Here is a 144,179-nt window from a genome sequence, read left to right as displayed (position 1 = left end):
ACAGATGGCAGCATGTTGATTTCAAATATTTTTCTGCTGAGAAATCAGCTCCAGACTTGCCCGACTCCTAGAATTGGGGCGCAGACAGGAGCGGAAGGTGGTAATTTGCAAAGAAAGGAAGGAAAAACAATAATATTTATTTGATTACATTTTCCTGTGTTCTAGTGGGGGGTAAATTACAGGGCTAATGGCTCCAGTGTTGAGCGTTTGCCTTGAACAAAGCTTGCTAAGACGCAGAGGGCTTTGGAGCTAAAGGGAACACACAGAGGGAACACTGCCTGTTGGTTCCCAACACCGTTTTCCTGGTTCCCTTACATTGACTACAAATGAGCAATCACAGAAGAAGGGAAAACATTGTGGATTATTAATAACGAAAATATTCACACGACGCATTAGCTCCACAAATGTCTGTCATTATCCGTCATTTTTAATACTTAGGACAGCTCTGTGCAGCGGGACTCTTACCCCCTTTTTATAAGTGAAGAACTGGGACTTTTCATGATTGCAGAAGATTTACCAAACTTGGGGTTTGTACAAGTGCCTCCCATCACTTTCCAAAGACTGAATTCCCTAGCACTGGCCACCTTCTTTAGGGTTCCAGATGCCTCTTTCATAAGGCTGTCTGGGCCCCCAAAAGACGAAGCAGAATGAGCCCCAAGGCCGAGCAGCACTGGGATGGCCCCCAGCCCGGAGGGATGATGGACTTCCCAGGGCCTGGTGCACCCCACCAGCCTCCCTCTGCCCTGCCCCCGCGGCTCGCTTGTGCGGTGCTCGGTCTGGTAGGGGTGGGAGTGGGGGAGGTGTGAGTACCGCAAGAGCACAGACGTTGAGAACGGACCAATTTGGGATTGAATCCAGATCGTCTCCCAGCACGATGATGTCGGAGGGATTATTTACCATTTCAAGTTTCCATTCCTCACGCATCGTTTAGGGAAAGTTACACGCATGCCCTGTATGCAGCCATGCCCCCATGGACCAGCTCTATGTGATACTGCTCCAATCCCAGCCCTTCGGAGACACATGACTTTATCCCGATGACTGACTCTTGTCTTTTTTTAGAGAATAAAAGTGAGAGAGACAAGAAAACCAGTTCATCTAGAGCCTCTTGATTGGGATAGAATTGCCTGGAGTTTCCTCTAAGGCGGAAGGGAAGCCTTGTCAATTTCTGCAAAAGCCAAGTCCTGCCCCCGTCAATGATTCTGGAAGGTAACGTTAGCAATGGTAGGAAGAACACTGGATTGAAAAACCAAAAATCCTTGTGATTGCAAAATCCTCACTGGGACACTTAATATCTGTGTGACCCTGAGCCATTCACTGGGCCTCTCTGAGTCATATAAATAACACCTGTCCTGTCTACTCCACCCCGTTGAAGGAACTGAAAGGAAACCAGACGGGTAGAAAAGATTTTTTAATTATAAAGTAGCCTCGAACATAAAGCTGTATTATCTCTCCTACTGCAATGACTGATAGTCTATTCTGCGACATATATTTCTTTATAAAATTCCTCAAGGAGACTCGTACTTAAAAATCTTTCTGAAATAGACCAGAACCTTCTTTGTTAGTAGAAGGGCCCAGCTCCTGTGCCCCTGACAGCCTGGGCTCTGTGCTCAGAAATATCAGAGGCATCTTTATCAGCAAGGGATTTGGGGGAATTTCTAATTTGTGGGCCTGGATGAGAATAAGATGATACACTTTCTATATCTCAGCAGGAGAGAAGTGCTTTCCAAACACAGCTAACAACCTTCAGATAAATCGGTTCCGGTGACCAGGTATTTGTAAAAGGTTAATTGAAGATACATTCCACATTATCATGGATTCTCAACCTGGATATGATTGCACTTGGCTCGATCCACCAAGTTTTCATCCCCCTCCTGCCTGCACTCATCTGATGATAAAATGCCATCTCTCTATTACTGGCATTCGACCTTTAAATGGCAAAGAGCCACTTTGTCATGAGATAGAGTCATGAAGAGCCGTAAAGGAGGAGACGGAGTGAGAATACTAACACGTCTAAAGCCGGCGCGTTCAGAAGCCTCATCCACTCCGGTGTGGGCTTCTGATAGACAGTAGGCTAACGCGGGGCTTTCAGACTTCCCCTCCCCAGTCCTGTACAGCAACTCTGTGTCATTACTGAGAGCCCATCCATTCACCGCCTTCCTGCTTTCAAATGTAGACGTAAAACTCCCTTTTTCTTGTGATTCCATCCACTTCTTGTGTTCAAGATTTAAGTAGATAATAATTGATGCTTGATTGCCAGTGGCATCGTCATGCGTGGTTCTAGCTGCTTGATGCGCCCAGTCGTGGACGCTGAAAATTCTCTAGCACGTGGAACACGCTCTGTAGGGTCCTACCGAGCAGTCTCTGCAGGCACTCGAGAGTTAAAGTGCATCCCCGCCATCAAATTGCTGGGCAACTTTGCCAAGCCACTTAACCTTTCTGTGCCTCTGCCTCGAGAGCTATAAAGTAGAATGAGTTTAATGGCATGGCCTCACCTTCTAATGGGAGTGTTTTCAGGAATAACTAATGCTAAACCTTGTAAAACACGTGGAAAACATGACAAGAAACCTTGATCTACACTTGACTTTTTCTCCAGAGCGTGGAGAGGAGAGAGAGGGGAAGGCAGCATTTCTGTGCTGGTCTCCAAACAACCAAATCCTTTGGGAGTTTTGCACACCAGAAATCAACATGTACCATCCCTGGCGTGAAGGGCAATGATGCAGTACGTAAAGAAGAATGGATCGATCCATCTGGCAATTCTAGGCTTCCTAATGCAAGCTGGGTTCCCTAGATGTCTCAGGATTTAAAGTTGACACGTGTTCCTTGTTATTGGTCGGTCCATCTTCCTGTTCCTGGCCATCACCACTGCTCGCCTGCCACCCCTCACAGCAATCCTCACACAACAGGGAGCTGTCACGAAAGCAAGATGGCGAACCCACCATTAGGATGCATTTACTAAATGCATGCAAGTTACATAGGAATTTAGGAGATGTAGAATGATACGAAATAGAACCTATTTTCAGACATCTGAGATGAGACTACCAGGCACGGAACAATTCAGACAGAAGATGAAACCCCACATATGTCCAGGCTCACATTTATGATACAGACTGTCCACCTGTAGGGGTTTGGAGAAAAGTCCCACGAGAAAGTTATCAACACATCTTGCAAGCCTTTTAGAAAAATGGGATTGGGACAGGTGAGGAGGGATGAAGAGGCCATTACAGGAAAGGCAGGATGACCCTACATACAGAGAAGAGAGAGGACCAGCATAAGTGGGGGGGGCACTGAGGAAGTTGGACATAGAGTAGAGAAGGTGTGTGTTGGAGACAGCAGTGTTTGGTTGGCTAGAATCAAGGTTATAGGGGAAGTTGAAAGTAATGTTCACCACCTTATTTTACATAAAATGTTTAGTCTAAGAGAAGTGCTCCCTCCTTTTCTATGGACTAAAATTTGTAGACATTGCAACAGCTATTTACCACTCATAAGACTCAAACCCCCCCAACTTCCTAATACGGTTCGGTGTTCTGAAAGTCTGAAATTGATGGAAGTTGAATTTTGAGGGATGTGGGTTTTTATAACCATCCCTACAGGGCTGGCTTCATAGCATCATCATTACAAGCTAACCGATGCATTTGAAAGTACTGTTTAAATGGTATGAAAATATAAAATAATAAGAGTGAGGATGGGAGAACCCCAAATTCTACAGTTATACCACGTCACCTTAACATTTAGACACAACAGGCAAATGCCTATTCGTGATGTGATTTCAGGGACTTTGGAAAATGCCCAAAGTGTCAAAGAACAAAATGCTTCCCACTCCCCTTCTGTGGCTGAAATTCTACAAACAACACTTAATCCCTTTAGTTTAAGGAGTTGATCCCTATTAAAATGTCTATATTCATGGAAGCGGTAATAATTTAAGCTGCCCCCTCGAGCTACTGTCCAATGTTTTGCTTCTTTTCACTGTCAACTTCTTCACTGAGCGGTCTACACCCCATTTCCTTACCACCCACTTTCTCCTTAATCTCATAAAATCTAGCTTCTAGCTCCATATCGCAGTGGCAACCATTCTCCCCAAGGGCACCAAAGACTTTCTAATCAACAACTCTCTTATCACTTTAAGCCCTCTACTGTGCCCTCTTCTTTAAAACTCTCCTGCCTCAGTATTCAAGCTACAAAACGCTGTGATTCTCCTCTAGGGGCCTTGGTGGTTTTTCCACGTAACCCTCAATGGGTGCATTGCCTTTCCTCAAGTCCTCCAGAAGAACTAATATTTGTCAATTACTTTTCAGGGGGCTAAACCCCTTCATCCATAGTATGTCTGATTTTCAAAGCTTTATGAGGTATGTATATCGCTACCCTCTCAAGGATAAGAAAATGAAACTCAGAGAGCTGCTAATAAGAAGTAGAGTCGAGAAGTTAACCCAGGCTTCCTGCCTCCAAGCCTGTGCTCTAAATGTGAACACATCCTCATAGCCATTTTTCGGTCATCTTCTCTTCCCTCTATTCACTCCTTCCCCCAACTCCGTTGCCTCCAGAGCTTCCTTGCTCACTCATTCAACATGAATTAAACTGTCTTCCAGGATCTTAAAAATCTGGACATACAATATGGACAGCATACTTCTAACTACAACCCATTAGTATAGAAAGGCGGGATGAGGGAGGGGTGAATTCTGGGTTAGAATTCTGGTTTTTCCGCTTAGTGGTCTTATAATGTTGGGCAAGTTATTTAATCCTTGCGATTCTTTCTTTCCTTACTTGAAAAATGGGAAAAATAAGGGTAGTCTTATGTACAAGTTTTGTGAGGCTTAAGGAGACGATTCAGACAGAACATTGAACATGGGGTCTGAGACACGAAGATAGCTCAAATATAAATGTGAGACACTGCGTTAGCTCTAAGAAGGAGACTCAGACAGGTGTTCTCAGAGAATTCCTGTTCACATGCCTTCTATTCCTGTCCAAATAAGCGCCCCTTTTGGACTTTTCCATCTTTCTCTCCATGGTATTGACATCATTCATTCCCCTAGGCACCTGGGTTTGAAATCTGGCTCCTCCCCTTCCTCTTATCCAATCACCTGCCAGGCTCTGTTTATTTTTCCTTCACTGTGTTCTTCCCACCTGGATCACTGATGAGTCCTCACCATGGTCTCTGAGCATTTGACCTCTCCCTACTCCGATTCAACCTTCCAACGTCAGTGAGATTGATTTTTCAAAACTAGAGCTTTTACTGTATTTTCCTGGGTTGCAAAACATCCAGACATCCACTGGTGGTCCATTGCCTGTTGGGGAAGCACAAATTGTTCCATGGAATTCAAAGTCACCCTGGACCTGACCCCCACATCCTTCTTCTCATCTATTCTGCTCCCTCCATACGTAAGCCTTATTTTCCACTCAAAGCTTCTGTTCCAACCAGAAGTTCTACTCACAACCCCAGACACTTGATTTATATTCCTGCCCTCCCCACTGCTATGTCCTTAACTTCTTCCAAGGGAATCTTCTGGGATACACTCTGTTTGCTTCCCTTTCTACATCAACTTGGCCCTAGGCTCCGCCTTCGTATCCTTCTCAAAATTCTGCTCCACACTCATCTCAACTGTATGTCAGCTCTGACAGTGACAACAGCTACCCTTCATTGACCATCTGCTGTATCTTTTATCCACATTGTACATCACCAAATACTCACCACTACCCTGCAAAGTGGACAGTGGTTACCACCTACATTTTACAGGTGAGGAGATGAAGGCTTTAACACTAAGAAATTTGACCAAGACCTCAAGGCTTCCAAGGTGTAGATGTCAGGACTAAACCAATTCTGACCATGTACGTGCTTCATTACACCATCGCCGCCCAGCACTTAATTCATTTTAAAACAAGCACCTGCTATATCGGAAACATATTTTAAAATATCTCAATGAGAAAAAAATGTTTTAATGAGACTCTTTCTTTTTACAGTCTTAAATTAGACTGTAAGTTTCTAGAGACTATTTTCCCATGAATGAACATTGTATTTGACTGACGTCTAGAGGTTTCGCAGAAAATCAAAAGGATTGGTATACTTGGTTCTAAGTGTACATTCTGAAGAAATTCTCCCCATCCTGAGACATCTGGAACAGATAAAAGGTTACCTAAAAAGAGAAGGAAAGTATTGATTTTGATGTAAGAGGCTGTCTATGAGAGCATTTGTATATTAGTATTTCATGCTTCTTGGGGGCACAGTACATCTTAGAGCAGCTGGGAACACCTCAAGGATTTTGTGTCATACTATATGTGACCTCTGGTGACATTCTGGATCCACACACCTCCTTTAGTATTTCTACCTCTAGAATCAATATTTTGGGCCACCAGGTTGTTTTTGTGTGTTTGTTTGTTTGTTTGTTTGTTTAAAGATTTTATTTATTTATTTGACAGAGATAGAGACAGCCAGCGAGAGAGGGAACACAAGCAGGGGGAGTGGGAGAAGAAGAAGCAGGCTCATAGCGGAGGAACCTGATGTGGGACTCGATCCCATAACGCTGGGATCACGCCCTGAGCCGAAGTCAGACGCTTAACCGCTGTGCCACCTGGGCGCCCCTGTTTGCTTGTTTTTGATTACAATGCATCCTCCCTGTTAGTGGGGGCATGGCCATGTTTCCATAATGTGATTAGACGGGTTTATATATTATAGGATTGGTGTGCCTGTTTGTATGTGTTTATATATTACTGGCAGCACTAATTCAACTTCTATTAGACACCTGATATGCAATTACGAGGGAAAGGCAGACGCGAGAGCTTAGAATTATTATCACAGATGGCTCTTCTTCTTTTTTTAAGATTTTATTTATTTGTTTGTCAGAGAGAGAGAGCGAGGACAAGCAGGGGGAGGGGCAGGCAGAGGGAGAAGCAGGCTCCCTGTTGAGCAAGGAGCCTGATGCAAGACTCGATCCCAGGACCCTGGGATCATGACCTGACCGAAGGCAGATGCTTAACCGACTGAGCCACCCAGGAGTCCCTACAGATGACTCTTCTTTCCCTTTTGTCGTGCCCACATTCAGCTAAACTTTGGAAGTAGCCCATTCATTTAAACTTATGTTCTTGGGAGGGGACTCTTAGGAAAGGTTTTCCAACAAGTAAGAAAAAGGAACATCTATAAAAGAGCTAGTGATAGACGTGAAGGGGATCGTCTTGGTAAATACATATTTCTCGGCCGGTCCTAAAGAGTTCAGAAGATCTGGGTACACGTAGGAAGCTTTCCTTTGATCTTTCACTGGCCTTTGTTGGCGTTGGGGTTCCGTCACGCCTCGTGCCTCTCCTGGCCTCTCTGGGTCCCTCAGGCTCCTTTCAGTGAAAACCACCTATTGTTGTCTCTCTCTGGATCTCTCTTCCTCTCTGCTTCCTCACGAGCTTTTATCCCCTGCGTCTTTGTAGAACTCAACTCTTCTCTTTCATGCAACTTGGCAGAAGCCCCAAAAGGCTGAAGATTATGGTCTTTCTCTGTATCTGTGTGTGGATCTTTGTAATTATGTTCTCGACCAGAAAGGAGTAATTTTCTTTACACCTAAGCCCTGAAGCTCCCCTCTAAAATTTATAACCCGCTTCTGACTCAACCTGCTTTAAGATACTAACTTACTAAATTCCAAGCCTACAAGAACATAACTTCCTTTAAAGCATATGTAGTTGGAATATTCAGGTACTAAAAAAAGAATGTGAAGTGGTTGACACTCCCCCCGCCACGCCCCCCTCGGGTTTATTCCATTATATCTGTCAACAGAACCAAAGTGAGCTCCGTATATTTTTAGCATCTCTGGATCACAAGTCTGTTACAAAAGGTGTGCGCCAAATTCCTTTTGGTTTCTGGGGTCAAAATTAAATTTTGAATGCAAAGCCAAGCAGACAGCGATGATTCAGCAGTCATTGGGCACCTTGTCTGTGAGCTCCTGTACCAGGCACCGTGGAGAATAGAAATGTGAATAACATATAGCCCTTATTTTCAACACGCTTGGAGTCTATTGAGAGAGCAAAGTACGTACCCAAATCGTTGAGCTACAAAGCAGAATTTTAAGGAAATGAAGAGAGAAGATTGCCAGGGACTCAGGGAAAGAAGGAGAGTTTAGGCTATGCTTGAAACCATAGAGCAGATGTCAGGAAGCAGAAATGATGGGTAGAGTTATGGCTGCAGCCAGAGTGTGAGCAAAGATGAGCAAGACGAAAAATCCCAGCCCTGATCTAAAAGGGTTTTATTTTATTTTATTTTTTTTAAAGATTTTATTTATTTATTCGACAGAGATAGAGACAGCCAGCGAGAGAGGGAACAAAAGCAGGGGGAGTGGGAGAGGAAGAAGCAGGCTCCCAGCGGAGGAGCCTGATGTGGGGCTCGATCCCATAACGCCGGGATCACGCCCTGAGCCGAAAGCAGAGGCTTAACCACTGTGCCACCCAGGCGCCCCTAAAAGGGTTTTAAAAAAATACATTTGGCTGAAGCAAGTCTAGACTGAAACCTAGTATCGAAGGATCAGTGTGAACACTTAGGTGTAGGAGTCATGTAGAATTGGGGTCTCAGTGATGTAAGGGAGGGGCGCCTGCGTGGCTCAGTCATTGAGCATCTGCCTTCGGCTCAGGGCGTGATCCCAGCGTTATGGGATCGAGCCCCGCATCAGGCTCCTCCGCTGGTAGCCTGCTTCTCCCTCTCCCACTCCCCCTGCTTGTATTCCCTCTCTCGCTGGCTGTCTTTCTCTCTGTCAAATAAATAAAATCATTAAAAATAATAATAATAATAAATAAATAATGTAAAGGAGTTTGAATTGTATTCTTTGCCAATAAGAAGCCACTGATATTTTCAGAAATAATTTGATATCAATTCTTGGGCCATAAAAGAATTCAGTATCAGCTTTGATGTAGCATCTTGTAAAAATATGAGTAGTTCCTTCCCTTTGAAGGTATAGGGGGCCTTTTTAAGCTTACAAAGAAAGAACAAAAACGTAAAGGAAAGAGATTAATAGCACAGCGATGGAAGAGAGAATGAAACCAGGCATCCTTGGTGGATATTAATGTCCCGTTTCATGGTGCAGGATGCCAACTGCCTCTAGCATTATAACAATGGATAGTCAGAGCCTGATGTTGGATTGGGTGTTAGGCAACAAATTCCAGGGGTGTTTTTTCTCTAAAAGGCTTTGCCATCCATGGGGGGAGTATGTGGCTTCTCCCAAAAATCCGAGAGTGATCTTTACAGGCATTTTGTCGGCATAACAGCATACTGTTACCGTACAAACAGTCATTAACCACAGGCTGTGGGCAAAGCTAATCCTGAGTGCATTGCAACCCATTGGAACCAGGAAATCTGAGCTGCTGCTAATAGGCTTCCAGCAGCTGAGTCCTTAGCCGGTTTTGGCCCAGCTTCCCATCCCTGATAACAGGGCTCAGCTCTCGCCTGTGCCCTATTGTTTAGTTCTGTTGGGGGATTTTTCACTGGTTGAAAGAAAAATCACAGATCGACATTTTTTTTTCCCCTCTGAAAATCCAATCTCACAGTTGGACAGGGATCTCAAAGATTTTTAACATTCGATTAGAATTTGTACGTGGGTGCTGAGGCCCCGCAGAGGTGGGAGTTGGCTAGTGCAAAAAGACACAGGGTTTTTCTGTCCATCTCCCTATTTGTGAACATTGCTTCTCTTAGTGTCAAGCTCAGTAGATCTGGGAAGCCGTGGTTGCTTCCTATCTTACTTTAATTCATACCCACCCTTCTTACAGCTTGGCTCCTGGACATCTAAACTTATAGACTATTTCACATGGTTCCGATCTTCCTCCACGATGTCTCCCAAATGTAGCTCTTCATGGGTTGCTTGACGAAATGAGTATCAAGGGAAAGAAAAAAACTGACAGACCTGAAGGATTGGAAGAGTTGGAAGTTTATGGGAATGTGTTTGGAGGGCAGCACAGCCCATTGGGCCTCACGGGCTTCCAGGACCAACTGTGGAATGTCTGTCATTTCAAGGTCATAAGGAAAACAGTTCTGGACATCTTATTTCAACACTCATTCACTCATTGACTAAATAAGACATAAAGGCTCTGACCACATGACAGGTGTTGAGCTGGCTGCAGAGATAGGTCATCTTTTATTTTATCTAAGAAGGTCAAATGTCTATGACACAGAACCTGGGTCATGGGTCCGTATCTTAGTTGCAAGCTGCCTCCACCCAAGACTCATGTAGGACAGAATTTCATAAATGTGGAAGAGGAGGTCGGATGTTGAGTGGCCAAAGGGAGTGCAGATGGGGAAATTCATCATAAGTATGGCCACTTGGTACTAGAGGTTGACGGTGGCAGAGAGACCCCAGGACTCAGGAGATGAGAAGACCGCGGGTCAAAGAAGAACAAGATGGCACATCGCAGAGAACACTTCTGTCCTCACCAGGTTAACAGAAAGGAGAGGGACCTGGTATATCCAGATTGCATGTTATAATCAGGTAAAATGATCACAGCGGGATTATTCCCTCATACTGAGAAAAATGCACCATATGAAACATGTTATAACCTATGGAAGAGGTCCAATGCAGCACTTTTATATGGAATTTTACTTCAAATAATGGATCTTGGCATGGGGATACTGAAACTGATTATCGTTGCTCTGTGTCGGGGGTGGGGTGTTGTGGGTGTGTTGGTGGTGGGGCAGGAGTGGGTGTAGAGCCTGGAAAATTATGGATAATCCTCTCTTGGATGAAATCTTTCTGATTCTTTTCATCATAACAAGATGGGGATATTTGGAACTCTAAGAGACAACCTTGGACTAGTAGTGTCTCTCTGGTCAAAAAGTTCCCTTTGTTACTTGTTAAAATTCCCTTTATCAAATCCGGTGGAATGCGACACAACATTCAGATGTTAACTCTATGCCTTTAAGGCTCCACCAAAAGAGAGATCACTTAACAGGCAGAACAGACTGGGCTTTGGAGACGGTTTGGCTGTCTCAGTGATGGGCTGGGGACACAAGGGATTTCTCCCATAACCACAGGGCTGATCTTTTGTAGGGGCAATGGGGAAATTGTTTCGGTAATTGGGAGATGTTCTGCCTCATTTTATTTTCTTCCTTGGGGCAGAAATATGGTTATAAACAATCACATATTGTAACGTATTTGGGAGATACTGAAGGAAATTCTCTCTCTCTTGATATCTTGAAAGCATGATTTTTAAACAAAGAGAAATTTTTTTAAAAGATTTTATTTATTTATTTGACAGAGAAACAGCCAGCGAGAGAGGGAACATAAGCAGGGGGAGTGGAAGAGGAAGAAGCAGGCTCCTAGCAGAGGAGCCCTATGTGGGGCTCGATCCCAGAACGCCGGGATCACGCCCTGAGCCGAAGGCAGATGCTTAACGACTGCGCCACTCAGGCGCCCCTTAAACAAAGAGAAATTTTAAACACAGAAGTTATAGGTATGACATATTCCCCTCCTTGTTTTACATATGAAGCCCAGGGGCACCTGGCTGGCTCAGTCGGTTAAGTGTCTAACTCTTGGTTTTGGCTCAGGTCATGATCTCGGGGTTGTGAGATCCAGGCCTACGTCGGGCTCTGTGCTTAGTAGGGAATCTGCTTCAGATTCTTTCTTTCCTTCTCCTTTGGCCCCTCCTTCCACTCATGCTCTCTCTCTGTCTAAAATAAATGAATAAAATCTTTTTTAAAAAAAGATATGAAGCCCATTTTCTGAAAAGGGACTTAGTTTGCCTATCTTGCTTATTAACTATATAAAATATTCATGTCTATTAATCCATCTGTTTTCTATAAGAAGGAAAAATAATTACATAGTAATGTTAAAGATTCTTCTTCTTCTTCTTCTTCTTCTTCTTCTTCTTTTTAATAGAGAGAGAGAGAGAGAGAGAGAAGGGGCAGGAAGGAAGGCCAGAGGGAGCAGAGGGAGAGGGAGAGGGAGAGAGAGAATCTCAATCCTTACTCAGTGAGGAGCCTGACACAGGGCTTGATCTCATGACCCTGAGACCAAGACACCAATTGAAATCAAGAGTCGGATGCTCAACCGACTGTGCCACCCAGGCGCCCCAGGAAATGCTTTCATTTTTGGAAATATGGTAGACTAACAGCCATGACACTCTCATTACCAAACACAAGTGCTAGGGAAAATGTTTATTAAAAATATTTTAAATTCAAAGATGAAATTCTAAGAATACAAAAAATATGTACACATGAATTTAGGGTGCTAAGGGAGTCCTGGAGCCACCCCTGTCCCTGGGGCACTTATTGATCTGAGAAGCCTAGAACTTTGGCATCAATGGCTACCTGCAAAGTGGGACAAGAGACAAAGCCTTTGGCCTTTGCGGGATGAGGAGGCAGATCAGAGAATCCAACATATACCATGGGCACCAGATGATGTTAACCTCAAGAAAAGAATGAACTGGACAACTCTAGAAATGTCTTGGGCTTGGCTCTGGATGGAGGGGGAATAGGGAAAGTTCTCTAAAGATTCATAGATCTGACTTACCTCCCATGGCTTTGTACACTTAATTCATGGTGTTTACATGGCCTTATGTCCATGAAGTTGAGAAGTTCACCTGAAAGTGAACCAGGTTTGGTTCAGTTCAGGGAACCTGGCAGAACCTGGCAGAAGCAAATGCTGTTCCTTCATGACCAATGATTTCAGTTCAGGCCTCAAAGAATTTCCACTGACAGGGGCGCCTGGGTGGCACAGCGGTTAAGCGTCTGCCTTCGGCTCAGGGCGTGATCCCGGCGTTGTCGGATCGAGCCCCACATCAGGCTCCTCCTCTGTGAGCCTGCTTCTTCCTCTCCCACTCCCCCTGCTTGTGTTCCCTCTCTCGCTGACTGTCTCTATCCTGTCAAATAAATAAATAAAATCTTTAAAAAAAAAAAAAAAAAAAAAGAATTTCCACTGACAGAGTTTGAGCAAACATGTGCGCACAGTCACAAAACACACAAGACCACTAGGCATCATGATTGAGAATCAGCAGAATAAGCCGCAGATTAGAACTTTCAGATTGGAGTTACAGGATACAGAATATATGTATATTTAATATGCTTTCAGAAGACAAGAAAGAATAAAAATTATGAATAAGAAGCACAAGGCTATCAAAAATAACAAATCTGGCTTAACAATATACTAAAAAATCTATATCTTAAGATACATAAAAGACGTAGATACATATTTAAAATTAAAACTCAATAAAAGGAGAAGATTGGATTGAGGTGAAGAGTGAATTAACAAAATGGAAGGTAGACTTTAAGATATTAAACAGAATGCTTCAAAGAGGGGAAAAAATCAGAAAAAAAAATGAAACAGAGATGGAGAGAAATGGAAGGAAGAACAAAAATGGTCAAATACACATTTAATCACAGTTCTAAGAGTTTAATAGAAGTAACAGCAGAAAGATAATATTTGGAGTTGAATAGTTGCAAATTTTCCAGAATTGATGAAAGATAGAACCCCTTTAGATTCAAGAAGCACAATGAACTTCATGCAGGAAAGAAACAATAGAAGAAATTCACACTTAGACATGTCATAGTAAAATAGTAGGACAGTAAGTACAACAAAATGACTTTAAGGAATAAGGCAGCCAAGCAAAACAGTGTTTGCAAGGAAAAGTAAGTCAGCTGACATCTGATTTTTTCAGTAACAACAAAGACATCCAGAAGAAATGTAATAGAAGTATAATAGCTTCAAAATGATTAAAGAAAATCATTATCAACCTAGAATTACATTTCCAGCTGAGCTACCTTTCAAAAACAAAGACTTGCCTGTTAAGCAAAATCTGAGAAAGTTGATCAATACAAGACTTGCAATACAAGAATTTCCAATGTGTGTGCTTCAGGAAGAAGGAATGTTGGGAATTCAAGGAAGAACAAGTCAAGGCAATGGTACTTGGGGAAAAAAGGTAAATGTCTTATTGATGGTATAAACAACAATACTAATATCTAAAGAGGTACAGAGCTAAAATACTGGACAATAATATCATATAAGCCAAACTGGATGTTTAAAGCTAAAATAGTCTAAGCTTCTTGTATTTTTCAGGATGGAAGTAAAGATTAGCTTAAAACTATGCTAAGAATACATGTTACTATTGCAAAGGTAATCACTAAATTATATAAATGTGGCATATACATTTCAAACCATTAAAGGGAAAAAGGGGGAATAAGGAGGAAAACAGCTCAACTATTTTGAAAGAAGAAGAGGAAGAAAGACAATGAAATGAAGGAAGAGACGATACCTAGTGTAGGCTGCCCACAAAAGCAGAGCCTGAAGGGACGGTTGTGTACAGGTGGCTTATTTCGGGAACCAATGTAGGAGCGGCAATGGGAAGGGTGACACAGTCCAGTCTAAGAATGCATTATTTAGATGATCATTCCTAAAATTCCATCAGACACTCTCTGGGGAGTCATGAAGCAGGTACCCCACAACTGTTGACCTGAAGAATGGGAGAGGGGAATGTTTTTTTGCTGATTCCTATCCATCCCCCATTGTATCCATCACCCATCAGAGAGTGTTAACTGCTTCCCAATTCCAGGTTTGTGTATGTGCCAGAATAGAGAGTATATTCTTGGAGCTTTCTCACATGGGAGCAACAGAGATGCCCCAAGGGGGAAAACAGGAAAGACACATGGGACAGTTGAGATGAGCTGCTATCAGGTTACACCTGTGTGGAGCTGGTGGCCACAACAACAGCTGAAATAAAATGGTGGACTAATCTGTCATAAGATTGGGCACAGGACACATCTGGCCAAAGCATAGATAGGAAGCAAATATAAGATGATAGAAATGATTACAGATTTGTTGGAGTCCACAACAAATGTAAACAGGCTCAACTCTTTTGTTAAAAGACAGAGACCATCCATCTAGATATACATGTTAGTTACACGGTGCTTACAATGGATACTTTGAACTTAAGGACCAAGAGGGGGCAGATCAAAAGATGCAATGCCCCTCCTCCCCATATCATTGACCTACATCCTTCCCATCTTGTGGGTTGTTACTTCCCCCAGCAGATCCTATAGTGGCCGGTTGCTGGCAGCCTTGGGCCACTGGCTTCAGAGCAAGAGTTGTAAAAGAAATTAGAAATCTTTACAAATGAAGAGGACTGAGACATAAGGAGGAGAAGGGATGTGTTCAGAATCGCAAGACTCCTAGACGTAGATCTTAGACTAGAAGTCAGATATATTAATTTCAAGTTCATACACTCTTCCTCTGTACCAAGGGGGTCAGTAAAGAGTCTTACGTCAAGGGTCAGATATTTCATTTTTTGCAGGCCCTGTGGTCTCTGTTGCAACAACTCGAATCTGCCATTGTCACACAAGAGCGGCCACAGTCAGTATGTACATGAATGGCCATGTCTGTATTTCAATACAAGTACATTTACAAAGAGTTGGATTTGGCCCATGGGCAATAGTTTGCTTATCCCTGCGCTACACATGGCTATTTTCTCAGCTATTCTCCAATAATGTCAAGCAGCCTCATTGCCCCACATGACGCATTAGGGAGAAACTCAGCCTCACATCCTCAGTGATGCTCAGTTTCCATTTCAGCAAAGGAGAAGTAGTTGTCTCCCACCACAACGGAAGTAAAAGAAAAAAGAAGACAACAGAAAAAGGTTGCAGATCATTCTTATCGAGACGGCCATTTGAGCCACACATTTACTTCCGCTTTCTCCCAAATTCCCTCGCAGGGCATGGTCCCAGTGAGCTCCTGATGTGGGGAGTCATGCTGGGCAGAGAAGGGCCAGCACTTCAGTTAACATCACCTAGTTTGGTAATCAATTTCCTGGAACCCCTTCCCTCTTCCCCCTTGGATAAGTCCCTCCTCTTGTTAAGGCCATTTTCCTCTAGACAAACACAAAAGAGACCACCCAAACCTCCAGCAATATAAATCTTCCCCTCTTTTCCATTTGTCCAAGATTGTGGACATTTTCCCCTCTTTTCTCATATATACATTTTCTAATATTTTTTCAAGAGAGAAAGAGAATTCAGTGCTGCCACAAGAATTACTTTGTTATCCTTCTTCTATGAGCTTCTCTCCCTCTGGACATGACAAAGGATGGCTTATGCTTATTCAAATACAGAACTTGGCACCGTCAAAGCTAAAAAAGGACAGAATTTAATTTGTCCCTTGTAGTTCCTCTTTTCTATCCCTTTTGGTAACATTTCATTAACTCCATGCTTTTCTCCAAAGTTCACAGTGTATTATTCTTTGTTTTCGAAAAAACAAAACAAAACAAAGCAAAACCCAAAGCTAACAGCCCTTCTACAAAGAACAATAGGAAAGGAAGAGCCAAGGCTTCCAGTGATGATGATGGTTACTATGATCTTTGTGAGAAAATGTCATTGGGACTCTGCCATAGAATTGAATTTGTCTTCCCAATTTTATTGGCACTTATTGGGCCTGACAGTTTGATGAGAGAATTGTGGATTATTTAGAAGCTCTTCCATCACTGGTCGATCCAGTTTGATAAAAAGCATTTATTGAGTGCTAGTTACAACCTCCGTTACTGTGAGGAGGAAGGAGAAAAATGAAATCGTTGCCTTCCCTCCAGGAGGGGCGGGAAGGAGAAATTCATGAAAGACATTCATCTTTTTATTTGGCTAACCAAGATTTAGTCCTCACTTACTTTTTACACAGCCAAAGAGAGAAAGGTACAAATTATTGCGATACAGAATTATTTAAATGGAGCTTCTCGAGGGGGGTGTGGCAAAAGCGGGTAGTGCTAATTGGGAAATTCTTCCTAGGGGATTAAATTGTGCCAGATTGTAAAGAGGGGGAGGAAGGGAGACTGTTAAGAGTCACCTCTATGATTGTGACCAGCAAACCCAAAAGTCAGAAGAGGTACAGTGATTTCCTTCTTTGCCCCATTTTGATTTTAAAAACGATTGAAATTTCCATCTTAAATTTAAAAAGTGCCACCCTCCCCACCCACAGCCTTTGAGTGTGGGCTGGACTTTGACTAGACTCACACTGGGGACATCCTAACCGTCAGGTGGAAAAACCTGGCAAGTCCTGCTTTCACCAAATGATCAGAGTTACTGGGCGCCTGGGTGCCTTAGTTGGTCAAGCAGCTGACTCTTGGTTTTGGCTCAGGTCACAATCTCAGAGCTGTGGGATTGAGACCACGTCAGGCTCTGCTCTCAGTGTGGAGTCTGCTTGTCCCTCTCCCTCTGCTCCTCCCTCTCCCTCAAAAAAATAAATAAAATCTTTTTTAAAAAATGATCAGAGTTACCATCACCAGTGATAAAATGTCCTGACGTTAAGTCCACCCTGAGAAGATGTAGATGGGACAGGTACGTCGCCTCTGCGGTATTCTTTCCCTAAACCCTTAACCCCTGTCTCATCATGAGAAAAACATCACACCCAACCTGAGGGAGAGTCTACAAATTGCCTAATCAGTACTCCTCAAAAGTGTCAACGTCACGAAAAACAAAGAAAAACTGAGACCCGACGTCTGAAATGCAGTGACATCTTTTTGGATTGGAACCTGGGACCGAAGAAGGGCCAGAGTGGAAACATTCGTGAAATCTGAATAAAGCCTGGAGTTTTGTTAATGGTCATGTACAAATAGCAATGTAGCAAAATGACGTAACAATTGTCAGTTTGGGCAAAGGCACTGTGGTATTATGACGTGTTAACAGTGAGGGAAAGCGGGTGACAGAAACTGTCTGCACTATGTTCACCACTTTACTGCAAATCTACAATTATTCCAGAACCAAAAATTTAAAGCAATATGGTTTCTGAACCACTCAGTAAGGTATGAAAATGGATTTGTCATCCACACGCTACATTCATCATGGTATTGTTGTGATCGGTTAAGTACCAGTATTCACTTCGAAATTCGAACAACGGCGTCACACGCAGGAAATACTGAAGATGAACTCTGTGACTTTGAGAGTGTCTATTGGTGTGGTTTTAAGATTTAGTCGGATCTGGGGCGCCTGGGTGGCACAGCGGTTAAGCGGCTGCCTTCGGCTCAGAGCGTGATCCCGGCGTTCTGGGATCGAGCCCCACATCAGGCTCCTCTGCAGTGAGCCTGCTTCTTCCTCTCCCACTCCCCCTGCTCGTGTTCCCTCTCTCGCTGGCTGTCTCTATCTCTGTCGAATAAATAAAAGTAAAATCTTTAAATAAAAAATTTAGTTGGATCTGAACAGGGGATGCTCCAGTTGCTGTGTTGTACTTCACAAGAAAAAGTAGGAAAATATGATGAATCTGAAAAAAATAAAAAGATCATAGGCAGCCACTCTTTCAAACTTTTCTGGCTTCCCACTGAAATTCACATGGAGACCACACAGCGTGTGTGCGTGTGCGTGGGCACACACACACACACACGATGAAAAATACCACGTGAAAAATCAGCACTGAAGGACAGCTTATCTCCATACCCCTGGACGCTAGGACTTGAGCAAACACAGACAGAGGTCTCGTCAGGACGTGCTAATGTGTTCTCATTGGAACAAAAGCTGCTGGGAGAAAATTAAGAATATGCTCTCTTCCTTTCCCACTCCGTTTCTGGACTCAGAGATGCAAGGAATAAACCATTGGGAAAATGGAGAAGCTTTCTTTTTACCCCATGAATGCTGGTTTCTGAGAACCCCCAACCCTCTGCTCTTATCCAGATAGTAGCTACCAGAAAATGAGAGAAAAAGAGGGTGGGTGTGGGAAGTGAGCGTGGAGAACCTCGATCCTGGAAGAATGTGTTCTACTTTTTTTACACTTGACATGAAATATACCAGGAAATACTCTTGGTATTTCCAGGACCTGGCCACTTTTCACCACCTCCATTACCAGCACTGGCTCCAGCCAACCTCATCTCTCAACAGGGTTACTACATGAATTTTCTTTCTTTCTTTCTTTCTTTCTTTCTTTCTTTCTTTCTTTCTTTCTTTCTTTCTTTCTTTCTTTCTTTCTTTCCTTTTTAAGATTTTATTTATTTATTTGACAGATAGAGACAGCCAGCGAGAGAGGGAACACAAGCAGGGGGAGTGGGAGAGGAAGAAGCAGTCTCCCAGCAGAGGAGCCTGATGCGGGGCTCGATCCCAGATCGCTGGGATCACGCCCTGAGCTGAAGGCAGATGCTTAACGACTGCGCCACCCAGGCGCCCCTACTACATGAATTTTCTAAATACTCTCTCTGCTTTTACCCTTGTACCTTCTGAAGTCAAGTTTTAACCTCAGAAATTAGAGCTATTCTGTTAAAATGCAAGTCGGATAGTGTCACTTCTCTGCAGCACTAAGCACACCCATTTCAATGACCCACAAGCCTCCAAGTAGCTGACCATCTATTATCTTTTTGATTTCAACACCAAGGACTCTCCATCTTGCTCTCGCTCCTCCAGCACACACTCAAACATACCAGCTATAGTCCCATCTTAAGGCCATTTCATTGACTGTTTCTCCTATCCAGAACTTTCTTCCCTTACATATTTAGTTAGATGGCTAACTGTCTCATCTTCAACTCTGTGGCTATTAAAATATTCAAGCCCATTAATATTTCAACTCATGCCTATATACGTTTAGTCTCTAGCCCCCTTACACTGCTTTCATTGTTCTATTTCTATACTTTCTTCTGCCTTCTATTTATTTATTATGTTTATTATGTATTATCAATAGTAATAAAACCCACCAAGATATAATTCCATGAGGAGAAGGATTTTTGTCCATTTTCTTTATTGAAAAAATATCTAGCACATAGCAGGCACTCAAATATCTTTGGATAAGTAGATAAATAATGATTCACTCAAGAAAAGAGTTTAGTTGGGCCAGAAATGAGAAGAACCTCACAGAAGGGCATGTTGGGCAAAGTAGTTTACTTAATAGATAGACTTGATATTACAGAAGCAGAGAATGTGGTCATTGATACCTCCTTGGTAAAAAAGAGCTGCTCCAGCTAAAGTCTGCTAAGTGCAGGGAATTGAATGTGGAATCACATGTATTAATGTGTCCCCTGCGGTGAAATATGAATGAATTTGGCCATCAAATAAGAACCAAGGCCAGCGAAGCACTCTCTTTAGAGTCTGTTGACAGTCAATCAGTCTAAACAGTTCTTGTTTTAGTCAAGGGTGAGATTTAAAAGACAGCTTAACAAACTTACAAGACAAGGCACATCTGTCATAAGTATGCTATGACATATATCACAAAGGACAGATACCCTTAATATATAAAGAGTCTACATGCAAAAAACAATGCTAATACTGGAAAACAAAATGGGCAAAAGACATGAATCAGTAAATCACATAGAGAGAAAAAGCTCAATGTCTCTAGTATCCACAGAAATATAAATCAAAAGCATGCTGTTCTGTTCTCCCCAATCAGATTTAAAAAGATGTCAAATATGTTATAAAACTGTCTGTCAGAAGGATCGCACCAATACACAACCCCTTTAGATTTGGTAATCCCATGCGTAGGCGTTTATTCCAAGGAAATAATCATGGAGGCATAAAGTAATGGAGTAAACATTAATGTTTATTGCAGCTTTGTTCATAACATCAAAACATTGGAAACAATCCACACATCCATCTTTAACTGGGTAACACAATGGGTAGCCCAATGGAAAAAGTGCACGTAATCTATGATTGTTGCTTTCAGTTGAACCCCATCTCCAGCCCTTCCAAACTGTGTGACTTTGGGTATGTTAATCATTCTAAGCATTTTACAGGAAGGGGCCATGGAAGAGTATATTATATTATAGGAGAGACAGGAAGTTCAAGGTGACTGCACTTCCTTGGTGTGGCTGAAGGTATATGTGAAAAATCAGGTGGGGCTCAGGCCATAAGTGGTGCTTGTTGGTCATGGGAAGCCGCAGAAGGATTCTTGTAAGGGAATCCCTTGATCATACATATGACTTATAAAGATCACTTCCGCAGAACCGAAGAGGATTGACCAAAAGAGAGGTGATGTTACAGAATTCCTGAGTTGGGAAGGTCTCATAGCAACCCGGCCACTGGATGTGAGGATGATGGGAAATTTTGTGCATTCTCAACTGAACTCCACCTTCTCCACCTTTCGCATCAAAGCCAATAAGGGATTGGAGAATCAGGGCTTGTGTGTGAATGCAAAGAACATACAGAGAACCTGTCGAAATGGTCTAATGATACTGAATCGTTATGCAAAAACCTACCTCCCCCCTCTTCTTTGGTTGAGCTCATCAAGGCAGCTTGGGCTCAGTTTCATATTAAATTGGGTGACAACTTAGATAAAGGTGGAGACCAGGGGCGCCTGGGTGACTCAGTCGTTAAGCATCTGCCTTGGGCTAAGGGCGTGATCCCAGCATTCTGGGATCGAGTGCCACATCAGGCTCTTCTACTGGGAGCCTGCTTCTTCCTTTCCCACTCTCCCTGCTTGTGTTCCCTCTCTCGCTGGCTGTCTCTCTGTCTGTCAAATAAATAAATAAAATCTTTAAAAAAAAAAAAAAAAGGTGAAGACCAGGCCTAGGCAAACACATGCTGGCTATTTGCATGTTTTTTGTTTTTCTTTATCTGAAATACTAAGCAAACAATACTTTGCCCTCTCTGCCCACTGATCAGGGGAGCCTACACCCACCCAACCCATGGTCAGCAAGAAGTTCTGAACTCTTAATGCCGATCTGACTTGCTTGGGGATGTCAGTGCATTGCTGGCAAACCGCAGCTAGAACTTCAAGTTTGAGAGAGAACTCATGAGCATGTGTGCACTTGTGCGCGCGCGTGTGTGTGTGTGTGTGTGTGTGTGTGTGTGTGTGTTGGCGGGTGGGTGGGGACAAAGGGAGGAGGAAGGAAGGAAGTAGCAATTTTCAAGAGACAGGGAAAGAACCCCAGAAGAAACGCTCTAAGACCAACTTCAGAAGTCAACAGAGCCACTTCCTGCAGCTCCAATCCCACTGCAGTTGTCACACACGGAGAACAATATTCAGTAGTCTTTTTGATCAGTTGCTGAGGCTTCAAAATGGGCCTTTGAAACACGAGGCACCATCTGGAGAAAATGACTTCCAGCCCACCCAAAGGCCCCACAGGCTGAACGCGCAAGACTCTGGAGTCGGATGTCCTAACTTGCCATGTTGCTGCATTACTCGCTTCTCCAGGGTGATCCTCCATGAAGAGGTTGGCCTAGGATGCCCCAGAGCACTAAGCCTTTTTCAGCAGACTTTGTTGCACAGAGATAAATATGGTTTGTGTGTTTCTGCTTTGGGGTTTCTGGATTTAATTAAGGGAACGAGGGGAGTCACGTACAAATTCAATTACTCCTTAGCAAAACTCCAGTTTCCCTGTCTCTTCTCTCTTCCCTCCCTTCCCACCACTCACCTCCTGCATAATTCGGGGCTACTTGGGAAGCGTGGAAATTAGGATTAGGTGGGCTGCCGGTGACAAAGATAACTGAGCCTTGGAACGGCGTAAACAATTTAGAGATCTATTTATCCCTTATATAAACGAGGTAGGCAGACCACTGAGGGAGTTCGAAAGAGTCAAGAGGGACTCATGTTATTTTCAACTCACAGGTTCTAGAACAGGACCTCGTTCTCATGATCAAAGATGAAGGCCCGGACCCCAACCATCATATTGGAGCTCTAGGTATGAAGGTGGAAGAAGAAACAAAAATAAAAAGGGGCAGAAGTCATATCCAGCAATCTCTTAAAAACATTGCTTAGAAGTAGCCTCACACGTGTATCATTGACCAGAATTTAAACACGTTTGCACACTTGAATGTAAGGAAGACTGGAAGATAAAGACACAACCGAAAATCTGGGCTATTCTTTCTAAGGAAGAAAGGGAGACTAGAAATATGAGTTCTCTGCCACAGTCAACCTTTTGGGCTGGCCCACCAGAATTATTTATCCGACTGACATAATCATGGAAACATACATTAGGCACAGAAGTCATGTATGCCTCTCCCCAGGGAGTAACTGTAAATTTTCAGCTATTTTCTACCTCCTAGCTCAAAATTCGGAATCCACAGTACTCTACGTCTGTCTCTAGGTCCTGCTTCTTGTCGTGTTGCAACTTGTATATTTAAAGATAAGTTAGCTATCAGCCCACCATGTTGGAGAAGGAGCAGAGTCATGGGGGAATGGGGTGACACGGCGGTCTCCGGTGATGGCAAGATCAACCCCGCTGGGTATAAACTATGTATATTCCCCATCCGGAAGTGGAGAGCATTCCTTGGTTGGAGAACTTTCCTGGTGCTGGGCTCTAAGCAGGAACAACTTCATCTGGTTTCATTCACAGCCCCTGACTCCCAGTTGGTTCCTGTGCATGGTCATCTGAGCGCACATATGGAGAGCCAACTGCATTAGAAGATGTGATCTGCTTGTGGGGTCACCCAGCTTTCCAGATCACTCTTTCCTAATGCAAGTTCAGGAGCCCAGGGGTTGTTAGAGAGTTAATGGTCACAAGTTTTGCAGGCCCGAGTCAGGATTCTTTGCAATACCATTATCTTAAAAACGTAGTAGGGATTTGGAGTACTTGATTTTAGTCCATTTCAGGTGTGAGCGACCACAGCCAAAGATCTTGTCCTGAATTAATGTTTGAGCTCGCTGCTTCTGCATAGTGGCCTATGGGTTCTGGATGATCAGAACGCCCGCTCTGAGCGCTGCTTGAAGGGATCCGAAATGGTGGGCTTAGGAGAGAAGGAGCACCTAGCTTCCCTCTTTGCCATCAAGCACATTGTCTTCATATGGCCAAGCAGCAACCTCGCCTTCTGCTAAAACTGCAACTTCATAGCCATCCTGTGCAAGTGCTTCTGTTCAAGCAACAGAAGTAGTAGGTTTTTCTGCCTTTCAAGACTCCAAAGGACACAACAGGGACAAGGGCTCCATGCTAACAGAACCGCATTCCCTCTTCTCTGTGTTGGCCGACTGCGTTCATCTCTGTCCATTAGAACTTTGCTGAGAGTGGCAAGAAGTAGCCAACCAAGGCCACTGTTCTGAAAATTTCAGACCATTTGCCCTGACAATACAGTCTCCGCATTCGATCTGCCTTCCGTCCTATAGCAGGCAATGGTTTGCTGCTACTTTACGTGGATTACAAAATTTCCACCTCTAATAACTGACTCCTCGTCTGTTTCATCGCTTCCTCAACTAAAGCTAATGTTCTATTTCAAGTGTTGTTCTTACAACTTAGCACTTCCAGATGCTAAATTCTGCATCTGTCACGATGGCCCTAGGCTTGGTTTAGGCAAGTGGAAATTGATTTCTCAGGTAAGCAAAGTCATGGAGGCAGGCAGTCAAAGGCATGTTAGGTGGCTACATATCATTAGGGAACTGGACTTCTTCTGGCTTAGGGATCCACTATCCCTCATCCTCAAAGTGTAAGGTTAAGGCTACAGTTCTGACATTGTGCCTCAGCTCCGGGTGAGGAGGTAGGGAAAAGAAGAAGGAAGAAGACCAAGGGCTCAAGCCAGCTGTCTTTGAAGGAGACTTCCTGGACGCCCCCATATAACAAATCAAATCACATCTCATTGGCCGGTATTTCATCACATGGGACTAAGCCGCAAGGAAGACTGGGACTTTGTCTTTATTCTAGTTGCTAAAGTTTTGGCAACAACCAAAGTTTGTATGACAGATTTATTATTCCTGTGGTAAAGGGGGCACATGGGGAATGCCTGGGTGGCTCAGTCAGTGAAGCATGCGACTCTTGATCTCAGCTCAGGTCTTGATCTCACGGTCTTGAGTTCAAGCCCTGTGTTGGGCTCCACGCCCAGCGTGGAGGCTACTTAAAAAAAAAAAGGGAGCAAATAAATGTTGCCACTAACAGCATTTGCTGCAGTAGTCTCACTTGCATTTAAATGAGATGTTTAGGACAATTTCACACAGAAATGATGGGCATATAAATTGGTACAATCTCTGTGGAGGGCAATGTAGCAATATTTATTTCAATTTAAAGTGAGTAAATCCTTTGACCCAGCAATCCCACGTGGAGGAATTCATCCCACAGAAACATTTACACAAAGAAGAACTAAATAAATGACCAAATATAGCATATCTTCACATATTGATGTGAAAATCCAATATTGCAATGACGTCAATTCTTAGGTTAACCTATACATATAATAGAAAAATCAATTCCAATAGAATTTATTTCTAGAATGAGATGAACTTTTCAAAATTTTGTGAAAATGTAATGGACCAAGAAGAGACAATACAATTTGGGGGAAAGGAAAGACATAGAGAGCTAGACTTGCCAGATATTAAGACTTCTTATAATGGCAGCACAGGGATAGACAGATCAATGGAACCAAAGAGAGTGTACAAAATATACATGAGTCTTCATGAGGCTGTTATATGATTGAGAGGATGTTAGGAGTAAGTGAGGGAACAGATGGACTAGTCAATAAATATTTTGTAGATATATATACCTGACACGGTACGCAGAAAAATAAACTCAAGTTGTATCAAAACTCCCAACGTGAAAATGCAAAACAATTTGAAAACAATACAGGAGAATATTTTTACGACACTAGGGTAGGAAAGAGTTTCTTCTTTTGATTATTAAAACTCATTGGTCATTTATTTTAAGAACTAATGTAGTTAGCTTGTGACAAGTTTAGATATTTTTAAAAATGTGAACTATGGCCATTTTTAAACATATACAAAATTAGAGAGAATTATATAGTGAACTCCACTTACCCATCAGCTAATTCCCACCTTTAAAAAACTCTTATGTAGGGAATCCATAGGTACTTTCTAAAGACAATTAATCAAGAAACAGAGATCTAAGAAAATTATTTACAGTTTAACAGAAATGATAAAATTTCGTTATCCCTGAGCTGTAGGACTAGAGGTGGGAGTATTAATTAACATTAATAAGGAGATTATTAATGTTAAATTTTATGCTCTCCAGTCCTAATTGAATTTTTCCAACTGTGTCTGACTATTTGGAGTAAGAAAGCCTAGATGTATTTATTAATAAAACCCAGAGGAAAAAGCACCAGAAACCTCACTTCCTCAAAAGGCCAAGGAAGGGCAAGAAGGTAGAGAAAGTCAATGGAATTGAGACCTAAAATTATGGGTACAGGAGAGAAAGATTTTCTTTTGTGACTCCCAGGTTTCATCTGTCCTTTTCATGCACCCCTTCTTTACCAGTGTGATTCTGTTCCCCGAGCCCAGGCCACTCATTAAGCAGGGAGCGTGAATGGAGGGTAGAGGGTTAATGACCTGTGTCCCATGCTAACTTGTGAATACTTTCCCCTAAGTAACTCCTTGTGGTGTGTCCACGTCTCCTACTCTGCTGGATCCAGATGCTCCTAGCTTGCCCTGCAGACAAAATAAAACCTGTTATTTCTACCTGCCTGAAATTTCAGTCATCTGGGCCCCGGGGTAGCTCAGCTGGTTAAGAGTCTGCCTTTGGCTTGGGTCATGATCTCCAGGTCCTGGGATGGAGTCCCGCATCAGGCTCCCTGCTTGGTGGGGAGTCTGCTTCTCCCTCTGCCACCCACCCCTGCTCATGCTCTCACTCATTCTCTTACTCTCTCGCGCGCGTGAAAATTAAAATCTTTTTTAAAAATTTCAGTCATCAAGCAAACACAAGGACACATTGCCTTCTTTACCCCTTCCTGTCAATGTTTTAACATTCAAGCAGTTTGTATTAAATTTTTATATTTTATTAGGCCCTTTCATGATCACTTCTACATTGTTCACAAATTGGATTTTTTTGGGGGGTCCCTAGCTATTTCCTCCCCTCTTCTATCTCTCATGTTGGTCCTTATTGTCCCCCTTTTTTAGTCCTGTGTCTATTGGAGAACCCCACACCTGGCAGTTACCAAGAGAATTGAGACCTTAGAATAGAGTGGCCGGGCTGAAGACACCCGAGAATGGAAAGATATGTACCTGAGGGGCTCACTCTTTGCGTTCTCACCCCCCATATCAGAGTAGATCAAGACGGATCTGGGTGATTTCACACCCTGTCTTCCTTACTCTTTCTTATCTTCAAGGGCAACCGAAGACTGGCTTTACCAGCCTGTAAATCAACAGCAGCTATAAAACATGTCTGTCCTCAGCACCGACTTTCCCCTTGTGGGATACTTTACAACCATGGAACATGCCCAACATATTAATGACACAGATCCATTACTCTAAACGCACATTCTGACAGACACATGGCAGAGCTGTTGGAAGAGGTATGCGTGGACCAGAGTCTGGTATGGCAAACACCGGCTGTTTCTAACTAACTTTGAGGACGGCACAGATTAGCAGATCCGCCCACACCCTCACATACTTAATGAATGAGTTTTAGTGAAGCAGTCCCAGGGTCCCAAGGGAGCGTGGGGAATAGGAAGATTCGAAATGACAGAGACAGACGGGACAGCCCAGGTGAAGACACTCCAACCATTTCGCAAAAGGAACGTGGGCCAACCCATCCACACCCTGTGCTGCTTCCATATTCTATACATTTTGCGCTTTTTACTGTTAACACGGTTTAGTAAAAAAAGAGGCTTTTAAAATGAAGGAATGGGCCATTCACAATCTCATTCTTTTTTTAAACATGTTTCGTTTCTCAGATCCAGTTCATTTCTGGAAATCAGTTCACATCATTATGATCAGGTCATAGATTACATTTTGTTCTCCGCGCATTTACAATGGCCTAAAATCTTTAGGTCTCCTGTTTTAAACTGTAACCATAAATGCTCAGAGGAAAGCAATCATGCATTTCTTGGAACACGAGCCAGCATAGAGCAGGAAAGGGCATCCACTCCAAAATGCAACCAATGGCCCCCCGTTGTGGACATGCTCTTTAATGGTTGACTTACTGGGAATCATCATAATCTATAAATATCCTTTTCCAACTCCTTGGGACTCAACGTGATGATCTCGCTGCCCAGACAATAAAATATTCTCCCTCCGCATCTCGCCTCAGGTCTTAGTTGGGATCAGTACGTAGGTCTGCTTGTATGGGTGTGTGGACGTGATAATTCACTGGAGGAGAGAATACGTGTTCATGAATGGAGAATCAGGCAGGATTAGCTTTGCACAAATATCACCAGAAACACACTAGACTATAGCATTGCACTGGAAGATGCATATGAGACAAAAATGAACATTACTTTTTTATGCAAAGAAACAATCTCCTGAAACGCGGCTGTCCATGTGAGTCTTTGGCTCTGTAAAGCTCAAAGTCATCTGTCCTGCACACTGTGGGTTGATCTAGGCTTCATTAAAATGTTTATTCTCTAGAACCCTCTTATTCAGGTACAAAAAAAGTATATGTGGATCCCCCAAAGCTTGGGCTGAAGGACCTCTTCGGTGCATCAAGCCTGTTACACACTGATTTGCCTAATGGTGGGGCTGAATATGGTGATTGTCATAGGATACATGATTGTGCCACAGAAACAAATAATCCCAAATCTTAAAGACTTATACCAAAAAACAAAACCAAACAAACAAAAAAACCCAAAAAGTTATTCTCAATCAGTCTACATGTCCCTTACGAGTTGGCTGGTGACTCTACTCCATGTCATGACCCACACTGGGCCCCATGATGATGGAGCAACCACCAGGGGAATACTGGTAGTAGCCAAAGAGGTAGAGGAAGAGGACGCTGCCACCACACATGCATTCACTCCTCCTACTTCCACACGGAGGCAACCCACATCACATCTACTCGTATCTCACTGCTTAGACCAGGTGCCACAGCCATACCTGAGGGCATGCCATTTTACCAGGTGTCTAGAAGAAAGAGAGAATCCAGTATTTTCAATAGTCTTCATGACTTCCACAGGGATTTTTCAAATTCAAGACCACCTAAGAAAGAAGTCTTGGGAAAATAAGGTATGGATTAAATACCCTAGAGAAAATGGCGGTGCAATCCAACAGATTGCTCCGATTAGCTCATCCCCTCCACTCCATGGTGTTGTTTCCATCACTAACCCCGCTCCCCTGCATGGCTACTTGATGGGACTCACCTGGTCTTCCAGTCGCTGGGTCCTCCTAGTCACAGCCCATGAAGTGGGAGGGACTCCTGCAAGCAGCTGTTCCAGGCACAGCAGGACCCACCGACTTGCCCCCATACCCCCCTCTGGGCAGAGCATTGGCCAAAATCTGAGACTAGACAACAGGAAGTGAGAGTTACCTTCAGTTCACCAGTCATGAAGCCTATAAAGGGATTCCTTTATCCTTTCGAATGAGCTAAAATTAGAAAACTGTGTGCCTTCAAATCGGTTAATTAACTAGTTACTTCTTGTGGCTAGAGCTAGTTGTAGGCTTTAATCTCTGCCTTAAAGAGGCTCTGAAATAATCAGGGAGTTAAGTCTTGTGTACATGCAGGGAAGTAATGACTAAGCAATTGCTCCATACGTTCATGAGAATTCAGGACTTAAGAGTTCAACTCTCAACCCAACTGGTTTTTGGCTGACTTCCACTCTACTCTTCTTACTCACCCCTCACCAAACAGAGATTTCCCTTGTTCATTTTTTTAAATAAAATGGTATTTTTGCATAAACACTGAATGGGCCTCACTTGAATTAACTGGCCGTGTTAGTCTGTAGAGGTCAACCCTGGCCCACAGGATACTCTCGGTCTGTGACTGACAGTGGTCAGCCCTGGAACAGGCTAGAATGTTCACCATCTGTAACCAGCAGGCACACAAACACCAAGGGATTTTTTTTTTCACTGAATTGTCTGAATCACCCATTTGGTTTGGCCCTACCTATGCCGGCTTTGTATGGAAGAGGGTCCTGGTGGAGATCTCCCAGAACACTGTACAGCCTATGAACTCAATCGCATTGATGATAGAAGAAAACTGATGAATGCAGTTAGACCAAGTTGAACTATCACCTGACTCATCAGAATGGTAGCTCCAAGCTCATGATCCAATTGGTTTTAGGTATGGCTGTAGTTTTGCTTTTCACGGTCAAAGTTAAGTCAAAGGGGAAGATGATAAAATGGCTAATTTGCTCCAAATTATTCAGAAAACTGCTTTCACTCTCTCCTTGGCCTTGGCTGAAAAGACGGTGTCAAACGTCTTCCAGTAAGACCCAAAGAATTCCATCCATGTTTGTGGAATTGGCTTTGTGACCCAACTAGACGTGATACAACTCTGAGCAGCTTTATGCAAAACCTGGGCAGACGAAACGAACAGAGTGTGTGGGATTAGTTTAAGAGAATTATTTCCTGCACAGAATATCATTATCCACAATTTTCAAGCTTTTACAAATAGCACTTATGGTCATTTTGAACCCATTAAAATGCTTTTTAGGCATGATGTTGAACTAAAAAGTAGTCATTGCTCCAAATCCCAGTGATGAGCTGATTGCATTACTACGCAAATTACAGGCTTTGCAAAACTATTTGCTGGGAATCCTTCTAACATTGGTTGTTGAATAGAACTTCAGGAGCTTTAATTTAATTATGATTAAAGTAAATTCCTAAGTGAAACAAGGGTGTGAGAGCAGAGAATTTGTTGTTTTTGTCTGAGCAAGAAAAAGGAGCCCTGAAGACTTTATTGATTGAGCAAATAAAGGAGAATAAATACAGAATTCAATGACATGACATTTGTAGTTAGAGAATCGAAAAGGGGTCAACATTGCTGCTCACTTATTTCTTTCTCTCCATTAGGATTACTGAAGAAGGAAAGGGAAGACCAAAAATTACTTTCATTTAATGAATAGGCAAGAATCGAACATAAATTGAACTTTTATTAAGAGCAATTAATTTCATCCTCCTACAAAGCCAATTGAGTCCAAATGTATGAAATCATTTAGAAACACAGATTCCTGGACAATTGGGGAAAATGTACCATTTAGCATCATTTTAGGTTTGGACACAGAGAATTGGGCTATTTCTCACCATTTTGCAGCTCAGGTTACCACTGGAAGACACTGATTTAGAAATGGAAAAAAATTAAAGTAAAATACAACATGAACTGGGCACCGTAAGTGCTCAGGGCTGGAATTTGAAAATCACGTATTTTCCCAAAGTAGCTGTCACTCACTTATCCAAGGAGATGGCAGGCACTTCCCACATTGGAATGGCTTTTTTTAAAATCAAGTGTTAAGACCACCTCAGTTGCTGCTTGCTCTTGTCTTCCAGAAAGCATACTAAACCCTTCTGGTTCATTGAACGAAGAAGTGAGAATGAGACACACGTCCTCCTTGCACTTCCCAGAGTCACACAACTGAGGTGACATCTGGGCCCTAAAAAAGCACAGGTGTCTGTCATCCTTTGGTTGAAACTCTGTCGTCTCCCTCAGCATCGCTTTAGAGCCAACCATACCCAGCCCAGATTGTCAGTGATGGTTCCTGGTGGAGAAACAAGATGGGCACATGTGCGACACGTGGGACAATCCAGGAGCAAATCTCAGTGTGCATTTCCCATTTACTCAACATGCCTCCTGGTATGGGGGCCACGGAGGAAAATGTGATGCTTCTCTTGGTTGAGTCTGCATCTTGGCTGGTGGTGTCTATGGCTTCAGACTCCTCATATTCCAGACACAACCCTCCTTACTTCTTCTTTCTTGTTTATTTTAAAGATTTTCTTTATTTGAGAGAAAGAGAGAGGGAGCCACAAGCAGGGGAGAGGGGCAGAGAGGGAGAGGCAGACTGCCCAGTGAGCAGGGAGCCTGATGCAGGACTCGATCCCAGGACCCTGAGATCACAATCTGAGCTAAAGGAGACGCTTAACCAACTAAGCCACCCAGGTACCCTAAACCTCCTTACCTGTGAATTAGCAGGATGTTCATGCACTTTTACCACCGGGGCATGTGGTTGGCTTCATCCTTCCGCCACGTTTACCCATCATTCTCAGTGCATGCTTCTCACTAGAGATACTGTGATCTTGCGGAAGAAGAATGCCATCTTTCCCTGGATGCTTGGTTCATCGCCTTAGCTACTTTCAAAGGCCCGGGGCTCTCCTAATTTATTTAAAAACCAAAGTTCCTTTTGGCCTTACACCAAGCCCTGTTGGCTGTTGGAGAAGCGTTTTCAACTGAGAGTCTTTGAAGAAAAGGTCACCAACGCAACAACAGCACAGGACAAAATCATTGGGTATGAAATTTCCACATGAATGTGAGTTTATTGCTGGACTCTCTAGTCTTTCCTGCTGCTTGTCTCTATCCCTTGTTCACACACCACTACCATTATTTTAGAGGATTTATAGTTTATTTATTGAGGGCGAGGTCCCCCCTCCTGTTTTCTTATTCATTGTGCTCCTGACCGCTCTTACATGCTGCTTTACCATAGGAACCTTAGTATCAGCTTGTCTGGTTTCATAAAAAGCTCGTTGGTATTCCCTACCCTAACATTTTCAGTCCAATTTCTTTCTCCGCTGTTTTTTTTTTTTTTAAGATTTATTTATTTATTAGACAGAGATAGAGACAGCCAGCGAGAGAGGGAACACAAGCAGGGGGAATGGGAGAGGAAGAAGCAGGCTCATAGCGGAGGAGCCTGGTGTGGGGCTCGATCCCATAACGCCGGGATCACGCCCTGAGCCAAAGGCAGACGCCCAACCGCTGTGCCACCCAGGCGCCCCTTTCTCCACTGTTAAACAGAAAGCTTGTATTAGTTTCCTAGGGCTGTTGAAACAACACACCACGAACTGGGCGGGAAGTTGGGAAGTAAGGTGCTCAAAACAACAGAAATCTATTCACTCCCAGTTCTGAAGGTTAGAAGTCTGCAGGTAAGGTGTCACAGGCCGTACTCCCACTTAGGACTCTAGAGAAGAAGAATCGTTCCTTCTTCTTTCTAGATTTTGACGATCATTGGCATCTCTCCATCTGTGCCTCCGTGGTCACATGGGGATCTCCCCATGGGGATTGCTGCCCGTGTCTTTACATGGCCTTCTTATAGGGACATCAGTTGCTGGGGTTAGGGACAACCCTAACCTAGTATGACCTCATTACCTAGGGGCTGTCTGTGGGGCACCAGGAGCCAGATACTTGCTTCCTCATGCCTTTAGAATTCTTAGGTATGCCCGTTAGGATTATTTGCCTTTTTAGCAGAGGGTATTATTTTCCCTCAGTGGTTTATACAAGTTTGTTTTCTATGTTAAGGCTATTAAGTTGTTGTTTGCGGGATACAATTTTGCCCCTTGCTCACCATTTGACATTCAATTACTCTACGCTGCAAAAGTTATGAGCTCCATTTAATTGTCAATTTTCCTGTACAGTTGTTTCTTTTAGTGCCATGGTCATAAAGTAAAGATTTTTTAAAATTGCCTAATTGAAGTTGGGACTGAAATTGTATACCACTTATAGATTAATTTTCAGAAAATTATAAGGACTCAATGTATTCAAAGAGGTCTATGTATTTTTATTTTGGTACTCTTGTAAGTGGAGTCCTTCATCTACATTGTATTTTTTTTTTAAGATTTTATTTATTTATTCGACAGAGACAGAGACAGCCAGCGAGAGAGGGAACACAAGCAGAGGGAGTGGGAGAGGAAGAAGCAGGCTCATAGCGGAGGAGACTGATGTGGGGCTCGATCCCATAACGCTGGGATCATGCCCTGAGCCGAAGGCAGACGCTCAACCACTGTGCCACCCAGGCGCCCCTGCATTTAAGTTTCTTTCACGTCTTTTCATGGCTTGATAGCTCATTTCTCTTTAGTGATATTCTGTTATCCTGACCACCAGAGTTTATTTATCCATTCATCCACAGAGGGACACGTTGGTTGTTTCCAAGTTTGGGCAATTATCAATAAAACAGCTATAAACATCCATGTGCAATTTTTGGTGTGGACATAAGTTCTCAATTCCTTTGGGCAAGTAGCAAGGAACATGATTGCCGGATTGTCTAAGAGTGTGTTTATTTTGTAAGAATCCTCCAAACTGTCTTCCAAAGTGGCTGTAATATTTTACATTCCCACCAGCAGTATACGAGAGTTCCTGTTCCTCCACATCCCTACCAGCATTTGATGTTGTCAGTGTCCTGGATTTTGGCCATTCTAATAGGTGTGTAGCGGTATCTCATGATTGTTTTAATTTGCATTTCTCTGATGACATAGGATGTGAAACATCTTTCCATATGCTTATTTCTATCTGCATATCTTTTTTGGTGAAATGTCTGTTTAAGTCTTTGGCCCATTTTTTAAAATCAGGTATTGTACTTATTGTTGAGTTTATTGTTATTTATTCATTTATATATTTTGATATATATGCACAATATATGTATATCCAAAGTACTAGGTGTTGGGAATACAGATAGATGATTCTCTACTTAGGAACAAGATAGTCTCCAAAAGATCATCCTTAAGCCCATCCACTTGTAAGTTCAAAGCATAATTATAAATATAAGCATATTGTCAACAATTCGTAGTAGGCAGAGTTGATGAGATTTTGTTTTTTAGACTCTATGCTATGGAAGTTTATATGTTCAAAGATTCTTGAAAGAGATGCTGTCTACAGGAATAAATAAAACATGTTTTAATAACATCACAGACTATGGGTAAAAACGTGGGTGAATAAAATGACATTACAACATTACCCTCCAGGGAAGAGGGCCTGAGGAATGAATATCATTCTCATTCCTTCTTAATCTTTTATTATGGAAAATTTCAAGTATATGAAAAGATGGATAGAAAACTATAGTGAGCTCAATGAAGTTATCACCTAACTTCAAAGATTATCAATACATGCTCAATCTTGTTTCATCTAGAGCTCTATTCACTTCTCCCTGGCTCCTGGATAATTTGAAGCAAATTTCAGACATCAGTGACATCAATCACTTACAAATCATAAATATTTCAGTACCTATCTCTAAAGATAAGGACTTTTAAAAACGTAATTATAACACTATCACCCTGGAAAGTGAATAATAAATATTTAATATATCAAATATCTCAGAGTGTTCCTAGATTTCCCATTGTTTTACACAATTTTTTAAAGTTAAGTTTGCCTGAGTCTTGGTCTAAATAGAGTCCAAACATTCCATTTGGTTGATATGTGTCCTCAGATTCAAAGACTCTTTTTACAAGTTTTTCTTTCTTCTTACGCATTTGTATTAAAGGGGCCGGGATCCTTGTCCTGCAGAATTTCCCATGGTGTCATTTAACACATGCCTTGTGTGTTCTGGCAATTGGCAGTTAAACCCAAAGGAATGAATTTAAACTGAATCCAAATTCAGGTTGGAGTTTTTATTCTTATTTTTTACCAAGAATACCTCATAAGTGGTGTTGTATATTTCCATCAGGAGGCACATATGATCTGGCTGTCACTCTTTGGCGAAATTATCAGTCTTAATGATCATCATTGAGATCCATTAACTCATTAGTGTTTGCAAAGCGGTGATACTCAAATTTTATCTTTCTTTCTTCATTCATTAGCTGGAATAGTTCTGAAAATATTATTGCTTCCTTATTAATTACTTTCTTGCCCAGTGCTATAAATCATACAACAAAGGCAAGATAAATGCTTGAGTCGTTTCTTGTATTTACAAATTTTGAAAATAATGGGGAGTATTCACAGAATATTCCAAAGGCGACCAATTTCTTTAGTATCATTATGAGTTCATGAGTTTAAATATATCTGACATACTTCAATCCATTATTATTATTATTGTGATACTGAAATTGTCCTAGCTTTGGCCAGTGGGACTCTCTTCAAGTTGGATCTTGAATTCTTTCAACATGACCCCAGTAAATTTTGTTGGCTTCCTTACTCTCCTGCACCATGAGGCATGTCCTCTTCTGCATTTCCTTCCCAGACCTGAAAACAGCTATTTGTCCAAGAAGCCCTGGTTCCTTCTAGCGGGAAATATTATTTGGAAACCGTAATGGGGGCTCCAAGGGCCAATGAGCCATAATATATTTTTAATTGTTTATTGTTGGTTTGGATGAAACCCTGATATACATCTATTTTGAAAGAAGCTACCCCATAGAATGCTATTAGTTCACAAAACTTTCATTGGATTCTCTTGGAATGTCCATGTAAATGACATAATCTACATATAAAAGTTAATTTTGATTTCTCCTTTAAAATATTTGTTCCAGGGGTCCCTGGATGGCTCAGTCGGTTAAGCATCTGACTCTTGATTTGGGATCAGGTCATGATCTCAGTTTGTGAGATCCGGCCCCACTTTGGGCTCTGTGCTCAGTAGGGAGTCTGCTTGAGATTCTCTCTCTCTCCCTCTCCCTTTGCTCCTCCCCCCCACGCTCTCTTTCTCTCTCAAATAAATAAATAAATCTTTTTTAAAAATTAAATAAAATATTTCTTCCACTTTTTAATTTTTCATATCCTAGTATAAGGAATCAACTCTCAGAACAATGATAAAATGATAAATAACAGTATTGAAAGTGGTTACTCTACTCATTTCTAACATTAGTGGAAATATAGCCATACGTTACCATTAAGGATGATATCTGCCTTGTTTTGAAATAAGTATCTTTTTACATTTAGTTCACCAAGACTCTAAAAACTAAATTAAAGTTGAGCGTACCAAAGCCATTTTCAACACTTCACAATATTTTAAGTGTTTCTCCTTTGACCAATGATATAATGAGCAATTTAAATTTTGAGCCACCATCACACTCCTATGGTGAATGTACTTGGCCATGAAATATTATTCTTTGAACAGAGTGCTGGTTTCAATTTGTTTGGATTTTATCTAAAATTTTTGTAATGATACGCATACTCATTAAGGGTCTGTTTTTTTCCTTTTAGCTTCTTTGTTTGTTTGTTTGTTTTTAAGATTTTGTCTATTTTTCAGAGACAGAGCACAAGCAGGGGAAATGGCAGGCAGAGGGAGAAGCAGGCTCTCTGCTGAGCAAGGAGCCCAATGCGGGGCTCCATGCCAGGACCCTGAGATCATGACCTGAGACGAAGGCAGACACTTAACCAACTGAACCACCCGGGTGTCCCCCTTTTAGCTTTTTCGTCAGGCTGTGCACCAAGGAGAAGCCAGCCTTATGAATTGAATTGGCCAAGTTTTTATCCTTTTCTAGAAGTTTGGACTATTTACATGGTATGGGAATTGTCTCTTTGAAGACGCCCAAAACTCACCCACCACCATCTGAGCCTGGTGTCCTTTTAGTTGCCGATTATCTGGATTTTCCTAAATTCTTTTGCTAAACGGAATTCCTAAGAATCTTAGTGGTGAATTCCAGTTTTCAACGTATTTTTCCTTTTTGATGTTATTCAGTTTTATTCTTTTCACTGCTAGACACTACGCTGGATTTGTAGATTTTTGCTTGTGTGACCTCTACATTTTAGAATTTATTGAGGTTTTACTTGTAGCTTCATGTAGTAATTGCTTTATAAGTATCTGATGGATTTTTGGAAAGGGTTGCATTTTCTTAAGCATAAAGTTTGATTATAAACATGTTTGGTAAAATCACCTTATTAATTTTATTACTCAAATCATCTGTGTCATTATGTAATTTTAATCTAATGGTCTAGTCTAATGATTTTTTTAAAAGATTTTATTTATTTATTTGACAGAGAGGTAGACAGCCAGTGAGAGAGGGAACACAAGCAGGGGGAGTGGGAGAGGAAGAAGCAGGCTCCCAGCAGAGGAGCCTGATGTGGGGCTCGATCCCAGAACGCTAGGATCACGCCCTGAGCCAAAGGCAGATGCTAAACGACTGAGCCATCCAGGCGCCCCAGTCTAATGATTTAATCTAATGATCATCGCTGTGCTTTTAACCCTACATGTATATTCATACACCTAATAATTTTTATTTATATATTTCAATTCTAGGTCACTTGGACTATATAGGCTCATAACTATGTTTCATTGTGGATTATTTCTTCCCCTTTAAAAAATTTAATTTTGTTATGAATTCTGTTGTTCCTGCTGTTAGTTTTGCCAACTTAGCTTTCTCTCCTTTTTTCTTTTTTTCCCTCTTTTCTTCCTTCCTTCCTTTCCCTCCCTCTCTTTTAAAATTTATAAAATTTATTTATAAAGTTTATATATATAAATACAAATTTTATAGTTTATAATATAAAGGCAATCTTTCTCATTTTCAGTTCTTCTAATTTTCTATTTATTCTCCTGTATCTTTTGAAATTAAAATTCCTTTGACTTTTCATCTAAGAATCTTTGATTTCAATATGGATGATTATAGTGTTATAAATACCATAATTTTCTTCTATTATTTTGTTTCATGCTTTCAGTTTTGTTTGTTGCCTTTTGCTATATTGCTCATTTTCTTTTTTATGTATGTTTTTCCCCCTAGTATAGTGTTGTCCGCCAAAACTTTGGCAAATTAAGAGTTTGAGGAGATGCTAAGGGAAGCTCTGGAGAAAAAAAATATGTAACACATTCCATGATTAAACAAGGTAAGAGAGAATCTGGGAATTGTTTTGGGGAAACCACAATAAATATCAAAAAAGTAGAGCTCCTAAGAATCTCCACATTTACGCAATTTGTTGAACTAAGTTAAATCAGAATTCACAAACTTATTTGAACTCAGAAAATATTTTTTGTAATACGTCTAGTAACATCTTAAGGAATAGTAGTTTCTGGGACATTACTTCGGGAAATATACTCCTAGTGATTTGAAACTCATACCTCCTACTTTGTTATACCATTTTCACTTCGAGTGCTCTGACAGTCCGTATTGAACCTATTTTTCCCACCCTACTGCTCTATGTGTCTTCTCATCTGGACACTCCAACTCATTCTTTGAATTTACTGCTGCTCATGACTTGGTATCATAGCGTAATTCTATCACCATTAGAGTTTGCCGGCTGAGACATTCTATCAGCAAATGATTAAGTTGAGCCATTACAAGAGAAATTCATAGTGACAACCATAGCTTGGCCCCAGGTAGATGTTCCGATTGTTATGGGTACGAAAGGAATGTCTAACGGATGGTAAGAGAGAAACAAAAAAGATCTGAAGCCCACATGAAAATGGACAGGAGTTTACCACCTAAGACACGGAGATTGGCTTTGAAAGGAATGGCATCGTCACATTTGGCTGGCACTTCTATTTCAAGAAGTTCAAAGAACTTCAAAGGCTCCATGACAAAAGCATTTTGTGGGAGCCAAAAAATAACATATTTGGCTTTGAAACAACCATCAGTGTTTTGATGACATACTAGTTTTCAAAGAAAGGCAATAGATGGTCTGTGAGAAGAAACCGGCTGAGAAGTCAGGGAAACTGGATTCAGTAACAGCCCGACATCCACTCCGTGTGTCCTTGGCAGAGTCATTTCGTTTCTCTCACCCCTGAGGTACCACAGCTGGAGAAGAGGGTGGAGAAGTAGCTAAAATAGCTCAATGATTCTTACAATATCAGAAATTCTGCAGTTCTATGAATAGGAGTTGTAGCCTGTTGCTATTACAAGGGTCACAATGACCATGTTATGAATGTTACAATGTTGCACAAATGTTACATTGTCACGATGAACACCCTCCCACACATCTCCATGGGCATGTTTGAACATTTTTTGGAAGGGTATGGTTTGCAACCCATTAGAGGGTTGTGAAATAAATTTAGCGAGTCACTACCAACATTTTTTTTTAAGATTTATTTATTTATTTTAGAGAGAGAGAGCAAGTGTGAGTGGGGGAGAGGGGCAGAGGGAGACCAGAGAGAGAGAGAGAATCCCAAGCTGACTCTGCGTGGAGCGCAGAGCCTGACCCAGGACGCTGAGATCATGACCCGAGCCGAAATCAAGAGTCGGAGGCTTAACTGACTGAGCCACCCGAGCACCTCTACCAACATTTCTTTTTAAAGAAAGATGATAGAATAGTATAAAAAAATATGACTGCATCACAAGTAGTTAAGGGTAATGAACATTTTATGAAGTTATGTTTTCTTTTCTTTTCTTTTTTTTTAAAGATTTTATTTATTTATTTATTTGACAGAGAGAGACAGCCAGCAAGAGAGGGAACACAGCAAGGGGAGTGGGAGAGGAAGACGCAGGCTCCCAGAGGAAGAGTCTGATGTGGGGCTTGATCCCAGAACGCTGGGATCACGCCCTGAGCCAAAGGCAGACGCTTAATGACTGCACCACCCAGGGGCCCCATTATTTTCTTTGCAAATGTCTGTGTGCTGGGTTATCCCTTGAAAGGCACGTGCCACAGTGGATTGCTTAAAAACAGTTTGAAATACATTCCCCAACAGTGATTATCCAGAGATGGATTTGATGAGTTGAGTTGGTAGGGAACTGCAGTAGGTATGGCAAGTTTTTCACCAGAGTGGTGTTATCAACTTACACTGTCATCAGCTCCATTCGAGAGTCTGAATATTCACAAACACATTTTTTTTTTTAGATGTGCTAATTTTTCCCCGAGCTCAAGGGTGTAAAACCGTATGACATTTCCATTTTCTTTTTCCTGTATGTTGGTGAACTTGAGCGATCTTTTAGGGATCTATTGGTCATTTGAATCTCCCATTCATTGATTTATCTGCTGAAACCCTTTGTCTACTTTTGCATTGTTTAGCCTTTTCTTAATGGCTTATAGGAGTTGTAAAATATATTCTGGAAGCTTTGTGAGTTATATCCGATGCTAATATTTTTTTTCTAGTCTATTGCACTAGGAAATGCAAAGCCTTGTGGGATCTTGTAGTTCAAAGACTTTAAAATATAATATGGTCAAACTTAGGCATCTTTTTCTATTGATTTGTGATTTGGGGTTCTTGATTTAAAAAGTCTTCCCTCTTCCAAGATCATAAAAATGCATTTATATATATCCTTCTAGAAGTTTCAAAGTCCACTTTTCAGAAGTATGCCTTTATTCTATCTACAGAGTGCTTTTGTGCATTGCATGAAGCAGTGATATACTTTTTTTTCAATATGAACAGCCACTTTTTTCAATGCCATTTATTGAGTAACTTCTTTTTTTTTTAATATTTATTTATTTTAGAGAGAGGGCTCATGAGTGGGAGGGGCAGAGGGAGAGGGAGAGCAAGAATCTCAAGCCGACTCCATGCTCAGTGTGGAGCCTAATGCGGGGCTCAATCTCACGACCCTGAGGTCACGATCTGAGCCGAAATCAAGAGTCACTTAAGCAACTGAGCCACCCAGGAGCCCCAAGAGTAACTCCTTCTTAACTCTATGGTAAAGTGACCTTTCTTGTATACCAAGCTCCCAGATATATGTCGCTCTGTTTTTGTTGTAAAAATGACTGATGCCTTACAAAGCTGATCTTACTTGCTATTAGACCCTCCCTGATAACTCCTGGAAATAGTTTAGAGGAAATTACTTTGCAGAGGACTGTAAACTTGTATTAATATTTGAAGGGTTGCAATTACCAAGAAGCAGGAAATGCAGTTTACACGCATTAAATAAACATTAAAATATATCGGTGTCTTCCAGCTGAAGGCATTCTGTTACAAGCTAGTGAGAAAGTTATAAATATGATTGTTATCCTTGAGTGATAAGATCTTCGGGGACGTTATGGTCTGTGTATAGCAGTGTGCAACCCTATCAGACTGAGCACTCCCTTTTTTTTTTATAACATTCTATAATCGACCCTATTACTATCCTGAACTTTATTTTATTTATACACGTAATATATCCCATCTGCTCATACATCAAAAAATCAACACAGCACCTGTTTATAATATAAATAAAAAATAAAAGTGCTCCATAGGAAAATAGTACATGTTTCAATATGATTATGCTCAGATAGGTCCCACTACAATAAATATCCACGCCACATGTGGCATCACCTGGATTGTGACAGGTGCACTTACAGGCCTGTGACGCTTTGTTACTTTTTGTTGGCTCAAGTACCACAAGAGTCATTACCACTGACACAGGGAACAATTAACTAGGTTTTAAGCCAAACAGTATATAATCATCTCTTGATTCACAAAGCAGTTGCCCCCCTCGAAAATTCAGAGTCCAGGAATGTGTAGAAATTTACTTTGTATACAATACAAAGTGAGGATCTAGGCTCAGAGGAGTGTAAGCTGTGTTTTCATCTACATGAATGGCCAGTTGAACATTGAAAAGTCAAGAGGGGTGAGGAACAAGTTTTCTTTTTGTGGGCCGGTCCTTGCATTGCAAGAATGTCCAACTTCTGTGGTCTTCACTCGTTAAATGCCCACCATCCCCTCCAAATCAGTGTGGCAACTAAAAAAATATGTTCTCTTCCCAAAAAAAGTCTCAAAATGCCCCCAGGGGATAGTATCAGCCTTACTGAACCACACTGGCCTAAACGTAAGAGAAATATCAAAAGTGCTGGAATAAACACATTTGCAGGGTGCGTTGGGGTACAGAGCCAACACATGGGATGAGATGTGGTCAGCCGTGGTAGTTCTGACGGGCAACGGGGACAGACAGGAACCGTAAATAAATGTTACTCAGATGGCTAAGTGTCAGGAAGAGGTCGAAAGCATCTCTCATTTCTCTATAAAGAAAGCTTCTCTGCTTTGCCATTAGAAGGTGATTACAACATACATCATCCACAATGAAGAAAATTATACCTACAAAAATGTCACCAAAGCCAGACCCCACACCTCCCTACCCACCCACCCCAGAGTTCAAAACAGTCTTTGTCATAACTAGATTACAGATGCAGACAGAAAAGATATATCATGGAGCACTTGGGTGGCTCAGTAGGATAAACATCTGCTTTCGGCTCGGGTCCTAATCCTAGGGTCCTGGGATCGAGTCTCGCATCGGGCTCCTTGCTCAGCAGGGATCCTGCTTCTTCCTCTGCCTCTGCCTGCCCCTCCCCCTGCTTGTTCTCTCTCCCTCTCTGTCAAATAAATAAATGAAATCTTAAAAAAAAAAAGTCTCTTAAAAAAAAAAAGAAAAGATGTATCATTTTCTTAAGTTTGAGCCAACAGGGTTTGTTGTGTGTTTTTCCCCCCGTCAAACTCATACACAAAGACGTCCCTGAATTTCTTTCATCGGAGATGCTTGCTTAGCTCCATTGCCCGTGGAACCGGCAGCTTGGCCTTAAGCATATCTCTTGCGAGTCTGTTTTGTTAACGTGTCTCTCCCTTGAACCGATACCTGCAAAAGGAGAGAGAAAAAGGGAGAGGTCTTGACCCTTTTACTCCTTGTAGGACCCTTTAAAGGTCATTTCTCCGTGGAAAAAATTCATTTGAGCATCAGTAGCCGGTGATAGAAGGGAAATAGAAGACGAGCAAATTATCATGCAGAAGATCTCCTGGACGGATTTCTTTTCTTTTTTTTTTTTTTTTAAAGATTTTATTTATTTATTCGACAGAGATAGAGACAGCCAGCGAGAGAGGGAACACAAGCAGGGGGAGTGGGAGAGGAAGAAGCAGGCTCATAGCGGAGGAGCCTGATGTGGGGCTCGATCCCAGAACGCCGGTATCACGCCCTGAGCCGAAGGCAGACGCTTAACCGCTGTGCCACCCAGGCGCCCCTGGATGGATTTCTTAGTGCAACCGGGAAATTCACTGTTGGGTTAGGCTGGATCGAATGATGCATGCCTCTTCCTCTAGAAAGCTAACAGCTAAACCAACCCTAATCTAAATGGTTCCAAATGAGACATGTTTGACAAGAAGTCTTATCACTAAACAAGGCACTTCTTGCAGGAATCGAATTGCTCCAACATAACGTCTGTTTATAACTCCATTCACAGTCTTTAAAAAAAAAATGTCCCGCCATTGCTGGATAGGAATTCTGGATTTCATTCAGCCTGGGCCCATGATTAAGAATAGCATGTCCGTTGGGGAGCCTGGGTGGTGCAGTCGTTAAGCGTCTGCCTTCGGCTCAGGGCGTGATCCCGGCCTTCTGGGATCGAGCCCCACATCAGGCTCCTCCGCTATAAGCCTGCTTCTTCCTCTCCCACTCCCCCTGCTTGTGTTCCCTCTCTCGCTGACTGTCTCTCTCTATCAAATAAATAAATAAAATCTTAAAAAAAAAAAAAAAAAGAATAGCATGTCCTATGAGGCTGACATAGGTGGGAATCCCTCGTGGAGGTAAAAAAAAAAAAAATAGCGTGTCTTCAGTGCTGGCCCTGTGTTTGATATAAGGAATGTCTGCTAGTTAAAAGAGAACAAATGAATGAAAGAAAGAGAAATCACATGAGCACGTGTACGCCATTAATTAAGTCTGCTGTTATTCCAGCCTGCTATGTTATCGGGACCCCAAAATGTCAGTGTTTGAATCCATAGGAAGATCCAATGTGGCCTTAAGGCGTAACTCCCTCAAGCTAGGAGGAACTTGGAAGTGCGCCTAAAATATTACGGGTGGCATCTGGTTTTCTCTTTTCAACTGATGACCACTCTCAACGCTCAGTATTTCCTTCCAGGCTTTTCTCCAGCATGCCCAGGCCTGGAAGAGAGAAATAAAATACTGAGACAAGTAAATACCATTTCATATTCTTACCTAATTGAGAAGACTCTTGTAATGATACGATCAACTAACGTAGCTCAAAGTATTTCTTAAATTGCTACATAGAGCTATGGACTATCTGATGTGTGCCGGTCACAAGGTTACATGTGTAGAATGTGAATTTGGATAGTACTAATCTTGTGTCCTAAAAAAGCCGACAATCTAGGGAAAATACTGGCATAGCTCCTTTAGAGATTTCTGTAAGGGACTGTAGCCCACACAGTTCCCGTATCTATGTGGATAATACATGGAGGATGTTGTATCTCCAGATTTTTTGGGACAAAGGGTCTGATATTAATGAGTGGTAGGAATTAATAATGGAAAGGATTGTATGTAGTTTTACTATATAATTCTATACAATGAACTCCAAAGGATATTTCATGGGTTCTGAGATCAAGCTTTGTTCTCCCCACAAAGGACTTGGTGGTACCCCATAATGGGGTGGCTAAGCCAATGGCTTGGGCTAGTCTATTTGATCTCATGCTCCTTGTTCTTTTCCTTCTTATCTGGATGGTGCTGGAATGCCCACTTCTTGCTAGAGAGCCCTTATTGGAAAGCTTTAATCTTTGCTAGTAGACCTATGAAAAATACAGACTCTTTATTATAGTCAATCACTTTCCAAGGCTATTTCCTTTCAATGCCTTCAACAAATGTCAACTCTGGCTTTTCACCTCTCTCTAATTAGAAGTGTTTCCTAATTGTATCTGTGACGTCTTTTGGTAACTATGTTCTGATAAATATAACTTTTTTAAGATTTATTAATTGAGAGAGAGTGAGAGAATGAGAGAGAGAGAGCATGAGCAGGGGAAGGGGCAGAGGGAAAGAATCTCAAGGAGACTCCCTGTTGAGCTCAGAGCCCGACATGGGAGCCTGAGATCATCACCTGAGCTGAAATCAGGAGTCAGACGCTCAACCGACTGAGCCACCCAGGTGCCCCTACTTTTTTAATACTTCCTTTGCCAACGGCAGGGATGTTTATTTCAAGTGGAGAAAGTTCTAGTTTAGAGGCTGTGGTTTCCATTTCAAGAGAAAGAAAATACCATACAGATGCTGAGAACCCCCCTTCTTTCTTACCTGCAGCACCTTTGCGGTGAATAACCGTTCCTCCTCTCTCTCTCCCATAATCCGGAGTTATTACCGCCCCGACTGCATTGACAAGTCCAACGTTCTCTCCTGGTAGAGGTAGACACTGAGGTCACTCTTTGGCTTTGGAGCCAGAAGGTTCTGTAGACTGGGGTCAAGGCGGCTGTTTGTGGAGTGGCCATCCCGTACAATCAGATGAGTGAGCAGCAGACTCCGTCTACAAACAAAGAAGAAGAAACAGATAAGGTGTCAGTGAGTTCTGAGTACATGAGAAAAATTATTGTGTCCTCATGGCACTTTGTGGGGACAGGGGATGGTGTGGTTGGCCACACAGGAAGACATGGATTTCAGATCCGCCTTCTCAGGGGCACTGATTGATGACCTCTGCAGCAATGCGGCCCCCTTGTCTGCCAACGAGTTCCCATGTCTGCAGCTGGTAAACTGTGGTCTCCTCCCTCCTACTTGATGGAAGCCACTTCTCTCCCAGCTGCTGTGTTCCATATCCCCCAACGACATTTAGCTCACTTTTACCCCGGCTCAAATCTCGGATACATCGGTATCCCTCCGTGGGGCTGGGAGGACTGTCTGCTCAGCTGCCATACTACACAGGAGCTAAGAGACTCTCCCACATGCCGGACTGTTGTCAGTTTGGCACCTGCACTGCTCCCTTCTAGAATACATTCTACAGATGCATAAGCCAGAAACTGCATTTCTGAAATCTCCTTTCTCATCATGGTCCAGGGGAGGGTCGGCTAATGAGACACACTCCCAGGCCATTTGGAAAGTGGATAGGAAGGGGAAGCGTTACTTTCCAGAGACAGCTGCGGCCAGACACATGAGCAGATGTGAGATACTCAGTGTCCTCCCCGCATAATCTCAAGAAGCCCCCATCAGTGTTCTGGGCTCCGGTCAGTGGGAGTGTCTTCCCTTTCCTTCATATTTCTGCCTCTTCCAATGGTTGTGTAAGACCCTAAGTTCCTATATAAAAATCCCTCACACCCAAAACACACCTAGGTGGCTGTTTGCTTGACCAAATCCTGACTAATTGATACTTGCAGTCTCTTTCTGGAGACCAGATGGGCAATTGGGTAAACACTCTTCTGCTTTCGGTTTTCTCCCCCATCCTATGTATACCCACACCCCCTCAGAATTTTTTTTAAAGATTTTATTTATTTATTAATTTGTCAGAGAGAGAGCGCACAAGCAGGGGGAGGGCAGGCAGAGGGAGACGCAAGCTCTCCACCGAGCGAGGAGCCTGACATGGACTCTATTCCGGGATCTGAGCTAGAGGCAGACTGAGCCACCCAGGTGCCCCACCCCCGTGGGATTTTTGCAGTCGTGTTATGTATGTCACCATTCCTCTTCTCCTGGTGTCCTTCCCCCTTCCCTCCCTCTTGGGTAGGAAGGGGTGAGCTGTTATTTACTACACGTAATACTTCATAACCATAACATATTACCTTGGTCCGTGTTAGAAGCCATTTACATAACCAACAGAGTAGCCAGTAGATTTTACCCTAAATCATTGGGACTGTGAGGGGGGAGGCAGGAAGTGAAGGAGAGTGAAAGTCTCAGCTACCACGGCAGAGACTAACGTCTCAAATCAACAGGTCAAGAAGGAGTAATATAGACATGGTATTCAGAAATGTCAAGTTACCTACCAGAATCAACTAAAAGAGTTTACCATGATTAGCCCAGGGGGTGAAGATTCAGAGACACAGAGGGATTGAAACAGAGAATGGGTATTTTTCATTTTAAGCCTTTGGGCAAAATCTTATTTATTTTTTTTTAAGTCATGTAAATGTATTACTTCCACTAAAACAATTTTTGAAAATGAAAAGCATCAGACAGGTGACAGTGGTAGAGAGAGGAAGGCGTGGCAGCTCTGTGGGAGAAATGTGATTCCTTCCTTCCCCACCCCCCGCCGCCCTTACCTCCTTCTGTGTCCAAATGCACGTCACACGCCAGCGGCCAATCTCAGGCAATCAGCTGAGCAGAGGGGATGACGTCAGTGTCCCCACACAGGAGACCCTAAACGAGCAACATCAACACACCAAACATCCTTCTGTCAAGGTGCTCCCAGCAAGCTGGAGAACTGGCAGGCTTGATTGCCAATCCTAGGAAAGGAAGCTCCTCTTCGTCTTCTTGTCTCCGTGGCTCACAACACACAGAGACATCATGAGCGTGGGGGGTGAGCATCATTCTGGACAGCCAAGACTTGGTAGCAACAGGTAGGACTTTGGGAGGTAAGGGTTACCTTCAGCTGCATCATAACTGAATAATATAAAGAACTACTTGGTAGACCGAGAAAGGAAAGATGGCCGCTGTACCAGTTTGCTCTGGCCGCCATAACAACGTATCACACGCTGGGTGTCTTAAGCCATAGGAATGTATTGTCTTGCAGTTCTAGAGGCTAGAAGTCCAAGATTAAGGTGTCAGCAGGGTTGGTTTCTTCTGAGGCTTCTCTCCTTGGCTTGTAGATGGCCACCTCCTCCCTGCGTCTCCACGTGGCCTTCCTTCATTGCATGTCTGTGTCTGATCTCCTCTACTGAGGATGTCAGTCATGCTGGATGACCTCATCTTAACTCAATTACTTCTTTAAAGACCCCGTCTCCAAATACAGTCACATTCTATGGTGATAGCAGTTGGGATGTGAGGCAGGACCCACGTCAGCCCACGATGCCACATCTGATGTGACATGACACTTTCTTTCCTCCAGCTTCCAGATCTGCTATAAACATCCTGACACATCTGTCATTTTTGTCCCTGTCTGTGTTCGTCAGCTCTAATTCTTTCAACCCACACCACCCACCAATCCATTACTAGGATTTTCTTTTTTTTTCCTTTTTTTTTTTTTTTTGCACAAAAAGGTCTTCAAAGATGCCATGTTATATCTGCACACTGCACAGTTTTTGCTGATTCTGTACTTTAAGAGAACTTGCCCTAAAATGAAGTCCATGATAGAGAAATAATGAAATAATCATTAAATCCTGTGGCATACCCTACATTCCCTAATTAAAAATCAAAATATGTATTATTTCTAAAAATTAAGCCAGTAAGGAACCTGAAAGACTTATTTTTCCAGAACTGGTATTTGAGATAATTGAGTTGCTCATCACGGATTCAGGTGGTAGTTGGAAATTGGGGGTATAGACGGGGACACTGCAAGGCGTCTGCAGCCCAGATGGAAACAGAGACCATAGTCTCTCTAATTGCACTGATGTTGGAAGGTTGGACAGCTGGCTACCTTTTCAACCTGTCCTTCACAGAAAAAGATTACAGTAAACTTCTTTTTTTTTTTTTTAAGATTTTATTTATTTATTTTAGAGAGAGAGCACACACATGAGGGGGAGGGAGAAGCGAAGGAGGGAGAGAGAATCTGAAGCAGACTCCGCATTGAGCATGGAGCCTGATGCGGGACTCGATCTCATGACCGTGAGATCAGGACCTGAGCCAAAACCAGGAGTCGGATGCTTAACCGACTGAGCCACCCAGGTGCCCCCACAGTTAACTTCCTTTAAGTAATATGCTACACAAGCTTTAAGACATGTTTTATACACTTTAAGCTTTAAGGTTATTTAGTTTATATAAGTATATTATGTATATTTATATACACGAGTATATTGTGTTCCATGTGTTTCTCATCCATTGGAAGCAAGTTTGTAATGTCAAATATAATAAAGTGTTCTAAAAACATGATCATCCTTTTTGTTCTATATTGTTTCCCAAAGTATAAGGCACCTTCTATCGTATTTGGATATCGCATGTTACACAAAGTATTCCAGCCACCGTCCGATAGCATGAGGTCTCGGGTGAAGGTCAAGTACCATACGGGTTGTCACCAAGGAACTGTCTCTCCACCCAGAATTGCTACCGGCCTCGCTGTCAGGCAGCATCCAGGCAAAAACAAAGGAATTCTACAACCTACCTTGCTTCTGACACCCTGTGAAATGTTGACAAAAGCAACGCATAATTACGAGCCTGGAATTTGTAACTATTTAAATTAGGTGACAAAAAGCACTTTTTTTTTTTTTTTAAGAAAAAAAATGTATGAAACCAGATTGAAGAAAGGTGAAAAAGTAACTCGTCTTCTATTCTGGGCCCCAATGCCAAATGAATCCAGAAAAGCCCAGAGAACAACCATCAGAAAGGTACCTTGGTGCCTTAAGCACAAAACCAGAGTAAGAGCCGAGCGTTTCCAGACTTTGCAAAGAATGATTATAATTTTTTTTGTCTTTTATTGATGTCGGTTTGTCAAACTTTTGACAGGGAGAGAGAGAGCAAATGCCTTTGTAAATGACTCAATCTCTCGGATGTGGAAAAAGTGAAGGACCCATGGAATGAGTTTTGGCTTAATATTATCTAACATTTATTTTAATTCTTACCTGACATTTTAGAATACAGGCTGCGGAGGGTCCTCTCTGCATCTGTTTTTCAGTGAGTCAGTCTTCTGCTTCCTCCCCTGGATGGAGCCCCATCTTATCTCAGAGGGCTCCTTCAGAAAGTTAAATCGTGAGGGTCTTTGGTTTTAAACAATAGAAATAGATACAACCTTAAAAAAAAAACAAAACGGGGGCATATATTGGGGCACCTGGGTGGCTCAGTCAGTAAGTGTCAGACTCTTTTTTTTTTTTTAAGATTTTATTTATTTATTTATTTATTTAACAGAGATAGAGACAGCCAGCGAGAGAGGGAACACAAGCATGGGAGTGGGAGAGGAAGAAGCAGGCTCATAGCAGAGGAGCCTGATGTGGGGCTCGAACCCAGAACGCTGGGATCACGCCCTGAGCCGAAGGCAGACGCTTAACCGCTGTGCCACCCAGGCGCCCTAGTAAGTGTCAGACTCTTAATTTCCGCTCAGGTCATGATCTGAGTCGTGAGATCGAGCCCCATGTCAGGCACCAGACTCAAGGTGAGTCCGTTTGGGATTCTCTCTCTCTCCCTCTCCCTCTCCCTCTGCACCTTCCTGACCCCGCCTCTCAGATAAATCAATAAATCCCCCCCCAAAAAAAAGAGAGAAAAGAAGGAAGGAAAAAAAGGGCATATATTATAAAGAAATGGGAATTTTACACCTCCTCCCTAGAGTGAAAAATGTTGGTCCAAACACACTCGCCCGGAAAATGGGTCTGGGTACCAAAGTAGAAAGATGCCCACCCCGTCCTGCCCCCGACCACCAACACAAAGTTTGTACGTCATCCTAGGTCTCCATGAAGAGACTTCAAAAGTAGTTAATTACTCAAAAGAAAGTCACAAGTATGATTTCATGGAAGTCCATGATCGCGGGGAACAGTAACTACCCCCGCCCCCCCCGCCCAGTCCCCAGCCTGTCGCAGAGACCGGGGGAGGAGCTGGCTTGTTATCTAGATGACTCAACAAGCTCATTTTTGAGGAAATACCAAGTTTAAAAAACAGCAAAAATGACAAGTGGGAACAAGATCAAGAAGATCTGAAGGGCTCCGAAATTGCTCCTAAAGGCTTTTCCAGGGAGATATCGCAACATTGTAACTGAATCACTATCTCTATACCTGGACCTGGACCACCTGGCGGGCTGCCCGCCAAGGAGCCGGAGCGAGCTGGAGAAAGGAAAAAAATAAGAGTCACAGCCAGCCTGCAAAATCGTTCCATCCCAGCGGTGATTCGAAACTGCACGCTTCAATGTCAAATCCCTGAATGTCGGTTTCGCAATTAGCAACAAATGCTTCAAATGGGCGCATCCTCCAGCAGAACTACCGATTTGGAAACTGATTCTGAAGAAACAGAGAAGTGAGTAAATATTTAGCTGAAAGCATTTAAACCGCAGCATTCTTTTTTTTTTTTTTTTTTAGATTTTATTTATTTATTTGTTAGAAAGAGAGAGTGAGAACACAAGCAGGGGGAGCAGCAAAGGGAGAGGGAGAAGCAGGCTCCCCGCTGAGCAGGGACCCCCCCCCATGTGGGACTCGATCTCAGGACCCTGGGATCATGACCTGAGCCGAAGGCAGATGCTTCACCGACTGAGCCCCCAGGTGTCCGAAACCACAGCATTCTTTATAAAAGTACAAACATTTTAAAAATGTTTAGTGGAAGCACAGTTGACATAATATATTAGTTTCAGGCGTACAATGTAGCGATTGGACAATTACATCCATTACACCGTGCTCACTGTGATAAATACATTGACTATCTGTCACCATGCGAAAGGAAGAGGCAACTTACTGAATGGGAGAAGATACTTGCCAATGATAGATCCCATAAGGGGTCAATATCCAAATTCATTAAAGAACTCAACACCAAAAAATAATCTGATTGATAAGGGGGCAGAGGACCTACGAGTATTTTTCCGAAGAGGACGTATAGATGACAAACACGTAAATGCAAAGGTGATGGACGTGACTCGTCATCAGGGAAACGCAAAGCAAAACCACAAGGAGATATCCCCTCACACCTGTCAGAATGGCTAAAACCAAGACCACAGGAAACAATTGTTGGGGAGGATTCGGAGAAAGGGGAACCCTCGTGCATGGTTGGTGGCAGTCTACCATGGCACAGCCACAATGGGGAACAGTTTAGAGGTTCCTTAAAAAGAATAAAAAATTGCCAACAATTCACATGAACCCTAACAGAGAGTATCCAATAAGCCCATTTAATGAAACTCAATCTCGCCGTTAAAAATGATGCCGGAGAAATATTTTCTTCACCTTAACAGATGTTCATGATGTATTTTAAGTGAAAAAAAGCGCTGCTAAAATAATATGTTTAATGTGATTTCCATCCTTGTCCAAAATATATGTGCAATTATGTAGGCAGAGTGAAAAAATCTGGCAGAGGAAAAAAATTATCTGTCAAGATAAACACTAGTTTTCACAGTGTTTATCTCTGGGTGGTGGGTTACAGAGAATTTATTCTATTTTTTTAAATTGGTATCTTTTTATTCTATAATTAACAGGTTAAATAAGACCAAAAAAGGAACAAGTAATCCTTTGCAATGCAAATAGCTATACCTTCTCTTTCTCAATATGGGCCACATTTGTTCCCTATAGAGTGGCCTCCGTTCACTTACAGATGAAGAATCAGCAATTTCCACTGTTGCCAGCAAAGTTGTCCCCACAGTCTTTTAATCAAGGAGAGTTACATTTGCTCAAAGTGGATTTTGTGTTTCTGAGGTGGGGGGGAAAAATCTTCCCCAACTCACTCAGCTTCCTTCCATTGATTCAGTGATTGGGGGACACAGTTGGGGCCTCTCCTATTTTTCAATTTCAAGCAGGAGTTTGAGCTTCTGCTCATGCGCATGGGTGGAGGGCATGACACACGGCGGCCGGGGCTTGCTGGGTTTGGGGAGGGGGTGCCGTCCCCACGCGAGCGCAGACCCCGCTGGGCTCCCATGGACGACAGTTACCAGTGCCTGCCCCTGGCCGGGTGTATTTCTTCTGAATACTCCCAGACCCTGAAAAGATTACACTGGAAAGAATTCTTTATAGGTCAGTACTTCTATTTTTTGACAGGTGAACTTCTACTGACCTCCGTGGAATTCTGCCTCTGGAGGCCAGGCTAACTTAGCTGCCTTCTGAAAAAAAGAAAAAGAAAAAAGAGTTGTTTCATTAACTGAGCTGAAAGAGAGAGGTATCACCCTAATTCCTGACGTGCTAATGATGGCTGGTTCTTGAAGGTGTTAATTTTCAAGCTCCAGTGTGGGAAATGTGTTCCTTCCCCCAGAGATTTGGAATCATTAGCTTTGTGTGTTTTCCTTTTTTTTTCTTTGCCGAATCCTGATAGCATGTCGAGTTTGGAGTTAGGCCTCCATAGTTACATTCAGAATATAGACATTTAAAAATAAATACATGTTCGATATTTGCCCCATACTTTGTTACCAAGCACGTTTGCACGAAATAGAGTGTTTGATCTTAAGAACACTGCACCTGCTTTCATCTGAGAAAGGCAATGGAATGTGTGGCTTTTATCCTATGTCTAAAGGCCTCTTTATTTTAGCGAGAATTTCGCTTTTCCTCTCGGTGCCTGCTGGTCTTCATTGCTAATGCTTCCTCATTAATTTTTTGCATTCTTTATTTGTTTTAATGCAAGGAGAGAAAGAAGATATGTAAATGCGGACCCTTCCTTCTTTCATTCCCGGGCCACATCGTGGATGCTTTGAGTTGCACTCAGTCGGAATCACTCCTCAGATCACACCTTTCTTGGCTAAGCATCTGCTTTTCCAAAAGCAGTCAGCTGCTCAACGTTCTTTTTATTAACTGCTTCTAAAATCGGGAGGGGCCTTGTGCTAACAGTTGGGGCAGGGGGAGGTTAGTGGGAGGAGGACTTTCAGAGACGCTCCCCTAAAAGTGTGGAAGGAGAATATTTGACAAGTGAAAGTAAAAAATAGTATAAGCTAAAAGAAATGCTGGCGGTCAAGTGTAGCCGTTTCATTTTATTAGCATTTTGGAAACGAGGAAGTCAGAAGTTGGAGCCACCTGTCCTGGGTCTCCTATGATAAACAGTAGTCTAGTCTGGAGTTTTCCCCACCATTTAAACACTTGACTCTTCACCTCTACCCACGTAGGTTAGAATATAGGTCCCAGGAGCTGCTGGGTATTGGGCATTGCCACTGGCCATGACCCAGGCTAGTTCAATCCCATTCAAACACAAATGGAATCTTATAACATGTAGGCATTGTCCAGGGAGCTGGAGGTGGGGGTGGGGGGCACTGGGAGGCATCCCCGTTGGAAAGAAGGAGTCTCCAGACGGGCCAGATCTTACAGATCACGTCCCAGTCTTCCTGCCAATGGTTGGATCTTGCCCACGTTGTAACCTCACCAAGCATCGGTTCCGTCAGAACATGGGGGTGGTCATCGGTTCCATTGGAACATGGGGGTGGTCATCGGTTCCATCGGTTCCATCGGAACATGGGGGTGATCATCATGTGAGTTCCTGAAGGATCCCAACGACAATTAGCGTGGGCATAAACCAAAGGTTTCGTGCTTTGTGGTTGGCCCGGTAAACAGTAGCTATGACTACTCTTCCCTCCTCTTGCAAGATAAATAAAACATAGTCCCTGCCCTTAAGGGACCTGAGAGTTAACTAAGACACAGATTGGGCAATATGGCTCTAGAACGTCTCCAGCTGGGTTAGTGGATTAGTCTGCAACGGGTGAGTTATAATAGTCTCCTCAACCCGAACTGTATTGTGGTGAGGAAATTACCTCTATTTCCCATCACAGACCCCCAGGAATGAGGGGGAGAAGAGAGAAGGGCCTGGGAATGGGATAAATTACACATGACACACCCCAAATTTGTCTCATTAGCCTGTAATCTGGTTGCTAGAAAAACTCACCTGTAAAACACGAGACATTCTCCCTCCTAATTCATGAACAAACCTCAAAATGGCAGGGGATCAATTTGGAGCTTACCAAGAATGCAGCCACTTCCTCGAATCCTTTGTCTTTGTATCTTACAGAGGCTTACGTCTTCCTGCTGTGCAAACAACCTGTTGAAAACCGAAATTTTACTGAAAGTTTTCTTTCACATGACATACAGAGCAACACTTGTTTTTCTTTTTTTTTTATTGCTTTGTCCATATATTGGGTAGAAATAACTGGCAATTAATTCACAGCTGTTGAACATGTCTTGGGTAGACACATATTCCTGGCTACAGCACGAAGCAAAGATGGATCACTTTTAAATTTTTCAACATGTTGTCATATCTACCATTTTGAGTCTAAATATTTATATATATAGTTTAAATATATATATAAAGGTGAACCTGTCTGTGCTTAGATTGGAAAGGCTTCAAGCCGATCTTGGTTCTACCTCCAACTTTAAGGCCGTTTAATCAGAAGAGAATCATCCTTACTAATCATCCTTATTAACGTCAGCTCATTAGTGACTGGGAGCAACCTGATGAATTCCTTCCCCTTGTTCATGCAGAAGGGAAATTCTTGAACCCTGGAAGGCATTGTGTCTGCTGGGCTATTTGTTTGTTTTCTGACTCTGTCTCTGTCCTTCCGGACTGTGGAAATATAAAAATATTCCATTTTACTCTAATGTTGTTGAGAAAAAATATTGACTGTTCTATAAGCTGTAGTGGATTCAAACAGAAAAGAAAGGAGGGTAGGAGGGAAGGAGGGAGGGAGGGAAGGAGGGAGGGAGGGAAGGAGGGAGGGAGGAAGGAAGAGAAAGAAGAAAAAAGAAGGAAGGAAGGAGGGAGGGAAGGAAGGAAAGAAATACTTATCTTCATCCTGAAGGTGTTTAAAGTCTATCTGGAGAGCGGTCAGGTGCCTGGGTGGCTCAGTTATTTAAGTGTCCGACTCTTGATTTCAGCTCAGGTCATGATCTCAGGGTTGTGAGATCAAGCCCTGCATCAGGCTTCCCACTGGGCATGGAGTCTGCTTAAGATTCTCTTTCTCCCTCTCCCTCTGCCCCCACCCCCCACCGCCTCTCTCTCTCTCTCTCTTAAAAAAAAAAAGATCAAATCTAGCTGGAGAGACAAGAGTCACAAGGACAGTATAGTCATTAAAAGCCTGAATTCAGGGTTCAGGACGGAAATGTTAGCTTTACCTTCTACTGATCGTGGGCAATTCATTGAAACTGTCCGCCTCGGTTTTTCTTCTCTAAAGTGGGAGTAAACATGTTTACCTTATAATACAAGAGATTTAATACAAGAGATTTAATACAAGAGATTTACATAAGATCATGTCCTCTAAGCATTTAACATAGTGTCTGACACGAATACCAGCACTCACGTGGAGGTGTTAATGCTACTAGCTTTGTTACTACGGCTGGTAAGGATAAGGGACAAAGGTGGACTAGCAAAGCAAGTGATGCTAGCTTTGATGACCCTGGGCATTGGAAATATGGTTTTCAGGTCATCGAAGCAACAATGTGGTACATCTCTGGGGAAGCTAGGTATTGAAGAAAATTCTCTGAGGCCACCTGAATGATTGGGACAACCATGACATTGCATGAAAAGGTGAATTGACTGAGCCAACAGTCCTAATATGGGACACTGACATTGGTTGTATGTGTGTGTACGGGCTCATGATTCTTTTTTTTTTTTTTTTAAGATTTTATTTATTTATTCGACAGAGATAGAAACAGCCAGCGAGAGAGGGAACACAAGCAGGGGGAGTGGGAGAGGAAGAAGCAGGCTCATAGTGGAAGAGCCTGATGTGGGGCTTGATCCCATAACGCCGGGATCACGCCCTGAGCCGAAGGCAGACGCTTAACCGCTGTGCCACCCAGGCGCCCCTGGGCTCATGATTCTTATTAGTCATTAGAGTGTCCCAAAAGTCTTACTGCAATGTCATGCTTTAAAAACTTCAGAAATGTAGGGTGGCATCTGCCTTCAGCTCAGGTCACGATCCCAGGGTCTTGGGATCGAGTCCCTCATTGGGCTCTTGCTCAGCGGGGAGCCCGCTTCTCCCTCTGCCTGCCGCTCCCCCTGCTTGTGCTCTCTCTCTCTCTCTCTCTGACAAATAAAAAAAAATAATAAATAAATAAATAAATAAATAAATAAATAAATAAGATCTTTAAAAAAAACCTTCAGAAATGTAAATGCTGCATCCTTTCAAAAAGCATCATTGGGAAGTTGAATCATTATGTCTTGTATGCTTATTTAACTTTGAAAAATTAGTCTTTAATTTTCATGTTTTGTATCCATTCGTGTTTGCCATCTTAAATCAGAGGGGCAATGAAAAATGTGTTAAAGAAGTTAATCAAGCTCACAAAACCGATTAAGTGTAAATAATGTAAATAATAAAACTGTCAACTTGAATTTTTTGCAAGTTTGTAGTATTTGTGCATTTCAAGTTATTAAAGCGTAAAATTGCACCACGATGTCTGGGGCATGACCGATCACAGGACAGTTAGCGATATAGTGTGTATGCATATGTTGGTACGTGTGTACATATATTCCCTACCTCTGACCACTGAAAAGCAGCCACTCTCAAATGCAGTGAAGCCACTGAGTGCCCAGACTGGTTCGAAATACTTCACTAAAAAACCAAACCAAACCAAGCCAGGCTACCCTGGAGAAATGACTTGATCCAAGGGTAGGGCAAGAAAATGCAAGGTGATTATGGAACATCGTGATGGAAAGTCAGGGAGAGTTAGATCCACAGGGCCCAGAAATCTGTTGGAAGGATCTCACCAACCAAAGCAGGGACAACTTGAATATTTGGGTTACTGCCACATATCCGATAAGGGGTTAATATCCAAAATGTACATGTCATTCATACAACTCGATAACAACCACAACAACCACAACAAAAAAACCCAATTAAAAAATGGGCAAAGGACTTGAACAGCCTTTTTCCAAAGAGGACAAGTAGATGGCCGACAGGTATATGAAAAAGTACTCAGCATCACTAACCATCAGGGAAATGACAATTAAAACCACAATGAGATTTTGCATCACAACTATTAAGATGACTATCGTTAAAAGTAACAGGAGATAAATTTTGATGAGGATGAGACCTTTGAGAACTGTTGGTGGGAATGTAAAATAGTGCTGACACTATGGAAAACAGTATGGAGGTTCTCAAGAAATTAAAAGTAGAATTGCCATATGATCTTACAATCCCACTTCTGGATATATATCCAAAGGAAACAAAATTACTATCTTGGAGAAATATCTATACTCCCATGTTGACTGAAGCATTATTCACTATAGCCATTGTATGGAAACAACCTAAGTGTCCACTGATGGACGAAAGGATTAAGAAATTGTGATATGTAGGGTGCCTGAGTGGCTCAGTCGGTTGGGCGTCTGCCTTCAGCTCAGGTCATGATCTCAGGGTCCTGGGATCAAGCCCCGCATTGGGCTTCTTGCTCAGTGGGGAGTCTGCTTCTCCTTCCCACTCTCCCTCTGTGCTCTTGCTGTCTCTCGGTCTTTCTCTCAAATAAATAAAGTCTTAAAAAAAAAAAAAGAAAATGTAATGTTTTTGTGTGTAGACAATTGAATACCATTCAGGCATGAGAAAGAAGGGAATCCTGTCATTTGCAACAATATGGATGAACCTGGAGGGCATTATGCTAAGTGCAACAAGCCAGGAGGAGAAAGATGAATATTATGTGGCATCATTACATATTGAATCTAAAAAATTAAAAAGTCAAATCCATAGAGACAGAGAGTGGAAAAGTGGTCACCAGGGACTGGGGGGGGGGCGGTGGGAGGATGGAGGGGGAATAGGGATTGGTTGACAAAAGAGTACAAGCTTTCAGTTATAAGATGAATAAGATCTGGGGCGCCTGGGTGGCTCATTTGGTTAAGCATCTGCCTTCAGCTAGGGTTATGATTCCAATGTCTTGGGATCAAGCCCCACATGGGGCTCCTGGCTCGGCAGGGAGCCTGCTTCTCCCCCTCCCTCTGCCTGCTGCCCCCTCTGCTTGTGCACTTTCTCTCTCTCTCTCTCTGTCAAATAAATAATGAAATAAATAAATCTTCAAAAAAAGAGAATAAGACCTGAGGATCTAATGTATAACATGGTGACTAGAGTTGATAACATTGTGTTGCATAATCTACATTTGCTGAGAAAGTAGAATGTAAATGTTCTCATCAAAACCAAAACCAAAAGCAAGACAGGGTAAGTATGTGAGTATGTGAAGCAGATTGGATGTGTGAATGGGCTCAATGGGGAAATACCTCCACAATGTCTACACGCATCAAAGCATCACGTACACTTCAAATATCCTACAATTTCGCCTACGATTATACTTGAATAAAGCTGAAAAAAAAAATACTGGATTGCTACCTACATACTGATATAAATAAATAAATAGATAAATAAATGGAGGAGAAGGAACATACTCATAGCAACAGGGATGGGTGTGAAAAAATCACTCTCAGGCAACCCTTGTCATCATCCGTGATTCGCAGAGTCTGTTCCAATTTCGACAGCTGTCTCGACCCAGTCTCTTAATGCCCTTTGATCCTATTTAGCAGTATACATTATATTTGTTTGTTGTGTCTCATTATCTCCTTCGATCTGGAATAGCTCCTTGCGTTTCGCTAACGTGTCTTTGACTCTCTTAAAGAGCACAAGCTCTTCAATCTGTAGGAGAAACGTCAGCTTGAGTTCGAACCTCACCTGGAGTATTTCCTCACGCTCAGACTCTGGTCACGTGTTGTTGGCAGGAACATGGTGTGCATTCAGGCTGTGTTATGGACTGAATGTTCTCTTAAAATTCCTAGGTTGAAGTCCTACCCCCCCCCATGTGATGGTCTTAGGGGGTGGAGCTCTGGCAGGTAATTCAGTCTTGATGAAGTCATGAAGGTGGGTTCTTCGTGATGGGATTAGTGCCCTTAGAAGAGGCCAGAGAGAAACCGGAAGTCCTCTCTTTTTTTCTGCCATGTGGGGATACAGCAAGAGGGCAGAGATCTGCCTGCCGACCAGGAAGAAAACTCTCACCAGACACCAGTTCTGCCAGCACCTTGAACTTGCACGTCCAGCCTGCAGAGCTGTGAGACGTAAATTGTTCTTTAAGCCCCCCACCCCCGCCTGTGATACTTTCTTATAGCAGCCTACCTTATAAAGTGCTGCCATGAGTAATCTTGGCTTTGATCACCTTGTCATGGTGGTGTCTTACAGCTTTATCCACCCCACATTCACTTCTTTCCCGTATTTGCCTCACACTTTGTGGGGAGACATTTCTCTCCTCATCTTCCTGGCTAGCTCCAAAGTCCATGCCATGTTTACCACCCTGAGGTGGAGAGTGACACCCTGAGCCCCCAGTGGCCATCTTGAAGTTGCAACATGGTAGGTTTCAGGGACCCCGGCTTGAGGGACCATCCCATTGAACTTGCACATGGCTGAGAGTCTTTTTTTTTCACTATGTTTCTGGGTAAAAAAATAACCTCGTGTTGAATTTGATGGATGGGTGCCCATGAATTACTTTGAAGTCATCTGTTGGTCTTCTAGGAGGAGGACGTGCTGAAATGGAGCCCCAGCTCTGAGGAAGACTTGTTTCGCTTCGCTCCCAGGACCCTTCCTCTTTAACACACTGGTTCGATAGCCTCGGGCCACTGTCACTCATGGCTTCCCAGGGACTGGCTCTTGTCATGAGATTGTTTTGCTTATCCTAATTCCTGACCTTTCAAGCTGGGTTGAAGTTGTTTTCTTTCTCAAGGCGGCAACAACCCTCAGCTGTTTGAGGAGAGCTCACTAGAAAATGTTTGTTTTTCATTAACTGGTTTCTCTCTATTAGAGCCAACAGAAAAACAGAAGAGCAAAGAAGAAAGGGGGGGGGTGTCCCTGTTCAGTTAGCCTAATTGGACTTGCCACTTCAGGACTCTGTCCAGCTCTGGCAAATTCGCCACAGCTGACCCTGAAAGAACCATGTTATTTGTCAATGCCTCGTTGGTTCATCTACTCAGTGCCTGTGAAGTTCTTAGGATGTGCGAGATGGTCTCCCATGGTGTGTTTTTAAAATTCTTAGAGCAACACTGGAAGATATGGGTTATTAACCCCATTGAAAGACCAGGAAATTGAAGTTTAAAGGAGCTTCGTAACATGGCCAGGATTCTCCTCGTGGGAAATGGTGGACCCAGCTTTGAATCTGTGGACCCCCAAGTTGTTTTCCATTCTTAATGTCCACTTTGGGGAGGTGGAGTGGGCTTAGGTTGGAGGTTACTTTGGCTTATATAGCATCGGCATGAAAATATTCCCTATGCCCCAGCCTGGCGCACCAGGTTTTTGCCCTGGGTATGGAAGCTAAACCAGGAGCTACACGAGCATTTCTTACTTCATTCTCCCTCATTCCCTGTGAATACACTCCCCCTGGGGGACTCTAAGGGGCAGAGGAGAGATGGGAATAGCACTAAACTGAAACCCAACTGTAAATGCCACTATCGCCACATCATGTCAACAAAGTCCCCATCTATATACAGCTTCTGACCATCTCAGAACTCGGGAAACATGAGAAAGGGATGCCATGTTCTATGGACTGGGAAGAAAATTAGAGATCGTTTAGTTTATTTCCCTCTTTTTGGCAGAGAAAAATAATCTGAGGCTGGAGAGGGAAGATGTCCAAATTCCAAAGCCAGCGAGTGTCATGGCAGCCCCGAGTCCAGGTCTCTTGGCCTCAGGATTGAACGCTGAGTAGTTAAATGTAAAACTAAATGGCTAGGGACTGGGGGAACCGGATGAGGAGTGGGATGATCTGGGAGCACAAGGAATATTCTCTCACATTGTTTCCAGATCCCCAAATCTTTCGCTATCAAAGTCAATGACAGATATTCAAGGGGCTCAGAAGTCTCAGGGAAAACTCTAAAAAACTTAACAATTAGTACATAAAATCAACCTTTGGGCAGTATTGGCATGAATGACCACAAATATTTACCTACTTCAAAGACAACTATATGGAGGTATATTTCATATTTCATATATCATAAAACTCACCCACTTCAAATGTACCATTCAACCACTTGTTGTATAGCCATCTCCATAAACCAATTTTAGAATATTATTATCACCCCAATAAGATCCCTCATGCTCATTGACAGTAACTAATATTTATTGGATGTTTATTATAGGCTTTTATTGGCCATGACTCTCTTCACGATACTCTGAGAGGATCTATTATTATCCTCCCCACCCCCGCCTGCCCAGCAATTTACCAATAAGGAAATTGAGCCATGGAGGTCAAGCAACTATCCAAGGTCACCAGGTACTGAACGATCTTGGACAAGTTATCTGTCTGGTGTTTGACCTCAGTTTGACAACTAAGCCTGTGCTCTTTGCCACAAGGCCATTCTACTTCTGCGTCACGAAGGAAACCAAGCACCTGCTTCCCTATTGTATGTGCTGCTTTGGGAAGGGCACAGCTCCAGCTCTCCTTATTCTATATTTTTATATCTGGAAAAATAAGGACAATTCTCTTTAAGTCGGTTGGTACGGAGAATGCATTGACAGGGTCAGACTGCATCTTCAGAGATGTAATTCTTTTTATTTACTTTATTTTATTTTATTTTATTTTTGAGAGAGGGCACGCCAGTGGAGGAAATGCAGAAGGAGAAGGAGAGGGAGAGACAGAATCTCAAGCAGACTCCATGCCCAGCGTGGAGCCCCACGTGGGGCTCAAGCTCACGACCCTGAGATCATATCCTAAGCTGAAATCAAGAGTCTAAATCTTAATCGACGGAGCCATCCTGGTGCCCCCAGAGCTGTAATCTTTCAAGCAAGGCATGTGGCTTAAATAGAGAAAGGAGGATGAAACAATGCAGTGCTCTTGTTAACAATGAATGCTGGAAGATCGATCTTGTCGTATACCTCAGGGAGTCAGTGTATTTTACAATACAAAGAGTATATATTCTGGAAAAGGAGGTAGACGGCTTGTCCATCTCAGTGCCTAGAGTTGGCCCCATACGAATGCCTTTTATGGGTGAGCATTGGGCTGGAAGACGCTTATTAAAATGCCCTGGGAAAACAGTCAGAAAAACTAAGAGGCAGCCCACGGAATGGGAGAAGATATTTGCAAATGACACTACAGATAAAAGACTAATATCCAAGATCTACAAAGAACTTCTCAAACTCAATACATGTGAAACAAATAATCAAATCAAAAAATGGGCAGAAGATATGAACAGACAGTTTTCCAATGAAGACATACAAATGGCTAACAGACACATGAAAAAATGTTCAAAATCATTAGCCATCAGGGAAATTCAAATCAAAACCACACTGAGATACCACCTTACACCAGTTAAAATGGCAAAAATTGACAAGGCAGGAAACAACAAATGTTGGAGAGGATGTGGAGAAAGGGGATCCCTCTTACACTGTTGGTGGGAATGCAAGTTGGTACAGCCACTTTGGAAAACAGTGTGGAGGTCCCTTAAAAAGTTAAAAATTGAGCTGCCCTATGATCCAGCTATTGCACTACTGGGTTTTTACCCCAAAGATACAGACATAGTGAAGAGAAGGGCCTTATGCACCCCAATGTTCATAGCAGCATTGTCCACAATAGCGAAATTGTGGAAGGAGCTGAGAAGCCCTTCAACAGATGACTGGATTAAGAAGATGTGGTCCATATATACAATGGAATATTACTCAGCCATCAGAAAGAACGATTTCACAACATTTGCAGCAACATGGACGGGACTGGAGGAGATAATGCTAAGTGAAATAAGTCAAGCAGAGAAAGACAATTATCATATGGTTTCACTCATTTATGGAACATAAGAAATAGCAGGGATATCAGTAGGAGAAGGAAGGGAAGAATGCAGGGGGGGTAAACAGAAGGGGGAATGAGCCATGAGAGACTGTGGACTCTGGGAAACAAACTGAGGGCTTCAGAGGGGAGTGGGTGGGGGATTGGGATAGGCCGGTGATAGGTATTAAGGAGGGTACGTATTGCATGGTGCACTGGGTGTTATACGCAACTAACGAATCATGGAACATTACATCAAAAACTAAGGATATACTGTATGGTGACTAACATAACAAAATAAAAATTATTATTAAAAAATAGTCCTTACATAAAAAATAAATAAATAAATAAAATAAAATGCCCTGAGAAGGACATGGGACCTACATGCAATCCAGGTCAATCCACTTGTCTGGATAGATCTCTCCTTACTGAAATCCCTGTGGAGAGCTCAGCTAAGCTACTCCATGGTATTAATGCCTCCACAACCACTTTGTGGGGCAATGTGACCTGCAGGGACCTTGAACTGACCCTAGCCCCTCATGCAAGCATGTGCCCTATGTAACAGCCCACAGAGTCACAAGTAAATGTAAGTTCTAGAAGACTCCCCCAACAACCCTGGTGCTCAGCAGTCTCCCCCATCTCCCAGAGCCTTCCTCCTGTGCACCCCTTAATAAGCCCCCTATGGAGCTTCCCAAAACCCTGATCTTTTTGGTTGGAATCTACCAATCTGGCCTTAGCTCAGGTACCCCCAAAGCTCTGCACCCACAGACTTAATAAACGCATGGATGTGCCCCAGTCCTGTCTCTCTCTGCCTGCACCTGCCTTGACCTCCCCATGTGGCCCCTCGAGGCATGCTGTGTCCTTCCCCCAGGACCTGTGAGTAATAAACTTCTCTATTGTAAGTCCCCCGCTGTCTTCTGTTGAACCAGGCTCACCATCCAGCACTCTGTGGTTCACAACAAATGTCGATTTCACAAAGTCCTAACAGCCTGAGGAGCAGCCCTGAGAATGCTTTTCTCGGGCATCCAGAAAAAAGCTTCTGGTAGATACTTGGATCCCCAGTGGGATACAAGAAAGCATAACCTCAACCAAACAGGAATGAGACACCACAAGGAGACAGTTGTCTAAAATGAAAAGGCAGCAAGATGGAATTTAAAGATTTTATTCATTTATTTTAGAGAGAGAGCACGTACGCAAGCAGGGGGCAGATGGGGGGTGAGGGAGAAGGACAAGCGGACTCCACACTGAGCACGGAGCCTGACCTGGGGCTCAGTCTCACGCCCTCGAGGTCATGACCTTGAGACTGTGACCTGAGCCAAATCAAGAGTTGGAGGCTTAACCAACTGAGCCATCCAGGTACCCCAACAAAATGAAATTTAAAGGTCGATGGTTGGACTGAGGAAAAATGGCAAGAGAACCAAACATTCAAGAACAGAATGAAAATCCATGTGGGATGATGTAGGGAGCCAGAGTGACGTCAAGATAGAGCCAATTATTATGTGATGAACCTGAGGAAAACTCTGGAGAATATTGAATGAAGACAGAGAACAGAGGCCAGAATTTAAGAATCAAACACGTTTCTGAGGAATATTATAAGAGGTAGAGTCGATGAGTAATTAAACACACATAGCCACACACGTGTACTATGTTTTATTTTTATTTTTCTACAAAAGCTCTGCAGAGTGAAAGACTTTAGTATATTATATTGGAGAAAAATGTGAAAACACCTAGAAATACATAACAGCATTTTTCCTTACAAAGGCAAAGAAAAATTCTAGAAGTATTCGGTAAAAATTGGGCAAATCAAACACGATGAAATAGTAACCTGGTGAGTTTTAGATTTCGTCAGTGTTAGACCAAATGGCAAAAACAAAACAAAGGAATAAAAAAATAATAAAAAATAAAACAGTTTAAGAGAGAAGCATTATGAAGAAACTCTAGTGTACTCGGCCACTTTGTCTTTCATATATAAGAGCAACAGATGGGGCGCCTGGGTGGCACAGCGGTTAAGCGTCTGCCTTCGGCTCAGGGAGCGATCCTGGCGTTCTGGGATCGAGCCCCACATCGGGCTCTTCTGCTGTGAGCCTGCTTCTTCCTCTCCCACTCCCCCTGCTTGTGTTCCCTCTCTCGCTGGCTGTCTCTATCTCTGTCGAATAAATAAATAAAATCTTTAAAAAAAAAAAAAGAAAAAAAAAAGAGCAACAGAAAGATTGCCAGATAGCCAAGAGCTTAAAAAATACACTCCCAGGGAATCTATGTGGAAAAATATTACTTGAAAATTCATTCCATGTGAAATATGGGACACAATTAAGACCTCAAGACCAGGAAATTCTGTATAAAAGACCTGGTGGTGAGCGTTAAAGGCATTAAGACAGCTAAATGTGGAATTAATTCAAAATATTTGCTAAAATAATAATTTTAGAGCCAACATTTATTTAGGGCTCATGGTACGCCAAGCGCTGTGCTAAGTGTTTTATAAGTATGTTTATTTGTGAAACTTAACGCAGGTGTCAAAAATTACTCTTCAAATAAAAGATGTTTGGTATAAAAATAATAATGTAATAATGACAATCTGGGCCTAAATCTTCAGATTTTACTAAAATAATCAATGAGTGCAGAGAGTAATAGAGGTGTTCTGTTCTTCATCTTACATGGGAAAGGGAGAGGGATGCGAAAGATACTGTTTAATTTTTATTTACTTTGGTAATTAAAGGGATAAAGTATATACGGATACATATATCTACATGCATAGAGGTTTGTAGAGTACATACAAAGTAAAAAAAATTAAATTATAAAGGAAATGACAACTGGAAACAGTTTCTTCGACAAAAACGGCATTATGAATTTTGTTACGAACTAACAGGAGAAAAATAAACAAATAAACATGTGGAAATAGATCAAGGATCTGAGCAGGCAACTGAGAATTATCATGCATAAAAATATTAACTTCATAAGTAGTTTTTAAAAAGTGCAAACTAAAACAACAACGACATACTATGGTGAACCCATTGAATTGGCAAAAACTCAAAAGAAGGATAATGCCTGGTGTTAGCTGGGATTGAGGGAGAGGGTCCTTTAATATACTGCCAGTAGAAGTGTAAATTGGTAAATTGGTGTCCTCTGGAGGGGAATTTGGCAGCACTCATCAAAAGCTTTCTAAATTCCGATCCCTTATGACTCCAGGGTTTCATTTCCAAAAGACATACTCAGGGTGGCCACAAAGATTTAACCCGTAATGGGAAGAGCTGTCCTCATGCAGGGGCTTCTTTGAAATGGAGGAGGATACACAAGCCAGAATTGAGCAGCAGAAGATTAAAGCAGGGACTTCTGGAATGTTCCATCCCCTGCTGGAACGGAGCATAAGGACTGTAGGCGCCCGAGAGCCTCTCATGTCTGCTAAGCCTGGTTCCTGGGTTGCCTGCGTCTGTCTCTGGTTTCTATCCTCCTTCTTCCACAGAAGCTTTCCTAAAGCCTTGTTTAAACATTCCGGTCATCTCCTTAGTGCTCGGGGCAACCCAGGGAAGGGTGGGAAACTGAAAAAGCAGGCTAGAAGAATAGTGGGGTGCTTGGGAGGCTAGATGGGCCACACCCAGGATCACAGCAAACCATCCCGAGACTCGGGTGAGTGCACTGCTGGCTGCTGGCCCCTGAGACCGCAGTATATTCCTCCTGACATGGCTGTTTCTAGACCTATGTGTTGGTTAGGCTGCCTCTGCTGGAGCGAATCCCCCTGCTCCCTCCTACTCAAGTACCCTGAGAGAGTGCAGGTGTCCCAGGTACCCAGAAAGCGCCATCCACCTGTTGCCATGGAATGGGAAGTGAGTGTCTGGATTGTTTCTGGCTTTCTCAGCTCGTGGCTCACTGCCACACTCGTGGTAGGGTGTTCTCCAAACCTGGGAAGATGGTTTAGATGCTGGGATGCCCCCCAAACCCAAATACCATTATACTGAGAGTATTAATAAAAACAAGCCTTGGGATGCAAGGGTGCTTCTCTCATTGGCCGTTAATGCCTGCTTAATGCCCTCCCCACGGCCCTTCTGTCTCTCCCTTTGAGAGGGAAGCCCTCCTCACTTGATTCCCCAAATAGCTCTCCGTAACTTGGAAAGGAAATTGGGAAAGAGATGCAAAGAATTTTATGGGGGCTCCTGGGTGGCTCAATCAGGTAAGCATCTGCCTTGGGCTCAGGTTATGACCCCAGGGTCTGGGACTGAGTCTGCTTCTCCCTCTCCGTCTGCCTGCTGCTCCCCCTGCTTGTGCGCATTCTCTAATAAATAAATAAAATCTTTTTCTTTCTTTCTTTCTTTTTTTTTTTTTTAAGAATTTTTGTACTCAGAGGGCAAGGGACCTAAGAAGTTAAGTCCGTATTTGGTTTACATTTAGGATGACAGTTCAAGTTGAAGCTCTCTTTTATCTGGGTTCCATAATCCTGCAAAGGGGTGAACAACGTCATTTCACATACCCACAGAGCTTTACAGTTTATGAATTGCTCTCGCACGTACGGTTGGACAAAAACCAAATTGCAATTGTATTGGACTCTGTGTGTGTGTGTGTGTGTGTGTGTGTGTGTGGTTTATGGGAAGGACCTGTTGGTGGATGGAATATAATTATGGATATGATGTACATACAATTGAGCCAGTCCCGGGGCACCTGGGTGGCTCGGTTGGTTAAGCGTCTGACTTCAGCTCAGGTCATGATCCCAGGGTCCTGGGTTCAAGCCCTGCATTGGACTCTGCACTCAGCAGGGAGTCTGCTTGTCCCTTTCCCTTTTCCTCTCCCCCTGCCTCCCCCCCCCCCCGCCCGCCCCCTGCTAGTGCGCTGCTTTCTGGCTCTTTCTCAAATAAATAAGTGAATAAATAAAATTGAGCCAGGCGGTCAATGGTATGGGCTGTTGTTTTTGAACACCTACAATGTGCTAGCCTTGGTGTTCCGCACGGAGGGGGTTTCAGGGTGAAGAAGCGACAGGGAGTGATCCCCAGCGACTGGTAGGGGTGGGAGTAATTACATAAGAACCGACTATAATTTAGCATAATAAGTAGGACCGCAGAGATGGGAATAAAAGCACCAGACGTCAGGTATGAATCAAAGGGCATGCGGATCTGGCTGGAGTTTAGTAAATTGGCTTGTGGTGCACATGGACGTAATGATGACTGATAATGAGGGCATTTCCATAATAAGAACTGAAGTCTGTCACATATCATCTATTAGGAAATTCTCAGTACCTGAATGTTCTCGTCTGCCTGTGTTCCCCTAGGGCTCTGCTATGCATTATAATCTATTATCCTTTCTTTTCCTGAGTTAGTGCTTATGGAGTAAGTGAGCATTCTCAGAGACTGCACCCCAATAAATAGTGTTCCCGGTGTGTATGACCGATTATGAAGGGGCTTGGGGCGACTTTCTCTAGGACTTTCCATGATACGGTATCCAAGGTCGGGGAGCCAAGTGCAGCTAATCCAGGGAGGCAACACTAGTTGTACCAGTACTAGCCTCTAGGGGAGGGGCAGGTCAGGCTGTCACATTGCCCTTTTGTGATGAGAAAGGGCCTCTGGGGACTCCGTGCCAAAAGCTTACCTTCCAGCCCAGCCACAAGATGACCATGCCCTCTGACGTGGGACTTTATAAGAAGCACCTGTAACCAGAGGGTTTGCTGGGGGTTTGCAGTAATGAGACCAAGGTTGCTTGCTCAGCCCCAAGAGGGTCTGCTAAGTCCCCAGGGCCATGGGTGGCAGGCCCACCCACCGTGCCAGCTCTCTTTCCAGTGCCCACTGGGACGCTGAGAGAGCCACGTGCGGGAACGCCATGACCCAGTATAGCTGCAGCCCTCTCCCTGGGGGACAGATCCGACCTCGAGGCTCAGGAGCGCCCCAGAGACAGTCACTTCGAAGCTCCGCTTGCTGACACAGAGAGAAAAGTGCACGTTCCCCTACTGACTCCAAGTGGAATCATTGTAACCTTAAAAATCCCTAATGAGAACCCAAAGCAGCGGGCTAGTCAAACTTGAGTTCTTGCTCACGTCACCCAATGCAACAGACAACAATGTAAGTTACCAAATGAGTCTCCTGGGAGCAGGTTAATTGCCATTGCACACATTGCACAAAGAGCAAACCCATTCCTGCATTTTAACAGCTTCTTCGGGCCTTGTACTGGGAATAGAATCCAGAGGGGTCCGCCCCTTGGTGAGTCACAGACAGACCACACCAGGTGGCTTTGCCTTGTAAGACCACTTTATTTGTCCAAACAAGGAGATGGAGGGGGGAAATAATTTCCAAAGCCCTGACTCCCCAAACAAGGGAAAGCAGGCTCCTTTTATTAGGACTCGGGATGAATATTCAGGAGGGGATTTTAACATTATAATGGGGCTGAGGCATTTTCTGGCACTTTCTGATTAATCTGAGCAGGAGTCTTCCTCAAATGTTTCTTTTTCTGTTCCAGCAGTTGGTTGGTTAGTTTCTAAAAAGTGAGATTGACCGTGGGGCAGAAACCTTTAGGAGTTTCCTGAGATCAGGGGGTCAGGCCCGGGACAGGGAGCCCGGCAACATCAGCTTTTTTCCAGAAAACCTTTGCCATTCACGGATGGGCTCCCATTGGCCCTGCGTTCTCAAAAGTGCTTGGAATAAGCAATTGCATTTCTGCCCCGGATCTATTAAAAGAGAAGGAGAGGGTGACCTGGAAACTTTTCTGTGGCTTTTTCTTTGGTCAGGCATTTCAAAGACAGCGAACTTGTCAAGTTCTGTTCACTATGACTGCAGGAAAAATGACTCTGTTTATGAAAGCAAGCCTCCTTTGCTCTACTTTTTTCTAAAAAAAAGAATTTATTTATTCATTTGTGAGAGCCAGAGCACACAAGCAGGGGGAGCAGCAGACAGAGGGAGAAGCAGGCTCCCCACTGAGCAAGGAGCCTGACGTGGGACTCGATCCCAAGACCCTGGGATCATGACCTGAGCAGAACGCAGATGCTTAACCAACTGAGCCACCCCGGCGTCCCTGCCCTTTTTTTTTTTTTTAAAGAAAACAAAAAGAATGCATTATAATGAGCAAATACAGATCATCAAGAAGAAGAAAAGCCACAAGGAATATTACTCTGATGTATTTCTTTCCAGCATTTTCCCTCGGTGTTTGTGTACGTAAAACGTGTGTATGTAGAGAGATGGAGGTACACATTTCTTCCCCTTGGGGGGAACCACCAGTGTCAGCGGGGCAGGGCTGCACCTTTTTGAGTGGGTATGATCATACTATGTTTTCCACCCCACTTCCCAGGCTCGTTCTGTCCCCAGCCCCTTTGACTCTGAGCAAGAAGGTATTGGCAGGCTGTTGTCTCCCTGCCCTCCTTGCAGGTCTTCTTTGCATCAGTAATCACTCAGGAGCTGTGTCTGCAAGAGCTGCTTTGCTATTTTCAAGTTGCTACATTCCCTTGTTGGGCAAGGGCCACCTGGCCTCAGAGAAAATTGTCTGCTGCGGTGTTAAACAAACCAACAAGAAAAACTGTTCGAGCTCATTTGCAACAAATTTATCTGTTATTGTAAATGTCAGAGAGCTGAGTGTGTGCGACCTGGCAGAAGCCGTTTGCGTGCAGACTTTATCTTGAAAGATAGGGTGCATGTCGGTTTCACTGGGTGCCTGGACCAGCTTAATTGAGTCCACATCTGTAGGGGCAACATGACCCCATGCGAGGGAGCGGCTGAGGGTTCAAAGCTTGACTGTCGGACCATGAGAAAGTTAATGAAACTCTTCCAGCCTCCTTTCTTGCCTCTGTGGACTGCGTGATAGCCGCAGTTGCGGAGTCCAGTTGTAATCTAGAGCAGAGAGACTGAGAAAAGTGCTAGAGCAGAGCAGACCCCCAGGAAGTTGGCTTTTGCTCCTCTTTCTTTGCCCCCCACCCCCACCTGCCTCCTGCCTGCGCCCTCACCTTCCGCCCTGTTCTCCATCTGAAAAGCAGAGGTTAAAACCTGCATTGCTTCTCTCTCATGGATTTTGCTGGAATCAAGTGGGAAAAAAAAAACAGGTAAAACTCCAAAAATACTAGAGTACGTAGGTGCACAGCTCTCCTTATAGTAACGGGAGCATAGCCCCATATTTTGAATCTTCAGCACTTAACAACAAGTCCTAGCAAAGCACGTGGGTGACCACATACGGGGTTCAGACAGTGGGGTAACCCCGTTAACAAGGTCTGTGCAACCCCAAAGACCCACCAGAATGCCTCTTCTGGGGGGATTTGTTTTCTTTCTCCTCCTGGTTCTCTTCCGTCCCACGGACCTCCGCCCCACTATTATGGTGCCCATTTTCCAGCCCATTTATTGGGTGCTTGAAATTCACATGTCAGCAGTGTCAGGTCTCCACCAGCCCTATTACATGATCTGCTTAAACTAGCTATGTCCGAACTGTCCCCGGAGGACACAGTTCAGCAGGGTTTGATTTCTAGATCAGCCAGCATCAGGCTGAAGTCTTGATGTATGCGCTGTTCTTGGTGGAACAAAGGGGCCTGGGAGAGGCAGCTGGGTGCCCTCGGATTGTGCTTTCCTACCCCCGAAACTTTCCTACTTCCGAACCTTGCGTGTCCTTGTTTCCCATCCAAGTCAGGAAACCACTTTTGCCCAGAAGGCAACACTGGGGATCTCTGCCACTTGTGATACAATGTTTGCATTTCAGTACCTTTAATTGCCTTATTTTCTTATTTCCAAAGAAACACGTATGCAATGAGAAATAAAGGGGATCCAGCAATCCCACTTCTGGGTGTGTATCCCAAGGGCAATGAAATCCATACCTCAAAGAGATATTTGCACCTCCTGTGTTCAATGTGGCATCATTCCTGATAGCCACGTGAACCATTGCTGAAGACATGTGACTCACCTAAGTGTCCATCAGCAGATGAAATGGATAAAGAAAACGTGAGACAGACGGGCACCTGACTGAGGCTCAGTGGGTGGAGTGTCTGCCTTCAGCTCAGGTCATGATCCCAGGGCCCTGGGATCGAGCCCCACATGGGTTCCCTGCTCAGCGGGGAGTCTACTTCTCCCTCTCCCTCTGCCTGCCAATCCCCCTGCTTGTGCTCTCTATCTCTCTGTCAAATAAATAAATAAATAAAATCTTAAAAAAAAAAAAAAGAAATCAATCCACAGAGTCCCCATAAACAAAGGTTTTCTGGGGTCTTTGATCATGTCCCTGGAGCCAGAAAGTTTGAGAACCTTTGGCTTGGATCACAGTCCCACCTGGTTTTCGTTCAGGTGAGGCTGCCCTTATCAGGGAATGAAAGGGAAATGGCCCTATTGCTCAGTTTCCTGATTTGTTTGTGTAATACGTGTTTTATCGCCTTTCTACATTCTATCGAGTTTCTGCGATGCAGTGCAAAGCCCTGAGGATGTAGGATGAACCAAGACCGACGGGACACGGTCTTCAAGTCGCCTGAAGTCTCGTGGTGCACACAGATATTAAGGGAGGGCGCCAAGGTGCTGATGCTTAAGGAATCACAGAAAAGTGGGAGCTGATCAACGAGGGTGGAAACTAGGTCCACAGGCAGGAGGCCACATGGCAGTCTTGAAGACCCCAAAGAAGGTTCTGGTGGCTGCACAGGGGACGCTCGAGGTGCCTGAGGCGAGCCTGGAGAAGACGTGTTGTCCACCCTGTCAAGTCATGGTCTTGATGCTAAGGCAATGGCCAAGGGCCAGCAGATAGTTTATTATTATTTTTTTACCTTTAAAAAGCTATGATAAAACACACGTAACATAAAATTGAACATGTGAACCATTTTTAAGCAGAGTTCAGTAATGTTCAAGGACATCTGTGTTATGGTGCAAACAGCCCCACCAGCCATCTCCAGAACGCTTTAATTGAGCCAAACTTTCACTTTCTATGACTTTGACCAAGCTAGGTCCCTCGGATAAATGGACTAGCGTGTGATGATGATGATGTCCCTCTGACAGTATTTGTCTTTTTGTTTCTGGCGTATATCCCTTTAGCATAATGCAGTGGAAGGGCTTCAAGGCCGAAGAGATATTAGTAAAATGTCTCGGCTTTAATCTCGCACGTCTGTCCCTTCCCGTGCTGTCTTTGATGTCGACCCCCTTTGTAATTTTGGCAGCCAGTTTCATACTTGCTTCTTCTGTCTGAAGACCAGGCAGCTGCTGTCTTCAGGGACCCTTCCCCTTTTTGGCAATCAGAGGGCAATGGTATCAGACTCCTGAGAGGGAAACACTAGGTGTGGGGTCGGAGGTCATTTTGAGACTTGGCCTTTCAGAAACTAGAAAATGGACCGAAACAACCAACCATAAAAAAACCAAGCTGGAGTTACCACGTCCTGGCCCACGAGGGCCATATGATGTCAGCCTGAGACCCGGGTGCAGGACACTGCGTTCTTCCTTCTCTCTACTCCCTGGAGGCCAAGCACTAAGGCTGTGTCGACTTTGTAGCAGAGACAGAAGGAGGAACTGGTGAAATGTATGGCCTTCATACCAATGACCAATAAACACACTGGAAAAGATGCTCGACCTTCTTACCCATTAGTATAATGCAAGTCAAAACCATGATGACATACCATTTCGCACCCACAGAACACTTTGAAAAATACAGATTGTTACATCTCGACCCCAGAATTTCTGAACCACTAGCTCTGGGGTGGGGGCCGCAGAATTTGCATTTCCAAGTGATCTATGCTGCTGGTACTGGAACCACACATTGAAAACTACTCCCTTAAAAACAGACAGGAATTAGGAGAGAAGGCTCAAGATTTTTCAATAAAGACCGCTCTAGAATGTATATGCTCCGTCTGGAATGTTCTTCTCCCATGGCTTAGCCCAAGGAAAGGAGTAGGGACTCCAAAGCTATCATGGGATTTCTTTTCTGATTTTCTGATTTATGGGGTGGAGGTCACCAGTCCTTTCACAAATGGCATGCATAAATGTCACCTTATCCTTCCTTCTGTTTTCTGGAGGAAGGGACTTGCAGTTTCCTATGGATCTTTTTGATGGTGCAAGGGAATTCTTCACCATTTTCTCCCCTTGTTGGCTCTGGGGAAGTCTGCGAAGATACATTTATGGCATTTACTGCTGCTTAGTCTGCTGGGGTTTGAAGACACCAAATCTGTTGGCCCCAGGGTCATTTCTTATTAAGAAGCAGAGACATTGTCCCCTCCAGCAGCCAGATTTCCACCTTATACTTCACAGATAGGGCAGTTAAGAGGAAAAAAATGTTCATCCTTAATTGCAAATCATTTAAATTGTGGGTCAATGAACTATAGTTTCTTCTGAGGAATGGTAACATTCAACCTCTGGGCAAGGACATCGGATATAATCACTTCATCCCATTACAGGTGACTTGGGAGTTTTCCTGTTTTTGTTTTTTTCCCCTGGTCTTGATATATTCCTTTCTTTAAAAATTTTAATTCCAGTGTAGTTAACATACCACGTGATATCAGTTTCAGGTGTACAATAGAGTGACTCAACACTTCCGTAAATCAATAACGGTCATCAAGATCAGCGCCCTCCTTTATGCCCGTCAACTATTTCCCCCATCCTCCCGCCAATCTCCCCTCTCATAACCACCAGTTTGTTCTCTATAGTTAAGAGTCTGTTTCTTGGTTTGTGTCTTTTTTTCCCTTTGTTTTGTTTCTTAAATTCAACCTATGAGTGAAATCATACAGTATTTGTCGTTCTCTGACTGCCTCATTGCGCTTGGCATAATGTTCTCTAGCTCCATCCACGTTGTTGCAAATGGCAAGATTTCATTCTTTCTACGGCCAAGCAATATTCTATTGTTTATATATTTTTTTATTTTTATATATTTTATATATATTATAGAAATGTCTAATATTTCTATTTTTAATTTTTTGAGGACCCTGCATACTGTTTTCCAGAGTGACTGCACCGGTTTGCATTCCCACCAACAGGGCACGAGGATCCCTTTTTCTCCACGTCCTCCCAACACTTGTTGTTTCTTGTGTTGTTGATTTCAGCCATTCTGACAGGTGTGAGATGACATCTCATTGTGGTTTTGATTTGCATTTCCCTGATGGTGAGTGATGTTGAGCGTCTTTTCATGTGTCTGTTGGCCGTCTGGATGTCTTTAGAGAAATGTCTGTTCATGTCTTCTGCCCATTTTTTAACTGGATTGTTTGTGGGGTTTTGGTGTGGAGTTGTATAAATTCTTTATATATTTTGGATACTAACACTTTATCAGATAGGTCATTTGCAAATACCTTCTCCCATTCAGTAGGTTGTCTTTTAGTTTTGTTGATTATTTCCTTCGCTGTGCAGAAGCTTTTTATTTTGATGTCGTCCCAGTAGTTTATCTTTGCTTTTGTTTCTTTTGCCTCAGGAGGCATAGCTAGAAAGATGTTGTTACAGCCGATGTCAGAGAAATTACTGTTTGTGCTCTCTTCTGGGATTTTTGTGGTTTTAGGTTTCACATTTAGGTCCTTAATCCATTTTGGGTTCATTTTTGTGTGCAGTATAAGAAAGTGGTTCCGTTTCATTCTTTTGCATGTGGCTGTCCCGTTTTCCCAACACCATTTGTTGAAGAGACTGTCTTTTTCCCATTGTATATTCTTCCTTTGCCAGAGATTGACTGACCATAACATCATGGGCTTATTTCTGGGTTTTCTCTTCTGTTCCATTCATCTATGTGTCTATTTTTGTGCCAGTACCATACTGTTTTGATGACTACAGCTTTGTAATATAACTTGAAATCTGGAATTGTGATACCTCTAGCTTCTTCCTTTTTTAAGATTACTTTGGTTATTCAGAGTCTTTTGTGATTCTATACATATTTTAGGATTGTTTGTTCTAGTTCTGTGAAAAATGCTATTGGTAGATTACATTAAATCTGTGGACTGCTTTGGGTAGTGTGGAAGCATTGTTTTTTTCTTGAGCGAAGACTCAGCACAGGGGCTGGGGTCACCTCTAGGGCCATAGCTGACTACAGGGAGAAGCCAGGCTACAGTGATGGGGCAAGTCCTAGGTGCTGCGTGGGAGCTCACAGCGGTCAGAGACTTGCCTAAGGACGGTCATGGGTAGTGGGTAGCAGAGTGAGGGAGTTAAGCTCGAGCCCTATGAAGGAGTTCAGAAACATGTTCTGTACCCTGAGGACATGTTTCGAGCATCGGCCCTTTCTTGTTCACAGAGCTCACACTGCTGTCTTCCTACCTGTTAAGATCAGCTCAACCTGTTTCTTCTATACGTCAGGATCAGAAATCCTACATAATATAAGTTCCAAGAACTCCCACTTTCTCCTTTTCTGCATTCCCTGTCCTGCAGAGAACAGACATGCCCTTGGCCCCAGGGAGTCCTTTTTCTTCTTACCTCCATCCTTATCCAGACCTTCTTCATCTCCTAAGTGTTCATGACTAAGTGGGGAGAAGGTCTGAACAGCCTATTTGAGGGGCCTAATGACAGTGGGATACCCTTACCTGGCAATGTTTCATCAACATTAGAAAAAGGCCCCCATCTGTGGGTACCTAACATGAAATTCGGCCAAGGTTCCTGGGGAAAAGAGACAACAGGGAAATGGGAGAATCCGTGCAGTTAAAACCAGGCCATTTATCTCATAAACAGTATGTTTATAACCATGTATAAAGACCTGTTTTCAATTAAACACACACACACACACACACACACACACACACACACACACAAAGGGCTTCCTCAGGGATCACCCAGCAAGCTCTTGTATCATCAAAAAGAGCTGAGGGCCAATTTGGTACTTTCTGGATCCTGTCTTTTCTAGGGGTTGACATGTGAATGTACAGGGGCTGAATATTTTCCAATATCTGCTTAAAGTGTCAAGTGGTAAGTACATTTCTGACCTCTGGGGTGTGAAGTCCGTATCTGAAGCTCAGGGAGAGCCTGGAGCATCAGATGCTAGAACCCTCAGGAACCACCTCTGAGGAGGAAGGATTAGGTCAATGCTGAGCCTCAGAGCCTCATTCTGGGGAGAAGGAAGGCTAGAAGGGGTGAATGGAGGCATAGGATTTGATTTTTTGATTTTTATAACCCTGTGAAGTTGGCATCATGGCTTCCACTTCAAGGTGAAGAAAAGTGAAGGTCAACATAAGTCCCATTTCTCAGCCACAGAAAGCAATTTCTGATCTTCACCTGGTTTCATCCTTCTGGGGCTCCTGAAATGCCCCTTCCTTGGAGGACTTTTCTGACTAGCAGAAGGAGTCTATGCCTGCCTCTTTACTTTCCAGGTCATTCTCTATGAGTGATCCATGGATGGTTATTGAACAAATTAGAGTGAATGCAGAAACGGGAATTAGGTCTGTGAAGCCAGAGCCCCGTCTCCCTCACTAGAAGCCCAGGTAACGCATCTGAGGGTCCGTGAGGAGGAGGGTTTCAGACTATTGACACAGCGCCCTTTAGATGGAAACACTGCTGTCAGTCCATTAAAAAGTAACACCTCCTGGGGCGCATGGGTGGCTCAGTTGTTAAGCATCTCCCTTCGGCTCAGGGCGTGATCCTGGGGTCCTGGGATCGAGCCCCACGTCGGGCTCCCTGCTCTGCTGTGAGCCTGCTTCTTCCTCTCCGACTCCCCCTGCTTGTGTTCCCTCTCTCGCTGGCTGTCTCTCTCTCTGTCAAATAAATAAATAAAATCTTTAAAAATAAATAAATAAAAATTTTTAAAAAAGAGAAAAAAAAAGTAACACCTCCTGGGGCACCTGGGTGGCTCAGTCGGTTAGGTATCTGTCTTCGGCTCAGGTCATGATCCCGGGGTTGTGGGATTGAGCCCCGCATCAGGCTCCCTGCTCAGCATGGACTCTTCTTCTCCCTCTCCCTCTGCTGCTCTGCCTACTTGTGCTCTCTGTCAAATAAATACATAAAATCTTAAAAAAAAAAAAAAAAATCAACGCCTCCTGTCCAAGGATCAGGGAACCAGGCGCAGTGTGTTTATTACTTCATAAGAGACGCAGGAGAGAAATCCCGTTACGCTACACAAGAGGGAGTTTGAGGTCAGACTCTTGATATGTCGCGAAAGACTTATAGCTCCAGTTAGCTCTCTCCCTGGCCTTGTTCAGAAAACGTAGCTCGGTCTCGCAGGCTGATTCGCAGAAGGGGAGTGGGAACTCTCTTCTCCCTGCCAGATTCTATTCCAGACTCTTCCCCCAGGAACTGGTAAGTTCCTGGTAGTCATCTCTCCTGCGCCAGGACTCCCCTGACCGTTTGCCCCCCTCCTACATCACTGGTTTCCCGGGTTGCACTATGACTGTTTATCTGCACGCCTCATCGACCCTGCTGTCCTGTGACCTACTCATGGACAGTGAAAGGATCCTTATCATGTGTGCACATGCCACAAATCTAAAACAGAGCGTGCAGGTGTTGAATGAAAGAGAGCATGAATGAATGAATGCAAATGGGACTGGGGCAAAGATGAACTTTTAAAGAGACTGGGGGAGAGTTGGGGTTGAGGATTCATTCTGTGTCAAGTAGTTGTTTCAATATTACATCCTAGTGAAGCATTCAGAAACGTATGCCTGGCATACAGTTGGTGCTCAATAAATGTTTAAAAAGCAAAGGATAGAATTGATGTATCGTTCTACTACATCTCTGGTTGAAGTGCTTTCATCTCAAAGACCATCAGGGAAGTCTCCCCATGGGTGGGGGGGCGGTTGGTGATTTTACCTCAAACCCTACATTTACTTGTATTCTGTAGGTCTTTGTGGTTTTTTTTTTTTTATAAAGATTTATTTATTTATTTATTTGAGACAGAGAGAGAGAGAGCACAAGCAGGAAGGGAAGGGAAGAGAGAGAGGCAGATGCCCCACTGCATGGGGAGCCCGACATGGGGTTCAATCCCAGGACCTTGAGATCATGACCTGAGCTGAAGTCACCCAGGCACCCGGTTTTTGGGGTTTTAGTCCCTGGACTATGGGAGGTTACACAACTTCCTTGCCCCTACAGTTTGCCTTTGAGGCCCCACAGGGTTCACCTGCCATGCCTTGGTCTTAGTGTGAGGAACGATCAGAAGAAGCATTTTCAATGGCAGAATAGAAGAAAGCCAGGCTGTCACTGAGCCTAGTTAATGTTTCTTTTATCTTATGAATCTAGAGCATTCCTCCTCAAAGTGTGGTTCCTGGACCAGATGCATCAACACCAGTAGGGAACTTGTTAAAAATGCAAATGCTTGGGCTCCTGCTCAGACACACTGAATGAGAAGCTCTGGAGACAGGCTCAGGGCTCACAAGAAGGGTTGAAAACTACTGTCCTCGACCATGAAAATTATGTCACTTGAGCAACTATTTCAACACGTCTCTTGTAAGTTACCCTACCACCCATTTCTGCCCTTTTGCCTAGTTTCTTAAAACATTTCTTTGTAAGTCCTTTGCCACTTGTGATGCCTTCTCATGTATGTTGCCTATTTGATATTTACAAGCCCCGTTGAGGTCAGCAGGGCGGGTATCGTGATCCTTACTTTAGCGATGAAAAACTGAGATTCTTGTCCAAGTGACACACGGTTCGGAAATGATGGAGACCAGAGCTCTGGAAACCAGAACGATGCTTTGCCTTTTTCTCCAGAGCTTTCTCTTCATTTGATCTTATGGCCTCACTCACTCTTTGCACAGTCTTGTTCTCCAATCTCTTCTCTACTTACTTGGCTTACACTGAGTTTTTGACAAAGCTGCTTCTACCAAAGCTGCCTGACCGTTGCCACAGAACCTACGTTGGGTTCCCAGATTCCAGAGCTCTTCATTTTATTTCTAGCCCATATGCTTTTGGGGGAGCAAAGCCAGTTGCTCTGAAGACATCAAGCATTTCTCAAATCTCAACATCCACGCAGGTCACCTAGAGATCTGGTTAAAATGCTTGTTCCGATGCAGGACAGGGGGCTGGTGGGGAACTGAAGATTCTGCACTTCCAGAAGCTTCCAGGAGCTGCTCCTGGTCTCCCCCAGGACAGCAGGGCACTTTGGGCCTTTGGTTTGCACGCTTTCCCCCTAAAGATGCTGCAAGTATCTTGACAGGAGGAGCAAGTGTTGCCCGTTTTTATATTCCCGAATAAAGGGACTCGCTCATGACAGGGCAGCAAGCAAGGACAGACAGAAGAGAGAAGGAAACGTCTTTTCCATTGGCGTCCGCGTTTTTGAGCAGAGAAGGGAGAAGATGAGTTGTCTCCTTCCAGCATCTTGACCCTCACGTCTACCTCACTGTGCCCCCAAACCAAACCAAACCAAAGCTGGAACTTCTTCCAAGTCCAGACAGAAACTGGAGAGCTTTGTGGCTGCCTGAGAGATGGTTCCTACCTGGCCCATTGTTTCTCCATGGAGAAATGAAGTGCGTGTGGACATCTTGCAAGATGGAGAAAACGTCAGGTTTGGGGGTCTCTCCACCTCCATGGAGCCCCTTCCAGAAGCCTCTCCAATGCCTAGGGATCTGATTGGGTAGCTCTGGTGTCTGCCTAACATTAGCATTTAGGAGATAATCCCCTTAACACCATAAATACTAAATCTAAGTACTTTGGCAGGTAAAACAGCCTATGATCTTATAAAATAGCGTGGCCATCTGGCGGAAAATACGGACGTTGTCATCAGGAAAAGGGGAGGCGGACGGTCATGTACAAGTTACTCTTAACAATCCTCCCCGTGTGAAGCAAAGTGTGTGGCTTGACAGCCTAGGAACCGGGCAGCCACGACCCTGTCACTGTTTGGAAATCCTTAAACACCCACGGAGAGGGGTTCTCGCTGTGTGCTGGAGAGAAACAGCTGTTGGGAGCCACGTGACAACTGTCGGGGAGGGTGTGGGTGGGAGGAGACGGGATGGCCGCAGGGTTGTGTATGTTTCCAACCTTCCAAGCATTTGACTCCCCCGGCTCCCGCCCTCACTCATGGGGAATTCCATCTTCCTACTTGGCTGCTTTGGTGACCACACGTGCCCCCCAGTTGCACGGGGTCGCCGCTGAAGCAATGGCTGGGTGACAGTACCTGGACTGTTTTCTCCTCTCCCCTTTGCTGATCCTTACAACACCTGTCCCCTCCGGCCATTCTGCAGAATGCCCATGACCATGGGTGCCCTTGTACACATTATTCCAGCCATCCGGGTGCCCTTATTGCCCTTTTCCCTATCTGGTAAGCTCCTGTTTGCGCTTCAAAACTCAAGCATCATTGGAGAGCCCCTGACCCCCCTCCCAATCTTCCCTTCATACTTGGCTGAGCACCCCGTGCCTCACTACAGTCTTTATATTTTGCTTTGTCTCGCCGACTAGGATCATCTCCTCTTCTATTTCTTGGCCTGTAACAGAGTGCCAGGCACACAGGAGACACTTAACAAATTTTAAGTACTCAGTGAGTCACAATGAATATCTGTCTATAATTTTACCCAGTGAAAGACAAGGCCATTTTTTCTCCAAGGGAAAGTGGAACGTACAACTTGATTCCTTTTCGTTGTTAGCCTTGGCACGACTCATGTCCCGTGTGTGGGGGCAACAGGGAAGGGTTCCAAAGCCCTGGTCACAGTGGCACATTTCCATCTAGCCCAAAGCCCGCAAAATATGGCTCCCACGTGTCACCTGGGTACTTCACTCTTTACGGTGACCAAAGCCACAGGCCTTTTGCAAAGCTATTCAGGGATCCCACCCACAGATCTCCCTTAGGGAGACGCAGCGAATGAACGATGCTTTGAAACCAAATCAGAACTCCCAATCAAGCAGAACTGTCTGGGGACGAATTGCCCCAGATCCCGAGACAAGGACCTAAGTGCACGTACTTTTTTGGGCATGACCCACAACGACGTGCTGCCGGGGAAGGAGCGTGTGAGGCCAAAAAGGAAAAAGAGGCAGTTGCAAGGTGAGCTGAGGCGTGGGCTCCTAGTGGGGTAACCGGGGCTTAGATCCCCTGCGCACGTCTGAGACAATGTGAACACACCTGAGGCTCATCTTATGCTCAGGGCAGGTGCAGGACACCTGGTCGACCCTCAGGCCAGCCACTCACCAGTTGGTGGACATTTGTTTCTTTCCCTCTTTGGGCTATTATAAATAAAAGCTATTTTGAACACTTCTGGGTTTGTGTGTACATATGTTTTCATTCCCCCCGCCCCGCCCCCACCGCCCCCGCCGGGAGATGCCCAGGAGAGCAATTGCTGGGGGAATGATAAGTGTACGTTTAACTTTACAAGAATTTGACGATAACTAGTTTCCAAAGCCGGTTACATTCCTCCGCCAGCAACGTCTGAGGGTCCAAATGTTACTAAAACAAAGCAAGCCTGTGGTTTGCCTTTTTATTGGCTTGAGTGTCCTTTGAAGAGCAGAGGTTTTGAGCTATGCAGCCCGACTGATCAGTGTGTTTTCTTACATGATGTGTGCTTTTTGGGTGGCAGAATTTCCCCCGTTTTTTTCTAAAAAGTTATCGTTTTATCATGTGCATTTTGTTCTGTGATCCGTTTTGAGTTAATTTTTAAATGTGGTTGAAGAAAGGGTTGATTTTTATCTGCCTACCCACTACCTATCAATCTGCCCATTTATTTATTGGCATACGAATATCAAATTGTTCCAGCACTGTTTACTGAAAAGACGATCTTTCCCCCCAATGCATCACCTTGGTAATTTTACTTAAAATTAACTGGCTGCTCATATTTGGGTCTATTTCTGGACTCTACTCTGTTTCATTAACATGTATTTCTACCTTGCACCCATAATATTATCTTGATTCCTGTGGCTCTTAGGACAAATATCGAAATCTGGTAGATGCAGTTTTGTTATGTTTCAACATTTTTTAGGCTTTTCCAGGTCTTCTGAGTTTTAATATAAAATTAAAATCGGCATGCCAACAACAAAAATGCCTGATATAATTTTGATTCTTTCTATCAATTTGGCTATTATTTCCGTCTTGATAATACTGAGTCTTCCAATCTATGTCTTCTTTGTTTTCTTTCCACAATGTTGTGTAAAGTTTTAATGTAGAGTTGTGCACACATTTTGTGAAGTTTGCTCCAAACTCTTTCACCTTTTTATGCTATTGGAAATGGTATTTTTAAATTTCAATTTCAGATTTAACCAGTATATTTTTTAAAGGGATTCTTTTCAGGTTGTCTCTGTATTATGAGGCTATATATGTATAATTATATACATGTTGTTTTGTTCACCACTTATTAATTATCTTATTCCAGGAGGGTTTTAGGGATGCTTACAAGAACATATAAAATGAAAGAAAACTAGAAGAGGGAAAGAATAAGAAGGAAAACAAAAAGACGGATGGCCAGTAGCATGTGGAATGATGTTAATACCCTTACGTATTGTACAAACTTTGTCCTCTTGCTTTCTCGAGGCCAGTGTGCAAAGTGACATCTGATTCTTACATCCTTTAGAGCCTCATTAAGTGGCAGATAAGCGAACCACTCCAGGAAAGCACAGCGATCTCCTCAACGACAGGCTAAAACATAACGTAACACAACCAGTGAGGTCCTCAGCAATGTCTCCGTGGAAGTTATACTGAGTTTTGATGTGCTGTTTCTTAGATCACTTAAAATATAAAGTAGCCGGGCTAAAACACTGTCTCCCGGGCAGTCACCTTTGACTGCAGCCTCATGAGAGTGCCCCAGCCAGAACCACACATCTGAGCGGGCTCGGCATACTTTACCCTCAAGAACTGCCTGAGATGATCAAAGTTTGCTATCTCCACCTGCTAAGTTTGGGCAATTTCTTATTATGCATGCAGCATTAGATAGCAGTGCAGATTTGGGTCCCAAACTACCATTTGATTGGGTGCTTACGTCATGCCAGGCACTTACCTAAGTACTATGTGAGTGTTTACGTCATGCACTTTACTGAGGACTGCGTCAGTATTACCTAATTTCACTTTCGTGTAATACTATGCAAAAGGAATCGTTATGGTACCATTGGTCACCGAGGAAACGAAGGCTAGCATCCTCTTACATTGCTCTTGACTAGATCCTGCGCGTGGGTCCTTCACGCATGCGTTCTCAATCCCGACCGTAATGCCCCCGAGAGGGTGAAAACGACCTCAGGAAGTGTGAAAAAATCTTCCATGTGGTTCTCCAAACCTCAAGCTTACCTGACAAAATCTTATTCCTTATTATGTAATCTTCCGTTAGAGAGAAGTTAAATTGTTTCTTCCTAAGAGAGCAATAAGGAGCCGCGCCTGGCTGGCTCAGGTCATGAGCCCAGGGTCCTGGGGTTGAGCCCTGCTTCTCCCTCTCCCTCTGCAGCCCCCTCCTGCTCATGCGCTCTCTTTCTCTCAAATAAATACATAATCTTTTTTTTTTTTTTAAGATTTTATTTATTTATTTGACAGAGATAGAGACAGCCAGCGAGAGAAGGAACACAAGCAGGGGGAGCGGGAGAGGAAGAAGCAGGCTCACAGCGGAGGAGCCTGATGTGGGGCTTGATCCCGTAACGCCGGGATCACGCCCTGAGCCGAAGGCAGGCACTTAACCGCTGTGCCACCTAGGCACCCCTCAAATAAATAAATAATCTTAAAAAGAGAGAGGGCACAATAATGAAAAAAAAAAAGATTGAGAAACACTGCTTTATGACCATTTCAGACCTCTTCTCAGTGGCCTGTAGTCTTGAAAAAAAAAAAAACCAACAAAACAAAACCTTCCTCGCGCATAGCAAGTTCTTTGGGGACATCGTTTGATAGATTCTCAGGAGGTTCAGATCTCCACTTCGAACAAAGTACCTACAGAAAATAAATAAATGACACAAGCTGAAGTGATTTTGCGGGCTCCTTAGTCAACCAAGTCCTCTGCAAAGACCCAAGGCATAGACACCCCCCTTGAACCGCGCTCTTAGGAATCAGGGCTCAGAGCCGGTCCGCGTGAATACCACCTGTCAGTAACCGTGATGGAAAAATATTAGTTTACATTCTTCGGTTCCCTGGTGACTGACCTTATTATGCCGGAGCAGCGTGTCTTACTACACTTGCTAATCTGTGGATTTCTAAAAGTAGATAATTAGTCCAGACAGCTAGAGCTCAAAATGAAATGAGCTTAAGGTTTTCAGGAATTATAGCAGGTGTCTGCAAAGACCTACCCTTCAGATCTGGCCCCCCTCCTGCCGGGGCCCCCAGGGGGGAGGGCTCACCTCCTCAGTCTGACCACCCCCTTGTACATTCATCACCATGTATGCCGTAACGGGGGGCTGTTTTACCCTGGCCACCCTCCAGTCTGCAAGGCTGGTGCTCAGGGTCCCCTTTTGATCACTCCCTCTGCTAGGCAAACAGGTAAGTTCTAGGTTACAGAAATCTTAGAAGGATGCTAACAGGGGCTCAGCAAGGCTAATGGAATTGCCCCAGGCCACCCAGCTGGTCAGCGGCAGAGCTGGCACGGGATCCCCAGGGCCTGACACTCCACCCAGGGCTTTCCCCATTATCCCACATTTTCTCCGCAGGGAGGCTGGCTCTCTGCAGCTCCTCTCTGGGGGCAAGGAGCATGAAAAAGCCTAGTTATATTCTTCTGTAAAGTTCATGGCTTCTCCCTCCAACCTTCCCCTTCCCCTCCCCACCCGACTTCTGTCTGGTTTGAGTTTATTGTCAAAACACGCCCAGCCAAATTGCTCGTCTGCAGACATTTTTGCTGGCCTGAGTGTATCCACAAGAGAGCTGCTAATGATTACCCTTCCTGCCCATACTTAGCTCATCGTCAGAAAGGAACTGCTCATTATCATTCCCTGACTGCAGCCTGGCCGTCTGGAAACAGTCAGTCAGGATTCTGGCGGCCGAGGGAAGTGCTGGCATCTTCCGTTGGGTCAGATCTCCCCCAGAAGCAACTCTCAGCTCCGGGGAGGCTGTGTGCCTGCGGTCCCGCAGGCCAGGCTCTTTGGAGATTGTGTAGGGGTGAGTGGGTGGGGGCACTTCCTTGAGCCCCCTCCAAGGCCAGCTGCGTGACTTTCAGGGCCCCGTTCAAAATGAAAACTGGGGTGGGTGGGGGGCTTTGTTCAAGAAGCAGGAAAAGAAAAGAGTGCTTTCTTCTTTCTCCTGGGGTATCTCTCTCGACTTGCCATCATGTTATTTGCTATTTCATGTTGTGCTCGGTCAAGAAAATTAAAATTTTAAATGATCAGCATGCATTTTACCATTCATCTTGATACTCTGTGATGCTAGCCCGAATGCAAATAGAAGGCATTTAACTCCCGTGCAGAAGCCCCGGAAGTGCACACGTCGTATTTTGCACGTGCATTCAGACTTTGTTCTTGCAGAACCGTGGGAACGCTGCACGGAAGTCATCTGACCATTTTTTCACTTCCTGATATCTGCACATTCTCCCCCCTCTCACCACCTCTGACTTCCTGATGAGGAAGGAAGGGCTGAAGGAAAAGAAAGAACTTTTTCTCTCCTTTGGTGTCATCATCAGTGCGAATAATTGGCTACCCCAAAGAAGGAACAGGAATGCCATAGGATATAACAGGTAGACATGCACGTTCCCTGTTCCTTGCAATGCCACTGCCTTCGTTCTGGCTCAGACGGAACACACAGCCTCTCTGAGTGTCAGTGCCTTTGATCAATCAGCCGCACTTACGCCTGTCCACGCGGACTCTCGCTCAACCCCAGGGGTCCTGCGTCGACCAGAATTCTGTAGACCTTCATGTGACATCACAGGTCACAGGTCCGTGACACTGTTCCCGGCCCCCACTCTAACCTGCCAGACCAGACCTTACTCCGCTATCAAGGGATAGAATGGATGGCATCCATTCTAGATGGCATCCATTCTCTAGAAATGGATGGCATCAGGAAGCAAGATACAGGATCGTAACCAACGACAAGTGTATTTAAGTTCAGAGGTTCTCAATCCTGACTGCCCGTTAGAATAACCTGAGGATTGAAAGAAAAAAATGAAAGCTGAGTCTCAAGTTAATGGGTCGGGGTGGGGGCTGGGAAGCTGTCCCAGTGATGTTAATACTCTGCTGAGTCTCACTCTCCAGCTTTGTACCCACCTGCCCACCCAATATGTCTATGTTATCTTTCTTCAGCGTTTGGTTGGTTGGTTTGTTGATCCAGCCTATTAAATAGTTTAAACACTAATTTTTTTCCCCTCTATTTCTAAATTCTAATGTCTTTTCCTCAGGTTTACAATTTAGTGCAATAAACATAAATACTTTTTCTGGACTACTTATTCATGGTCTGATTCTTTCCAGTTTATTTCAAATGCTAGATGACATTTGTCCTAATGTTAGAGATGGCTACTACAGGCAGCTGACCTGGAGCTACCGTGTGATTCTAGTTGGTTCTGGCTCTCTGGTTCAGGTTTCAAATAAACTCCTGAAAAATTCACTTACAAGTCTCAAGAAGCTCCAGAGTGTCACTATTTAAAGAAATCTCACACGGAATCTCTCTGTAATGGGAACAGTCATATCCTAATTTGGCTTTTGGTCAGTATTTAAGGTTTCTGTTCATTTTATAACTTGAATCAATTAATATTTACAAATTAAAAACCTCCTTCTTTTGCCAAATATTTTTTACACCCCATTCTAGTGCAGACATTCATGAAATGTACAGACTGAACATTAGAAAATATTTAGTCCAGAGACACGTACCCTCATCAACCGTTAGTCACTTGGGGTAACACTGACGACTGGGCCTTAAGATTGATAGACCATTGGCTTCAGAGGGGAAGGGGTGGGGGAATGGGATAGACCGGTGATGGGTAGTAAGGAGGGCATGTATTGCATGGTGCACTGGGTGTTATACGCAACTAATGAATCATCGAACTTTACATCAAAAACCAGGGATGTACTGTATGGTGACTAACATAATATAATAAAAAAATATTAAAAAAAAAAAAAGATTTATAGACCATTGATAAACGCTAGTGAAGACTGATAGACCATTGGGTATGCTCCGGCTGAAAATCAACCCTATGTCTAAACACAGGATTTTTTACAAATAGTATACAGTTTGGTGAACTGATTTTTATTTTCACTTAAAAATATTTCTAATTTAAAAGCTGAAATTCTAGAGGAACCAGGGTGGCTCAGTAAGTCGAGAGTCTGACTCTTGGTTTCAGTTCAGGTCATGATCTCAGGGTCATGGGATCGAGTGCCATATGGGGCTCCAAGCTCAGTGGGGAGTCTGCTTGGGATTTTCTCTCTCCTTCTTCCCCTCCGCCAACTTACACATGCACGTGCACGTGCACTCTCTCTCTGTCTCAAAGGAGGAAAGAAAGAGAGAAAGAAAGAAAGAAAGAAAAAGAAGATCTTAAAAAAAACCAGATAGAAGTTGGAATTCCATAGATCTTTTCTTCCTTTCCCTCTAGGATCTTGCTCTTCACCACCCCATCGACTTCCACATCTTTGATCAGCACCTATATGTTCACTCTCAGGTTCTACCAATGGCCCGGGCTTCGTATCTGAAGCTGACTGTTGGACATCTCCGCATGGATGTCTTTCTAGGCACTTCAACCTCAAGATGGCCAAAATTGAGCTCACGATGTTCCTCCCATTCAGAAATTGGGACTCCATCCATTCCGAATCTCCAGTGCCATTCCCGACCCCTTCCTCATCCTCGGTCCTCTCTCTAATCTAAGCAAAGATCAAGTTTAGTTGACTCAAGGTCCTAAACGTTCCTTGAATGCAAGCGACCCTTTGTCTTCTGTCCACTGCTTTCTCTCTGGACCAAGCCACCGGCTTCTACCACCTGGACAATTACAGTATATTTCTACCTGGAGTCCTCCTACCTTTATTGCCACTGAAGTCAGTGAACAAAGAGTAGTACATTATTTTGGAAAAAATAAAATAAAATAACTGACTCTGTTTTGCTTTTGGTGATGCATTTTTGCCTCCTGCCACTTACATTAAAAACACTACATCTTGAGGCTGAGGCTTGCTGTCCCAACGGAGAACAAAACTCTGAAAACGAAAAGCCAAAGGCTTTCCTTTTTCCTTTTACAATTGGCTCATAAAACTATAAAATGGTATAATAATTTTTTTAAAATACCACAAAATTTAGTTTCTAAGCAAGGGCCTTTCTGCTTAGAAATGGGTTTTGGATCCTCCGAGGCTGAGAGCCCAAAGGAGTTAGAGCATAGAGCTAACGTTACAGACCTGGAGATTAGGAAGATTATAGCATCATGTAAGAGCCTCCCCAAAGAATATGGCATTCGGAGGGTCTAGAAGAGGTAGGAAGAGAGACAGAAAGGGGAGAGAAATGATAGAAACTCCAGATAATTTTCAGAAGGTCTCAGTATAGAAGATTCATCACTTCCTAGATAATTCCAGGAAGATCTCAAGGTGCATATGGAAGTTTCATAATCAGCAAGACCCTGGAGAGAAAATTAATAAGGGAGAGAAATCATATGATCATCTCAATAGAGACAGAATAAGCATATGATAAAAGTCATCATTTATTTGAGAGTAAAAAACAAAACAACCTAGCAAACTAGAAACAGAAAGGAACATCTTTAATAAGATAAAGAGTATGTACAATAAACCCAGAGTAAGAGTCATACTCAATAACCAAGTAATGAGAAATTTCTCTTTGAGTTTGAGAACAAAATGGAGATACTCAAAATTACCCCTTGTATATAACACTGCATATATCCTATTGCCTTGCAAAAAGGCAAGGGAAAGAAAGAAGACATATAGATTAGAAAGGAAAGAAAAACTCATTTTTCAGAGATAATTTTATAACTACAAAATCCAGAATAATCTAGAGATAAATTGTTCAATTAGTGAGATGGCTGGATATAAAAAAGTAAATTGTATTTCTTTATACCAACAACAAACAATTATATAATAACCTTTAAAAATACACCATTTAGGGGCGCCTGGGTGGCACAGAGGTTAAGCGTCTGCCTTCGGCTCAGGGCGTGATCCCGGCGTGATGGGATCGAGCCCCACATCAGGCTCCTTCGCTATGAGCCTGCTTCTTCCTCTCGCACTCCCCCTGCTTGTGTTCCCTCTCTCGCTGGCTGTCTCTATCTCTGTTAAATAAATAAATAAAATCTTTAAAAAAAAAATAAAAATAAAAATACACCATTTATAATAGCATCAAAACTATCAATTGCCTTGGAACAAATCCAATGAAAGATTCAAAGACCTCTACCCCCCCCCCCAAAGATGGAAGGATGCACCATATTCTTGGATTGAAAAACTTGATGTAAAGATGAACTTTTCTTGAGTGTTCGGATAAAAACACTGGAGCTCTTCTTGACAACTCTATCTTGTTCCTATCCCAAGTGTGATCCATCAAAAAATCCTAGTGGCTCCATTTGCAAAGCATAGTTTGAGCCTTCCCAAAGGCAAACTGAGTCAAGATTGAAGTGCAAATATCTTATTTAGAATTTAGGGAAAACCAACCGGGAAGTGGGGGGTGAACAGGGACGGGGAGAAGTCAGCACAGAGTATCAAGTTCTCAATTTACTGTCTCTCACCTCCAAGTTCATCCTTCGTTGCCCTCTCCGCTGTGTTGCAGGTGAATCTTGTAAATATTTGTCCTGTGCTGGAGGGCACAGGGTTAAACTGGAGGACGGGGTTGGAGAAAGATTTAACTCCTAGTGCTGGTGCTCTTTTCGCTCCATCTCCTGCAGCTCATCCAACGTCTCTGGTGCCCAGATTGGGAAGTATGTGGTGACCAGTAGCGCCCAGTGGCCAGCACCTTCCCTTGAACTCCTGCCAACACCTTTGGGATAGAATGCCACCATTAACTTGCCTCCCTGTGACAGTTTCCAAGGAACTGTCCTAGCAACTCCTAGAGCAATTTTCAAGTGAGTTATGAGGAATGGAATCTCTCTTGGAGAGTGTCTCCTGACCACGCAGAGAGTCAGTTTCCAGAGAGTTCTATGGCAGAGCACCTCAGGAGTTCTTTATCTAGATTGTTTCCTTTTTTTGAGTGTTCTTTCTCAGCCTTAGAGGTAGGGGCTTGTATCTGCTATTCTTATCCTCTTCGGAGCTCTCTTTACATTTTACTCTCCAATCCCTTGTTGCTCCAAATCCCCTCTTATACTTAGTTTTCTTTGTATTGAGCTTTCCCTGTCCAGGTTCCTGTGTGGCTCTGTCTTCTGATTTGATTCTGGCTGAGGCAGACACCTTATTAACCCTGCGGCTGCCTTGGTGGACAACGAGGTTAATTCCGTGGGAAATGCTGAGAAATAGTGTAAAATAGAATCCCACGAAGGGGCGAGGAAGCCGTGGTATTTATCCCCCCAGCACTGGTCAGGAGCAGCTGCTGGGAAGAGTGAGCCTCCAGCTTGTCCTACACGTAGCAAAGTGACTTTTCACAGTTCCAGAAAAGGACCCGGGCACAGACTCACACATCCTGGGAAGCAGAAGGCATGCAGAGGGCTCTGAAGCAGTAGGGTCCATGGGTTATGGCTGGACCAGCGACAGAGTCTACTGGACCCCAACCTCTGTATGACCCCCACCACTCATGCCTCATGCCTCACACTACATTCACTCACCCCGCCTTGCCTCTGCGGCTCAAGGGTGGTCACTGGTTTCCATTTCTTTACAAAAACGGAACAAAACAGAGAGCAAGAGGATACGTATTCTAAAACACCCCCAAACTCAACCAGTATCTCTGTTGGTTTAGGATGCTTACCTGGTAGGAGTGGGGCTGGTCCAGACCCTCTCCACTCATGGAGTCAGAGCCCCTGGATACGCTGCTTCTGTCAGGCTGTGGTTGCTCTAATCCCTTGGTGTTTCGGACAATATCCTTCCCACCCAGCTTCTGTAACAGCAACCCCATTTTCTCAAAAAGTTAGGGTCAGGGGCGCCTGGGTGGCACAGCGGTTAAGCGTCTGCCTTCGGCTCAGGGCGTGATCCCGGCGCTCTGGGATCGAGCCCCACATCGGGCTCCTCCGCTGGGAGCCTGCTTCTTCCTCTCCCACTCCCCCTGCTCGTGTTCCCTCTCTCGCTGGCTGTCTGTAGCTCTGTCGAATAAAAAAAAAAAAATTAGGGTCAATCATCACTCCTTCTTTCCTGTTGATCTACTGGCATAAAAAAGCCCCAAGATTATCAGGCAGTGGCTAGAGCTAGAAGTTCAGTGTGATGCTTCCCTGGGCCCCCTGAGTCATGCCTCCCCTGGGAACCAGGATCTCTAACCCAGTGGATCGTGAGGATCCAGGGTTAGAAAGTAGATATTCCCGAAGTGGGTCACTCAGAGGATTGGTAAGAGGAGTCTCTCCTACTCCCACCCGTTGCCTCTTGGCCCTGTGTATTCTACCGCAGACCTGATTCCATATATGCAGAGCTCCCCATAATCCCGCATGCCTCAGAATCATCTAGAAAGCTCTTTAAAGCAGGAATTCCTGGGCGAATATGATACAGAAGTTTTGAGGCCTGGTCAGGGATTTTGCATTTATAACAAGCTCCCAGATATTGTTGGCGCTGTAGGTCCAGGGCCCACAGTTTGAGGCTCACAGGAGTATATTCCACTCCTTAAAGGATAGGGCTGCCCACTCCACAGGATGTTGTCTCTATGTTGGGGGTCCAGCTGTGCCCTGTAAGCGGCTGTCCCCGGTTCCATCAGGCCTGGTGACCTGGTATAGGATTCCACAGCTAGGTGCCCATCTCTCGCCCTTTTGCTGGAAAGCGGGTCCTTTGGTCTGAAGCAACATTGGCCGGGATCCCAGGACAATGAATCAGACACTCGGCGGGCTCTTGGGTGGTGGTCCTGGCCAGGCACTGTGGGCGAGGTGACCTTCTAAGATCCTGAGAAAAAGTCCTTGGACACAAAGATGCAGACTGGGCAGCTGGGAGTGGCCTGCAGCATACTGCAGATGAGGTCTGGAGATACGGAGGGCCCCGACAGCTCGTGCCCCTTATATTCAGAACCGGATTCTCTCACCAACTCCACTGCGGCCACGTGGCCCAGACTATCATCATCTTTCGCCCATAGTGGGAGTGACGCCATATTAAAATATGAGTGAGACTATGTCACTCCTCTGCTCCAAGTTTCCCAGTGGCTATTTCATGCAGGGAAAAACCCATAGACTGGTGACGACCTACAAGGCCCTTCATGTTCTAGCTACCCTCCCCTGCTCCATGATACTTATCCCAACCGCCCACCTGCTACCCTCCTCCATTCCTTCCTCCTGCCACGCTGGTTCCCCATCTTCCTGTTCATGAAATATGCCCCCAGCCCCCAGCCTGAGGGCCTTCACAGCGGTGACTTGCTCTGCCTAAACCCCCTTCCCCACTCCTTCCCATACCTCCTTCAAGTCTTTGCTCAGCTGTCACCTTCTCAGCGAGCTTCACTCTCTTATTTAAAATCGCAACAAGCCAACGCTTCTGCCCCACTGTGCCTCCCTCCTTAGCCCCTTAACCTTGCTCTTTCCCCGCAGCACTTCTAAGGTCCTGTGTAATTTGCAAAATTATTGTGTGCCCTGTTTATTATCTGTTTCCCCCCATTAGAAGGTAAGCTCCATGGAGGCGGGAATTATCCCCAACGCCCCGCCCCGCGTGCCTGGTACCCGATCCATCATTCATAATTCATTAAGGTGTCGGTAAATCATCGGAAAGCTGCGGCTGTCCGCAAACTCCGCACAGAGGAAGGCGGTGCGGGCTGGTCGGAGCATGCGCGGCTCCGTCTTGATTAAACATGCCTTTGGGAAATCTGGCGGCTCTGCAGTCAAGGGTAATTGATACGCCCCACTTCACGGGCTGAGGGTGCGACTTCACATCGTATTTCTTACGTGTTCAGATTATGACTCCCAGGGCTCAGCCCACAAATTGGAAGAAGTGTCTTTTCTCTCCCTCCCATGATAAGTCCAAAAACAGCCCAGAAACTTGCCTGCAACAAAGGAGACTGACAGTTGCCTCTTCGGTAAGACACCTAACAGGTGCCAGGTGCACCAAAGGGCCCTGCCTTCAGCCAATGTTCAGATGTCACTCTTGGGCTTAGAAAAGGGGCTACGCTCACTATAGGTGACCCGCACAAGGTTGATGGAGACTTCCAATACTACAGGTCTTTCATAATATTTGTACAAATGCAAGCAAGTAAAAAAAAAAAAGCATATGTTTCCCCAAAGGTATCCTCATTATTCCAGGGAAGCCTAGGGCAGAAGACATTTCTTCATGAGCCCAGAACCAGGTGATCTGTGATGATCTGGGTCCCTACTATTAAGCCAGGGGTCACCAGACAAGAGTACCCTGACTCATAATTTCCCCTCGGGACCAATACTCTTATTTTCTGACAATTGGCCTCAACTGGACAACCTCAGCCCGTCAGACATGTTGTCATAACTTCCAGCCACACATCAATGGAGCCAAGAGCCTGCTCTCTCCCTTTCCAGAAGGTATTGCTACTCGAGGAGGGAATGGGTCCATCCCCCCCAAGAGGATGGAGTGTCTACTCCCGGTCTAATCAAATTATCCAATAATTGATCATCTCGGGGTTCTGGTGACCTTGCCAGAATGAAAGGAAACTGTCCAAAGTGTCTTAATATCTCTGCACCCTTAGAAAGAGGAGATCTTACTTTCATGAGAAAGATGGTCTCCAAGAAGAAATAAGCCACCTCTTCAGCTCCAGATTCATTCTCCTAAGCCTATGACAGGAGAGTAAACGCACGCTAGGTTGTCAGCACGTAGAAGATAAATTTCCCTGCGTTGTGTATTCCGGTGGCTTCTTAAATAGGAGAGGCATTTCCATTTAATTCTTTTTTTTTTAAATAAATAAGAACTCTCTTAGTCTTTAACAATTGTTTGAAAAAAGACATCAAATACCCACAAAGTGCTCTCTTCTATTCCCTACTTGCTGTTATTGCCAAATGGAAGATATCCCCCTGCCCCCCAAAGCCATTTTGCTCAATCATCAGGCTGGAAACAGGAAAAGGGGGAACATTCCAGGGCGGCAATCCCTAAATCCCTTGAGAGCATCTCAAAGTGCGCCGTGCCAACCTTTGGTGGGATCTGAGAGATCTTTGCATGCCATGTTCAGGCACTTTGATGCCTCCACACTGAAATGATTCCATTCGAGGGGGCCGCTTTCATGATTCTTATAACGTCGACACTTCCAGTCACTAACTTCCATGGTTAACCTCAGCCCTGGAACACAGAGGGACCATATCCCCGTTTAGGAATCCAAAATATGTTTTTTTCCTCCAAGCTCCATCTCAGATCTTTTTTTAAAGTTACTTCTCACTGTTTTCTCTTGAGTCTATCTCTACTCCATTCTTAAGGGGAAGAGAAAGGGAAGGAGTGAGTCAGAGGGAATCCCGGTGGGGGGGGGGGGGGTCTCCATAGGTCCCAAATGGCTTCCCTACCCACTTTAATTAAAAGTGAGGAGTGAAAGGAACATCTTCCCCCCAGAAAGGGCCATTGCTTTCTACTTCATCCTACCCCAAGCCCTGTATTGGCATCCTTTCCTTCTGGAATAAGGTGACATCCCTGAGTGCACCTGGTTGAATAGGACACACCTTTCACAATGTGTATTCAGAGTTCTGTCTTCTCTTCCGAGAAGGAAGGAAGTAAATTCTGCCTGTGGCTGGGACCTCACGGTCATCGGATCAAGAATGATGCTAAGTGAATGCATTTCAGGAATGGACAGCTGCCCTTGTGGCCATAACGTAGGCTGCGGTACACCCGGAGGGGAAAGATTTTGGGGAATACTTCACGTGAGTAGGGCTCTATACAGTCACAGCGTTGTTCATTGAAATGTGTAGGATTTGGGTTCAGGTCCCAGCCATTCCATCTCTTGTCTGCAGACTCTTTAGGCGACATACCCTCAGGGTCTTCGAAAAAGAGCTACTTCCAGGGCTTTTTGGAATATTCGTGGAATGATATATATACAAGTGCTCTGGAAATTCAAAAGTACTATAGTATCAATAAATTCTCAATAGATTTTTATAAAACAGAACCCGTGTGAAGCTACTTCTACAATATGAATCCCAGGGCTGCCTTCAGCTCGGGTCATGATCCTGGGGTCCTGGGATCGAGTCCCCCATCAGGCTCCCTGCTCAGCGGGGAGCCTGTTTCTCCCTCTCTGTCTGCTGCTCCCTCTGCTTGTGCTCTCTCTATCAAATAAATAAATAAAATCTTAAACAAAAATAAAATCTGAATCCCAATATATGCCTATATGGAAAAGACTGAGCTATTTTGCAGATTCATAAACTAAGTCATAGCACAGAAATACCAGTGCTGTGCTCCATCACCAGAGAGTTTGATATAACTGCTCTGAGATGCAATCTAGAACTTCCCACAGCACCTTGGCGGCTCTGAGGGGCAACCAGGACTGAGAATCATTGGCTTAGAGAGATGCACTCCTGGCTTTTCAAAATGAGGGCCAGCAGCATAGGCCTCACCTGGAGATTCAGAACCTCTGGCCTCACCCCAGACCTAATGAATCAGAATCCACATCTTTTTGTTGTTGTTGTTAGGGATTTTATTTATTTACTTATTTGAGAGTGAGAGAGAGAAGAGTGAGCAGGGGAAGAGCAGAGGGAGAGGGACAAGCAGACTCCGCACTGAGCACGGAACCCGACATGGGATTCGATCTTATGATCCTGAGATCATGACCTGAGCCGAAATAAAAACTTGGACATTCAACCGACTGAGTCACCCAGACACCCCCAGAATCTGCACATTTTAATGCAATCCCCAGGTGATCTGTGTGCACAATAAAGCTTGAGAAGCTTGGGACTGAGTCACAGCTAAATTACAGAACCCAAATTTTAATCCAGGGCTGGCTGATTGCAAAGCCATGTTCCTACACCATGGCCTCCCCTTCCACAACTGTTAATGCATCGAAATGTACTCTTCAGTAATTACAACCTTCTCCTCCAACCCTCCCAGCAGCCATGGAGGGCAAATAACGATGTTACTCTCCATTGAACAGATAAGACAATGGAACCATATGACGTGTCCCTGTCCAAGATCCTGACGCGGAGAATACAGCATCAGGATTTGAACCAGGGATTCCTGATAAACCATTTGTCATTTGGTGATGTATTTTCTTAAGCATGTTTTTGTAACTTTGAAAGATTTTTCCCCCTCCTTAACCCTGGCTGACATACAATACCCTCTTCTCCTCTCTCCAGATTTTTACCACATTATTCCATCCCATGCTGAGTTGCAGAAGGAGCTGTGCTGGGACAGATTCAACTACGGAATGTTCTCTGCCACAAATCACAGCTGCTCACAGAGGCTTCCATTGCCAGCCTCCCTCCCCAGGAGTTCCCTAAAACAACATTCCATCTGTGGGATACTGCCAGGGCAGTGCCAATCAGGAGTGGAAAGAAGTGCCCAGAAATGTTGGAGATGTGACAGAAAAGCACTCGGAAAGCAGGTGTTCCCAAACATCCCCCCAGGAGTCTGTGTTGAGGCGTATCAACCAACCCAGGGAAAAACAAATGAGATAAAAGGTCATTTGTTGAAACCTGGTCATAAATCCCACGGGACAATGCCATATTGTCAGGCTGCCCCCTCAGAACATTTCCCCACCGATAATGCTGGTATGTGTGTGGCTTGGAGAAGTCCCAGCAGCAACAGGGAAGACAACACTGGCGTGCCAAGCATTGGGCAAGCTCCATCTTGCATAGTCTGTCCTAACTAGGTGACTCACAAAGCTCTTAGGCTTCGGTTTTTCTCACCATCAGGATCGTGTAGCGTAAGCGCAAGCCTGGTAGCATCTTTTGTGGTCTGATTTGAGGGGGCCAAGAGAGTAACGACATAATTAAAGCCAGAATCCCTATGAGAACATGAATATTCATGGACCTTATTGCCATGAAATATTAGGCTTAGAAAAGACCTCAGAAATTACCCAGTTTGAACATCTCTAAGCACAGATAAGCAACCAGATCCGGGGCTGGTTCTCAGTGATCCTTACCTCCCGCCATCCATGCCCTTCATAGACCCAGACATTAATCTGTGTGACCCATAGGGTACGGCAGAGAGGGGCTGTGTGATTCTGAGGTTTAGTCACAAAACACACCCCAGCTTTGCCTTGTTGTCCTGGATCACTCACTGCAGGAAACCAGGCACCTTGTCACAAAGACACGTGGGCAGCTCTGTGGACTTTCACAGGGACCAGACTGAGGCCTCCCAACACAGCCAGCACCAACAACTCAAGCCACGTGAGGGAAGATCTTCCCGCCCCCATCGAGCCTTCTGATGAGAGCGGGTCGACACCCTGAGCCCGACTGCCCAGCTAAGGCATCCTGAGTTCCTGACCCCCAGAAACGACAAGCTCGTGTATCACTGTTGTTACTTTAAGGCACTAAGTCTTGGAGCAATTTGTCACAAGGCCATAAATAATTAATATAATACCCAAAGGGGTTACATGACAGATCCAATATGTCAGAGCTAAAGGCTTAGCTTTCTGATTAAAGCCCGTCCTTGTTTTTGTGGCCGACGAGACTTTACGTGGATGCAATCGGTCCTAATCAGTTTGATTTTTGGCTCACTACACTCCAGTGCACCGGCCTCCTACTTATTTTCCAAGTGTCTCCCTCCCAAGGACATTTATACTTTACATGCCGCCAGGCACACCCCACCCCCAGGGTTTCACAAGGGTGAATCCTATTCGTTGTTTAGCACTCAGCTCAAACATTTTCTAGAGAGGTTTTCCATGGCTCTGGTTCTCAGTTCTGAGGCAGCTCCTTCTCCCTCTAGCACCCATGGCTGCCCTGTTGCTTCCCGTAACATCGCTCAGTTGAGTTTCCTCACGGCGCTTGTCACCTTCTGAACTTATTTTATCTCTACGTAGACTCGATTCTTGTGTTTCCCCCTAGAATACAAGCCTCGAGAAAGTTCCGTGTTGGTTTGATTTCTTCCGTGTCACCAGAAGATAAACGTGTGCTTCCTGCGTAAAGTGCGCAACAGTATTCGTAAAGAAAGGAGTGGAGGGAAGGGGGAAGAAAGGAAGGAAGGAAGGTTTAAAAGGAAGGATCTAGGCCTTTGAGATCTTTTACCTAAAACAGAACCATGGCTTCCAATTAGCACATACTCAGCGAGCACCTACTTTGCTCAGACAAGTCTTGTGCAAGCTACTGGCCATGAAAAGTCACTTTATGCCTTGACCCTCAAAGGGATGGGTGACCTTGAAGTAATTGATCAGAATCCCTTCCCACAACTTGAAAGTCAATGCTGTTAAGTAACCAAACTTCAACCAAGCAAAATTTAAAGATCTAATTGGCTTCATTAATCAATTCAGGAATCGCAGCCCTCCCATCTATTAAGTAGAGGGACCCTCTGTGGGGCTACAGAAAAGGCAAGATTTTTAAAGGGAGAGAGAGTGGAAAAGGTACTTACTGATAAGTGAAGAATGTGTTTTTTTTTTTTAAAGATTTTATTTTTATTTATTCGACAGAGATAGAGACAGTGAGCGAGAGAGGGAACACAAGCAGGGGGAGTGGGAGAGGAAGAAGCAGGCTCATAGCGGAGGAGCCTGATGTGGGGCTCGATCCCAGAACGCCGGGATCACGCCCTGAGCCGAAGACAGACACTTAACCGCTGTGCCACCCAGGCGCCCCAAGAATGCATTGTTTTAGGCAAGCTTGCCCTCCTTGGGGAAACGGAAGGGATCTCTCAGTGCATTTCCTAGAACTGAGCAGGAAATGCCAGGCGGACTGGTGAAAGGTTGCATATCTGGGGGGGTGGAACTGCAGTCAGGTTAGATATTATGTCTTGGTTTACTGACTTGGGGCTTTAACCGAAGTGACACCATTTTGGGCCTGTGGTTTTCTTTTTAACAATGTCAAGGAAGGAAAGAAGTCCAGGGAGGGAAGGGCTAGGGAGCGGGAGCCCTTGGAGGGGTGCCCTCTGAGGTGCCAAGGGTAGGAAACCAGGTTGCCATGAGGGAAAAGGAAGAGAAAAGAAAGAAAGAAAGAAAGAAAGAAAGAAAGAAAGAAAGAAAGAAAGAAAGAAAGAAAGGGAGAGAGAGAGAAAGAAAGAAAGAAAGAAAGAAAGAAAGAGAAAGAAAGAAAGAAAAAAAGAAAGAAAGAAAGAGAAAGAAAGAAAGAAAGAAAAGAAGAAGAAGAAAGAAAGAAGAAAGAAAGAAAGAAAAAGGAAGGAAGGAAGGAAGGAAGGAAGGAAGGAAGGAAGGAAGAAAGAAAGAAAGGAAAGAAATCCAGATCAAGATTTCTGTGGAATCAGTGACCCACAGAGCCCACAGGGATCTGGGCTGGTCAGCACCTCGCTCCGGTCGGCTCAATAATACTTTCCATTTGCACAAAGAGCGAAAGAGTTGGTCCACTTGGACTTGATCCCCATTCCAGGCAGGCTGGGCTCAGGGGTCTCGCTCCGAGAACCAGGTCTAAGAACTGCATCTGTAGGGTCTAAACCCCCAAAGGGGGAGGCCGCTGTAAAGGGAGACCCAAAGAATGCAGTAATGAAATGAATTTAAAGAAAGGAAACTTCGCGCCAAAGATGAAAGGCCTTCTTAACTGTGAAAATCTATTAGACTACGTAATACTCTCTCAAGAATAGAAGCCCCATTCCTTACATTATTTAACACAAGCGAGGACAAAGAACTGGAGAGTATACATTGATCCCACTTCAGCGAACCCTGAGAGGATAGGAAAAATGACCTAATGGTGATTGCCTATCCCTAATTTGCATGACAATTTGAATCTGAAAACATTAGAAAATAATGTTCCTGACCCTCCCCAATAGCAGGAGGGCAAGTGGGCTGCTGCCTTTGGCTTCTTTCTGCAGCTTTCTGTGCAGGGAGGACTTCTGTGCAATTCCACATGCCCCACGCGGGAAGCTGGTGGACTGTGGCTCAAAAGTGGCCCGGCCAGGATGTTCCGAGGAGGTCCCAGACCCGGTGCCAGAGACCGGGCAAGACAAGGGCATCTCCGAGCCACGGTTTAGGGCCATCGTGTGTAAGACACAAGCCTTCCCGGAGATAAGAAGGCATAGAGAAAAAATGCTTCGTCCTGTGGGTTCAAAAGGCACAGCCCAAGTTCTGTTATTGTCCCTGGAGGGGAGCAAAAGTCACACATAATACCCATGATGCCCACTGCTGGGGTATACGAGGGTTTTGCATCACTCCAGAGTCACGGGATCTCAGAACTGGAAGAAATCTCAGCTTTTACCTAAAGCCACTTGCTCTAGTTTTAAAGGGAGCTGTGTGCCCAGAAAAGAGGCATTAAATCCAGGGAAATTCTGGGAACAGCATCAAAGTTGGGGCGGGGGGCAGATTGGGAGAACCGTATTCCCCTGAGGCTGGAACGGTGATCATGGAGTTTAGGGAAAGACTGGGCCCCATAAAGCGTCTGGAAGGAGGAAGACACAAAAAGAGCTGGAAACACTGGCAAAACGTGAACAATGTCAGACTGTCGTTGTAAACTTTCCTAATTTGTATGCAGGCTGCATTGCACTTTTTCTTTCACGAGAGTAGAATGTATGCACTTTGAAGGTTTAGTTGCTCTTGGGGATGAGAGCGGAGCTGGCAGGAGAGAAAAATCACTTGGGGATATCAGGGACCATGCATTTTCCCTCTCTGCACCCCCAGTGTCTAACAGAGCGGTCCACCCGTACAGTTGTCTTGGCAAAAGGTGCATAGAAGAGGGAAGAATTTCCACGACCTCGTTTGGGGACAGAAACCCCGATTCCCTTGGTGGTGGTGGTGGTGGTGGTGGAGAAGCCCCAAGCTAGACCTTTCAGACAGACAGAAGCCACCTTCCTTCCACCTGGGATTCCCAGACGGGGCAGGGGTATCTATCTGTCACCAAAGGGGAGAGCAACGGACCATCAGAGTTCAGGACCAAGTAGGGTTAAGAGTCTCCCTTTTGTGCGTCTCAGGTCCTATGCTTAGGTCAAATAAATCACATATAAATGTCTCTCGCTGCTAGCACGACCCAATCTGATCCAACTCCCTTGTTTCTGTTTTCATTCTGGAACACCAGAATGTTCCCTCCCAGCCTCCCAGCACCAGGCTGGGCCAAGGCGCTTGTAGAATTTCCTCCCAGGCGCCTGCGCCGCCGGCCCCAGCTCCCTAGAAGGCTGCACACTTTGAAGAGTCCCCGGCTGGTGCGGGAAGACCTTCATTCTGCGGCTTTAGCAAGGGGGAGGGGTGTGAGCCAGGGCTCTCCCCCTCCCTCTCCTGGGGGGGATTAAGTCCGCTATTGTCCCTGGCCTGATGGTCCCAGCATTTGCATACATCAAGTCCTTGGGGCTGGGAATAGAGGCGCAGGCTGCACCTGCCGCCCGGGGTTCCAAGGGCTGACCCAAGGTCCAGTCGGACCTTCCAGGTAATTCCATTTAGGTCATCACAGATGCGGGAATCCAGGCTTGGGAGTGCGGGACACGGGCAAACACGCATGTCCCCCGATGGCTGAAAGTGGTCAGAGGTCTGGGAAAAGCACGGGCTTTGAATCCTCGGCGCTCTTTTAAACAGGCCTTTCTGTGGAGAGCCTTCCAACCTCCTAGGCCTCATTGAACTTGAAAAGCTACAAGCTTCCTTTCTTTCCGGAGACCCTCTGGCCTCCGCGCTTATCTCTTTCATCGAATCCATTGTTAGGGGCTGCACTAGTGGGAACCCGGGTCCTTCAGAGCAGGCGCGGTATCATATCACAGATGGACAAATGATGGAACAAAGGGTCTGAACAGGACAGAGGGGAGTGGGGGGAGCCCAGGGTCACGTCTGAGAGCATTCAGGCCGGGCCCTTGCTTCGCTGCCTAAGTAACATTTCCAAGTTTACAAATCACTTACAAATACAAGAGTGTGCGCTCTCGCTCAGAACAACTAGTAAATATTTCCATTTGACAGGTACGTGGTGACGCTGACACTTGCCAAGGGGACCCGAAGGGACGGTGCCCGTCCGGGACGCACCCGGGACCGAGCCCGGGAGTTCAGACTCTGCGCGCCGCGCTCCCCCACCGCGCTGCGCCCACCTTTGCACGCACATCGCCGCCGGGAGGGATCTGGGGACGAGGTTTCCATCAAGCTCTTCGCTTAAGCAGGACTCAGCGACAGGACTCCAGATGCCTATCGCGTACACTTTGGGATTACTTTTATATGATGAATAAATCTAGCAAATCAAGGATATGGATTGAGCACCGGAAGGTAGCCAAAGCTGGGGCGGAGCGCCCGGGCTCCTGATAAACTGCCCCCTACGCTACATTAGCAAATGAATGGTTTTATTCAAGTGTGCCCAGAGGAAGTGCGACGGGGTTGGCCCAAGTCACAGGAGGAAGCTTCCCCAGCTGGTCCCCTGCCTATTTCCCCTGCGGCCTTTTTCCCTGCACCGGCCCGGGGCACCCACAGTTGTTAACATTTGTTCTCCAAGATCAGGAAGGGTCAGAACACCAATCCCTGGCAGTTGTTGGCTAATTGACCTCATTTTAATGTCGCCGGGCTTTTAGCCCTGTGTATCGCTCACATTTATTTGCATTTTTAACTCTGCCCCCCCTCCCCCCCAGCCCGAGGTGTAATTTACCAAGAGCAAACTCACCCTTTTAAGACGGGACCGTTCTGCGAGTTTTAACAATTCACACCCTTTTGTAACCGCCACCGCAGTCAAGATACAGAACTAAAATTCCCTATTGCCCCTTTGTAGTCAACGCGACCCGCTCCCACAAGGCCCCATGGTTTGGGCTTGTCTAGAATACCATAAGTAGGGAGTCATTCAGTGTGTAATTTGGGGGGTTGGGCTTCTTCTGTTTAGCGTAATGCTTTGGAGATTTATCCGTGCTGTGGTGTGGATCAGTATTTCTGCGATTTATTGTATGAAGCCCTACGTTGCTTTATCCATTCATCACTGGAAGGACATCGATCTGAGTTGTTTCCAGTTTGGGGAAATTCTGAGAAAACTCATTAGACATATTTGCGTACAGATTTCTGTGTTAGCGTAGGTTTTTATTTCTCTGGGAAATGCCTAGGAACGGGATTGCTCGTCTTATAGTTAAGTGTACTTTTGACTTTCTAGAAACAGCCAAGTTGTTTTCCAGAATGTCTGGATCTCTGGTGCGTTGCGGCAGCACCAGATGACCGTTCCAGGTGCTCTGGGATCTAGCATTGTCTTTTAATATTAATTCTCTGCTTTTCTAATAGGTATGTCATAGTACCTCATTATGGTTTTAATTTATATCTCTGTAATGACTCGTCATGTTGCCTTTAATGTTTTTTTCCTTTTTACTATTTTAAGACTTTTTTTTTCACAACAGTTTGAGGTTCACAGCAAAATTGTCGGAAAGTACAGAGATTTCCCATAGATGCCCAGCCCTGACACATGCCCAGCCTCTCCCCCGCTGTCACCACCCCCCAGCGGACGGGTACGTTTGTTAACGTTGGTGAAGCTCCATTGACGGATCAGCTCCCAAAGTCTACCGTTCATATTGGTACTCACTTTAGGTGTTATACATTCTATTATGGGTTTGGGCAGATATGTAAGGACATGTATCCATCATGAAGGGTCTTACAGATATTTTCACTGCCTTAAAAATGCTCTTGCTTGCCCATGATCTCTCCCTCCCTGCTAATCCCTGGCAAGCACTGTGCTGCTTGGTACTGTCTTTTCCAGAATGTCATATAGCTAGAGTCCTACAGTATTGTCTCCTTTCCTGACTGGCTTCTTACATTTAGTGCGATGTATCCGAGGTTCCTCCCTGTGTTCTCATGGCTTGATAGCTCATTTCGTTGTAAAGCTGAATAATACTCCGTTGTTTCGATGTACCGCGGTTTATCCAATCACCCGCTGGAGAACATTCTGGTTGCTTCCAAGTTTTTCTTACCCTTTTATTATGGAAAATGTCAAACACAGAGGAAAAATACACAGAAGACTACAGTGAACTCAATGTGTCTATCGCCTAATTTCAAAAATGTCAACACATGCCCAAACCTGTCTATATCTACCCCTATTCACTTATCTCTGGACTCTGGGTAATTTGAAGCAAATTCCAGACATCAGTCATCTATAAGTCATTTATAAATAGTTCTAGCTCTAAAGATAGGATTTTAAAAAACATAATCCCAATACCACCATCACCCTGAAAAAGTATACAACAAATCTTTAATATATCAAATGATCTTAGAGTGTGTATATTTTTTCGATTGTGTTATACAATTATTTAAATATAATTTTGTTTGAGTCGTGGTCCAAATTAGGTTCAAACATCCCATCTGGTTGATATTTCTCCTCAGGTTCAAAGATGCTCCTTCCAAATCTTTCTTTCATCTTGCAAATTTGTATTGGAGGGATCAGGTGATTCGTCCTGTAGAATTTCCCATAGCATCATTCAACAGGGGCCTTGTATTTTCTGTAAACGGGCAGTTACATTCAGAGGGGCGAAGCTAACCTGAATTCAAATTAATTCATTAGCGTTTACAAGATGGTGATACTTGAATCTTATCCTTCTTTCTTCATTCATCAGCTGGAATATTCCTAAAAAGATCATTGACCCCCCGCCTTAGTTACTTAATTACCCAGTGCTACAAATCATATAAAAAAGGCAAGAGAAATGCTTGACTCTTCTCTTTCATGTACAGATTTTGAGAATAATGCGGAATTCACAGAATATTCCAAAGGTGACCAATGTCTTTCGTATCATGAGCTCTTGACTTCCCCTCAGTTAGACATGCTGCAATCCATTATTGATATTATTGTTTTCTGATGCTGAAATGGTCCCATCCTTGGCCGGTGGGAGCCTCTTCAAATTGGTTCTTGAATCCTTTCCACATGGCCCGAGTCAATTTTTTCACCTTCTTTCTTTTTTGGAACCAACCACAAGATGTCCCATCTTGGGCATTTTCTGGCAGTACCATATTACTTCGACTCCTATAGCTTTGTAATATAGTTTGAAATCAAGACACATGACGTCTCCAGCTTTGTTCTTCTTTCTCAAGACTGCCTTGGCTCTTCAGGGTCTTTTGTGGTTCCATATAAATGTTATCTTATTGTTGAGTTTTACAGTGCTTTGCCTATTTGGGATAACAGCCCTTTATCAAATCCAGCTTTTGGCAAATATTTACACCCAGTGTGGCTTATCTTTTTATTCTCTTGACAGTGTCTTTTGCAGAGCAGAAAGTTTTAATTTTAATGAAGTCCACCTTTCAATTCTTTCTCTCATGGGTTGTGCCTTTGGTGATGTATCTGGAAAATCATGCCCGGACTAGGGTCATCTAGATTTTGCGCCACGTATCTTCTAGGAGTTTTATAGTTTTGCACGTACGTTTAGGTCTGTGATCCATTTGGAGTTAATGCTGTGTTGCATTTTAACCTTTTAACTTCCATGTATGGTTAGAATCTTTTTTTTTTTTTTTTTTAAGATTTTATTTATTTCCTGGACAGAGAGAGACACAGCGAGAGAGGCAACACCAGCAGGGGGAGTGGGAGAGGGAGAAGCAGGCTTCCCTCTGAGCAGGGAGCCCGATACGGGGCTCGATCCCAGAACCCTGGGATCACGAACTGAGCCGAAGGCAGATGCTTAACAACTGAGCCACCCAGGCGCCCCCGTGTATGGATAGAATCTTGTTGTTTAGATCATGTTTAGTACTCAATCATGGGTTTCAGAACCGTTCACGTGTTTGTTGAGCTAGATTGTTTTTTCAGCCCCTAGAGGGTCAGGACATCCCAGTTAGGCTACCACAATCTATCTAATTGCATCATTCAGGATAATGGGGTTGTTCTTGACACTTTCCTCCCCAGCTCATCAAACCCATTACCAAGTCTTATAGATTTTGCCTCTAAACTCTCCTTGAATCTGTAGACTAAACCAGGGTTGGAAGGGTTGAGTCTGGTGGCCTGAGCTGAATCACAAGGCTAAGTTCAAGATCAAAGATCTCCTCGAGTCCTCCTGGCCCTATACGCTAACCCCACCTCCCACATCCTTCATACTGGTGGAGTGAAAAAGTGAGGAGAAATCCAAGTAAGGGGGAAACCTAGGCATGAAGAAGATCCTTCCTCCTCAGTTAAGACCCAGAGGCTTATGTCTACTGTCCATCCTTGTCTTTTCATCTACGTTTATTCACGTTTCCTTTTTTCTTAGTAAATTACCACACACTTGCTCAATCCAGAAACTTAAGAGTCAGTCTGTCTTCTTCTTTTTATTTTTTATTTCCAAAGTCCTATTTGAAAAAAGTTTCCTCCCATAACTTAACAAATATCTTGTTAAGGTTGCCTATAGGAATCTTATCTTTTTTAAACATTTTTTAAGATTTTATTTTTAAGTAACCGCTACACCCCAGTTGTGGGGCTCGAACTCCCAACCCCAAGATCAAGCGTCATATGCTCCACTGACTGAGCCAGCCAGGTGCCCCAAGAAGCTTATCTTCTGGTGGCTGTTTCAACCATGGATCTCCTTGCTGTCATCCGATCTAGCCTATATTCAAATCAAATCTCCACTCCGACTAGCATGTCATTGAAAGTCTCCAATGTTAGTCTGTCTGAAACTCCATGCTGGTATTTTCATGTAGGGCTCTCATCTCATTATTCATTCTCCCTTGCTTTCTCTAGACCTACCGAACCGGAATCAGCTTCAATGTGTGGTTACCCTTTGTTTTGCCCATTACACTGTCTGTCACGTGCCACCTCTTTTGTACTACATCTTTCTAATCATCTATTCACCAGACAATTTTTGTTCACCCTTCAAAGTTTGTCACTTCCTTTGGGAACCATTAATCGACTCCTCCAAGATGAGATCAGGTATCAAAACGCCCCACATGGAACTATTGTAATAAGACATAGTGTGATGTTTATAATTGCCTGGTTACTCATCCATGTCCTCATTGAGGACTGTCAGCTCCTTGAGGACAGGGGAGATCCCTTCCTTAGAGCTGAATCACCAGGACCAGTGCAGTAGCCAGCTTTCAACCTATGTCTGTGGAATGAATGTACTCTGTGCTTAGAGCCACTGGTCCCCTAACCTGAGCATATCAATGGACATGGGCAGACCGTCTCAGGAGCTGGGGACCTAAATTTGGACCAAAGAATTTTAGAAGCAGGAACAAGGAGTAAAATTTTCCAAAAGCCAGTCCCATGGGGTCTCAGAATGCTCATAGCTATGCCGCCTTTTATTTCCCTGGTGATCTTCACTCCCTACCCCTGAAGTCCACTGAAGGCAGCTACACATACTGAAAAGAAAGTGGGTTTTGCAGTTACACCTGGTTTTCTGTTCCGTAGTGTTCTGTCCTCCAGAGTCTTAACACATTAGCACATATGCTCTTCCTCTCTCCCCCACAGAGAAGGGGATGAGTCTCCTTGTACCAGAGAACACATGCCTATCTGAGGTCTACGTGCTATTTCTCTATTCTAGTTCTATTAAAATTTCACTGAAGTGTGTGGCTAAGAAGGTTTAAGGCAAAAATCAAGAAAGAAAAGAAAAGAAAGAAAAGAAAAGAGAAAAGAAAGGAAAAGAAAAAAGAAAAGCCATGTTTAGCATAGAGATGGCATGTGAAGGGTCCTTTAGGCTTAGCCTATCCAGAGTTCTGCCAGCAAACTGGCCAAAGCCTGCACACCCCCTTCATTGCTGTCTTACAGCAAAGGAAACCACAATGCAGACAATCTGGTTCTAGCCCTAATGATGCTGGAAGATTGCGGTTCTCAATCTGCAGGGTTCTGCAGAATATCCTGGAGGGCTTGTTAAAATGCATATTTCTGGACCCCGCCCCACTGGTTTCTGATTCAGGTGGTCTGGGGTGCGATTGGAGAATTCCCATTTCTAACAAGTTTCAAGGTGATGCCGATGTGATGGGCTGGGAGAACACACTCTGAGAAGCTCTGTTCTAAAGAAAGCATAGGGTTGAAGCACCAGCTCACCAGCGAAGAGCCGAGAAGGTGAATTGGTCTGTTTTCAGGAAAGAGCCTAAGGCCTCCTATGGTACAGAGAGGAGGGGCATTTCCTGTCTCCTTGTCCAGTGTCCTGATGACACCACAGGTCATCTGGCGTGGACATTTTGCCAAGGATTCACGGCATTGTCAAAGCCAAGTTCACTTAAATTTAAATGAGGAAACAAGCTTATACTTCCTGTTATTTAGAGAGATACAGAGGAAGGCGAGAAATGAAGCCAGGCTTCAAAAACCACAGAAGCAACAATGAATTGTTAAAGCCCCCAGAGTTTTGCGGAAGGCACGTCAAGGCCCTGGTGGCTCTCATTATGGGGAATTTTGCCTTCCTGATGATTTGGTTACATTTGGCTGTGAAGGTTATAAAAATGAATAAGACCTGACCCCACCTCTCGAGGGGCATACAGCCAGCTGGAAGGCTAAGAATGAAGCAGAAGGAAATACGTCAGAGATCGGGGTGGGGGGCGCGGGGGGGGGGGTATGGTCAGAGCACAGGGGAGGGCAAGGTTGCCTCCAACCCAGGGACACACAGAAGAAAGAACTCGACTCCCACAAGCTTCCTCTTTGTTGAGGCATTTTATATGTGCGATCACATTTAATTTCATCCTCCAAACACCTTCACGGGGTCAATGATCTGTGAATCTTACGAGGGTCAGAGCTCTCCGTAGCATGAGGGACCCTTGGAGGTGCAAAAGTAATTAAAGGAAAGCAATGAATGACCTCGCTGGCTGCACATGGACTTGAACTTTTATTATTCTTGGGAAGCCTTGGGCTCATACAAAAATAAGCCGTATTATACCTTAAGCCTGCCTCAAAGTTTTGTGTCTTTGACTATGACTTACAAGAGCTAAAGACAGAACAAAACCAAATGGAAAACCTAGCAGGGCTTTTATACAGTGTCTTCCCCTCTTTCCAAACCCCATCATGGCATCAGAGGCAAACGCCACCCTTTATCTTTGGGAACTTGCATGCTCCCCTACAGGCGCTTGGACTGTTCTGACGCTCCAATTACAAACATGAGGGTTCCGGGCTGTTCTAGACACCTCTTTTCCACGTTTGCCATCAGAAACTCATTAGACTTGGGGCGCCTGGGTGGCTCAGTCCGTGAAGCATCTGCCTTCAGCTCAGGTCATGATCCCAGGGTCCTGGGATCGAGTCCTGCGTCGGGCTCCCTGCTCAGTGGGGAGTCTGCTTCTCCCTCTCCCATTCCCCCTGCTTGTGCTCTCTCTCTTTCTCTCTCTGTGTCAAATAAATAAATAAAATCTTAAAAAAAAAAACTCATTAGACTAATGCCTCGGATAATATCAAGGCTACAGGCACTCAGTGGAAGGAGGGGGGGCGGGCACATGGAAGCTCAGAGGGACAGAAGTTATCAGGGCGCGCCCTAAAGTAATACACCTGCAAATGCAAGCTCGAGACATTTACCTTAGTTATTCTTGGAATGACCATGAATTCGAACCCCCTAATCTTGAGTGAGGAGCTGAGAATACCGCCTGCATTCTGATATGAACGCATCCCAGCAGTACCCACTTCTCAGATGAGGAAGCCGGGGCTCCCTCTTCCCCCGGTCTCACAACTTGACTCGGTCACCGCAGCGCCCTGCTTCCCGGGGAACGGAGGTCCCCTTGGTGGACGGCTCAGAAGGTTTTTATTGCCTTGCTCGTTAATTCCTGTTTGCCTTGCCAACAACCTTCAGAGAGCACTCTTACGGTGCCCTGCAGCTTTTCAAGATGAATAACGAAGTGATTGCGGCTGCCTAAAGCCTGCGACGTCCCTGGAAATAGGGCGCAGACCATAAGATTTCCATTGCTTATTGGTATCCGTGCACACACCCACGTGCACACGCGCCCACGTGCACACTCAAGCACATGCACACTTACTGCTCGCTGGGTGGACTCCCACCTGTGTTCCTGAGTCCTGCGTCCAGGCTCTGGGCCCAGCTACGCTGTCCATGTTCCTTTACCTTGACTATGACCTTGGCACCTCCCAGGACAACTTACTCAAAGCCTCCTTTGTCTGCGCTCTGCAGCCCTGCCTGCCTCAGCGATTCCTCTTGCAGGGGGAAGGCCCTCCCAGATGCATGCTTTCTCCTCCTTCAGCTGCTCCTTTGAAGTCTCACCTCCTCCGGGGAGCCCTCCTCTTCTAAGAACGGGGATGATGTGTGTGCCCTGGCCTTCACCCCCGTCAAGGCTTGTCCAAACTGGAAGCTCCCCTCTTCATTCCCTCCAAGTGCCTTTAACTTTGCCTCACTGGACTAGCCTCTCGACTTCATAAACTCCTGTCACTGGTTAGACAAATGAGGTGTCTCCCGGATCCCTTTCAGCAGGAACTCAGGATTTGTCAAAATCGAACCATTAAAATAAGGTCATTTCAGGGAAAAAAAAAATCTCAGGTGTTGAAGCAAACCATTTCCAGCCACAGAGTGCAATAGCTTCTCAGGTATAAATGATGCCAGATTGGGTTCAGGCTCGTGGACATTTTTTATTCTGTAGGAGTAAAAAAAAAAAAAAAAATGCTGCCCCCCCTTTTTTTTTTTTTGCCAGAGTTTGGGGGCGTTGGGGCCGAGGGGAGAAGGAGGAGAAAACACAGGAAATGTAAAGGATTCTGGAATTTGAAATGTATGGGGAAGACAAGTTACTTCCCTGAATCAAAGCAGAAGGTAGTGGCTGGAAGTTAAATTAAATGGACCACCTGCAGAAAATGGGGACCAGAGGAAAAACACCCCGTTGGCACAAATAGAAACCACACATTTCTAAAAGCTTCCGTCAGTGGCTCGTTAAACCCGCAGTGCCGCTACTTACAGGTTTGGATGTTTTGGCAGTGGTGTTGGGACGAACGCCAAGGCATATGCACCCAGGCTAAATGCTCCCTTTGCAATTCCTGGCAGACACCTTCACTCCTACGCAAAAGATCTGGGGAGTGTTAAGGAAGAAACGCACTTGGGTCAAAGCAAAGGAAACCAGTGGCCCTTCCATAGCTAAGCTGCATGCACACGCTGGTTTATTTTCCGAGAGCCAAGAGCCCTTTCCACACCAAGGGAAATATCTCCGAGATGAAAGAGAAATGGGACCCCTGCGTGGGGCACCTCCATCCACTTGCAAAAATTATTTCTGCTTCATAGTTGATTATGTGGTGCCTGTAGTGTATTTATGCTTTGGGATCCACGCCACCGTTGTTTGACAAGGGAAGATGGTTGACCCTCAGAAAGTGTAAGTCATTTTCCAATATATTGCAATGAAAAATAATAAAACCTGGGATTTTTTTACTTATTTATTTATGCTAAAAGATTTACGTGTTTATTTTAGAGAGAGAGCAAGTGAGGGAGAAACTTTAGTAGACTCCGCACTCTGCGCAAACCCCACGCGGGACTTGATCTCAGGACCCTGAGATCGTGACCGGAGCGGAAACCAAGAGTGCACCACCCAGGGGCCCCAACACCTGTTATTTATTAAACAGTTCCTATATGGCAGGCACTATGCTGAGAACTTAATCTATAGGATCTCACAAATCGTCCTTGTTGGTCCTGCCATCAGAGTCTTGAATCCCCCTTCCTTCAGCTTCCTGGTGTCGTTGCACAACTGCCTGACCTCTTGGGTGAATTCCCTTCATGCTCAGAATAAAATCCAGAGTCCTCAAGACAGGACCCAAGGCTTACTATCATCAGTTTGTGCTGTCAAGCTCTTTCCTGTGTCAGGGCCTTTGCACCGGCTCTTCCCTCTGTCCTCAGTCACTCCCCCACACAAACATCCCACTACTCACCCAAATCGATTCCTCTTTTTTGTTTGGAGGAAATATCACCTCTCTTTTGCAAGCTCTCCAAATACCCTGCGCTTTTCCTTCGGAGCACTCATACATTTGTGATTCTTTATTTACTTTCTTAGCTTTCTCTGTCCTGTCCGTTCCTTTGAGGCCAAGGATGGGAGTGTTTTGTGCATCACGGTATCCTCATTACTTAGCGACACCTGGCACACAGCAGGTGTTTCACAATCGTTAACAAAAACAACGTTTTGAGGGACAGTCTAAAAAAATACACACAGCATTTGTCTTACTGGGATATATGGGTGTGTGTCTAATATATAGTTTCTTAATTTTCAGAATCTAAAATTTTATATTGTGTTGTTTTTTGACTTTTAGAGTTAACTCACACACAAAGCATGGAAGGCTCAGGGGAGGCGGTGGGAGAGAAGGTTAATGTCAACAATCATGACACAGTAAGGTTAAGGTTGGAGACAATGCAAGTTAGGGGATGGAATTTGGGACAGAGAAGGTGGTAGAACTACCCTAACCTCATTAAGTGGGCTATCAATACACACTCTCTGAGGCTGGCTTATTGGGAAATAGAAGTTCGAGTGGATTTTGTAAAATTAAATGAAGCCAGTAATAGAACCAAATACAGACATACACATGGCCAGGATTTGAGATTGAGAGTAGAATCGTAAGGGATTACATATTCATCTTTCCTATTAAAGAGTCTACAGGTATCCTCTAAAAAGAGATAATGCTAAGCGAAATAAGTCAAGCAGAGAAAGACAATTATCACATGGTTTCACTCATTTATGGAACATAAGAAATAGGAAGATCGGTAGGAGAAGAAAGGGAAGAAGAAAGGGGGGTAAACAGAAGGGGGAATGAAGCATGAGAGACTACGGACTCTGAGAAACAAACTGAGGGCTTCAGAGGGGAGGGGGTGGAGGAATGGGATAGGCTGGTGATGGGTAGTAAGGAGGGCACGTATTGCATTGCGTACTGGGTGTTATACGCAACTAATGAATCATGGAACTTTACATCAAAAACTAGGGATGTACTGTATGGTGACTAACATAATATAATAAAAAATGTTAAAAAAAAAAACACAAACCCTTTCGTCCCCCCCCAAAATAAATACAATAAAATAAAATGGGTAAATCGAAAAACAGAGTAATCAGCATTTTATCTACAGCTATGCAGTCGCCATACAAAGCACTAAACCCTGAAGAAATAAATAAAATTTGTCCTTGAGGAGCGGGATCCTTGGCTTTTATCATAGGCTCTTCTAGGTTATTTAACGGTTCATGTCTTGATTTGGGTTCTGCCAGGAGTAAATCTTAAGCCAGGTCTTGGAGGCAGGTTTTCTACTTCGGGGCGGGGGAGTGGTGCAAGGAACACCTGCAAAGGAGAGGGACTAATGATACAGAGAGGAAGGAGAACCAATAAAGACTAAGTCATTAAACCAGCTACTGCAGGGGGCAACTAAATTATTTCCAAGGGGGAACTGGAAAACAGAAGAATCCAAACACCTCATGCTTACCTTACCCGCGAAGCCAGGGAGCTGGGGGGAGGGATGGATTTATATACTGATCTCCAATGGGCTGAGGGCTCCTCTCAGGGTTTTGCTAATTTCCCAGCACTTCCGGCCCACTGTACAGGAAGGGGCAGAACAGCCTGTTGTGGTTCTAGAAAGAAAGGTACAGCGGTGGAGACACTGCCGGTCAGCAGTCATGGGGACCAAGGAAAGGGAGAAGATCCCATGGATGTGGGGGGACGCTGAGAACATCTGCTATCGTTGCCGTGTGTGTGTATCACTTTGATATACAAATAAACATGAGGTGACAAAATGTGTTCTAAAGTTTCTTATGTATCCACACAAAGGAGTGAGCATTTATCGGGCATCAACTATGCACGAGAAACTGTGTTAAACAGATGTTTCTATTGTCTCATTTAATTCTTACTATAACCCTGTGGTGTTTATGGCTGTTGCTTTCAGATAAGATAAAGGAAGCTCACAAAATCTTTGTAAATATTAAAGGGAACTTCAGCTTCTAAGGTAAGTCCTTATATATAAATATAAGCAAATACTGAACAGAACTGAGGCCAATGCTTACTATAAATCTTCTAACACAAAAAATCCTAAGAATGATTAAAAAAAAAAAAAAAGAACAGTGAGGATTATGGGAGAATCAAGAGATGATCGTTTTGTTTTGGAAGACGTTGAGTAGGTGAGTGGAAGGAGATTCATCAGCGATGTCCCCCCAGCAACAGTGACCAGAGAGCTGATAGTTGGTGGAAAGGTCTTGTCTGCAGCACAGAGGTCCCTCCGCCTGGAATGCTTACCCCATACCTTTGTTTTCCTGCCTTCTAGCTCATTCATTCACGCTATTTAGATTTATGCTAAAAACTCGCACCCTTGGAAAGATCTTCTCTAACCGTGCCTCTGGTCAAAGGGGAAAAGCCCATCTGAGGAAAGCCACGAAATAAATACACTGTCTTCCTTCTTGCTGGTACCTTTCTTGTCTCTGTTTCCCATTGGAAACAGATTCCCTATCTTCCCAGTCAGAAGATAACGGGAGTGGAGCTCCCACTGATGTAGCCAGACAGATCAGCGTCCTGCAACAGAAATTAGACTGTGTATCTTCAGGGGTGCCATAGATTGCTTGTAAGAATGGTCCCAACCTTCCACCTCTCTGTGTATCCACGGTCTTGGAAATTTGACTTTGCAGCTCCTTCCATCAAAAAGTTGAGTCCATTCTCTTATTCCTTGAATCTGAGTTCAGTTGACTTGCTTCAACCACTAGACTATGATGAAAGAGATAGTGTGTCATTTCTTCCTTCCTTCCTTCCTTCCTTCCTTCCTTCCTTCCTTCCTTCCTTCCTTTCCTTCTTTCTTCCTTTCTTTCTTAAGTAGGCTCCATACCCAACATGGAGCCCAACGCAGGGCCTGAACTCAAAACCTTGAGATCAAGACCCAAGCCAAGATCAAGAGTCTGATGCTCAACTGATGACCCACCCAAGTGCCCCAAGTGTGTGATTTCCAAGCCCAACCCTCAAGAGGCCTCACATACTACCCTGCACCCTCTTGGAACACTGGCACCTACTTTGAGAGCTAGCCTTGACAACCTGCTGGAAGATGAGAGACTACGGGGACCCGAGATGTGCTATTTCCTTGGAGGCCACAGCAGGCAAGCTCGGCCCCAGCGAACACAGCAGCTGGCTGAAGTTACATGAGTGGCCCCAGCCAAGACTAGAAGAATTGCCCTTCTGAGCTCAGCTTGACTGCTGGCCCTCAGAATCATGTGCTAAATAAATACGCACTGCTTTAAACCCTGGGTGTCGGTAAAGTTTGTTATTTGGTGTTTGAATACTAGATTCCCAACAGAGCACACTGGCACCATGCTCCAAGAGCATTTGTTAAAATGAATGTATGGCCTTTCTTCATGTCTTTTGATTTTCTCTCTTGACGGGACTTTACCATATTTACATTCAACAAACAAATATAAACATATTGTGCTTCACAGTGTATATAACTGTTTTTGTGGGTGTTTGGAAGTTACATCACGTTTTTAATGGGTTCAATGTGTTCCCCCACTGGGACATGAAGGCATCGCTTTGGAGTGCTGAACGGGTTAGGTTCAAACCCACCCTCCCTCGACACTTACGTTGAGGTTATTACTGAGTTATGGAAATAGATTTCTGAAGACGATAAATAAGAAGAGCTAAAGATAAGGAAATGAGCCTTGAGGCGTGTGCACAGCTAAGTATGTAGAGAGACCGGGAAGAGGAATGACCAAAAGTGAGAGATTGCTTTCAGATACTCCTTTTATTAGTTACTTTGACTTAACCTGGTGGCTGGGCTGGAATGGATCTGCCTGTTGATTTCACCAGTCACTACATTTTCGAGGGGCTTCGAGTGTCTAGAATTATGACTCTTCTATTTGAACTGAGAGATCAGTGCAGAATCATTGAAGGGAGGTCATGAAAGCATCTTTGCTTCTGTTATCTGTAAGACGTCTGAGTCAGCTTTTATCCGTGTATGGAAGAGTTCAAAATTCATACTTTTCTTTTGGTTTTCACTTCAAGTCACCCCCACCCCACCCCGCCAACTCTTTCAGCATTCACTTCCAGGGCTGGAGAGAGAGGTTGACTCTAAACCAAGCAAAAGTGCCTGGATGAAAAATGAAGTAATTTAGTCAATCATTCACATGCTAGCTCTCCATGCCAAACATCTGGACATTTGGAAGCAGTTGGGCAATTAACCATTGTTCACTTTTCATCTAGAAATGTTGGCAGCTGTAGCCCCAACCAAAGACATGGAGGGACCCTGCAGATCAATTTGCCATTTCAATTTTGTGGAGTCCAATCTCGAAGGGTCTGTGACCACATGAAATCCTTCCTAGAATGTTAAACTTGAAAAGGAACTCATGTGGAATCTAGTGTGTAACTCCTTTATTTTATAGGTAAAGACACTGAAGTCCAGAGGAAAGATGTGTCTTGACTAAGCTACTTGAGGAATTATCCAGATTTAGACACGAGGCATCTTGACTTCTACTATGCCTACATCCATTTTCCCACTTTCTGCCTTGTTCAGAGGCAAAAGAACAATGTGCAGTTTGTGCTCGAATGGGATAGGGCTAACACTTGTTATCACTGACTTGACTAGATAAGTTTATTTGCACAACACTTTCTAGCTTGTCCTGTGCCGTAACAAATGCTTTATCTTGGACCCTCACAACAGTAGCTATGGCAAACAGCAGCTAACTGTATCCTTAATTACAGATGAAATTAAGTGATGGTGTCACAGCTTGCAAATGACGAAGTTGGCACTGGATACCAGGTCTTTTCCCTGCATTTATTCTTTCAAACATTTATTGAGCGCCAAGAGCATGCCAGATGCTACGCTAGGAGCATCTTTGTACCACCTTTGTGTCTTAATACCAGGAATAGGTGCATCTCCTCTGTGTCAGGCAGCTTTGGCTAAATCACGCAGCAATAACAAACAACTTCAAATAACTACGGCTTAAAATATCAAGATTTCATTTTGACTCATGCTACCAATCCTGGCTCTGCTCATCATCTTCACCAGCTTCCCTCTGGGATTCAGGCTTAATGAAGGAACCAAGAGCAATGTGTCCTGGGCACGGTGTTTCCTCGACAGCCACCATAACTGGCCTTAAGAGACCTGAGTTCTGGGGGAAAAGAGGAAATCAGAAAAATAAGAAAAGGGCAGCCCAGAGATAGAAAGGGAAGCCATTGTAAGAGCTCTGCAAAGATGATTTCATTCATTACAACTGTAGGAACAGAAAAGTGACTGGTTTGCATTTCAAACAAGGGAAAAAGGAGCCATTGTTTTGTGTGAGCTGGGCTGGGTATTGGATTCTGAATCTTTGTTATGTCCTCTGGCAAGAATTCAGCTGGCCTCTTACTTCTTCCTGTCAAACCCTGAAATGGACTACAGCCTTTGAACTAAAATGCTGTACACCCAACCCAAGACTCAGACAGCTCTGAAAATGCTCACTGCTCAGCAGCCGATTTTAAATGGTTCTTGCCCTTGGCTATTTTAAATCATCTCCCCACCATCACCCTGGAACACATTAGACAACTTTATTGCCACATTCCTTGCCAATTTAATTTTTGTAAATCATATTCTAGTGCTTTAGATTTCCTCATGTAACTGAGATTTTTTTTTTTTTTTCACATGAGCTGTTGAATCAAACCATTGGGTTCAGGGCTTGCTGGGATCATGGCACTCCACCCCTAACAGGGGACAGGCGCGTTGTTAGCTGACTTCCCTGGTCTGTTTTGGTGCATTGGGATACTGCCTATAATTATCATGACCATTGTGATAACCTGACGTGGGTGATTCTGTGTAATCTGAAATATTGCATGCCCAGTGTCAGCCCAAATGAGAGTGGAGCCATATTAGAACGCTAATATGGTATTGAGATCATTGGAATGGATTTGTTTTTTAATTCCCAAATTCAGTGTTTTTCTTTTGTAAATCCCCCCCCATCCTTGCTTATTTTAGTGTAGGCATAGGCATGTGTTTATACTGGTTTTTAAGGGCTCTCCTGAACGAGTCAATGAACAACTGGACTGGATGGATAATTCTTTTTTTTGCGGGGGGGATGAGAATTTATTTGTTTACTTGAGAGAGAGCGCGGGAGCCAGAGGGAGAGGGAGAGAGAATCTGAAGCAGACTCCGCGCTGAGCTCAGAGCCTGAGGTGGAGCTTGATCTCACCACCGCGAGATCATTACCTGACCTGAGTTGGCTGCTTAACCAACTGAGTCACGCAGGTGCCCTGAGTAGAGAATTCTTGAAGCATATTTGATTTGCTTCAAAACTCTATCAACCTTGCTTCCCGGACCTTTGGTGCATAATGTTGTAAATGTATTTTTTGATGATACCTTCACTCTACTCCAAGTGGATCTCAACCAGGGCCAATTTTGCGGGCAAGAGACATTTTTGGCTCTCACAACATTTTTCCCAGTAGGAGGCGCTACTGGCACCTCGTGGGCTGAGGCCAAGGATGCCGCTAAGTACCTTACAATGCACAGGACACCTCCCACCGTAAAGAATTATCTGGTCCCAAATGTAAATACCGGTGAGGTTGAGAAACCCTGATCTCAATGATTAAATAATGCATTCTTAAAATTAAGTAAGTTCACCAATCTTGGTGAACTTTTGGTTTCACTTTTTTTTTTTTTTTTTAAATAATGTTGGTCACATGTTAAAACTTTCTGCTAATTGCCTTTGTGGGGTTTTTTGGTCATCCCCTTCATTCTGGTTAGGATCCTCCACACGATATTTTTTTAGTGATTTATTTATTTAGAGAGACAGAGAGCCCGGGGAGGGGGGAGGGGAGGGGAGAGTTAGAGGGAGAGAAAGACTCAAGCAGATTCCGTGCTGAGCATGCAGCCTGACCCAGGGCTTGATTCCGCAACCCTGAGCTCATGACCTGAGCTGAAACCAACAGTTCCACGGTTAACTTACTGCACCACCCAGGTGCCCCTGCACGATTTCGTTTTTGATGGTGTCCTAATTTATACTTTTCACTATTTCTTCAGGTTTCCCTGTGGCTTTGTCTCAGCACCCCGGGTTCTCTCTTTCGCTCCATTGAGCACTTCATCCCCTCATTTCTCTCCTTATTTCATAAAGCCCATCAATTTTAATTACATTGAAAGGTAAAGCGTTTACCCTTTTTAACTATTCCTATAGTTTCTGAAATAAGTCTTCTTCAGAACCATACTCCATCTTTTTTTATTGTTGTTGCGTATGTTCACTTCCTTGTATTTTGCTGGCAGATTTCACACTATTGGGGCGCCTGGATGGCGCAGTCATTAAGTGCCTGCCTTCAGCTCAGGGCGTGATCCCGGCGTTATGGGATCGAGCCCCACATCAGGCTCCTCCGCTATGAACCTGCTTCTTCCTCTCCCACTCCCCCTGCTTGTGTTCCCTCTCTCGCTGGCTGTCTCTATCTCTGTTGAATGAATACATAAATAAAATCTTAAAAAAAAAAAAAGATTTCACACTATTGCTCCATTGTGTTTTCTTTCTGTTTTGGTGTAGCCAATTCGGAATGGATTCTAATCTCTCTTGTCTTAAATCTTGCTATTTGTCACAAAGTGGCGTAGCTCAATTTACTTTGGGTGTCCTCCTTGTTCATCTGGGCTCTGTTTGAGTATCGTGCATGGAAGACAGAGAGGGAAGGCTGGTGTACGCGTACATGATTGGTCAGAATACCAGTAGCCTGGAGGTGAGAGAAGGTCATAGAAGATGAGTAACTTTATCAGTAAACATTGTTTTCTTCTACTGTTTTCTTTACCGTATCATGAAGTACCATCTCTCGCAAGTTGAGGGAATATCCTTTCCCTTTGAGAGGATGCCCCTATGCTCTCAGATGATCGTCTACTTTAAAATGATATGGGCTTTTTGCTTGAAGATGAATGGAAACCCAATTAACTATGTGTTATTCAGAAAATACGGCCACAAATTTGTCTTTCGTTTCTGAGGCTGCTGGTCCAAAGAAATGGCTGCAAGTACATTGGGATCGCTGTCTAGCCAAATGTCTACTCTTCCTATTCCAAATGGAAAGTTCCCCAACGAAAATGAAACTCTATACTGCTTTTAAGAAGTCCTTGATGTGGAGCCTCTATGGAAAGCAGTAGGGTGATTTCTCAAAAAATTCAAGATGGAGTCACCATCTGATTGGTGATTCATACGATCTAGCAATAGGATCCAGCAACTGATCCATATGTTCCAGCACCTCTGCTTCTAGCTATATACCCAAAAGAATTGAACTCATGGACACGGACCGATATTGGTACACCCAAGATCATGGCAGCATTAGTCACAACAGCAAAGAGGCAGAGTCAGCCCAAGACAGGTAAATGGGCCAACAACAAAATGTAGCATATACATGCAATGGAATATTATTTCGCCTTTCAAATAGAAAGGAAGGAAATTCTGACACATGCTGCAACATGGATAAACCTTGAGGGAATTCCATTGAGTCACAAAAGGACAGATGTTGTATGATTCCACTTATATATAAGAGGAAACTAGGGCAGTCACATTCATAGACACAGAAAATAGAATGGTGTTTTCCAGGGTCTAGGGGAGGGAAAAATGGAGAGTTGTTGATTAAGGAGTACAGAGTTTTAGTTTGGGAAGATTCCAGAGATGGACAGATGGGATGGTGGTACAACCATGTGTCTGTACTTAATGCACTGAACTTCGTACTTCAGAGTGGTTAAAATGGTAAATTTTATGTTATGTACACTTTACTACAATGAAAACATAAATAAAAAAAATAAAAATCCCTAAATTTCCTCCCCCACCCCCAAAAAACCCCCACCTGGAGTAGGAGTTCCAATTCCTTAGAATGTGTAGGGTTACAAGAGACTACACCTTTTTTTTTTAAAAAAGATTTTATTTATTTGTTAGACAGAGATAGAGACAGCCAGTGAGAGAGGGAACACAAGCAGGGGGAGTGGGAGAGGAAGAAGCAGGCTCATAGCATAGGAGCCTGATGTGGGGCTCGATCCCACAATGCCGGGATCACGCCCTGAGCCAAAGGCAGACGCTTAACCGCTGTGCCACCCAGACGCCCCAAGAGACTACACCTTTAACCTATAACCAAACAAGCTAAATAAGCTACAAGTTATAGGGCTGTTACTGTTGTCGTTGTTCCTGGACCAACTAAAGAGAAAATTAAGTGAACTAAACTTCAGAAAACAACAATCTCTATAGAAAAAAGACATGGCTGCCCTCATGCCTGACAGAACAGTGGTAGGAGGAAAATGCCCCATAGTAGAGAGTACGTAAGGAGACTCTACCTGGAAATTTGAAAAACTTAACAGGTATATGTGGGTTGGTATGACAAATTAGAAGGCTGAGGAGCCCTAGCCATAGACTATATTTGTCCCCATGCGCCAACTATCTTCCATATGCTGGACCATGAAACAAGTCTCGTATTATCTAATCACAGTGGTATTAAATCAAATTTTTATGGAAGCAATAATACCAATTGTATCCAAACTCTTGGACAATAGAGGATGAGGGGAGCTTCAAAATTAATTATACTACAGTATCATTAACCTTACATCGAAACCTGCTCCAAAAAGAGCAATTATAGACCAGTATTCTTCATTAACGCAGAGTAAATATGCCCTAACAAAATTTTTACCAAACACAAGTGACCAATATATAAAAATGATAACACATTATGTACAGTGGGTATTAATCTTTTTATCATCCCATACACAAAAAAATAATTGGGGATGTATCATAGCCTTTTTTTTTTTTTTTAAGATTTTTATTTATTTATCTCAGAGAGAGAGAGAGCCCAAGCATGAGCAGAGGGAAGGGCAGAGGGGAAAGCAGACTCCTCACTGAGCAGGGAGCCCAATGTGGGGCTTGACCCCAGGACCCTGGGATCATGACCTGAGCCAAAGGCAGACCCTTAACTGACTGCACCACCCAGGCATCCCAGGATGTATAATACCTTTAAACGCAACAGTCAGAAATAGAAAATTTCTAGAAAAAAATAAAATATTTTAGTCGATTTGACATAGGCAAAAATTTCTTGGACAAAACCAAAAAAAGCACCACCCCAAAAAGAATAGGATGATAAGTTTAACTTTATCATAATTTAAAACGTCTGCTCTGCTCATCAAAAGACACCATTAAGAAAATAAATAGATGGGGCACAGTCTGGGAAAATATTTACATTACATAGGTCTGACCAAAGGACTCTTACCCAAAATGTATAAAGATATCCTACAATAGATAATAAAAATTAAAAATTTGAAGACCATTCACAAAGGAAAATATAGGAGCAGTGAACATTACCCGTCATCAAGGAAATGTATATTACAGTATGGGATGCATTTCATAACCACTAAAATGACTAAAATGACTGATTACAGCAAATATTGATAAAACATGGAACAACTGGAATTTGCATACATTGTTAGTGGGAGTATGAAGTGGTTTGAATCACTTTGTATAACTGCCAATTTCTCAAAATTGAAAACATAGTACTTCCGCTTTTGGTACGGCCAGCTAAGCTCCTACCGGACTAAGCCTTTTATAAATTGCAAGTATAAACTCTGGACAAATTATAAAATACAAACTACCCGAAGGCACTAGAGATGAACAAAAGCTCAGATTCTGTTAGGGAGTCAATACTTGGAAGATAAGAACCGTGTAAGGAAAATTTACTTCTTTGGGGGGCAATACTTTTTAAGTCTGGGAAGAGCTTACAGTAAGGCTCACATGGCATAACTAAAAGTCCAGTAGTCTCTCTAAAGAACCAAAGGATAGAAATTGAGGTGATCACAGCCTCTGGAAAGCGAGGAGGGATCCTGGAAAGGAGATAGCTAGAGAGGGAGAGCACCCACTTTCCATATAAACTCTGCCAAAGCTTTGGCAAACTTCTGAACTGTATACGTATGAGGCAAGCCCAAAGCAACCCAGCTAAAGATAGAAGAACTGAACTGAGATTTGATTTGGTTCTTCAGAGACTGTCTGCACCGTGAGTCCCACCAAGTTAATTACCAATAAAACAAACAAAAACAGTTAATCAACACTCTTAGGAGGCATATTATAGAATCCAGGGTCACCATACCATTACATTCGCAATATTCAAGATACTATCCCAAATTACTCAACATACAAAGCACCAGAAGATGTGATGCATTCTCAATTTAAAAGAATATTTATGAGATCAGTCCGAGGATGACCCAGATATTGGAATTAGTAGAAAAGGATTTGAAAGCAGATATTATAACCACACTCAATGCCATAAAAGAAAATACGGTCACAATGCATCAAAAGATGTGAAATCTCAGCAGAAAAAGAGAAAATATAAAAAAGAAGCAAATTGGGCAAACTAAGCACAATTCTACCTTATTAACTACCAATTCCACTCTTGAGTGTTTATCCAAGGTAAATAAAGACTTACGTACTTACACAACAATTTTCACAGGAGCCTTATTGATAATAGCCCCAACCTGGGAAAATTCAGAACGTCCGTATCTTAGGACAGCAAATGAACACATTGTGGTATATTTATATTTATAAAATGAACTACCACTCAGAAATAACAATTAACTACTAATACTTGAAACAACAGAGCTAAATCTCAAAGGTATTATTTTGAGCCAAAGAACCCAGACACACAATGATCACATGTCTATGACATCTAAGAATAGGGAAAGCTGATCTATGGAGTTGCATTGAAGAACAATTATTGGGTATGAAAATGTTAACATATTCTTTATATTGATTTAAAAACTCTTCAAATAGAAGATCTGTACATTTCACTATATGTTATTGGAACTAAAAAGACTCCTGAGGGCCACCTGGGTGGCTCAGTTGGTTGAGCATCCGACTTTTGATTTAGGCTCTGGTCGTGATCTCAGGGTTGTGAGATCGAGCCCCGTGCCTCCAGACCTCCATTCAAAAGAGGGTAGTAGAATGGTTTTCCAGAAAGCTTCCCTCTTGCTTCCTACAACATTGCATTGTTCTCTTGGGAATCAGGGGAGGGGGATTTTCTGATCCTTTTATCTTCCTTAGCTTTGGTTCAGATTTTATTGTATTTGGCAGAACTTCCTCATGGCATATGGTTACCACCTTGCCTTGCTTCTTCCCCATGATTTTGCTCCTTTTTAAAATCTTTTTGGTCAAGAAAAGTATCTTCACTTAAATTATTTGCTGGATTTTGTATCCCTGCATTCTTTCAATCATTTAGGACAATTGCATGGAGTGCCCAGCCCTTGCTCACTTCCGTGCCAACAGTCTTAGTTTCTTGCTCTGGTGAGAAATTTTCTCCTATTCCTGTCCCCACACTGTCAACTTCATTGCTAAAAGATTTCTTTAGTGATGCCTATAAATATTAGTGGCCATTTTATTTGACACCTGCAACAGTCTTAAAATATTTGTTTGGAGAAGCATTTGACAAGTGTAGTAAATAGCAGAGGGTTAAAAGAAAAGTAGTGCAGATAATTAAGTGACTCTGAATATTGATTTATGAAGAAAATTGAAGATATTAATACAAACCACATTTCTTTCCTGAACACCCAGTGAACAAGGGAATGGATGAGACAATAGCCACTAATAAAATGAACAACCAAAGGAGAAAGCCATTTGCGGGGGGTGGGGGGGAATAAAAAATGTCATTCTAAATTCTCAGAAGGAATTTAATTAAGGAGCGTGTGGGCTGAATATGAAGAGAAAGTTGCAGATAGCGGAAGGCTTGGGGCATGGTGCCTCGCTCTTAAAAATGTGGGGTGACTGCCACATACCGAAAATTCTAGGATGGAATAAAGCCCAAAGATGCCTATGACAAAGCCCCCCACAGAGACCAAGCACGTGTCCTCTCCATCTTTTCTCATCCTCCTTTTTATTCACGATGGCTACGAATAAAGGAAAACAAAAAGAAAGAAAGAAAAAAGATAATGGGGCTCTTCTGATGCATGCAAATAATGTCAGCCCTTTGTTTTTGTGTTTAAAAAAAATCATTCGGTCTAGGGAAATATAAATCCATTCGTATTCTAGTATAATAAAGACAAAACTAGAGTGGGGGAAATGGGCCAATGCTGGTCAAAGGCTACAAATTTCCAGTAACAAGATCAATCGGTTCTGGGGATCTATTGTACAGCATGGATTACAGCTAACAATCCTGTATTATAAACTTGAAAGTTGCTAAGTGAGTAGATCTTAAAAGTTCTCACCACAATAAAGAAATGGTAATTATGTGACATGATGTTAGTGAACGCTATGGCGATAATCACTGTGCAGTACGAAAGTGTATCCACTCAGGGGCGCCTGGGTGGCTCAGTCGGTTGAGCATCTGACTCTTGATTTCGGCTCAGGTCATGATCGCAAGGTCATGGGATTGAAACCCACTTGGGTTCCACGCTCAGCGGGGAGTCTGCTTGAGACTCTGTCTCCCTCGCCCTCTGCCCCTCCTCCCGCTCGCATGTGCATTCTCGCTCTCAAATAACTAACTCACTCTAAAAAAAAAAAAGAAAGTGTATCAAATCAGCATGTACACCTTTTTTTTTTTTTAAGATCTTATTTATTTATTTGAGAGAGAGAGACAGCCAGCGAGAGAGGGAACACAAGCAGGGGGAGTGGGAGAGGAAGAAGCAGACTCCCAGCGGAGGAGCCTGATGTGGGGCTCGATCCTAGAACGCTGGGATCACGCCCTGAGCCGAAGGCAGACGCTTAACGACTGCGCCACCCAGGCGCCCCATCAGCATGTACACCTTAAACTTATGTGATTTGTACTTCAATTCTATCTCAATAAATCCAGAGAGAAAAAAAGTCTAAACAAGTGATTGCCATGTGTCTATATTGGTGACTATAGATCTTGTCCCAGGGTCTCTTGCATTCAACAGGGTAAGGTTAAAAAAACATTTCAGTGGAAAACAGGATGCCGCTGTTACCTCTTTGGGTAAACCTGGATGACAGTCAAACAAGGCTGGACAGCACTTTCCTTGCCCCATCGGAGAAGCTGCTTGTGAACACGTAATGGCGTCGCTGGGAGCCACGTCAGGGTGGGCCAATGAGTCACTGGACCGAGTTGACACCTGTGTCAGAGCTGTGCTCCGGCTTTTCTCGACTGCATTTCCTCTGCCCACTCTGTCCACTAGATCATGAGCTTCCTGAGGGGCAGGTTTGTGTCTTTCGTTTCTGTAGCCCCAGAGGCATGAAGTCAGCCAGGCTGGTTCTATCTGTACAATAGATGGGATATGGATGCGTCCTTCTCTGCCTCCAAGGCCGCCATCTTGGCCCAGCCACCGTCATCTCCTCTCTGGATGGATTGTGAAGTAGCCTGACTCGTGACCACATTTCTTCCCCGGCACATGGCAAGATGTTCTGGCAGGGTAACAAGTTTAATCTATTTACTGTTCTCTCCATATCATGCTTTTCCTCCCGTCTAAATTGCCTTCCTCTGACCCCTCTTTTCTTCAAGTCCCTTTACAGATCCCTCTCCCAGTTAGGTCGCCTTTACACAGCATCTCATTAGGTTAGTTGTCATTTATTGAGTATCTACCACATGCCAGATATTGTGCCAATTTCTGGGCGCACAAGTATGAATGAGGTCCAGGTCTTCTGGGGACCTACACTAATATTAGTATTAGATGTTAGAATCTCTTCCTGAGTATTCAGTATGCCAACCATCAGGGTATTGCCTCTCGGCTCCAAATTCGGTTTGGGGTGGTGGCTCTTCCTTACATATTCTATTCTCATTTGATTTAGAGTTCTCGTTATTTCGTACTCTCCAATCCCTCATTTGTCCAATTCTCTGTCATAGTTAATGATTCTTTATGTTCAACTTACCTTGTTCCAGTTAATGAATAGTTTCTGTCTCCTGACTGGGTCCTGATTGATGTCTCCTGTTACGATTCCAGCTGCCCGACAGAATGTGGCATCATCCATTTGGAAGCACACGCCAATACATGGTTTCATGTTCCCAGTAGCTGAAATAAGTCCAGGAACCAAGAGGTGGAGGTCATGATTGAACCTGAGCACCCACTCACAGAAATTTCACTTTGAATTCCTGAAAACTTTGGCTTTCATGGTTTCTTTCTTATTTCATCATGGAGGACTCTGCATGGCTGACACAGCGATGGCCCCATCAATGGAGTGGAGTGGAGTGGAGTGGAGACTACATTAGCTTCCTCGTAACACTGAACTGACAGAAAGACGAGCGATGTTTTGGCAGTTTTCATGCATTTCCTCAGTGGAGGTGAAAGCCTCCAGCTGTTGCCAATTTCTGGATTGCCTCACACAATTCCTTGTGAGATACCCCAGCTCTCCAATCCAATTTGGTCAATAGATGTTCTTTATGGAATCACCAAGAATAGCTTTTATTTTTTGGACCGAACACTGTCAAACAGACAGGCCTAATTAAAACTGCACCTCCCCCTGCTACCAGCACCCCCCTTTCCTCCCCTTCCCTATGGTATTTTCTCCAGGACACTTACCAGTGTATAACATACTTAGTGAGTCCCTCGCTTGGTCACTTATTTCTGTATGCTTGGCAAAGGCAGAGTTTTGGTCCATTTTGCTTTTCACTGCTGTTTAGCTGATGCCCAAAACCATGCCTGGCATGTGGTGAGCACTCAGTAATAATTGCTAAATGAATGATTCCAGATTGGTAGACATTTTGAAATGGGCGGTGCTGTGTGGCGACTTGGTATGTGGTGGTGAATTCTCCGAATCAGCCCGCAACTTCAATGCGATTCAAATTAGATTTCAAATGCAGTCTTTTGCTGAAATTAAGAAGCTGAAGTAAAAGTGCATATGGAGAAATAAAGCAACACAATCAGCAAGGCATTGGAAGATGGGGAGAGAGGGCTCACCCTTCTACTGAATAAGGTTTCTTATAAACCATATTAGTCAAGTTTGATAGTCATCTAAGAATAGAAAAAACAGTGGGATAGAGAAGAAATCTACTCTCAGATCTACTCCAGAAACTGGCCAACCACACATGGGAAGGTGAGAAAAGACAGCTGGGTAGCATAATAAATTGATAAGGGGGTGATATATTCTACAATTAACAGCACACAAACATTAGCTATTTATAAGCAAGAAAATAAAATTAGTTCTCTATTTCATACCGAACACAAAATGACATTCCCTCTGAATAGGTGAACAAAACTTGAAAATCTTAATTATAGAACTTTCTAGAAGGAAATGTTAAGAAAATACCATCACATCTTAAGACAGAGCAGGATTCCTCAAATGAGAGAAAATAACACAAATCATGAAAGGAAATGTTTCTTATAAATCTGATTCAATTTAAATTTAAGTATTTCCATATGGTAACAGGCAAAATGATATACGATGGGGACAGATTTATATTTTTTACAGATTGGTCCAATATATTTCAACCTATGCAACTGACGAAGAAATAGAGTCTGGAAAATATTTTTTTAATTCCATCGATTAGTGAAAAATACAAATAATCCCCAAAATAAAATGCACATTTAACAGAAGAGAAAGCCTGAATGGTCAATAAACATGGAAAAAAATACAAATGTCACTTTTAACCAGGAGAATGAAAGCTAAAACAAACAAAAATGATTCACTATTTCAGTCCCAAAAGATGACAAAATTTTAAAAAGTTTGATTCAAATCCTTTGTCCATTTTTAATTGGGTTATTTATTGATTTACTTACTTGCCATTTAATTGTTTAAGTGCTTTATATGTTTTAGATATTATCAGATATATGATTTGCAAGTACTTTTTCCCATTCCGTAGGTTGTCTTTTTACTTTGCTGATCATTTCCTTCACTGTGCGGAGGCTTTTCAGTTTCATATAGTTCACTTGTATATTTTTTTATTTTGTTGTCTGTGCTTTAAGTGTCATATTAAAATAAAACTTATTACCAAGATCCATATCAAGGAGATCTGTTTCTATTTTCTTCTAGGAGTTTCATGGTTTTAGATCTCACATTTAAGTCTTTAATCCCTCTGAAGTTAATTTTTTGTGAGTGGTTTAAGCGGGTCCAGTTTCGTGTGAATACCCAACTATCCCAGCAACTTTTATTGAAGAGACTGTTCTCCATTGAGTATTCTTGGCTCCCTTGTTAAATATTAGTTGACTCTATATGCTTGAGTTCCTTTCTGGGCTCTTGATTCTATTCCATTGGTCTATTTGTCTGTTTCAGTGCCAGTATCATGCTGTTTTGATCAATATAGCCTTATAGTATAGCTTGAAATCAGGAAATGTGACACCTCTTGCTTTGTTCTATAGACCTTTCTCCCAAGAAAATCTACAAAAGACCAACAGGTACACGAAAAGATGTTGAACATCACTAGTCAGTAGAGAAATACAAATTAAACCACAATGACATAGCACCTCACACCTGTTAGAATGGACATCATCAAAAAAACAAGACATAACAAATGCTGGTATAGATGTGGAGAGAAGAGAACCTTTTACACTCTCAGTGGGATTATCAATTGGCAGACCTACTATGGACACGGTATGGAGAATCCTCAAAAAATTAAAAAGAGAACTACCATATGATCCAGCAATTCCACTTGTAGGGATATAGCCAAAGGTAACAAAAACATTAACTTAAAAAGATACCTGCGCTCCCCTATTCATTGCGGTGTTATTTACGATAGCCAACACATGGGAACAACGTTAAGTGTTCATAGATGGATGAATGGAGAAAGAAATTGTGGTATATATATATACAGTGGAATATTACTCAGCCATAAAATCAACAAGGAAATCCTACCATTTATGACAACACGAGTGAGCCTTGAAGGCATTAAGTGAAATAAGTCAGAGAAAGACAAAAACTGCGTGATCTCGAAATAAGCAAACAAGCAACCTACAGAAAAAGACCTCAGATTTGTACTTAGCAGAGGTGAGGGCAGAGGGAACTGGAGGAAGGGGGTCAGAAGGTACAAATTTCCAGTTTATAAGGTCAGTGGGTGCTGGGGGTGGATGGACACCACGATGACTATAGCTCACACTGCGGTATGATCTACGGGGAAGGCGTCCAGAGACTAAACCCTAGGAGTTCTTAACACAAGGAGAATTTTCCCCCTTTATTCTTCTCTTCTTTCTTTTCTTTTTATTGTATCTCTATGAGAAGATGCATGTTAGCATAACCTGCTGTGGTAAACATTTCACAATATATGTACAGTATGCCCTGAACTTACACGCTGGCTTACGGCCATTATTGTTCAATGAAGCCGGAAACACTCGAAAGCAAAAAATAAAATAAAAGTTGGAAATTCTAAGTTGCCAAAGACGTGGGAAAACACAACCATCTTGCTGATGGAATGACTTCGTAGATTCATAAAACTGCATCGAAGAACAGTTGGGCTGTATCTGTTCAGAATGAAGCTGTGGGATCCCTAGGACTCAGTAATTTTACTACGTAAGGAACTCCAGGGCAGATGCATGTGGAGATACAGAAAAGAATATTCATGGCAGTGTTCTCTGTTAAAGCAAAAAAAAAAAAAAAAAAAAGAGAGAAAAAAGAAAAAGAAAAAAAGAAAGGAAAGGAGAGGAGAGGATAGGGGAGGGGAGGGAAGGGAAGAAAAGATCTCAATTTACATCAACAGGTGTAGAATTGATCAATTATGTTCTATCCACAGAATACTTTAAAGCTGTTGAAATGAATGAGCCAGATCTTCATGTAGCAACCTGATTCAGTCCTATAAACACAGCATGAGATGAAGAAAGCCATTTGTGGGAGGATAAGATGACATTTTCGTAGATATTTAAAATTCACACGCAACAACAGTAGCCATTATTTATGGCAGTTTACACATACAGTAACATGAATGGGAAGGAGAGTGGTGACGTTTGGCCAGGGAGGGACAGGTGGAACGGGGGACAAGTACGTGGAGGTGTCAACTGTATTGACAACACTGTATTTCTTAAAAGTGAGAACATAAAACAAATGTGACAAAATGTTGGCACTTGCTAACTTTGGGCATTGGGTATGTGTGTGTCTGTTCTTTTTTTGTATTGCATAACGAAAAAGATTTTTGCCAAAAAATGGTGCCCTTATTTCCCATTTTCCCCTAAAGCATGTCAATTTAAGTCATAGCTTCATAAAAGTTAATATGCCTTCCAGAAGCTCTGTTTTTGTCTATGCCTCATCTCTTCTGCTCTGTTCTCATCAGGATGAGATATTAATGTGGTTGCCAAGTGAGTCAGTCAAGACGGAAAATCAGATGATAACGCGGCTCCGGAAAAATTTGCAACGATGCTGTGTCAGCACGCACCTCTCACAAAAGGAGTGCTCATTGCTAAGTGCTTTCCTCATTATGTAAATTAATAGGTATGCTATGGAACAGAGTTTAAAGAAACAAAAGCAGCTTCTTTTACAATATTTTAAATCTTATTGGATTATGCTTTATCTGACTATAGTTTTTTTTCTCTTTCTCTCACTCCCTTGCTCTCAAATATAAAACCAGGGCTGTTCTTCCCTCCCTTGGGTTATGAATGGGTAAGCTCTCTTGCTATCTCTCCCATCAATTCCACAGCCCTGCCACTGGGCCCCGTGACATTCATTTCTGGTTTGAATCCCAAAGGTTTGGTCTACTCTTAGGGATAGCTGAGGCTCTGCTCCTTTTTCTTAGGCATTTACTAAAGCAAGTATTTAATCCCGGTTGATATAAAAGCATAATGCAAAAAACTCCATGATATTGCTAACTTCCAAGTCTCAAAGGAGAAAGGTACTTTCCAAAGTAGATTTATCTTCTAGATTTTAGTCTTCTTTTTTTTTTTTCTTAAGAGAGGGAGAGCATGCACATGTGAGTGGAGGGGAAGGGCAGAGAGAGAGAGAGAGAGAGTCTCAAGCAGGCTCCATGCTCAGCACAGAGCCCAACCTGGCTGGATCTCACAGCCCTGAGATTATGATCCCGGCTGAAATCAAGAGCTGGACACTTAACCGACTGAGCCACCCAGGCACCCCTAGATTTTGTTTCTAATGACTACTTTCCCATCCGATTTTAAAAAGTTATATACTCGCAATATGTTTTCCTCGTCCTTTCTGAAAAATGATTCCACCAAATAGGAAAGAGCTTTCATTTGGTTTAATCACGGGAATCCTACAACAATCCTAAGGTTCTTTAAAACAAACAAACTATATCTTAAAGAGGTTTTCCCAATTTTTATGCCTAGCATTAAAAAGATCTTTTCCATTTGTAGCACAGTAATGCTTAGTGCAGAAATCTGGAAAACACAAAAAAAGAAGGCAAAAAAAAAAATCTTCTCTAGAAAGAGCCATTAAAAAAAAAAGAAAAAAAAAAAAAAAGAAAGAAAGAGCCATTTACTGTTGATACTTTCGGGGCATTTTCTTTCCCTGTAATATATATTCTGTATATTTTCTTCAAAGGTAACTCAGATCATCGACATAAATCTCAATTACACTAGTCATTTTAAAACGATATTTCTATTTATAAAAGTAATACGAGCAGGTTGTCAAAATATGAAAAAAGAAAAATACAAAGAAAAAAATGATCACTCATACGCCTACTAAACAGATAATCGCCTAACTGAAACTTTCGGGATGTTTATGTATAGGTTTTTTTTTTTTTTTTTTTTTTTTTTTTTTTTTGCCAAGTGTGACTGTGTGTGTTTGTGCATGTTTGTGTATTTTCCTGCTAGTTGAGATCATGTTTTATACACTAATTGCTATGCACGGATCACAGCAACAGTTACAGTTCCTAGACAGAAGACATGTAAAGAAAACTTCAATAACAGATAATAATCTGCCTTTGGGAGGTTTATGACTCATTCGTAATTTTAAAAAATCTCCATGTCTCATCGTTCAGTATGGGTGCCTTTTATTAACTGCTTTTAATTAAAAATTAATATTGCACTTAGAAAAAAAAATCAGAACACAAAAGGTATATGAATGAAAGTGTCTCGTATCTCAATTTTCTCAGTCCTTTTCCCAGCAATAACTGGGTGGCCAACTTAGCTGCCCAGAAATTTTCTTTTCATACCGTAGAAGATAGATATTATCACCCATATACGCTCTATGGATGCATGTGGTGGTTTTTAATAATATCCACATTATTTTTTTTAAAGATTTTATTTATTTATTCGATAGAGATAGAGACAGCCAGAGAGAGAGGGAACACAAGCAGGGGGAGTGGGAGAGGGAGAAGCAGGTTCCCAGCAGAGGAGCCTAATGTGGGGCTCTATCCCATGACGCCAGGATCACGCCCTGAGCCGAAGGCAGACGCTTAACCGCTGTGCCACCCAGGCGCCCCTAATATCCACATTATTATCCACTTTTTACAGATGGGATTTTATTGGATAAGCTGTGATTATCCTTGCACCTTGATTTTTTGTCGCCTAAACATTTGGAGGTTTTTGTTTTGTTTTCGTTGTACGCTATCAGTTCATAAATATCGTCCCGTTCTGTTGCATGACTGTAGAGACATGTAGCATTCATTTGCCCAATCCCCTAACAATGGACACATACGTTGTCTCCTATATTTTGCCATGACAAGCCATGTGGCATGAACGTTCTTGTGTATCTCTCTCTGAAGGCATGTGGAGACTAACTGGTGAGCTGTAGAATTCCTGGGTCAGGGAGCGTGTCCATTTAAAATGTATGTACATTGCTACATCCTTCTCCAAACTGGTTTCAATCTTCTGGTTACAATTTATCAGCCATGTGAAAGAGAGGCTGCTTCTTTACCCCAGCTCATATGCTGTGCACTGGGAAGCTTTACGTGTGTTTGTCAATATTCTTAGATGCAAAGGTTTCTCATTTCCGAAACTGTGAATTTTAAAATTACTTGAATTAATAATTCTCTTTTCATCTATCTGCTATAGATTATTCTTTTCTTGTGAATTTTGTGTTTCTCTTCTCTCCCTATTTTTTTTAATGTTTTTTTTTATTATATTACGTTAGTCACCATACAGTACATCCCTGGTTTCCGATGTAAAGTTCGATGATTCATTAGGTTGCGTATAACACCCAGTGCACCATGCAATACGTGCCCTCCTTACTACCCATCACCAGCCTATCCCATTCCCCCACCCTCTCCCCTCGGAGGCCCTCTGTTTGTTTCTCACTGTCCACAGTCTCTCATGCTTCATTCCCCCTTCTGATTACCCCCCCTTTCTTTATCCCTTTCTTCTCTTACCGATCTTCCTACTTCTTATGTTCCACAGATGAGAGAAACCATATGATAACTGTCTTTCTCTGCTTGACTTATTTCACTTAGCATTATCTCCTCCAGTGCCGTCCACGTTGCAGCAAATGTTGAGAAATCGTTCTTTTTGATAGCTGAGTAATATTCCATTGTATAGATGGACCACAACTTCTTAATCTCCCTATTTTTTTTCTCTTGGACAGCTGATAACTTTCTTCGTTTTATAAAAATTCTTTCCATGTTTCTTTAGACGGTTAGGAAATGAACGCTTTCTTTGTGATATTTGTCACAAAAATTCTCTGTAGGAGTTCATTGCCTTATGACTTTGTCTATGATGATTTTTTCATTATTTGTTTTATATCAGCTTTACTAATTTTTTTTAAAGCTTATGGACTTCACTTGGCTTTATTTATTTATTTATTTAAAGATTTTATTTATTTATTTAAAGATTTTATTTATTTATTGGACAGAGAGAGACAGCCAGTGAGAGAGGGAACACCAGCCGGGGAATTGGGAGAGGGAGAAGCAGGCTTCCCTCTGAGCAGGGAGCCCGATGCAGGGCTCGATCCCAGGACCCCGGGATCATGACCTGAGCTGAAGGCAGATGCTTAACGACCGAGCCAACCAGGCACCCCTTCACTTGGCTTTAAAAGGCCCCTTCATGAGGGGCCTGGGTGGCTCAGTTGGTTAAGTGTCAGACTCTTGACTTTGGTTCAGTCCATGTAATCGAGTCCCGTGTCAGGCTCCATGCTCTGTGGGGAGTCTGTTTGTCTGTTTGTCCTTCTGCCCCTCCCCCTCCTCCTACTCTCTCTCTCAAATAAATAAATAAAATCTTAAAAAAAAAGACTCTTCATTACATCAAGATTATTTTTTTTTAAAGTCTCATTTTTTTCTTCCGCTCCTAAAGTATTTTTAAAAAAATCCTCTTTGATTTTTAATGCTTTTGGAATTTATTTTGGTTTAAGGAATGAGGTCATGATCCATATTTATTTTCTCTTTTTATTTTTTTCCAATGGGTCGCCTATTTTTCAGCCATTATTAGAAACGATTTGTCTTTTCGCTCCTGGTATAAAATAATTTTAATGATCGTATTAGTTTCCTATTGCTTCTGTAATAAATTATCACAAATTTCACGGCTTAAAGCCACACAGACTTATTCTGTGGCCGTAGTAGAGGTCGGAGGTCTAAAATGGGTGAGGAGGGCTGCGTTCCTTCCGAAGGTTCTGGGGAAGAGTGAGCTCCCTTCTGTTGCCCAGCTTCTAGAGAAAGCCCACATGCCTTGACTCAGGCTCATACACTCCTCCTGACCTCTGCCTCTGTCGTCCTATCTCCTGACTTGTCCTTTCCCTCCTAAGAACCCTTGTAACACGGTGGGATACATGGTAAGTATAGAAAAACTGTAATACCTGCCATATGTTAGGGACGGCCACATTTAATAGAAAATACACACATTTTACCAGTCGGCCTCAGATCCCTTTAAAAAATAAAGAAAACATTAAAGATAAACGTGAAACCCTCAAGTCTTTTCATCTCCCTCCATTCTCCAGGATTAATTACCACTGTTCTCAAGCTGGTAGACGTCATTTCCATGCGTGTCTCTTTCTGTTTATTACATGTATACAACTTTAGAAACAAAGTATTTTACTGCTTCATGGTTTTAAGTTTTATGTAAGTGGTGAATATGTATTGTTTCCTTCAACTTGTTAGTCACAATGCATTTTCTGGTTCACACTATTTATAGGTCTGGTTTAATTGCTCTAGAATATTCCATTATGTGAACAAAGGTTTGTTTATATCTCTGCTGAGGTCCTGCTCTCCTCCTCCTCTTCCTCCTCCTCCTTTCCCTCCTCCTCTCCCTCCTCCACCCCCCCCTCCATGCTCTTGCTGAGACAAATGAACATTCTTACGAACATTCTTACACGTGTTTCTCTTATGCATATGTTAGAGATTCTATACAATAGCTCGCTGCAAGTGAAATTGCTGGGTTCTAGGTCATGTCCACCTAAAATATTTTTGTCGTCTAACCTGGTTGTACCAGTTACACTCCCAGCAACGGCACATAAAATGGTACATTCTGGCTTTTGCTTTTATTGGCTCCTTTTACTGTTTTTCATTGTTTCTATTTCATTATTTAATGCTCCCTTTATTATTTTATTTGTCCTACCTTTTGGGGCTCATTTTTTTTATTCTACTTAAGGATTCAAGTTGTAAGCTTTGCTCATCCATCTTCGATCTATTTTCTAAGCCTTGAAAGCTGTTAATTTCCCTTTAAAGTATCGTTTTAGTGGTCTTCCTCAGTTTACCTAGGTAGTGTTGTCGTTGTTCTTCAGATGTCAGTATACTCTTTGTGATTTTGCTCCAGATTTCTTCTCAGCCTCTGTACTCACATGAGCCACCTCCTGATAATCAATCCGTCAGTCAATCTTACCGGTTCTGTTTCTCTGGAGAACCTTGCCCACTCCATGACTCTTAGCAAGAGAGCGTTTTGGCATTTTCTCATTTAGTCCCTCTTCTTCTGCCTCTTTCTGGTGGCAGCCAGGATCTAAGAAAGTTGTCCTTATGTAGAGTCCGCGTTCCCCAATCATAACATTTTGAAAGAGGAGTCATTTCTGTTACATCTTCCAGTCCTGGATCCCCTGACATTTCTTTTCCCAGAGTTTCCAATGCCACCACGTTTCAGACAGTACTTACTAGTTGTCTTGTTCGGGGAGATAAAGTCTGTGTACTGAGTATGGGCTGGTTTAGAGAAAGCCCCTAGAGAAGGAGGGTGTGATTGTGATATTCTTTAATTCATATTCTCCTAGTAATTAAACTTACTATTTGTTGAATGAACTTTACAACTAAATCGCCTGAGATGATGATGAAAATCATGTCTTTTTTTTTTAATATTTTATTTATGTGTCAGAGAAAGAGAGAGAGAGCACAAGCAGGGAGAGCGGCAGGCAGAGGGAGAAGCAGACTCCCGCTGAGCAGGGAACCCGACGCAGGGCTTGATCCCAGGACCCTGGTATCATGACCTGAGCTGAAGGCAGACGCTTCACAGACTGAGCCACCCAGGCATCCCGAAAGTCACATTGATGGAGTTATAGACCTGGCCCAGTTGTCAGAACGAGGTAATAGATGGTTGTTAATAAATATTGAGTTATTAAAGAAGGGGCCGTGAATAGTGGCAGTCCTGGTGTGTGTGTGTGTGTGTGTGTGTATGCGTGTACGTGGATTTCTCTTTCTCAGATGCGTGTATGCTTGTAGTTGGACTGGAAGGATGTTTCAGGATATGTGGTGCATGGACTTCATCCCAGTCTGCTTGTGAAAGCTGCATGTGGTGTGGGCGGGTCCCCTTGCCTTGGGTCATTGAGTTAAGCAGTGCCAAAAAGCCCCAATGCTGACACCCACCACCCCTTTCCTTCCTTCCTTCCTTCCTTCCTTCCTTCCTTCCTTCCTTCTTTCTTTCTTTTTCTTCTTTCTTTCTTTCTTTCTTTCTTTCTTTCTTTCTTTCTTTCTTTCTTCTTTCTTTCTGATGTATTTATTTGAGAGAGAGACCGCACAGGAGGGAAAGGGACAGAGAATCTGAGGCTGACCCCACATTGAGTGCAGAGCCCGACCTGAGGCTCGATCCCACGACAGTGAGACCATGACCTAAGCCAAAAACCAAGAGTCCCACGCTCAACCAGTTGAGCCACCCAGGCACGCCGCCCCCCTCCCCCCAACTTGCTTTCTTGCTCATGATGTTAGCTGGCAGGACAGGCCCCAGGGGTTCACATCAGACCTAGTCCTGCAGGGTGAACTTCATATAGACACAATTGCCAACTCTCCCATCAATGCTGCTGATTGGTTGTGAGTATGTCTGTTTACACAGTGAGGCTTGACGAGGTAAAGTGATTCCTCTAAGCCACATGGCTGGTAAGTGGTGGAACGAATACATAAACTCTAGTCTCTTGCCTCTGAAAACCACAAACGCTCCAGTAAAGTACGTTGCCTATCATTTAGCACTGTTTCCTACTCGTCCATGCCGAATATGTGAGTAGCCCAGATTGCTTGCAAACGTCAGAGCCAGCTTCCTCCTTGGGGACGCCCTGAAGTAGAAACTAAATGACCTGGAAAAAAACCATTGCACTGGCCATGGAATCTTCACAGATAAAAGCCCTTCCCTGACCCATGAATCCGACCTGGTAGACCACGCTGCCTGTCCTCAGGCCAGGGTTGGGCTGAAAATCACTCTCTAGAATTCACTCCCAGTCCTTGTGCACATTCAGAAACACGGGGCTTATTCAGAAATGAGGTCCGGCTGTGCTGGGTGTCCTGCGTCTGAACGAATTAGCTCAATCATGTAAGCTCATTGCTACGAGAGGCCGTATTGAGAGACTCAGTACCTGGGAAGGCAGATGAATGCCAAGAGGAAAAAGTGGCCCCTCCACGTCAGAACAGTGGTTCCCAAAGTGCAGTCCCTGGACCGGTAGCTTCAGCATTCCCTGGGAGCTTATAAGAAATTTAGATTCTTGGGCCCTAACCCAGACCTGCGAATTAGGAATTTTGAAAATTCTAGTTATAAAATAAATGTCATGGGGATGGAATGTGTAACATGGTGACTCTGGTTAATAACATTGTATTGTATACTTGAGAGTTGCTAAGAGGGTAGATCTCGAAAGTTCTCATCACACGGAAAAAAATTGTAACTATGTACAGTGATGAATGTTAACTAGACTTACGGCGATCGTTTTGCAATACATACAAATTTCAAATCGTTATGCTAGACACCTGTTTTATGTCAATGGTATCTCAATAAAAAAAGAAAAAGAGAGAAAAAGAAATACGGGGGGGGGGGGGGCAGAACTCAGATATCCGAGTTTTAGTAAGTCTGCCTGTTGAGTCTGACACATCGTCAAGCTGGCGAACTTCTGGCTTTGAATACATTTGCAATAGCACCTGGGTGCACAAAAGGGACACTAAGGAGGGGTGGCTGATTATGGTCAGCCCTTCTCTATAACGAAAATGTTATACAAATGTCCAGTCTTCTCATGAAGCGTCATCCCTGCTCTCATTTCCTTTCTTCCTTCCTATCTTCCTTTCCTTTCCTTTCTCTTTTCTTTCTTTTTTCTTTCTTTCTTTCTTTTTTTTTTTTAAGATTTTATTTATTCATTCGACAGAGAGAGAGACAGCCAGCGAGAGAGGGAACACAAGCAGGGAGAGTGGGAGAGGAAGAAGCGGGCTCATAGTGGAGGAGCCTGATGTGGGGCTCGATCCCATAACGCCGGGATCACGCCCTGAGCCGAAGGCAGACGCTTAACCGCTGTGCCACCCAGGCGCCCCTCTCTTTTTTCTTTTCTTTTCTTTTCTTTTCTTTTCTTTTCTTTTCTTTTCTTTTTTTTCTTTTCTTTTCTTTTCTTTTTCTTTTCTTTCCCTCCCTCCCTTCCTTCCTTCCTTTCTTCCTTCCTTCTTTCTTAAATTAATGTTTACTCCTCCAAAGGAAAGCAAATCAACTCACACTAAGAAAGAGGCCATTTTAATCTAATGGCAGTTTCTTGAGAGGTGAACAGCTTTATATTAAAGTCAAGTCACCCAAGAATGGAAACCCACTGGCCAATCTTGTTTCAAAGATTTCTGGAAGGTGCTGAGAACTTGTCACCCATTGCTTTCTGGACCACACACGTAGACGTAAGAATGGGTAGTAGGAGTGAGGCTGGGGTCCATTCTGTTGGGACCCATAAGACTAGAAGCGCCATAAGACTAGAAGTTTCACCACCCAGTCCCCTGTTTGGTTCGTCAGTCTCCAGAGAGGTGGGACACGCACACATCTCCCCACGTGGAAGTTGCAAATCGAGATCCATCCGCCTGTTTCTTGTCACCAGTGGAGCTGACAGCTTTATATCCTCAGTGGAGGAGGGAGCTGAAAGGAGGTGCCATGAGAGCATATCTGCGTGACAGGAAGGGAAGATGGATATTTTTATAGAGGAAGAACTACACTGAACAAGGGAAATTAGATGGAAAGACCATAAAGGTCTCAGGTTGGCAAAACCAATTAGTAGATGTTTACAGAAGATAACCCCGGAGGTCAGATGGGATTTGCTTTGATGTCTGTAATGATGTTTGAAAAATGGATTGAAGTCTCCGCACCACAGCGCGGTGGAGAGACCCAAGTCTCCCTCTTGCTTGAGCCTCTCGTCAGATGTGCACCCCCGAGGCAGGTGACCTAGAGTTTCAGGCTTATCTTTCCTCATCTGTGGAAGGAGGGGATTATATGAGTTCACCCTAAAGGGGCCTTCCAGGGCGGCCATGCTGGGAAATCCTCTTTGGCTTCTAGAAATTTGGGGGAACATTTCAGGGCTCTATCATTTATAATTTGGCTCTTTGGGATTTTGTGGGCAGCGTATGAACTTCCTTTGACTGCACTGGGGAGAAAGAGAGAATTTCTCCTCTCTTTTAGGCCTCGCCTCCCTCAGCCACTTTGAAACAGGAATCATTTACACTTAAATGAGAAGAAACTCCTGGAGAATACCCTTCCTGGGGTGGGGGTGGTGTTCCCAGCTGTCTGATGAGGTTGGCTTTCCTGTGAGCCGTCAATTCAAAAGCTAAAATCCAAAAGCTGTAGTGTCAGGTCCAAAGAGGCCGGGGGAAGTTATATAACGGAAATTTTGAATGTGTTCTCAGGGATGCTCTTACGAAAAGTACAATTGGAAGAAATTTCTGGACAGCCAGGGAGAAAAGAAGGGATCCTGAGGGAGCCAGGAAGGACAGGGTTGCGTTCCACGTCCCCCTGGAACAAAGCAGAGTCCTGGCAAATTAGTCTAGGAAGATGGAGGGAGAAGAAGTTAACTTGCCCACCGTGCCACAGAAGTAGAACTGGGGTCGGACCCCAAGTCAGCCTAAAGAGAAAGGAAGAGATTATTATTGCCATGATTTCTACTATGGTTGAAACCAACAGCTCCCGTTCATTGAATTCCTCCCAGGTCCCAGCCACTGTGCCAGTCAACGACAGACTTATTTCATTAATGCTGTCAACAATTATGGCAGGAAATTCTCAGGGCTGGCAAATACTTAACAACCAGTCCTGCATCTATATTCATATCTAAATATGTACACAGAAAAAAAAAAGTTCTGCTTTGTAGCTTTGTAGTTTCTACCAATTTCCATGGTAGATACGCCTATCATGGCCAATGTCAAGCTAGCCACGTTAGATCACCGAACGCGGAGTTGGGAGAAGACGCGTAGGCTCTCATGGGCAGGTGCAAGTTGAGTCCAACACAGCCCTGGTTCTTAGTCTCATTATGGACATGAAGACCCAGAGACCCAGAGACTCAGAGAGAGAGAGTAACTTGGCCAAGACACAGCAAAAACACGTTGGAGTCAGATTTTGCACCCAGTAGTCTGACTCCAAAACTTGGGCTCTTCACCATGGTGCTTCACTGACATCCGGGAGATTGCCAAATGCCAGCAACGCCCCTCCACATGGTCTGTGAAGCTCCAGCCTAAGCCTGGGCTTGATCCATTCACTTGACTATCCTATTTCTAGAGACTCTGGGTACCTGCTCCCCTCAAAACTCCCACCCCCACTCTAGTTTCCACCCAGATTCCCATAACTGTGTCTCCTCTCCTCTTACGTGAAGCCAAGAAGAATCAGGAAATGTTCAGAGCAACTTAGAACCATAGCTGGGACCTTTCCCCAAGGGCCAGAGGTTCGATTTTCCTTCATATTTTTTAATCAGGGAGTCAAAGACCATTTGATGACTGTCACGTGGGGAGGGAAGGTTATATGGAAGCATCCAGGTGATACCAGAGGTTCGAAGCTAGCTCAGGGAAGTTTCTATTTCTTACTCTTGACTCGAAGTTGATAGATGAACATTTTTGGTGGCATTACCACCATCTGTCCTGCAAAGCTATGTCTCATGAAACATTAAGGAAGTGCTTCTGATTCGGATGGAATGTCTCGGTGCGATAAGAATGTGGAAACCACTCTCTCAAGGAAGAAGCCCCAGTTCTGAAGAAGGGAGGACACCTTTATCTTCTCATAGGGGATGAGGGGAGAGGAACTCCTGCCCTGCTCGTGTATCTCCCAGGATTGCTCAGTGGACCTCCATGAAAGGGGCCTGAAATCCTAAGACGTGATACAGATATAAGATAGAATCATTCATTGTAGAGGAATACTGGCTAGAGGACTGTGTAGTTTTGCCAAAACTCACAGAATCAGGGCACCTGCATGGCTCAGTCTGTTAAGCATCTGCCTTTGGCTCAGGTCATGATCCCAGGGTCCTGGGATCAAGCCCCGAGTCAGGCTCCCAGGTCAGTGGGGAGTCTGCTTCTCCCTCCCCTTCCCCACTTGTGCTCTCTCTTACTATCTCTGTTTCTCTCTCAAATAAATACATAAAATCATCAAAAAAATCATAAAAATAAATGATGAACAGCTCATGCCAAGCAAATACTTTTTTTTTTTTTTTTTAGTTATTAAGTATTTCTAAGTGTCTACCAAATGGGTAAAAGGTTATGACAGGCTATTTCAGATCTCACCCCGAACATAATTGAAACAAATTAAAAAAATATGTAACAACATTATGTTCCTAAGACACAAACCGCTCAGAGCTAGTAAAAACAGCCAAAAGGGGAAAACGGTAAATAAAACGCAGAGGTTCCTAATAGAACTTAATGGGGCGCCTGGGTGGCTCAGTCGTTAAGCATCTGCCTTCGGCTCAGGGCGTGATCCCGGCGTTCTGGGATCGAGCCCCACATCAGGCTCCTCCGCTATGAGCCTGCTTCTTCCTCTCCCACTCCCCCTGCTTGTGTTCCCTCTCTTGCTGGCTGTCTCTGTCTCTGTCGAATAAATAAATAAAATCTTTAAAAAAAAAATGAACTTATTATGTTATACAATTTAGCCCCTTTGACCAAGTTTAAAGAGGCATTGATAATAAATAAACGCGACATTTCCCAAACAGGCCAACCGAATAAATCATTAGTAGTTTTAATTCCAGTTACCCTTCTGATTTATGCCTCAACTTTAAAAAATATATACATATATATTTTCAAAGGTTAAAGATAAGAATTCGGTGGGACTTGCCACATAGGGAGTTCTCATTTTCGTGGAAACACAGAACTACACGGTTTTAGATTGGGAGAAAGCGTACGAGAGCTCACGCCTCTCCAATTTTAGCAGCGTCAGACTCGGACACAGACAGCTGGGCCCCATCCAGCAAGCGTTTCTCATTCACTAGGTCTGGGGTGAGGCCCCAAGTGTGCATTTCTAACAAGTTCCCAGGGGACGTGGATGACCCTGGTTCAGGGACCACACTTTGACAATTGCTGCTCTCGAGTAACTAACGTGATCCCTTTGTCTTATAGGCTTTGCCCAGAGCCGGAGGAAGA

This window comes from Ursus arctos, unplaced genomic scaffold (genome assembly GCF_023065955.2).
Source record: "Ursus arctos isolate Adak ecotype North America unplaced genomic scaffold, UrsArc2.0 scaffold_14, whole genome shotgun sequence".
NCBI classification, from domain to species: Eukaryota; Metazoa; Chordata; class Mammalia; order Carnivora; family Ursidae; genus Ursus; species Ursus arctos.
This window is presented reverse-complemented; position numbering follows the sequence as displayed.